Below are 144179 nucleotides of genomic sequence, written 5' to 3'. Positions count from 1 at the left end.
TGAATAATATGAAGAGCTTGAAAAGGTGTCAAAAATATGAGGACCATGAAACGGTCGGAAAAATAGGAGGAACATGAAGCGGAGTTCAGAAACATGAAGTGCCTGAAAAGGTGTGAAAAATATGAAGAGATTCAAAAGGTGTCAAACATATGAGGAGTATGAAACGGTCTGAAAAATAAGAGGAGCATGAAACGGTGTTCAAAAACATGAAGAGCCTGAAAAGGAGTGAAAAATATGAAGAGCTTCAAAATGGGTCATAAATATGAGGAGCATGAAACGGTCTGAAAAATAGGAGCATGCAGCGGTGTTGAAAAACATGAAGAGCCTGAAAAGGTGTGAAAAATATGAAGTGTTTGAAAAGATGTGAAATAAATGAGGAGCATTAAACTGTCTGAAAAATATTACGAGCATGAAACGGTGTTCAAAAACATGAAGAGCATGAAAAGGTGTGAAAAATATGAAGAGCCTCAATGGATGTAAAATACATGAGGAGCATTAAAAGGTCTGAAAAATAGGAGGAGCATGAAGAGGTGTTGAAAAACATGAAGAGCCTGAAAAGGTGTCAAAAATATGAAGAGCTTCAAAAGGTGTCCAAAATATGAGTAGCATTAAACAATCTGAAAAATAAGAGGAGCATGAAGTGGTGTTGAAAAACATGAAGAGCTAGAAAAGGTGTGAAAAATATGAAGAGCTTCAAAATGTGTCAAAAATATGAGGAACATGAAACGGTTTGAAAAATAGGAGGAGCATGAAACGGTCTGAAAAAAAGGAGGAGCATGAAACAGTGTTCAAAAACAAGAAGAGCCTGAAAAGGTGTGAAAAATATGAAGAGCTTCAAAACGCATCAAAAATATGAGGAGCATGAAACGGTCTAGAAAATAGGAGGAGCAAGAAACGGTGTTGAAAACCATGAAGAGCCTGAAAACATGTCAAAAATATGAAGAGCTTCAAAACGTGTGAAAAATATGAGCAGCATGAAACGGTCTGAAAAATAGGAGTATGAAGCGGTGTTGAAAAACATGAAGAGCCTGTAAAGGTGTAAAAAATATGAAGAACTTCAAAAGGTGTCAAAAATATGAGGAGAGGAAATGGTCTGAAATATAAGAACACCATAAATCGGTGTGCAAAAAAATGAAGAGCCTGAAAAGGTGTGAAAAATATGAAGAGCTTCAAAAGTTGTGAAATACATGAGGAGCATGAAACGGTCTGAAAAATAGGAGGAGCATGAAGCGGTGTTCAAAAACATGAAGAGCCTAATAAGGTGTGAAAAACATGAAGAGCTTCAAAAGGTGTGAAAAATATGAGGAGCATGAAACGGTCTGAAAAATAGGAGGAGCATGAAGCGGTGTTGAAAAACATGAAGAGCCTGAAAAGGTGTAAAAAATATTAAGAGCTTCAAAGGTGTCCAAAATATGAGCAGCATGAAATAATCTGAAATATAAGAGGAGCATGAAGTGGTGTTGAAAAACATGAAGAGCTAGAAAAGGTGTGAAAAATATGAAGAGCTTCAAAATGTGTCAAAAATATGAGGAACATGAAACGGTTTGAAAAATAGGAGGAGCATGAAACGGTCTGAAAAAAAGGAGGAGCATGAAACAGTGTTCAAAAACAAGAAGAGCCTGAAAAGGTATGAAAAATAGGAAGAGCTTCCAAAGGTGTCAAAAATATGAGGTGCATGAAACGGTCTTAAAAATAGGAGGAGCATGAAGCGCTGTTCAAAAACATGAAGAGCCTGATAAGGTGTGAAAAATATGAAGAGCTTCAAAAGGTGTCAAAAATATGAGGAGCATGAAACGTTCTGAAAAAGGAGGAGCATGAAACGGTGTTCAAAAACATGAAGAGCCTGGAAAAGTGTGAAAAATATGAAGAGCCTCAAATCCTGTCTATATATGAGGAGCATGAAACGGTCTGAAAATTAGGAGGAGCATAGAGCAGTGTTGAAAAACATGAAGAGCCTGAAAAGGTGTGAAAAATATGAAGAGCTTCAAAAGGTGTGAAAAATGAAAGGAGCATGAAAGGGTCTGAAAAATAGGAGGATCATGAATCGGTGTTGAAAAACATGAAGAGCCTGAAAACTTGTGAAAAATATGAAGAGCTTCAAAATGTGTGAAAAATGAAAGGAGTATGAAAAGGTCTGAAAATTAGGAGCAGCAAGAAGTGGTGTTGAAAAACATGAAGAGCCTGAAAAGGTGTGAAAAATATGAAGAGCTTCAAAAGGTGTTAAAAATATGAGGAGCATGAAACGTTCTGAAAAATAGGAGGAGCATGAAACAGTGTTCAAAAACATGAAGATCCTGAAAAGGTCTGAATAATATGAAGAGCTTGAAAAGGTGTCAAAAATATGAGGACCATGAAACGGTCGGAAAAATAGGAGGAACATGAAGCGGAGTTCAGAAACATGAAGTGCCTGAAAAGGTGTGAAAAATATGAAGAGATTCAAAAGGTGTCAAACATATGAGGAGTATGAAACGGTCTGAAAAATAAGAGGAGCATGAAACGGTGTTCAAAAACATGAAGAGCCTGAAAAGTAGTGAAAAATATGAAGAGCTTCAAAATGGGTCATAAATATGAGGAGCATGAAACGGTCTGAAAAATAGGAGCATGCAGCGGTGTTGAAAAACATGAAGAGCCTGAAAAGGTGTAAAAAATATGAAGTGTTTGAAAAGATGTGAAATAAATGAGGAGCATTAAACTGTCTGAAAAATATTACGAGCATGAAACGGTGTTCAAAAACATGAAGAGCATGAAAAGGTGTGAAAAATATGAAGAGCCTCAATGGATGTAAAATACATGAGGAGCATTAAAAGGTCTGAAAAATAGGAGGAGCATGAAGAGGTGTTGAAAAACATGAAGAGCCTGAAAAGGTGTCAAAAATATGAAGAGCTTCAAAAGGTGTCCAAAATATGAGTAGCATTAAACAATCAGAAAAATAAGAGGAGCATGAAGTGGTGTTGAAAAACATGAAGAGCTAGAAAAGGTGTGAAAAATATGAAGAGCTTCAAAATGTGTCAAAAATATGAGGAACATGAAACGGTTTGAAAAATAGGAGGAGCATGAAACGGTCTGAAAAAAAGGAGGAGCATGAAACAGTGTTCAAAAACAAGAAGAGCCTGAAAAGGTGTGAAAAATATGAAGAGCTTCAAAACGCGTCAAAAATATGAGGAGCATGAAACGGTCTAGAAAATAGGAGGAGCAAGAAACGGTGTTGAAAACCATGAAGAGCCTGAAAACATGTCAAAAATATGAAGAGCTTCAAAACGTGTGAAAAATATGAGCAGCATGAAACGGTCTGAAAAATAGGAGTATGAAGCGGTGTTGAAAAACATGAAGAGCCTGTAAAGGTGTAAAAAATATGAAGAACTTCAAAAGGTGTCAAAAATATGAGGAGAGGAAATGGTCTGAAATATAAGAACACCATAAATCGGTGTGCAAAAAAATGAAGAGCCTGAAAAGGTGTGAAAAATATGAAGAGCTTCAAAAGTTGTGAAATACATGAGGAGCATGAAACGGTCTGAAAAATAGGAGGAGCATGAAGCGGTGTTCAAAAACATGAAGAGCCTAATAAGGTGTGAAAAACATGAAGAGCTTCAAAAGGTGTGAAAAATATGAGGAGCATGAAACGGTCTGAAAAATAGGAGGAGCATGAAGCGGTGTTGAAAAACATGAAGAGCCTGAAAAGGTGTAAAAAATATTAAGAGCTTCAAAGGTGTCCAAAATATGAGCAGCATGAAACAATCTGAAATATAAGAGGAGCATGAAGTGGTGTTGAAAAACATGAAGAGCTAGAAAAGGTGTGAAAAATATGAAGAGCTTCAAAATGTGTCAAAAATATGAGGAACATGAAACGGTTTGAAAAATAGGAGGAGCATGAAACGGTCTGAAAAAAAGGAGGAGCATGAAACAGTGTTCAAAAACAAGAAGAGCCTGAAAAGGTATGAAAAATAGGAAGAGCTTCCAAAGGTGTCAAAAATATGAGGTGCATGAAACGGTCTTAAAAATAGGAGGAGCATGAAGCGCTGTTCAAAAACATGAAGAGCCTGATAAGGTGTGAAAAACATGAAGAGCTTCAAAAGGTGTCAAAAATATGAGGAGCATGAAACGTTCTGAAAAAGGAGGAGCATGAAACGGTGTTCAAAAACATGAAGAGCCTGGAAAAGTGTGAAAAATATGAAGAGCCTCAAATCCTGTCTATATATGAGGAGCATGAAACGGTCTGAAAATTAGGAGGAGCATAGAGCAGTGTTGAAAAACATGAAGAGCCTGAAAAGGTGTGAAAAATATGAAGAGCTTCAAAAGGTGTGAAAAATGAAAGGAGCATGAAAGGGTCTGAAAAATAGGAGGATCATGAATCGGTGTTGAAAAACATGAAGAGCCTGAAAACTTGTGAAAAATATGAAGAGCTTCAAAATGTGTGAAAAATGAAAGGAGTATGAAAAGGTCTGAAAATTAGGAGCAGCAAGAAGTGGTGTTGAAAAACATGAAGAGCCTGAAAAGGTGTGAAAAATATGAAGAGCTTCAAAAGGTGTGAAAAATGAAAGGAGCATGAAAGGGTCTGAAAAATAGGAGGATCATGAATCGGTGTTGAAAAACATGAAGAGCCTGAAAAGGTGTGAAAAATATGAAGAGCTTCAAAAGGTGTTAAAAATATGAGGAGCATGAAACGTTCTGAAAAATAGGAGGAGCATGAAACAGTGTTCAAAAACATGAAGATCCTGAAAAGGTCTGAATAATATGAAGAGCTTGAAAAGGTGTCAAAAATATGAGGACCATGAAACGGTCGGAAAAATAGGAGGAACATGAAGCGGAGTTCAGAAACATGAAGTGCCTGAAAAGGTGTGAAAAATATGAAGAGATTCAAAAGGTGTCAAACATATGAGGAGTATGAAACGGTCTGAAAAATAAGAGGAGCATGAAACGGTGTTCAAAAACATGAAGAGCCTGAAAAGTAGTGAAAAATATGAAGAGCTTCAAAATGGGTCATAAATATGAGGAGCATGAAACGGTCTGAAAAATAGGAGCATGCAGCGGTGTTGAAAAACATGAAGAGCCTGAAAAGGTGTAAAAAATATGAAGTGTTTGAAAAGATGTGAAATAAATGAGGAGCATTAAACTGTCTGAAAAATATTACGAGCATGAAACGGTGTTCAAAAACATGAAGAGCATGAAAAGGTGTGAAAAATATGAAGAGCCTCAATGGATGTAAAATACATGAGGAGCATTAAAAGGTCTGAAAAATAGGAGGAGCATGAAGAGGTGTTGAAAAACATGAAGAGCCTGAAAAGGTGTCAAAAATATGAAGAGCTTCAAAAGGTGTCCAAAATATGAGTAGCATTAAACAATCTGAAAAATAAGAGGAGCATGAAGTGGTGTTGAAAAACATGAAGAGCTAGAAAAGGTGTGAAAAATATGAAGAGCTTCAAAATGTGTCAAAAATATGAGGAACATGAAACGGTTTGAAAAATAGGAGGAGCATGAAACGTTCTGAAAAAGAGGAGCATGAAACGGTGTTCAAAAACAAGAAGAGCCTGAAAAGGTGTGAAAAATATGAAGAGCTTCAAAACGCGTCAAAAATATGAGGAGCATGAAACGGGCTAGAAAATAGGAGGGGCAAGAAACGGTGTTGAAAACCATGAAGAGCCTGAAAACGTGTCAAAAATATGAAGATCTTCAAAACGTATGAAAAATATGAGCAGCATGAAACGGTCTGAAAAATAGGAGGAGTATGAAGCGGTGTTGAAAAACATGAAGAGCCTGAAAAGGTGTGAAAATTATGAAGAGCTTCAAAAGGTGTGAATACATAAGGAGCATGAAACGGTCTGAAAAATAGGAGGAGCATGAAACGGTGTTTAAAAACATGAAGAGCCTGAAAAGGTATGAAAAATATGGAGAACTTCAAACAGTGTGAAATACATGAGGAGCATGAAACGGTCTGAAAAATAGGAGGAGCATTAAGCTGGGCTCAAAAACCTGAAGAGCCTGAAAAGGTGTGAAAAATATGAAGAGCTTCAAAAGCTGTCAAAAATATGAGGAGCATGAAACGGTCTGAAAATTAGAAGGAGCATGAAACTGTGTTCAAAAACATGAAGAGCCTGAAAACGTGTGAAAAACATGAAGAGCCTGAAAAGGTGTGAAAATTATGAAGAGCTTCAAAAGGTGTGAATACATAAGGAGCATGAAAAGGTCTGAACAATAGGAGGAGCCTGAAGTGGTGTTCAAAAACATGAAGAGCCTGAAAAGGTGTGAAAAATATGAAGAGCTTCAAAAGGTGTGAAAAATATGAGTAGCATGAAACGGTCTGAAAAATAGGAGGATCATGAAGTGGTGTTGAAAAACATGAAGAGCCTGAAAACTTTTGAAAAATATGAAGAACTTCAAAAGGTGTGAAAAATATGAAGAGCCTCAAACGGTGTCAGAAATATGAGCAGCATGAAACCTTCTGAAAAAGGAGGAGCATGAAGCGGTGTTGAAAAACATGAAAAGCCTGAAAACGTGTGAAAAATATGAAGAGCTTCAAAAGCTGTCAAAATTATGAGGAGCATGAAACGGTCTGAAAAAGAGGAGGAGAATGAAGCGGTGTTCAAAAACAAGAAGAGCCTGAAAAGGTGTGAAAAATATGAAGAGCTTCAAAAGGTGTCAAAATTAAGAGGAGCATGAAACGTTCTGAAAAAGGAGGAGTATGAAACGGTGTTTAAAAACATGAAAAGCCTGAAAAGGTGTGAAAAACATGAAGAGCCTGAAAAGGTGTGAAAATTATGAAGAGCTTCAAAAGGTTTGAATACATGAGGAGCATGAAACGGTCTGAACAATAGGAGGAGACTGAAGTGGTCTTCAAAAACATGAAGAGCCTGAAAAGGTGTGAAAAATATGAAGAGCTTCAAAAGGTGTGAAACACATGAGGAGCATGAAACTGTCTGAAAAAAAAGGAGGAGCAGGAAGCGGTGTTGAAAAACATGAAGAGCCTGAAAAGGTGTGAAAGATATGAAGAACTTCAAAAGGTGTGAAAAATATGAGGAGCATGAAATGGTTAGAAAAATCGGAGGAGCATGAAGTGCTGTTCAAAATCATGAACAGCTGAAAAGTTGTGGAAAATATGAAGAGCTTCAAAAGGTGTCAAAAATATGAAGAGCTTCAAAAGCTGTGAAAAATGAGATGAGCATGAAACGGTCTGAAAAAATAGGAGGAGCATAAAGTGGGGTTGAAAAATATGAAGAGCCTGAAAAGGTGTGAAATATATGAAGAACTTCAAAAGGTGTGAAAAATATGAGGAGAATGAAATGGTTAGAAAAATCGGAGGAGCATGAAGTGCTGTTCAAAATCATGAACAGCTGAAAAGTTGTGGAAAATATGAAGAGCTTCAAAAGGTGTCAAAAATATGAGGAGTATGATACGGTCTGAAAAATAGGAGGAGCGAGAAGTGGTGTTGAAAAACATGAAGAGCTTGAAAACGTGTGAAAAATATTAAGAGCTTCAAATGGTGTGAACTATATGAAGAGCTTCAAAAGGTGTCAAAAATGAGATATGCATTAAACGGTCTGAAAAATAGGAGGAGCATGACGTGGTGTTGAAAAACATGAAGAGCCTGAAAAGGTGTGAAATATATGAAGAGCTTTCAAAGGTGTCAAAAATATGAGGAACATGAAACGGTCTGAAAAATAGGATGAGCATGAAGCGGTGTTCAAAAGCATGAAGAACCTGAAAAGTTGTGAAAAATATGAAGAGTTTCCAAGGGTGTCAAAAATATGAGGAGAATGAAAGGGTCTGAAAATTAGGAGGAGCATGAAGCGGTGTTCAAAACCTGAAGAGCCTGAAAAGCTGTGAAAAATATGAAGAGCTTCAAAGGTGTCAAAAATATGAGGAGCATGAAACTGTCTGAAAAATAGGAGGACCATGAGACGGTGTTCAAAAACATCAACAACCTGAAAAGGTGTGAAAAACATGAAGAGCTTCAGAAGGTGTGAAATACATGAGGAGATTGAAACACTCTGAAAAATAGGAGGACCATGAAGCGGTGTTGAAAAACATGAAGAGCCTGAAAAGGTGTAAAAAATATGAAGAACTTCAAAAGGTGTGAAAAACATGAAGAGCTTCAGAAGGTGTGAAATACATGAGGAGATTGAAACACTCTGAAAAATATGAGGATCATGAAGTGGTGTTGAAAAACGTGAAGAGCCTGAAAACATGTGAAAAATATGAAGAACTTCAAAAGGTGTGAAAAATATGAAGAGCTTCAAAAGGTGAGAAAAATATGAGGAGCATGAAAAGGTCTGAAAAATAGGAGGAGCATGAAGTGGTGTTGAAAAACATGAAGAGCCTGAAAAGGTGTGAAAAATATGAAGAGCTTCAAAAGGTGTGAATATATAAGGAGCATGAAACGGTCTGAACAATAGGAGGAGCCTGAAGTGGTGTTCAAAAACATGAAGAGCCTGAAAAGGTGTGAAAAATATGAAGAGCTTCAAATGGTGTGAAAAATATGAGTAGCATGAAACGGACTGAAAAATAGGAGGATCATGAAGTGGTGTTGAAAAACATGAAGAGCCTGAAAACGTTTGAAAAATATGAAGAACTTCAAAAGGTGTGAAAAATATGAAGAGCCTCAAAAGGTGTCAGAAATATGAGCAGCATGAAACCTTCTGAAAAAGGAGGAGCATGAAACAGTGTTCAAAAACATGAAGAGCCTGGAAAGGTGTGAAAAATATGAAGAGCCTCAAAACCTGTCAAATATATGAGGAGCATGAAACGGTCTTAAAAATAGGAGGAGCATGAAGCAGTGTTGAATAACATGAAGAGCCTGAAAAGGTGTGAAAAATATGAAGAGCTTCAAAACGTGTCAAAAATATGAGGAGCGTGAAACGTTCTGAAAATAGGAGGAGCATGAGGCGGTTTTGAAAAAGATGAAGAGCCTGAAAAGTTGTGAAAAATATGAAGAGCTTGAAAAGGTGTCAAAAGTATGAGGAACATGAAACGGTTTGGAAAATAGGAGGAGCATGAAACGGTCTGAAAAAAAGGAGGAGCATGAAACGGTGTGGAAAAACATGAAGAGCCTGAAAAGGTGTGAAAAATAGGAAGAGCTTCAAAAGATGTGAAATACATGAGGAGCATGAAACGGTCTGAGAAATAGGAGGAGCGTGAAACGTTGTTCAAAAATATGAAGAGCCTGTAAAGGTGTGAAAAATATGAAGTGTTTGAAAAGATGTGAAATAAATGAGGATCATTAAACGGTCTGACAAATAGGAGGAGCATGAAACGGTGTTCAAATACATGAAGAGCCTGAAAAGGTGTGAAAAATATGAAGAGCTTCAATGGATGTGAAATACATGAGAAGCATTAAAAGGTCTGAAAAATAGGAGGAGCAAGAAGCGGTGTTGAAAAAGATGAAGAGCCTGAAAATTTGTGAAAAAAAGGAGGAGCTTCAAAAGGTGTCAAAAATATGAGGAGAATGAAACGGTTTGAAAAATAGGAGGAGAATGAAGCGGTGTTGAAAAACATGAAGAGCCTGAAAAGGTGTGAAAAATAGGAGGAGCTACAAAAGGTGTCAAAAATATGAGGAGAATGAAACGGTCTGAAAAATAGGAGGAGCATGAAGCGGTGTTGATAAACATGAAGAGCCTGAAAAGGTGTGAAAAATAAGAGGAGCTTCAAAAGGTGTGAATTACATGAGGAGCATGAAACGGTCTGAAAAACAGGAGGAGCATGAACCGGTGTTCAAAAACATGAAGAGCCTGAAAAGGTTTGAAAAATATGAAGAGCTTCAAAAGGTGTGAAAAATATGAGAAGCATGAAACGGTCTGAAAAATAGGAGGAGCATGAAGCGGTGTTCAAAAACATGAAGAGCCTGAAAAGGTGTGAAAAATATGAAGAGCTTCTAAAGGTGTCAAAAATATGAGGAGCATGAAACGGTTTGAAAAATAGGAGGAGCATGAAACGGTCTGAAAAATAGGAGGAGCATGAAACGGTGTTGAAACACATGAAGAGCCTGAAGAGGTGTGAAAAATGTGAATAGCTTCAAAAGGTTTCAAAAATTTGAGGAGCATGAAACGGTCTGAAAAATTGGAGGAGCATGAAGCGGTGTTGAAAAATATGAAGAGCATGAAAAGGTGTGAAAAATATGAAGAGCTTCAAAAGGTGTCAAAAATATTAGGAGCATGAAACGGTCTGAAAAATAGGAGGAGCATGAAGCGGTGTTGAAAAACATGAAGAGCCTGAGAAGGTGTGAAAAATAGGAGGAGCTTCAAAAGGTTTCAAAAATATGTGGAGTATGAAACGGTCTGAAAAACAGGAGGAGCATGAAGCAGTGTTCAAAAACATGGAGAACCTGAAAAGGTGTGAAAAATATGAAGAGCTTCCAAAGGTGTCACAAATATGAGGAGCATGAAACGGTCTGAAAAATAGGAGGAGCAAGAAACGGTCTGAAAAAAAGGAGGAGCATGAAACAGTGTGGAAAAACATGAAGAGCCTGAAAAGGTGTGAAAAATAGGAAGAGCTTCAAAAGGTGTGAAATACATGAGGAGCATGAAACGGTCTGAAAAATAGGAGGAGCATGAAGCGGTGTTCAAAAACATGATGACCCTGAAAATATGTGAAAAATATGAAGCGCTTGGAAAGGAGTCAAAAATATGAGGAGCATGAAACGGTCTGAAAAATAGGAGGAGCATGAAACGGTGTTTAAAAACATGAAGAGGCTGAAAAGGTATGAAAAATATGGAGAGCTTCAAAGAGCGTGAAATACATGAGGAGCATGAAACGGTCTGAAAAATAGGAGGAGCATGAAGCTGGGCTCAAAAACCTGAAGAGCCTGAAAAACTGTGAAAAATATGAAGAGCTTCAAAAGCTGTAAATAATATGAGGAGCATGAAACGGTCTGAAAAATAGGAGGAGTATGAATCGGTGTTCAAAAACATGAAGAGCCTGAAAAGGTGTGAAAAATATGAAGAGCTTCAAAAGGTTTGAAAAATATGACTAGCAGGAAATGGTCTGAAAAATAGGAGGATCATGAAGTCGTGTTGAAAAATATGAAGAGCCTGAAAACGTGTAAAAAATATGAAAAGCTTCAAAAGGTGTCAAATATATGAGGAGCATGAAACGGTCTGAAAAATAGGAGGCGCATGAAATGGTGTTCAAAAACATGAAGAGCCTGAAAAGGTGTGAAAAATATGAAGAGCCTCAGAACTTGTCAAAAATATGAGGAGCTTGAAACGTTCTTAAAAATAGGAGGAGTATGAAGCGGTGTTGAAAAACATGAAAAGCCTGAAAACGTGTGAAAAATATGAAGAGCTTCAAAAGCTGTCAAAATTATGAGGAGCATGAAACGGTCTGAAAAAGAGGAGGAGAATGAAGCGGTGTTCAAAAACAAGAAGAGCCTGAAAAGGTGTGAAAAATATGAAGAGCTTCAAAAGGTGTCAAAATTAAGAAGAGCATGAAAAGTTCTGAAAAAGGAGGAGCATGAAACGGTGTTTAAAAACATGAAAAGCCTGAAAAGTTGTGAAAAACATGAAGAGCCTGAAAAGGTGTGAAAATTATGAAAAGCTTCAAAAGGTTTGAATACATGAGGAGCAAGAAACGGTCTGAAAAATAGGAGGAGACTGAAGTGGTCTTCAAAAACATGAAGAGCCTGAAAAGGTGTGAAAAATATGAAGAGCTTCAAAAGGTGTGAAAAATATGAGTAGCATGAAACGGTCTGAAAAATATGAGGATCATGAAATGGTGTTGAAAAACATGAAGAGCCTGAAAAGGTGGAAAAATATGAAGAGCTTCAAAAGCTGTCAAAAATATGAGGAGCATGAAACGGTCTGAAAAATATGAGGATCATGAAGTGGTGTTGAAAAACATGAAGAGCCTGAAAACTTGTCAAAAATATGAAGAGCTTCAAAACGTATGAAAAATATGAGCAGCATGAAACGGTCTGAAAAATAGGAGGAGTATGAAGGGGTGTTGAAAAACATGAAGAGCCTGAAAAGGTGTGAAAAATATGAAGAGCTTCAAAAATTGTTAAATACATGAGGAGGATGAAACGGTCTGAAAAATAGGAGGAGCATGAAGCTGTGTTCAAAAACACGAACAGCCTTAAAATATGTGAAAAATATGAAGCGCTTCGAAAGGAGTCAAAAATATGAGGAGGATGAAACGGTCTGAAAAATAGGAGGAGCATGAAACGGTGTTTCAAAACATGAAGAGCCTGAAAAGGTATGAAAAATATGGAGAGCTTCAAAGAGTGTGAAATACATGAGGAGCATGAAACGGTCTGAAAAATAGGAGGAGCATGAAGCTGGGCTCAAACACCTGAAGAGCCTGAAAAGCTGTGAAAAATATGAAGAGCTTCAAAAGCTGTCAAAAATATGAGGAGCATGAAACGGTCTGAAAATTAGGAGGAGCATGAAACGGTTTTCAAAAACATGAAGAGCCTGAAAAGGTGTGAAAAACATGAAGAGCCTGAAAAGGTGTGAAAATTATGAAGAGCTTCAAAAGGTGTGAATATATAAGGAGCATGAAACGGGCTGAACAATAGGAGGAGCCTGAAGTGGTGTTCAAAAACATGAAGAGCCTGAAAAGGTGTGAAAAATATCAAGAGCTTCAAAAGGTGTGAAAAATATGAGTAGCATGAAACGGTCTGAAAAATAGGAGGATCATGAAGTGGTGTTGAAAAACATGAAGAGCCTGAAAACGTTTGAAAAATATGAAGAACTTCAAAAGGTGTGAAAAATATGAAGAGCCTCAAAAGGTGTCAGAAATATGAGCAGCATGAAACCTTCTGAAAAAGGAGGAGCATGAAACAGTGTTCAAAAACATGAAGAGCCTGGAAAGGTGTGAAAAATATGAAGAGCCTCAAAACCTGTCAAATATATGAGGAGCATGAAACGGTCTTAAAAATAGGAGGAGCATGAAGCAGTGTTGAATAACATGAAGAGCCTGAAAAGGTGTGAAAAATATGAAGAGCTTCAAAACGTGTCAAAAATATGAGGAGCGTGAAACGGTCTGAAAATAGGAGGAGCAAGAGGCGGTTTTGAAAAAGATGAAGAGCCTGAAAAGTTGTGAAAAATATGAAGAGCTTGAAAAGGTGTCAAAAGTATGAGGAACATGAAACGGTTTGGAAAATAGGAGGAGCATGAAACGGTCTGAAAAAAAGGAGGAGCATGAAACGGTGTAGAAAAACATGAAGAGCCTGAAAAGGTGTGAAAAATAGGAAGAGCTTCAAAAGATGTGAAATACATGAGGAGCATGAAACGGTCTGAGAAATAGGAGGAGCGTGAAACGTTGTTCAAAAATATGAAGAGCCTGTAAAGGTGTGAAAAATATGAAGTGTTTGAAAAGATGTGAAATAAATGAGGATCATTAAACGGTCTGACAAATAGGAGGAGCATGAAACGGTGTTCAAATACATGAAGAGCCTGAAAAGGTGTGAAAAATATGAAGAGCTTCAATGGATGTGAAATACATGAGAAGCATTAAAAGGTCTGAAAAATAGGAGGAGCAAGAAGCGGTGTTGAAAAAGATGAAGAGCCTGAAAATTTGTGAAAAATAGGAGGAGCTTCAAAAGGTGTCAAAAATATGAGGAGAATGAAACGGTCTGAAAAATAGGAGGAGAATGAAGCGGTGTTGAAAAACATGAAGAGCCTGAAAAGGTGTGAAAAATAGGAGGAGCTTCAAAAGGTGTCAAAAATATGAGGAGAATGAAACGGTCTGAAAAATAGGAGGAGAATGAAGCGGTGTTGAAAAACATGAAGAGCCTGAAAAGGTGGAAAAATATGAAGAGCTTCAAAAGGTGTGAAAAATATGAGTAGCATGAAACGGTCTGAAAAATATGAGGATCATGAAGTGGTGTTGAAAAACATGAAGAGCCTGAAAACTTGTCAAAAATATGAAGAGCTTCAAAACGTATGAAAAATATGAGCAGCATGAAACGGTCTGAAAAATAGGAGGAGTATGAAGGGGTGTTGAAAAACATGAAGAGCCTGAAAAGGTGTGAAAAATATGAAGAGCTTCAAAAATTGTTAAATACATGAGGAGGATGAAACGGTCTGAAAAATAGGAGGAGCATGAAGCTGTGTTCAAAAACACGAACAGCCTTAAAATATGTGAAAAATATGAAGCGCTTCGAAAGGAGTCAAAAATATGAGGAGGATGAAACGGTCTGAAAAATAGGAGGAGCATGAAACGGTGTTTCAAAACATGAAGAGCCTGAAAAGGTATGAAAAATATGGAGAGCTTCAAAGAGTGTGAAATACATGAGGAGCATGAAACGGTCTGAAAAATAGGAGGAGCATGAAGCTGGGCTCAAACACCTGAAGAGCCTGAAAAGCTGTGAAAAATATGAAGAGCTTCAAAAGCTGTCAAAAATATGAGGAGCATGAAACGGTCTGAAAATTAGGAGGAGCATGAAACGGTGTTCAAAAACATGAAGAGCCTGAAAAGGTGTGAAAAACATGAAGAGCCTGAAAAGGTGTGAAAATTATGAAGAGCTTCAAAAGGTGTGAATATATAAGGAGCATGAAAAGGTCTGAACAATAGGAGGAGCCTGAAGTGGTGTTCAAAAACATGAAGAGCCTGAAAAGGTGTGAAAAATATGAAGAGCTTCAAATGGTGTGAAAAATATGAGTAGCATGAAACGGACTGAAAAATAGGAGGATCATGAAGTGGTGTTGAAAAACATGAAGAGCCTGAAAACGTTTGAAAAATATGAAGAACTTCAAAAGGTGTGAAAAATATGAAGAGCCTTAAAAGGTGTCAGAAATATGAGCAGCATGAAACCTTCAGAAAAAGGAGGAGCATGAAACAGTGTTCAAAAACATGAAGAGCCTGGAAAGGTGTGAAAAATATGAAGAGCCTCAAAACCTGTCAAATATATGAGGAGCATGAAACGGTCTTAAAAATAGGAGGAGCATGAAGCAGTGTTGAATAACATGAAGAGCCTGAAAAGGTGTGAAAAATATGAAGAGCTTCAAAACGTGTCAAAAATATGAGGAGCGTGAAACGGTCTGAAAATAGGAGGAGCATGAGGCGGTTTTGAAAAAGATGAAGAGCCTGAAAAGTTGTGAAAAATATGAAGAGCTTGAAAAGGTGTCAAAAGTATGAGGAACATGAAACGGTTTGGAAAATAGGAGGAGCATGAAACGGTCTGAAAAAAAGGAGGAGCATGAAACGGTGTGGAAAAACATGAAGAGCCTGAAAAGGTGTGAAAAATAGGAAGAGCTTCAAAAGATGTGAAATACATGAGGAGCATGAAACGGTCTGAGAAATAGGAGGAGCGTGAAACGTTGTTCAAAAATATGAAGAGCCTGTAAAGGTGTGAAAAATATGAAGTGTTTGAAAAGATGTGAAATAAATGAGGATCATTAAACGGTCTGACAAATAGGAGGAGCATGAAACGGTGTTCAAATACATGAAGAGCCTGAAAAGGTGTGAAAAATATGAAGAGCTTCAATGGATGTGAAATACATGAGAAGCATTAAAAGGTCTGAAAAATAGGAGGAGCAAGAAGCGGTGTTGAAAAAGATGAAGAGCCTGAAAATTTGTGAAAAATAGGAGGAGCTTCAAAAGGTGTCAAAAATATGAGGAGAATGAAACGGTCTGAAAAATAGGAGGAGAATGAAGCGGTGTTGAAAAACATGAAGAGCCTGAAAAGGTGTGAAAAATAGGAGGAGCTTCAAAAGGTGTCAAAAATATGAGGAGAATGAAACGGTCTGAAAAATAGGAGGAGAATGAAGCGGTGTTGATAAACATGAAGAGCCTGAAAAGGTGTGAAAAATAAGAGGAGCTTCAAAATGTGTCAATTACATGAGGAGCATGAAACGGTCTGAAAAATAGGAGGAGCATGAACCGGTGTTCAAAAACATGAAGAGCCTGAAAAGGTTTGAAAAATATGAAGAGCTTCAAAAGGTGTGAAAAATATGAGAAGCATGAAACCGTATGAAAAATAGGAGGAGCATGAAGCGGTGTTCAAAAACATGAAGAGCCTGAAAAGGTGTGAAAAATATGAAGAGCTTCAAAAGGTGTCAAAAATATGAGGAGCATGAAACAGTCTGAAAAATAGGAGGAGCATGAAACGGTCTGAAAAATAGGAGGAGCATGAAATGGTGTTGAAACACATGAAGAGCCTGAAAAGGTGTGAAAAATGTGAAGAGCTTCAAAAGGTTTCAAAAATTTGAGGAGCATGAAACGGTCTGAAAAATTAGAGGAGCATGAAGCGGTGTTGAAAACATGAAGAGCCTGAAAAGGTGTGAAAAATAGGAGGAGCTTCAAAAGGTTTCAAAAATATGAGAAGCATGAAACGGTCTGAAAAATAGGAGGAGCATGAAACGGTCTGAAAAATAGGAGGAGCATGGATCGGTGTTGAAAAACAAGAAGAGCCTGAAAAGGTGTGAAAAATATGAAGAGCTTCAAAAGGTGTCAAAAATATGAGGAGCATGAAACGGTTTAAAAAATAGGAGGGGCATGAAACGGTGTTCAAAAACATGAAGAGCCTGAAAAGGTGTGAAAAATATGAAGAGCCTCAAAAGGTGTCAAAATTATGAGGAGCATGAAACGGTCTGAAAAATAGGAGTAGCATGAAGCAGTGTTGAAAAACATGAAGAGCCTGAAAACGTGTGAAAAATATGAAGAGCTTCAAAAGGTGTCAAAATGAGGTAAGCATGAAACGGTCTTAAAAATAGGAGGAGCATGAAGTGGTGTTGAAAAACCTGAAGAGCCTGAAAAGGTGTGAAAAATATGAAGAGCTATAAAAGGTGTGAAAAATATTTGGAGCATGAAACGATCTGAACAATAGGAGGATCATGAAGGGGTGTTGAAAAACATGTAGAGACTGAAAAGGTGTGAACAATATGAAGAGCTTCAAAAGGTGTCAAAAATATGAGGAGCATGAAACGGTCTGAAAAGTAGGAGGAGCATGTAGCAGTGTTGAAAAACATGAAGAGCCTGAAAAGGTGTGAAAAATATGAAGAGGTTCAAAAGGTTTCAAAATAATGAGGAGCATGAAACGTTCTAAAAAATAGGAGGAGCATGAAATGATGTTCAAAAATATGAAGAGCCTGAAAAGATGTGAAAAATATGAAGAGCTTCAAAAGGTGTGAAAAATATGAGGAGCATGAAACGGTCTGAAAAATAGGAGGAGCATGGATCGGTGTTGAAAAACAAGAAGAGCCTGAAAAGGTGTGAAAAATATGAAGAGCTTCAAAAGGTGTGAAAAATATGAGGAGCATGAAACGGTCTGAAAAATAAGAGGAGCATGGATCGGTGTTGAAAAACAAGAAGAGCCTGAAAAGGTGTGAAAAATATGAAGAGCTTCAAAAGGTGTCAAAATTTGAGGAGCATGAAATGTTCTGAAAAAGGAGTACCATGAAACGGTGTTCAAAACATGAAGAGCCTGGAAAGGTGTGAAAAATATGAAGAGCCTCAAAACGTGTCAAAAATATCAGGAGCATGAAATGGTATGACAAAGAGGAGGAGCATGAAGCAGTGTTGAGAAACATGAAGAGCCTGAAAACCTGTGAAAAATATGAAGAGCTTCAAAAGGGGTGAAATATATGAACAGATTCGAAAGGTGTGAAAAATGAGATGAGCATGAAACGGTGTGAAAAATAGAAGGAGCATGAAATGCTCTGAAAAATAGGAGGAGCATGAAACGTTGTTCAAAAATATGAAGAGCCTGAAAAGGTGTGAAAAATATGAAGAGCTTCAAAAGGTGTGAAAAATAGGAGGAACATGAAACGGTCTGAAAAATAGGAGGAGCATGAAACGGTGTTGAAAAACATGAAGAGCCTGAAAAGGTTTGAAGAATATGAAGAGCTTCAAAAGGTGTCAAAATATGAGGATCATGAAAAGGTCTGAAAAATCTGAGGAGGATGAAAAGTTGTTCAAAACATGAAGAGCCTGAAAAGGTGTGAAAAATATGAAGAGCTTCAAAAGGTGTCAAAAATATGAGGAGCATGAAACGGTTTAAAAAATAGGAGGGGCATGAAACGGTGTTCAAAAACATGAAGAGCCTGAAAAGGTGTGAAAAATATGAAGAGCCTCAAAAGGTGTCAAAATTATGAGGAGCATGAAACGGTCTGAAAAATAGGAGTAGCATGAAGCAGTGTTGAAAAACATGAAGAGCCTGAAAACGTGTGAAAAATATGAAGAGCTTCAAAAGGTGTCAAAATGAGGTAAGCATGAAACGGTCTTAAAAATAGGAGGAGCATGAAGTGGTGTTGAAAAACCTGAAGAGCCTGAAAAGGTGTGAAAAATATGAAGAGCTTTAAAAGGGGTCAAAATATGAGGAGCATAAAACGGTCTGAAAAATAGGAGGAGCATGAAACGGTTTGAAAACCATGAAGAGCCTGAAAATATGTGAAATATATGAAGAGCTTCAAAAGGTGTCAAAAATATGAGGAGAATGAAACGGTTTGAAAAATAGGAGGAGCATGAAACGGTGTTCAAAAACATGAAGGGCCTGAAAAGGTGTAAAATATGAAGAGCTTCAAAAGGTTTGAAAATATGAAGAGCTTCAAAAGGTGTCAAATAAGAGATAAGCATGAAACGGTCTGAAAAATAGGAGAAGCATGAAACGGTGTTCAAAAACTTGAAGAGCCTGAAAAATTGTGAAACATATGAAGAGCTTCAAAAGGTGTAAAAAATATGAGGAGCATGAAGGGTCTGAAAAATAGGAGGAACATGAAGCGGTGTTGAAAAACATGAAGAGCCTGAAAAGGTGTGAAAAATATGAAGAGCTTCAAAAGGTGTCAAAAATATGAGGAGCATGAAACGGTCTGAAATATAGGAGAAGCATGAAGCGGTGTTCAAAAACATGAAGAGCCTGAAAAGGTGTGAAAAATATGAAGAGCTACAAAAGGTGTCAAAAATATGAGGAGCATGAAACGGTCTGAAAAATCGGAGGAGCATGAAGTGGTGTTCAAAAACGTGAAAAGCCTGAAAAGGTGTGAAAAATATGAAGAGCTACAAAAGGTGTCAAAAATATGAGGAGCATGAAACGGTCTTAAAAATAGCAGGAGCATGAAGCGGTGATCAAAAACATGGAGAGCCTGAAAAGGTGTGAACAATATGAAGAGCTTCAAAAGGAGTCAAAGAATGAGGAGCATGAAACGGTCTGAAAAATACGAGGAGCATGAAGCGGTGTTGAAAAACATGAAGAGCCTGAAAAGGTGTGAAAAATATGAAGAGCTTCTAAAGGTGTCAAAAATATGAGGACCATGAAACGGTCTGAAAAATAGGAGGAGCATTAAGCGGTGTTGAAAAACATGAAGAGCCTGAAAATGTGTAAAATATGAAGAGCTTCAAAAGGTGTCAAATATGAGATGAGCATGAAACGGTCTGAAAAATAGGAGGAGCATGAAGCGGTGTTGAAAAACATGAAGAGCCTGAAAGGTGTGAAATATATGAAGAGCTATAAAAGGTGTGAAAAATATTTGGAGCATGAAACGATCTGAAGAATAGGAGGATCATGAAGGGGTGTTGAAAAATATGAAGAGCCTGAAAAGGTGTGAAAAATATGAAGAGCTTCAAAAGGTGTCAAAAATTTGAGGAGCATGAAACGGTCTGAAAAGTAGGAGGAGCATGAAGCAATGTTGAAAATCATGAAGAGCCTGAAAAGGTGTGAAAAATATGAAGACCTTCAAAAGATGTCAAAATCATGAGGAGCATGAAACGTTCTAAAAAATAGGAGGAGCATGAAATGATGTTCAAAAATATGAAGAGCCTGAAAAGATGTAAAAAATATGAAGAGCTTCAAAAGGTGTGAAAAATATGAGGAGCATGAAACGGTCTGAAAAATAGGAGGAGCATGGATCGGTGTTGAAAAACAAGAAGAGCCTGAAAAGGTGTGAAAAATATTTAGAGCTTCACAAGGTGTGAAAAATATGAGGAGCATGAAACGGTCTGAAAAATAAGAGGAGCATGGATCAGTGTTGAAAAACAAGAAGAGCCTGAAAAGGTGTGAAAAATATGAAGAGCTTCAAAAGGTGTCAAAATTTGAGGAACATGAAATGTTCTGAAAAAGGAGTACCATGAAACGGTGTTCAAAAACATGAAGAGCCTGGAAAGGTGTGAAAAATATGAAGAGCCTCAACGTGTCAAAAATATGAGGAGCATGAAACGATATGACAAATAGGAGGAGCATGAAGCAGTGTTGAAAAACATGAAGAGCCTGAAAACCTGTGAAAAATATGAAGAGCTTCAAAAGGTGTGAAATATATGAAGAGATTCGAAAGGTGTGAAAAATGAGATGAGCATGAAAAATAGGAGGAGCATGAAATGTTCTGAAAAATAGGAGGAGCATGACACGTTGTTCAAAAATATGAAGAGCCTGAAAAGGTGTGAAAAAAATGAAGAGCTTCAAAAGGTGTGAAAAATATGACGAGATTCAAAAGGTGTTAAAAATATGAAGAGCTGCAAAAGGTGTCAAAAATATGAGGAGCATAAAACGGTCTGAAAACTAGCCGGAGCATGAAGTTCTGTTGAAAAACATGAAGAGCCTGAAAAGGTGTGAAAAATATGAAGAGCTTCAAAAGGTGTGAAATACATGAGGAGCAGGAAACAGTCTGAAAAGTAGGAGAAGCATGAAGTTGTGTTCAAAAACATGAAGAGCCTGAAAAGGTGTGAAAAATATGAAGAGCTTCAAAAGTTGTGAAATACATGAGGAGCACGAAACTGTCTGAAAAATACCAGGAGCAAGAAGTGGTGTTCAAAAACTTGAAGAGCCTGTAAAGGTGTGAAAAATATGAAGAGGTTCAAAAGGTGTGAAAAATATGAGGAGCATGATACGGTCTGAAAAATAGGAGGAGCATGAAGAGGTGTTCAAAATCATGAAGAGCCTGAAAAGTTGTGTAAAATATGAAAAGCTTCAAAAGGTGTCAAAAATATGAGGAGCATGAAACGGTATGAAAATAGGAGGAGCATGAAAATGTGTTCAAAAACATGAAGAGCCTGAAAAGCTGTGAAAAATATGAAGAGCTTCACAAGGTGTGAATAATGAAGAGCATGAAACGGTATGAAAAATAGGAGGTGCATGAAGCGGTGTTCAGAAACATGAAGAGCCTGAAAAGGTGTGAAAAATATGAAGAGCTTCAAAAGGTGTCAAAAATACGGGTAGCATGAAACGGTCTGCAAAAAAGGAAGAGCATGAAGTGGTGTTGAAAAACATGAAGAGCCCGAAAAGGTGTGAAAAATATGAAGATCCTCAAAAGATTTGAAATATATGAAGAGTTTCAAAAGGTGTCAAAAATGAGATGAGCATAAAACGGTCCGAAAAATAGCAGGAGCATGAAGCGGTGTTGAAAAAGATGAAGAGCCTGAAAAGGTGTGTAAAATATGAAGAGCCTCAAAACGTGTCAAAAATATGAGGAGTATGAAACGTTCTGAAAAATAGCAGGGGCATGAAGACGTGTTGAAAAACATGAAGACCCTGAAAACGTGTGAAAAATAAGAAGAGCTTCAAAAACGTGAAAAATATGAAGAGCTACAAAAGGTGTGAAAAATATGAATAGCTCCAAAAGGTGTCAAAAATGATATGAGCATGAAACGTTCTGAAAAATAAGAGGAGCATGAAGTAATGTTGAAAATCATGAAGAGCCTGAAAAGGTGTGAAAAATATGAAGAGCTTCTAAAGGTGTCAAAAATATGAGGAGCATGAAACGGTCTGAAAAATAGGAGGAGCATAAAACGGTGTTCAAAAACATGAAGAGCCTGAAAAAGTTTTAAAAATATGAAGACCTTCAAAAGGTGTGAAAAATATGAAGAGCTTCAAAAGCTGTAAAAATATGAGGAGCATGAAACGGTCTGAAAAATAGGAGGCACATGAAGCGGTGTTGAAAAACATGAAGAGCCTGTAAAGGTGTGAAAAATATGAAGAGCTTCAAAGGTGTAAAAATATTATGAGAATGAAACGGTCTGAAAAATAGGAGGAGCATGAAGTGTTGTTGAAAAACATGAAGAGCCTGAAAATGTGTGAAAAATATGAAGAGCTTCGAAATGTTTGAATAAAATGAGGAGCATGAAGCGGTCTGAAAAATAGGATGAGCATGAAGTGGTGTTGATAAAAATGAAGAGTGTGAAAAGGTGCGAAAAATATGAAGAGCTTCAAGAGTTGTCAAAAATATGAGGAGCATGAAATAGTCTGAAAAATAGGGGGAACATGAAGCGGTGTTCAAAAACATGAAGAGCCTGAAAAGGTGTGAAAAAAATGAAGATCTTCAAAAGGTGTCAAAAATATGAGGAGCATGAAATGGTCTGAAAAATAGGAGGAGCAAGAAACGGTGTTCAAAAACATGAAGAGAATGAAAAGGTGTGAAAAATATGAAGAGCTTCAAACCGTGTCAAATATATGAGGAGTATGAAACGGTCTGAAAAATAGGAGGAGCATGAAACGGTGTTCAAAAACATGAAGAGCCTGAAAAGTTGTGAAAAATATGAAGAGCTTCAAAAGGTGTGAAAATATGAAGAGCTTCAAAAGGTGTCAAAAATATGAGGAGCATGAAAATATTTGAAAAATAGGAGGAGCATGAAGCGGTGATGAAAAACATGAAGAGACTGAAAAGGTGTGAAAAATATGAAGAGATTCAAAAGGTGTCAAAAATATGAGGCGTTTGAAACGGTCTGAAAAATAGGAGGATCATGAAGCGTTGTTGAAAAAATGAAGAGCCTGAAAATGTGTGAAAAATATGAAGCGCTTCAAAAGGTGTGAAATACATGAGGATCATGAAACGGGCTGAAAAATATGAGGAGCATGAAGCGGTGTTGAAAAACATGAAGAGCCTGAAAAGGTTTGAAAAATATGAAGAGCCTCAAAAGGTGTGAAAATTATGAAGAGTATGAAACGGTGTGAAAAATAGGAGGAGCATGAAGCTGTGTTAAAAAACTTGAAGAGCCTGAAAAGCTGTGAAAAATATGAAGAGCTTCAAAATTTGTGAAATAAATGAGGAGCATGAAACGGTCTGAGGAATAGGAGGAGCATGAAGCGGTGTTCAAAAACATGAAGAGCCTGAAAAGGTGTGAAAAATATGAAGCGCTTCGAAAGGAGTCAAAAATATGAGGAACATGAAACGGTCTGAAAAATAGGAGGAGCATGAAACGGTGTTTAAAAACATGAAGAGCCTGAAAAGGTATGAAAAATACGGAGAGCTTCAAAGAGTGTGAAATACATGAGGAGCATGAAACGGTCTGAAAAATAGGAGGAGCATGAAGCTGGGCTCAAAAACCTGAAGAGCCTGAAAAGGTGTGAAAAATATGAAGAGCTTCAAAAGCTGTCAAAAATATGAGGAGCATGAAACGGTCTGAAAATTAGGAGGAGCATGAAACGTTGTTCAAAAACATGAAGAGCCTGAAAATGTGTGAAAAACATGAAGAGCCTGAAAAGGTGTGAAAATTATGAAGAGCTTCAAAAGCTTTGAATATATAAGGAGCATGAAACGGTCTGAACAATAGGAGGAGCCTGAAGTGGTGTTCAAAAACATGAAGAGCCTGAAAACATTTGAAAAATACGAAGAACTTCAAAAGGTGTGAAAAATATGAAGAGCCTCAAAAGGTGTCAGAAATATGAGCAGCATGAAACCTTCTGAAAAAGAGGAGCATGAAACGGTGTTCAAAATCATGAAGAGCCTGGAAAGGTGTGAAAAATATGAAGAGTCTCAAAACCTGTCAAATATATGAGGAGCATGAAACGGTCTTAAAAATAGGAGGAGCATGAAGCAGTGTTGAATAACATGAAGAGCCTGAAAAGGTGTGAAAAATATGAAGAGCTTCAAAACGTGTCAAAAATATGAGGAGCGTGAAACAGTCTGAAAATAGGAGGAGCATGAAGCGGTTTTGAAAAAGATGAAGAGCCTGAAAAGTTGTGAAAAATATGAAGAGCTTGAAAAGGTGTCAAAAGTATGTGGAACATGAAACGGTTTGGAAAATAGGAGGAGCATGAAACGGTCTGAAAAAAAGGAGGAGCATGAAACGGTGTGGAAAAACATGAAGAGCCTGAAAAGGTGTGAAAAATAGAAAGAGCTTCAAAAGGTGTGAAATACATGAGGAGCATGAAACTGTCTGAGAAATAGGAGGAGCGTGAAACGTTGTTCAAAAATATGAAGAGCCTGTAAGGTGTGAAAAATATGAAGTGTTTGAAAAGATGTGAAATAAATGAGGATCATTAAACGGTCTGACAAATAGGAGGAGCATGAAACGTTGTTCAAATACATGAAGAGCCTGAAAAGGTGTGAAAAATATGAAGAGCTTCAATGGATGTGAAATACATGAGGAGCATTAAAAGGTCTGAAAAATAGGAGGAGCAAGAAGCGGTGTTGAAAAAGATGAAGAGCCTGAAAAGTTGTGAAAAATAGGAGGAGCTTCAAAAGGTGTCAAAAATATGAGGAGAATGAAACGGTCTGAAAAATAGGAGGAAAATGAAGCGGTGTTGAAAAACATGAAGAGCCTGAAAAGGTGTGAAAAATAGGTGGAGCTTCAAAATGTGTCAAAATATGAGGAGAATGAAACGGTCTGAAAATGAGCAAGAGCTTTAAGCGGTGTTGAAAAAGATGAAGATCCTGAAAAGGTGTGAAAAGTATGAAGAGCTTCAAAAGCTGTCAAATATATGAGGAGCATGAAACTGTTTGAAAAATAGGGGGAGCGTTAAACGGTCTGAAAAAGAGGAGAAGCATGAAGCGGTGTTGAAAAATATGAAGAGCATGAAAAGGTGTGAAAAATATGAAGAGCTTCAAAAGGTGTCAAAAATATTAGGAGCATGAAACGGACTGAAAAATAGGAGGAGCATGAAGCGGTGTTGAAAAACATGAAGAGCCTGAGAAGGTGTGAAAAATAGGAGGAGCTTCAAAAGGTTTCAAAAATATGAGGAGCATGAAACGGTCTGAAAAATAGGAGGAGCATGAAGCGATTTTGAAAAATATGAAGAGCCTGAAAAGGTATGAAAAATATGAAGAGCTTCCAAACGTGTCAAAAATATGAGGACCCTGAAACAATTTCAAAAATATGTGGAGTATGAAACGGTCTGGAAAATATGAGGAGCATGAAGCAGTGTTCAAAAACATGGAGAAACTGAAAAGGTGTGAAAAACATGAAGAGCTTCAAAAGGTGTCAAAAATATGAGAAGCATGAAACGAGTGAAAAATAGGAGGAGCATGAAGCGGTGATTAAAAACATGAAGAGCCTGAAAAGGTGTGAAAAACATGAAGAGCTTCAAAAGGTGTCAAAAATATGAGGAGCATGAAGCGGTCTGAAAAATAGGAGCAGCATGAAACAGTGGTCAAAAATATTAAGAGCCTGAAAAGGTGTGAAAATTATAAATACCTTCAAAAGGTGTGAAAAATATGAGGAGCATAAAACATTCTGAAAAATAGGAGGAGAGTGAAGCGGTGTATAAAAACATGGAGAGCCTTAAAAGGTGTGAAAAATATGAAGAGCTTCAAAACGTGTCAAAAATATGAGGAGCATAAAACGGTCTGAAAAATAGGAGGAGCATGAAGCGGTGTTGAAAAACATGACGAGCGTGAAGAGGTGTGAAAAATATGAGGAGCTTCAAAAGGTGTCAAAAATATGAGGAGCATGAAACAGTCTGCAAAATAGGAGGAGCATGAAATGGAGTTCAAAAACATGAAGAGCCTGAAAAGGTGTGAAAAATATGAAGAGCTTCAATGGATGTGAAATACATGAGGAGCATTAAAAGGTCTGAAAAATAGGAGGAGCAAGAAGCGGTGTTGAAAAAGATGAAGAGCCTGAAAAGTTGTGAAAAATAGGAGGAGCTTCAAAAGGTGTCAAAAATATGAGGAGAATGAAACGGTCTGAAAAATAGGAGGAAAATGAAGCGGTGTTGAAAAACATGAAGAGCCTGAAAAGGTGTGAAAAATAGGTGGAGCTTCAAAATGTGTCAAAATATGAGGAGAATGAAACGGTCTGAAAAAGAGCAAGAGCTTTAAGCGGTGTTCAAAAACATGAAGATCCTGAAAAGGTGTTAAAAGTATGAAGAGCTTCAAAAGCTGTCAAATATATGAGGAGCATGAAACTGTTTGAAAAATAGGGGGAGCGTTAAACGGTCTGAAACAGAGGAGAAGCATGAAGCGGTGTTGAAAAATATGAAGAGCATGAAAAGGTGTGAAAAATATGAAGAGCTTCAAAAGGTGTCAAAAATATTAGGAGCATGAAACGGACTGAAAAATAGGAGGAGCATGAAGCGGTGTTGAAAAACATGAAGAGCCTGAGAAGGTGTGAAAAATAGGAGGAGCTTCAAAAGCTTTCAAAAATATGAGGAGTATGAAACGGTCTGAAAAATAGGAGGAGCATGAAGCGATTTTGAAAAACATGAAGAGCCTGAAAAGGTATGAAAAATATGAAGAGCTTCCAAACGTGTCAAAAATATGAGGACCCTGAAACAATTTCAAAAATATGTGGAGTATGAAACGGTTTGGAAAATATGAGGAGCATGAAGCAGTGTTCAAAAATATGGAGAAACTGAAAAGGTGTGAAAAATATGAAGAGCTTCAAAAGGTGTCAAAAATATGAGAAGCATGAAACGAGTGAAAAATAGGAGGAGCATGAAGCGGTGATTAAAAACATGAAGAGCCTGAAAAGGTGTGAAAAACATGAAGAGCTTCAAAAGGTGTCAAAAATATGAGGAGCATGAAGCGGTCTGAAAAATAGGAGCAGCATGAAACAGTGGTCAAAAATATTAAGAGCCTGAAAAGGTGTGAAAATTATGAATACCTTCAAAAGGTGTGAAAAATATGAGGAGCATGAAACATTCTGAAAAATAGGAGGAGAGTGAAGCGGTGTTTAAAAACATGGAGAGCCTTAAAAGGTGTGAAAAATATGAAGAGCTTCAAAACGTGTCAAAAATATGAGGAGCATAAAACGGTCTGAAAAATAGGAGGAGCATGAAGCGGTGTTGAAAAACATGACCAGCCTGAAGAGGTGTGAAAAATATGAGGAGCTTCAAAAGGTGTCAAAAATATGAGGAGCATGAAACAGTCTGCAAAATAGGAGGACCATGAAATGGAGTTCAAAACCATGAAGAGCCTGAAAAGGTGTCAAAAATATGAAGAGCTTCAAAAGGTCTCAAAAATATGAGGAGCATGAAACAGTCTGAAAAACAGGAGGAGCATGAAGCGGAGTTCAAAAACATGAAAAGCCTGAAAAGGGGTGAAAAATATGAAGAGCTTCAAAACGTGTCAAAATATGAGGAGCATGAATCGGTCTGAAAAATAGGAGAAGCATGAAGCGGTGTTGAAAAATATGAAGAGACTGAAAAGGTGTGAAAAATGTGAAAGCTTCAAAACGTGTCAAAAATATTAGAAGCATGAAACGACTGAAAAATTGGAGGAGCATGATTCGGTGTTGTAAAACATGAAGAGCCTGAAAAGGTGTGAAATATATGAAGAGCTTCAAATTTGTCAAAAATATGAGGAGCATGAAACAGTCTGAAAAATAGGAGGAGCATGAAGCGGTCTTCAAAAACATGAAGAGCCTGAAAAGGTGTAAAATATATGAAGAGCTTCAAAAGGTGTCAAAAATATGAGGAGCATGAAATGGTCTGAAAAATAGGAGGAGCATGAAGTGGTGGTCAAAACATGAAGAGCCTGAAAAGGTGTGAAAAATATGAAGAGCTTCAAAAGGTGTCAAAAACATGAGGAGAATGAAACGCTCTGAAAAATAGGAGGAGCATGAAGTGGTGATGAAAAACATGCAGAGCCTGAAAAGCTGTTAAAACATGAAGAGCTTCAAAAGGTTTCAAAAATATGAGAGGCATGAAACGACAGAAAAATAGGAGGAGCATGAAGCGGTGTAGAAAACATGAAGAGCCTAAAAATGTGTGAAAAATAAGAAGAACTTCAAAAGTTGTCAAAAATATGAGGAGCATGACACAATCTGAAAATTAGGATGAGAATGAATCGGTTTTGAAAAAGATGAAGAGAATGAAAAGGTGTGAAAAATATGAACAACTTCAAACGGTGTCAAAAATATGAGAAGCATGAAACGGTCTGAAAAACAGGAGGAGCATGAAGCGGTGTTGAAAAACATGAAGAGCCTGAAAAGGTGTGAAAAAAATGAAGAGCTTCAAAAGGTGACAAAAATATGAGAAGCATGAAATTACTGAAAATAGGAGGAGCATGAAGCAGTGTTGAAAAAATGAAGAGCCTGAAAAGGTGTGAAAAATATGAAGAGCTTCAAAAGTTGTCAAAAATATGAGGAGCATGAAACAGTCTGAAAATTACGATGAGAATGAAACGGTTTTGAAAAAAATGAAGAGCATGAAAAGGTGTCAAAAATATGAGGAGCTTCAAAAGGTGTCAAAAATATGAGAAGCATGAAATGGTCTGAAAAATAGGAGGAGCATGAAGCGGTGGTCAAAAACATGAAGATCTTGAGAAGGTTTGAAAAATATGAAGAGCTTCAAAAAATGTCAAAAATATGAGGAGCATGAAACTGTCTGAAAAATAGGAGGAGCATGAAGTGGTGATGAAAAACATGAAGAGCCTGAAAAGCTGTGAAAAATATGAAGAGCTTTAAAGGGTTTCAAATATCTGAGAAGCATGAAACGACTGAAAAATAGGAGGAGCATGAAGCGGTGTTGAAAAACATGAAGAGCCTGAAAATGTGTGAAAAATATGAAGAGCTTCAAAAGTTGTCAAAAATATGTGGAGCATGAAACAGTCTGAAAATTAGGATGACAATGAAACGGTTTTGAAAAAGATGAAGAGCATGAAAACGTGTGAAATATATGAAGAGCTTCAAAACGGTCAAAAATATGAGGAGCACGGAACGGTCTCAAAAATAGGAGGAGCACGAAGCGGTGTTGAAAAACATGAAGAGCCTGAAAAGGTGTGAAAAATATGAAGAGCTTCAAAAGTTGTCAAAAATATGAGGAGCATGAAACAGTCTGAAAATTACGATGAGAATGAAACGGTTTTGAAAAAGATGAAGAGCATGAAAACGTGTGAAATATATGAAGAGCTTCAAAACGGTCAAAAATATGAGGAGCACGTAACGGTCTCAAAAATAGGAGGAGCACGAAGCGGTGTTGAAAAACATGAAGAGCCTGAAAAGGTGTGAAATATATGAAGAGCTTCAAAACGTGTGAAATATATGAAGAGCATCAAAAGGTGTCAAAAATATGAGGAGCATGAAACGGTCTGAAAAATAGGAAGAGCATGAAGTAGTGTTCAAAAACATGAAGAGACTGAAAATATGTGAACAATATGAGGAGCTTCAAAATGTGTGAAAATTATGAGTACCATGAAACGGTCTGAAAAATAGGAGGAGCATGAAGCGCTGTTGAAAAATATGAAGAGCCTGAAAAGGTGCGAAAAATATGAATAGCTTCAAATGGTGTCAAAAATATGAGGAGCATGAAACGGTCTGAAAAATAGGAGGAGCATGAAGCGGTGTTGAAAAATAGAAAAAGCATGAAAAGGTGTGAAATATATGAAGAGCTTCAAAAGGTGTCAAAAATATGAGGAGCATGAAACGGTCTTAAAAATAGGAAGAGCATGAAACGGTGTTCAAAACTTGAAGATACTGAAAAGGTGTGAAAAATATGAAGAGCTTCACAAGGTGTGAAAAATATGAGGAGCATGAAACGGTGTTCGAAAACATGAATAGCCAGAAAATGTGTGAAAATATGAAGAGCTTCAAAAGCTGTCAAAAATATGAGGAGCATGAAACGGTCTTAAAAATAGGAGGAGCATGAAACGGTGTTGAAAAACATGAAGAGCCTGAAAAGGTGTGAAAAATATTAAGAGTTTCAAAAGGTGTCAAAAATATGAGGAGCATGAAACGGGCTGAAAAATAGGAGGAGCATGAAGCGGTATTCAAAAACATGAAGAGCCTGAAAATATGTGAACAATATGAACAGGTTCAGAAGGTGTGAGAAATATGAGTAGCATGAAACGGTCTGAAAAAGAGGAGGAGCATGAAGCGCTGTTGAAAAACATGAAGAGCCTGAAAAGGTTGGAAAAATATGAAGAGCTTCAAAAGCTGTCAAAAATATGAGGAGCATGAAACGATCTGAAAAATAGGAGGAGTATGAGGCGGTGTGAAAAATATGAAGAGCTTCAAAATATGTCAAAAATACGAGGAGGATGAAACGGTCTGAAAAATAGGAGGAGCATGAAAAGATGTTGAAAACATGAAGAGCCTGAAAAGGTGTGAAAAATATGAAGAGCTTCAAAAGGTGTCAAAAATATGAGGAGCAGGAAATGATCTGAAAAATAGGAGGAACATGAAACGGTGTTCAAAAACATGAAGAGGCTGAAATGGTGTGAAAAATATGAGGATCATGAAATGTCTCAAAAATTGGCGGAGCATGAAGTGCTGTTGAAAAACATGAAGAGCCTGTAAAGGTGTGAAAAATATGAAGAGCCAGAAAAGGTGTTAAATATATCAAGAGCCTCAAAAGGTGTTAAAAATATGAAGAGCTTCAAAAGGTTCAAAAATATGAGGAGCATGAAACGGTCTGAAAAATAGGAGGAGCATGAAACGGTGATGAAACACATGAAGAACGGGAAAAGGTGTGAAATATGAAGAGCTTCAAAACGTGTAAAAAATATGAAGAGTTTCCAAAGGTGTGAAAAATATGAGGAGCATGAAGCGGTGTTCAAAACTTGAAGATACTGAAAAGGTGTGAAAAATATGAAGAGCTTCAAAAGGTATGAAAAATATGAGGAGCATGAAACGGTGTTGAAACACATGAAGAGACTGAAAAGTTGTGAAATATATGAAGAGCCTCAAAATGTTTGAAAAATATGAAGAGTTTCAAAAGGTGTGAAAAATATGAGGAGCATGAAACACTGTTGAAAACATGAAGAGCGTGAAAAGGTGTGAAATATAGGAAGAGCATCAAAATGTGTAAATATATGAAGAGTTTCAAAATGTTTGAAAAATATGAGGAGCATGAAGTGGTGTTCAAAACTTGAAGATACTGAAAAGGTGTGAAATATATGAAGAGTTTCAAAAGCTGTCAAAAATATGAGGAGCATGAAACCATTTGAAAAACAGGGGGATCATGAAACGGTGTTGAAAAACATGAAGAGCCTGAAAAGTTGTGAAAAATATGAAGAGCTTCAAAAGGTGTCAAACTATGAGGAGCATGAAACAGTTCGAAAAATAGGAGGAGCATGAAGCGGTGTTCAAAAACATGAAGAGCCTGAAATGGTGTGAAAAATATGAGGACCATGAAATGTCTGAAAATTTGGAGGAGCATGAAGTGGTGTTGAAAAACAGGAAGAGCCTGAAAAGGTGTGAAAAATATGAAGAGCCAGAAAAGGTGTTACATATATGAAGAGCTTCAAAAGGTATTAAAAATATGAAGAGCTTCAAAAGGTTCAAAAATATGAGGAGCATGAAACTATCTGCAAAATAGGAGGAGCATGAAACGGTTTTGAAACACTTGAAGAATGGGAAAAGATGTGAAATATAAGAAGAGCTTCAAAACGTGTAAAAAATTTGAAGAGTTTCAAAAGGTGTAAAAAATATGAGGAGCATGAAGCGGTGTTCAAAACTTGGAGATACTGAAAAGGTGTGAAAAATATGAAGAGCTTCAAAAGGTGTGAAAAATATGAGGAGCATGAAACGGTGTTCAAAAACATGAAGAGCCTGAAAAGTTGTGAAAATATGAAGAGCTTCAAAAGGTGTCAAAAATATGAGGAGCATGAAACGGTCTTAAAAATAGGAGGAGCATGAAACGGTGTTGAAAAACATGAAGAGCCTGAAAAGGTGTGAAAAATATTAAGAGCTTCAAAAGGTGTCAAAATTATGAGAAGCATGAAAAGGGCTGAAAAATAGGAGGAGCATGAAGCGGTGTTCAAAAACATGAAGAGCCTGAAAATATGTGAACAATATGAACAGCTTCAGAAGGTGTGAGAAATATGAGTAGCATGAAATGCTCTGAAAAATAGGAGGAGCATGAAGCGCTGTTGAAAAACATGAAGAGCCTGAAAAGGTTGGAAAAATATGAAGAGCTTCAAAAGGTGTCAAAAATATGAGGAGCATGAAACGGTCTGAAAAATAGTAGGAGTATGAGGCGGTGTGAAAAATATGAATAGCTTCAAAATATGTCAAAAATATGAGGAGGATGAAACTGTCTGAAAAATAGGAGGAGCATGAAAAGATGTTGAAAACATGAAGAGCCTGAAAAGGTGTGAAATATATGAAGAGCTTCAAAATGTGTCAAAAATATTAGGAGCAAGAAACGGTCTGAAAAATAGGAGGAGCATGAAGTGGTGTTGAAAAACATGAAGAGCCTGAAAAGGTGTGAAAAATATGAAGAGCCAGAAAAGATGTTAAAAATATGAAGAGCCTCAAAAGGTGTTAAAAATATGAAAAGCTTCAAAAGGTTCAAAAATATGAGGAGATGAAATGGTCTGAAAAATAGGAGGAGCATGAAAGGGTGTTGAAACACATGAAGATAGTGAAAAGGTGTGAAATATATGAAGAGCTTCAAAATGTGTGATAAATATGAATAGTTTCAAAACGTGTGAAAAATATGAGGAGCTTGAAGTGGTGTTCAAAACTTGAAGATACTGAAAAGGTGTGAAAAATATGAAGAGCTTCAAAAAGTGTGAAAAATATGAGGAGCATGAAATGGTGTTGAAACACATGAAGAGCGTGAAAAGGTGTGAAATATATGAAGAGCCTCAAAATGTGTGAAAAATATGAAGAGCATGAAATAGTGTTGAAACACATGAAGAGCGTGAAAAGGTGTGAAAAATATGAAGAGCTTCAAAAAGTGTGAAAAATATGAGGAGCATGAAATGGTGTTGAAACACATGAAGAGCGTGAAAAGGTGTGAAATATATGAAGAGCCTCAAAATGTGTGAAAAATATGAAAAGTTTCAAAAGGTGTGAAAAATATGAGAAGTATGAAACGGTGTTGAAACACATGAAGAGCGTGAAAAGGTGTGAAATATAAGAAGAGCCTCAAAATGTGTGAAAAATATGAAGAGTTTCAAAACGTGTGAAAAATATGAGGAGCATGAAGCAGTGTTCAAAACTTGAAGATACTGAAAAGATGTGAAAAATATGAAGAGCTTCAAAATTTCTCAAAAATATGAGGAGCATGAAACAGTCTCATAAATAGGAGGAGCATGAAGCGGAGTTGAAAAACATGAAGAACCTGAGAAGGTGTGAAAAATATGAAGAGCTTCAAAAGGTGTCAAAAATATGAGGAGCATGAAACAGTCTGATAAATAGGAAGAGCATGAAGCGGAGTTGAAAAACATGAAGAGCCTGAGAAGGTGTGAAAAATATGAAGAGATTCAAAAGGTGTCAAAAATATGAGGAGCATTAAACGGTCTGAAATATAGGAGGATCATGATGTGGTGTTGAAAAACATGAAGAGCCTGAAAAGGTGCGAAAAATATGAAGAGCTTCAAAAGGTGTGAAAAATATGAGGAGCATGAAATGGTCTGAAAAAGAGGAGGAGCATGAAGCGGTGTTCAAAACATGAAGAGCCTGAAAAGGTGAGAAAAATATGAAGATCTTCAGAAGTGTCAAAAATATGAGGAGCATGAAACGGTCTGAAAAATAGGAGGAGCAAAGTGGCGTTGAAAAACTTGAAGAGCCTGAAAAGGTGTGAAAAATATGAAGAGCTTCAAAAGGTGTCAAAAATATGAGGAGCATGAAACGGTCTGAAAAATAGGAGGAGCATGAAACGGTGTTCAAAAACATGAAGAGTGTTTTGCCTATGTTCTCCTCTAGGAGTTTTATAGTTTAGTCTTACATTTAGATCTTTAATCGATTTTGAGTTTATTTTTGTGTATGGTGTTAGAAAGTGTTCTAGTTTCATTCTTTTACAAGTGGTTGACCAGTTTTCCCAGCACCACTTGTTAAAGAGGTTGTCTTTTTTCCATTGTATATCCTTGCCTCCTTTGTCAAAGATAAGGTTTCCATAGGTTCGTGGATTTATCTCTGGGCTTTCTATTCTGTTCCATTGATCTATATTTCTGTCTTTGTGCCAGTACCGTACTGTATTGATGACTGTGGCTTTGTAGTAGAGTCTGAAGTCAGGCAGGTTAATTCCTCCAGTTCCATTCTTCTTTCTCAAGATTACTTTGGCTATTCGAGGTTTTTTGTATTTCCATACAAATTGTGAAATTCTTTGGTCTAGTTCTGTGAAAAATACCGTTGGTAGCTTGATAGGGATTGCATTGAATCTATAGACTGCTTTGGGTAGAATAGCCATTTTGACAATATTAATTCTTCCAATCCACGAACACGGTATGTATCTCCATCTGTTTGTGTCCTCTTTGATTTCTTTCATCAGTGTTTTATAGTTTTCTATGTATGGGTCCTTTGTTTCTTTAGGTAGATATACTCCTAAGTATTGTATTCTTTTTGTTGCAATGGTGAATGGTATTGTTTCCTTAATTTCTCTGTCTGTTTTTTCATTGTTAGTATATAGGAATGCAAGGGATTTCTGTGTGTTAATTTTATATCCTGCAACTTTACTATATTCATTGATTAGCTCTAGTAATTTTCTGGTAGAGTCTTTAGGGTTTTCTATGTAGAGGATCATGTCATCTGCAAACAGTGAGAGTTTTACTTCTTCTTTTCCTATCTGGATTCCATTTACTTCTTTTTCTGCTCTGATTGCTGTGGCCAGAACTTCCAACACTATGTTGAATAGTAGTGGTGAGAGTGGGCACCCTTGTCTTGTTCCTGATTTCAGGGGAAATGCCTTCAATTTTTCACCATTGAGGGTGATGCTTGCTGTGGGTTTGTCATATATAGCTTTTATTATGTTGAGGTATGTTCCTTCTATTCCTGCTTTTTGGAGAGTTTTAATCATAAATGAGTGTTGAATTTTGTCAAAGGCTTTCTCTGCATCTATTGAGATAATCATATGGTTTTTATCTTTCAATTTGTTAATGTGGTGTATTACATTGATTGATTTGCGGATATTAAAGAATCCTTGCATTCCTGGGATAAAGCCCACTTGGTCATGGTGTATGATTTTTTTAATATGTTGTTGGATTCTGTTTGCTAGAATTTTGTTAAGGATTTTTGCATCTATGTTCATCAGTGATATTGGCCTGGAGTTTTCTTTTTTTGTGGCATCTTTGTCTGGTTTTGGAATTAGGGTGATGGTGGCCTCATAGAATGAGTTTGGAAGCTTACCTTCTTCTGCAATTTTCTGGAAGAGTTTGAGTAAGATAGGTGTTAGCTCTTCTCTAAATTTTTGGTAGAATTCAGCTGTGAAGCCATCTGGTCCTGGGCTTTTGTTTGCTGGAAGATTTTTGATGACAGTTTCGATTTCCTTGCTTGTGATGGGTCTGTTAAGATCTTCTATTTCTTCCTGGTTCAGTTTTGGAAAGTTATACTTTTCTAAGAATTTGTCCATTTCATCCAAGTTGTCCATTTTATTGGCATAGAGCTGCTGGTAGTAGTCTCTTATGATCCTTTGTATTTCAGTGTTGTCTGTTGTGATCTCTCCATTTTCATTTCTAATTTTGTTAATTTGGTTTTTCTCTCTTTGTTTCTTAATGAGTCTTGCTAATGGATTGTCAATTTTGTTTATTTTTTCAAAAAACCAGCTTTTAGCTTTGTTGATTTTTGCTATGGTCTCTTTAGTTTCTTTTGCATTTATTTCTGCCCTGATTTTTAAGATTTCTTTCATTCTGCTAACTCTGGGGTTCTTCATTTCTTCCTTCTCTAATTACTTTAGGTGTAGAGTTAGGTTATTTAATTGGTTTTTTTTCCTGTTTCTTGATGTAAGCCTGTAATGCTATGAACCTTCCCCTTAGCACTGCTTAAAGATCTAAATGTAAGACCAGAAACTATAAAACTCCTAGAGGAGAACATAGGCAAAACACTCTCCGACATAAATGACAGCAAGATCCTCTATGACCCACCTCCCAGAATATTGGAAATAAAAGCAAAACTAAACAAATGGGACCTAATGAAACTTAAAAGCTTTTGCACTACAAAGGAAACTATAAGTAAGGTGAAAAGACAGCCCTCAGATTGGGAGAAAATAATAGCAAATGAAGAAACAGACAAAGGATTAATCTCAAAAATATACAAGCAACTCCTGCAGCTCAATTCCAGAAAAATAAATGACCCAATCAAAAAATGGGCCAAAGAACTAAACAGACATTTCTCCAAAGAAGACATACAGATGGCTAACAAACACATGAAAAGATGCTCAACATCACTCATTATTAGAGAAATGCAAATCAAAACCACAATGAGGTACCATTATACGCCAGTCAGGATGGCTGCTATCCAAAAGTCTACAAGCAATAAATGCTAGAGAGGGTGTGGAGAAAAGGGAACCCTCTTACACTGTTGGTGGGAATGCAAACTAGTCCAGCCGCTATGGAAAACAGTGTGGAGATTTCTTAAAAAACTGGAAATAGAACTGCCATATGACCCAGCAATCCCACTTCTGGGCATACACACTGAGGAAACCAGATCTGAAAGAGACACGTGTACCCCAATGTTCATCGCAGCACTGTTTATAATAGCCAGGACATGGAAGCAACCTAGATGCCCATCAGCAGATGAATGGATAAGGAAGCTGTGGTACATATACACCATGGAATATTACTCAGCCTTGAAAAAGAATTCATTTGAACCAGTCCTAATGAGATGGATGAAGCTGGAGCCCATTATACAGAGAAAAGTAAGCCAGAAAGATAAAGAACATTACAGCATACTGACACATGTATATGGAATTTAGAAAGGTGATAACGATAACCGTACATGCAGAACAGAAAAAGAGACACAGAAATACAGGACAGACTTCTGAACTATGTGGGAGAATGTGAGGGTGGGATTTTTCAAAATAACAGCATTTATACTATCTATGGAGAAACAGATCACCAGCCCAGGTGGGATGCACGAGACAAGTGCTCCGGCCTGGTGCACTGGGAAGACCCAGAGGAATCGGGTGGAGAGGGAGGTGGGAGGGGGGATCGGGACTGGGAATACATGTAAATCCATGGCTGATTCATATCAATGTATGAAAAAACCCACTGAAAAAAAATAATAATAATAAAAATTAAAAACAAACAAACAAAAAAAAAACATGAAGAGCCTGAAAAGTAGTGAAAAATATGAAGAGCTTCAAAAGGAGTCAAAAATATGAGGAGCATGAAACGTTCTGAAAAATAGGAGGAGCATGAACTTGTGTTGAAAAACATGAAGAGCATGAAAAGGTGTGAAATTTATGAAGAGCTTCAAAATTTCTAAAAAATATGAGGAGCATGAAACAGTCTGATAAATAAGAGGAGCATGAAGCGGAGTAGAAAAACATGAAGAGCCTGAAAAGGTGTGAAATATATGAAGAGCTTCGAAAGGTGTCAAAAATATAAGGAGCATGAAACGGTCTGAAAAATTGGAGGAGTATGAAGCGGTGTTGAGAAAATGAAGAGCCTGAAAAGGTGTGAAATATATGAAGAGCTTCAAAAGGTGTCAAAAATATGAGGAGCATGAAACGGTCTGAAAAATAGGAGGAGCATGAAACGGTGTTGAAAAACATGAAGTCATTAAAAGGTGTGAAAAATTTGAAGAGCTTCAAAAGGTGTCAAAAATATGAGGAGCATGAAACGATATGACAAATAGGAGGAGCATGAAGCAGTGTTGAAAAACGTGAAGAGCCTGAAAACTTGTGAAAAATATGAAGAGCTTCAAAAGGTGGGAAATATATGAAGAGATTCGAAAGGTGTGAAAAATGAGATGAGCATGAAACGGTGTGAAAAATAGGAGGAGCATGAAATGCTCTGAAAAATAGGAGGAGCATGAAACGTTGTTCAAAAATATGAAGAGCCTGAAAAGGTGTGAAAAATATGACGAGCTTCAAAAGGTGTGAAAAATATGAGGAGAATTAAACGGTCTGAAAAACAGGAGGACCATGAAGCGGTGTTGAAAAACATGAAGAGCCTGAAAATGTGTAAAATATGAAGAGCTACAAAAGGTGTGAAAATATGAAGAGCTTCAAAAGGTGTCAAATATGAGATAAGCATGAAACGGTCTGAAAAATAGGAGGAGCATGAAACGGTGTTCAAAAACATGAAGAGCCTGAAAAGGTGTGAAACATATGAAGAGCTTCAAAAGGTGTAAAAAATATGAGGAGCATGAAACGGTCTGAAAAATAGGAGGAGCATGAAGCGATGTTGAAAAACATGAAGAGCCTGAAAAGGTGTGAAAAATATGAAGAGCTATAAAAGGTGTGAAAAATATTTGGAGCATGAAACGATCTGAAGAATAGGAGGATCATGAAGCGGTGTTGAAAAACATGAAGAGCCTGAAAAGGTGTGAAAAATATGAAGAGCTTCAAAAGGTGTCAAAAATATGAGGAGCATGAAACGGTCTGAAAAATACGAGGAGCATGAAGCGGTGTTGAAAAACATGAAGAGCCTGAAAATGTGTGAAAAATATGAAGAGCTTCAAAAGGAATCAAAAATATGAGGAGCATGAAACGTTCTGAAAAATAGGAGGAGCATGAAGCAGTGTTGAAAAACATGAAGAGCATGAAAAGGTGTGAAATTTATGAAGAGCTTCAAAATTTCTAAAAAATATGAGGAGCATGAAACAGTCTGATAAATAAGAGGAGCATGAAGCGAAGTAGAAAAACATGAAGAGCCTGAAAAGGTGTGAAATATATGAAGAGCTTCAAAAGGTGTCAAAAATATAAGGAGCATGAAACGGTCTGAAAAATTGGAGGAGTATGAAGCGGTGTTGAGAAAATGAAGAGCCTGAAAAGGTGTGAAATATATGAAGAGCTTCAAAAGGTGTCAAAAATATGAGGAGCATTAAACGGTCTGAAATATAGGAGGATCATGATGTGGTGTTGAAAAACATGAAGAGCCTGAAAAGGTGCGAAAAATATGAAGAGCTTCAAAAGGTGTGAAAAATATGAGGAGCATGAAATGGTCTGAAAAAGAGGAGGAGCATGAAGCGGTGTTCAAAACATGAAGAGCCTGAAAAGGTGAGAAAAATATGAAGATCTTCAGAAGTGTCAAAAATATGAGGAGCATGAAACGGTCTGAAAAATAGGAGGAGCAAAGTGGCGTTGAAAAACTTGAAGAGCCTGAAAAGGTGTGAAAAATATGAAGAGCTTCAAAAGGTGTCAAAAATATGAGGAGCATGAAACGGTCTGAAAAATAGGAGGAGCATGAAACGGTGTTCAAAAACATGAAGAGTGTTTTGCCTATGTTCTCCTCTAGGAGTTTTATAGTTTAGTCTTACATTTAGATCTTTAATCGATTTTGAGTTTATTTTTGTGTATGGTGTTAGAAAGTGTTCTAGTTTCATTCTTTTACAAGTGGTTGACCAGTTTTCCCAGCACCACTTGTTAAAGAGGTTGTCTTTTTTCCATTGTATATCCTTGCCTCCTTTGTCAAAGATAAGGTTTCCATAGGTTCGTGGATTTATCTCTGGGCTTTCTATTCTGTTCCATTGATCTATATTTCTGTCTTTGTGCCAGTACCGTACTGTATTGATGACTGTGGCTTTGTAGTAGAGTCTGAAGTCAGGCAGGTTAATTCCTCCAGTTCCATTCTTCTTTCTCAAGATTACTTTGGCTATTCGAGGTTTTTTGTATTTCCATACAAATTGTGAAATTCTTTGGTCTAGTTCTGTGAAAAATACCGTTGGTAGCTTGATAGGGATTGCATTGAATCTATAGACTGCTTTGGGTAGAATAGCCATTTTGACAATATTAATTCTTCCAATCCACGAACACGGTATGTATCTCCATCTGTTTGTGTCCTCTTTGATTTCTTTCATCAGTGTTTTATAGTTTTCTATGTATGGGTCCTTTGTTTCTTTAGGTAGATATACTCCTAAGTATTGTATTCTTTTTGTTGCAATGGTGAATGGTATTGTTTCCTTAATTTCTCTGTCTGTTTTTTCATTGTTAGTATATAGGAATGCAAGGGATTTCTGTGTGTTAATTTTATATCCTGCAACTTTACTATATTCATTGATTAGCTCTAGTAATTTTCTGGTAGAGTCTTTAGGGTTTTCTATGTAGAGGATCATGTCATCTGCAAACAGTGAGAGTTTTACTTCTTCTTTTCCTATCTGGATTCCATTTACTTCTTTTTCTGCTCTGATTGCTGTGGCCAGAATTTCCAACACTATGTTGAATAGTAGTGGTGAGAGTGGGCACCCTTGTCTTGTTCCTGATTTCAGGGGAAATGCCTTCAATTTTTCACCATTGAGGGTGATGCTTGCTGTGGGTTTGTCATATATAGCTTTTATTATGTTGAGGTATGTTCCTTCTATTCCTGCTTTTTGGAGAGTTTTAATCATAAATGAGTGTTGAATTTTGTCAAAGGCTTTCTCTGCATCTATTGAGATAATCATATGGTTTTTATCTTTCAATTTGTTAATGTGGTGTATTACATTGATTGATTTGCGGATATTAAAGAATCCTTGCATTCCTGGGATAAAGCCCACTTGGTCATGGTGTATGATTTTTTTAATATGTTGTTGGATTCTGTTTGCTAGAATTTTGTTAAGGATTTTTGCATCTATGTTCATCAGTGATATTGGCCTGGAGTTTTCTTTTTTTGTGGCATCTTTGTCTGGTTTTGGAATTAGGGTGATGGTGGCCTCATAGAATGAGTTTGGAAGCTTACCTTCTTCTGCAATTTTCTGGAAGAGTTTGAGTAAGATAGGTGTTAGCTCTTCTCTAAATTTTTGGTAGAATTCAGCTGTGAAGCCATCTGGTCCTGGGCTTTTGTTTGCTGGAAGATTTTTGATGACAGTTTCGATTTCCTTGCTTGTGATGGGTCTGTTAAGATCTTCTATTTCTTCCTGGTTCAGTTTTGGAAAGTTATACTTTTCTAAGAATTTGTCCATTTCATCCAAGTTGTCCATTTTATTGGCATAGAGCTGCTGGTAGTAGTCTCTTATGATCCTTTGTATTTCAGTGTTGTCTGTTGTGATCTCTCCATTTTCATTTCTAATTTTGTTAATTTGGTTTTTCTCTCTTTGTTTCTTAATGAGTCTTGCTAATGGATTGTCAATTTTGTTTATTTTTTCAAAAAACCAGCTTTTAGCTTTGTTGATTTTTGCTATGGTCTCTTTAGTTTCTTTTGCATTTATTTCTGCCCTGATTTTTAAGATTTCTTTCATTCTGCTAACTCTGGGGTTCTTCATTTCTTCCTTCTCTAATTACTTTAGGTGTAGAGTTAGGTTATTTAATTGGTTTTTTTTCCTGTTTCTTGATGTAAGCCTGTAATGCTATGAACCTTCCCCTTAGCACTGCTTAAAGATCTAAATGTAAGACCAGAAACTATAAAACTCCTAGAGGAGAACATAGGCAAAACACTCTCCGACATAAATGACAGCAAGATCCTCTATGACCCACCTCCCAGAATATTGGAAATAAAAGCAAAACTAAACAAATGGGACCTAATGAAACTTAAAAGCTTTTGCACTACAAAGGAAACTATAAGTAAGGTGAAAAGACAGCCCTCAGATTGGGAGAAAATAATAGTAAATGAAGAAACAGACAAAGGATTAATCTCAAAAATATACAAGCAACTCCTGCAGCTCAATTCCAGAAAAATAAATGACCCAATCAAAAAATGGGCCAAAGAACTAAACAGACATTTCTCCAAAGAAGACATACAGATGGCTAACAAACACATGAAAAGATGCTCAACATCACTCATTATTAGAGAAATGCAAATCAAAACCACAATGAGGTACCATTATACGCCAGTCAGGATGGCTGCTATCCAAAAGTCTACAAGCAATAAATGCTAGAGAGGGTGTGGAGAAAAGGGAACCCTCTTACACTGTTGGTGGGAATGCAAACTAGTCCAGCCGCTATGGAAAACAGTGTGGAGATTTCTTAAAAAACTGGAAATAGAACTGCCATATGACCCAGCAATCCCACTTCTGGGCATACACACTGAGGAAACCAGATCTGAAAGAGACACGTGTACCCCAATGTTCATCGCAGCACTGTTTATAATAGCCAGGACATGGAAGCAACCTAGATGCCCATCAGCAGATGAATGGATAAGGAAGCTGTGGTACATATACACCATGGAATATTACTCAGCCTTGAAAAAGAATTCATTTGAACCAGTCCTAATGAGATGGATGAAGCTGGAGCCCATTATACAGAGAAAAGTAAGCCAGAAAGATAAAGAACATTACAGCATACTGACACATGTATATGGAATTTAGAAAGGTGATAACGATAACCGTACATGCAGAACAGAAAAAGAGACACAGAAATACAGGACAGACTTCTGAACTATGTGGGAGAATGTGAGGGTGGGATTTTTCAAAATAACAGCATTTATACTATCTATGGAGAAACAGATCACCAGCCCAGGTGGGATGCACGAGACAAGTGCTCCGGCCTGGTGCACTGGGAAGACCCAGAGGAATCGGGTGGAGAGGGAGGTGGGAGGGGGGATCGGGACTGGGAATACATGTAAATCCATGGCTGATTCATATCAATGTATGAAAAAACCCACTGAAAAAAAATAATAATAATAAAAATTAAAAACAAACAAACAAAAAAAAAACATGAAGAGCCTGAAAAGTAGTGAAAAATATGAAGAGCTTCAAAAGGAGTCAAAAATATGAGGAGCATGAAACGTTCTGAAAAATAGGAGGAGCATGAACTTGTGTTGAAAAACATGAAGAGCATGAAAAGGTGTGAAATTTATGAAGAGCTTCAAAATTTCTAAAAAATATGAGGAGCATGAAACAGTCTGATAAATAAGAGGAGCATGAAGCGGAGTAGAAAAACATGAAGAGCCTGAAAAGGTGTGAAATATATGAAGAGCTTCAAAAGGTGTCAAAAATATAAGGAGCATGAAACGGTCTGAAAAATTGGAGGAGTATGAAGCGGTGTTGAGAAAATGAAGAGCGTGAAAAGGTGTGAAATATATGAAGAGCTTCAAAAGGTGTCAAAAATATGAGGAGCATGAAACGGTCTGAAAAATAGGAGGAGCATGAAACGGTGTTGAAAAACATGAAGTCATTAAAAGGTGTGAAAAATTTGAAGAGCTTCAAAAGGTGTGAAAAATATGAGGAGCATGAAACGATATGACAAATAGGAGGAGCATGAAGCAGTGTTGAAAAACGTGAAGAGCCTGAAAACTTGTGAAAAATATGAAGAGCTTCAAAAGGTGGGAAATATATGAAGAGATTCGAAAGGTGTGAAAAATGAGATGAGCATGAAACGGTGTGAAAAATAGGAGGAGCATGAAATGCTCTGAAAAATAGGAGGAGCATGAAACGTTGTTCAAAAATATGAAGAGCCTGAAAAGGTGTGAAAAATATGACGAGCTTCAAAAGGTGTGAAAAATATGAGGAGAATGAAACGGTCTGAAAAACAGGAGGACCATGAAGCGGTGTTGAAAAACATGAAGAGCCTGAAAATGTGTAAAATATGAAGAGCTACAAAAGGTGTGAAAATATGAAGAGCTTCAAAAGGTGTCAAATATGAGATAAGCATGAAACGGTCTGAAAAATAGGAGGAGCATGAAGTGGTGTTCAAAAACATGAAGAGCCTGAAAAGGTGTGAAACATATGAAGAGCTTCAAAAGGTGTAAAAAATATGAGGAGCATGAAACGGTCTGAAAAATAGGAGGAGCATGAAGCAATGTTGAAAAACATGAAGAGCCTGAAGAGGTGTGAAAAATATGAAGAGCTATAAAAGGTGTGAAAATTATTTGGAGCATGAAACGATCTGAAGAATAGGAGGATCATGAAGCGGTGTTGAAAAACATGAAGAGCCTGAAAAGGTGTGAAAAATATGAAGAGCTTCAAAAGGTGTCAAAAATATGAGGAGCATGAAACGGTCTGAAAAATACGAGGAGCATGAAGCGGTGTTGAAAAACATGAAGAGCCTGAAAATGTGTGAAAAATATGAAGAGTTTCAAAAGGTGTGAAAATACGAAGAGCTTCAAAAGGTGTCAAATATGAGATGAGCATGAAACGGTCTGAAAAATAGGAGGAGCATGAAACGGTGTTCAAAAACATGAAGAGCCTGAAAAGGTGTGAAACATATGAAGAGCTTCAAAAGGTGTCAAAAATATGAGGAGCATGAAATGGTCTGAAAAATAGGAGGAGCATGAAGCGGTGTTGAAAAACATGAAGAGCCTGAAAGGTGTGAAATATATGAAGAGCTTCAAAAGGTGTCAAAAATATGAGGAGAATGAAACGGTCTGAAAAATAGGAGGAGCATGAAGCGGTGTTGAAAAACATGAAGAGCCTGAAAATGTGTGAAAAATATGAAAAGCTTCAAAAGGTGTGAAAATATGAAGAGCTTCAAAAGGTGTCAAATATGAGATGAGCATGAAACGGTCTGAAAAATAGGAGGAGCATGAAACGGTGTGGGAAAACATGAAGAGCCTGAAAAGGTGTGAAAAATAGGAAGAGCCTCAAAGGGTGTCAAAAATATGAGGAGTATGAACGGTCTGAAAAATAGGAGTAGCATGAAGAGGTGTTGAAAAACATGAAGAGCCTGAAAACGTGTGAAAAATATGAAGAGCTTCAAAAGGTGTCAAAATGAGGTAAGCATGAAACGGTCTGAAAAATAGGAGGAGCATGAAGAGGTGTTCAAAAACATGAAGAGCCTGAAAAGTTGTGTAAAATATGAAAAGCTTTAAAAGGTGTCAAAAATATGTGGAGCAAGAAACGGTCTGAAAAATAGGAGGAGCATAAAAATGTGTTCAAAAACATGAAGAGCCTGAAAAGCTGTGAAAAATATGAAGAGCTTCACAAGGTGTGAATAATGAAGAGCATGAAACGGTATGAAAAATAGGAGGAGCATGAAGCGGTGTTCAGAAACATGAAGAGCCTGAAAAGGTGTGAAAAATATGAAGAGCTTCAAAAGGTGTCAAAAATACGGGTAGCATGAAACGGTCTGCAAAATGGAAGAGCATGAAGTGGTGTTGAAAAACATGAAGAGCCCGAAAAGGTGTGAAAAATATGAAGATCCTCAAAAGATTTGAAATATATGAAGAGTTTCAAAAGGTGTCAAAAATGAGATGAGCATAAAACGGTCCGAAAAATAGCAGGAGCATGAAGCGGTGTTGAAAAAGATGAAGAGCCTGAAAAGGTGTGTAAAATATGAAGAGCCTCAAAACGTGTCAAAAATATGAGGAGTATGAAACGTTCTGAAAAATAGCAGGGGCATGAAGCCGTGTTGAAAAACATGAAGACCCTGAAAACGTGAGAAAAATAAGAAGAGCTTCAAAAACGGGAAAAATATGAAGAGCTACAAAAGGTGTGAAAAATATGAATAGCTCCAAAAGGTGTCAAAAATGATATGAGCATGAAACGGTCTGAAAAATAGGAGGAGCATGAAGTAATGTTGAAAATCATGAAGAGCCTGAAAAGGTGTGAAAAATATGAAGAGCTTCTAAAGGTGTCAAAAATATGAGGAGCATGAAACGTTCTGAAAAATAGGAGGAGCATAAAACGGTGTTCAAAAACATGAAGAGCTTGAAAAGGTTTTAAAAAAATGAAGACCTTCAAAAGGTGTGAAAAATATGAAGAGCTTCAAAAGGTGTAAAAATATTAGGAGCATGAAACGGTCTGAAAAATAGGAGGAGCATGAAGTGTTGTTGAAAAACATGAAGAGCCTGAAAATGTGAGAAAAATATGAAGAGCTTCGAAATGTTTGAAAAAAATGAGGAGCATGAAGCGGTCTGAAAAATAGGATGAGCAAGAAGTGGTGTTGAAAAAAATGAAGAGTGTGAAATGGTGCGAAAAATATGAAGAGCTTCAAAAGGTGTGAAAAATATGAGGAGCATGAAATAGTGTGAAAAATAGGGGGAACATGAAGCGGTGTTCAAAAACATGAAGAGCCTGAAAAGGTGTGAAAAAAATGAAGATCTTCAAAAGGTGTCAAAAATATGAGGAGCATGAAACGGTCTGAAAAATAGGAGTAGCAAGAAACGGTGTTCAAAAACATGAAGAGATTGAAAAGGTGTGAAAAATATGAAGAGCTTCAAAAGGTGTGAAAATATGAAGAGCTTCAAAAGGTGTCAAAAATATGAGGAGCATGAAAATGTTTGAAAAATAGGAGGAGCATGAAGCGGTGATGAAAAACATGAAGAGACTGAAAATGTGTGAAAAATATGAAGAGATTCAAAAGGTGTCAAAAATATGAGGCGTTTGAAACGGTCTGAAAAATAGGAGGATCATATAGCGTTGTTAAAAAAATGTAGAGCCTGAAAATGTGTGAAAAATATGAAGCGCTTCAAAAGGTGTGAAATACATGAGGATCATGAAACGGGCTGAAAAATATGAGGAGCATGAAGCGGTGTTGAAAAACATGAAGAGCCTGAAAAGGTTTGAAAAATATGAAGAGCCTCAAAAGGTGTGAAAATTATGAAGAGCATGGAACGGTGTGAAAAATAGGAGGAGCATGAAGCTGTGTTAAAAAACTTGAAGAGCCTGAAAAGCTGTGAAAAATATGAAGAGCTTCAAAAGTTGTGAAATAAATGAGGAGCATGAAACGGTCTGAAGAATAGGAGGAGCATGAAGCGGTGTTCAGAAACATGAAGCGCCTGAAAAGGTGTGAAAAATATGAAGAGCTTCAAAAGGTGTTAAAATTATGAGGAACATGATACGGTCTGAAAAATAGGAGGAGCATGAAGTGGTATCGAAAAACATGAAGAGCCTGAAAAGGTGTGAAACATATAAAGAGCTTCAAAAGGTGTGAAAAATATGAAGAGGTACAAAAGTTGTCAAAAATGAGATGAGCATGAAACGCTCTGAAAAATAGGAGGAGCATGAAGTTGTGATGAAAAACATGAAGAGCCTGAAAAGGTGTGAAAAATATGCAGAGTTTCAAAAGGTGTGAAAAATATGAAGAGCTTGAAAGGTGTCAAAAATGAGATGAGCATGAAACGGGCTGAAAAATAGGAGGAGCATGAAGCGATGTTGAAAAATATGAAGAGCCTGAAAAGGTTTGAAAAATATGAAGGGCTTCAAAAGGTGTCAATAATAAGAGGTGCATGAAACAGTTTGAAATATAGGAGGAGCAAGAAACGGTCTGAAAAATAGGAGGAGAATGAAGCGGTGTTCAAAAACATGGAGAGCCTGAAAAGGTGTGACAAACATAAATAGCTTCAAAAGGTGTCAATAAATGAGGAGCATGAAACGGTCTCAAAAATAGGAGGAGCATGAAGCGGTGTTCAAAAGCATGAAGAGCCTGAAAAGGTGAGAAAAATATGAAGAGCTTAAAAGTTGTCAAAATTAGGAGAAGCATGAAACGGTGTTGAAAAACAAGAAGAGCCTGAAATGGTGTGAAAAATATGAAGAGCTTCAAAAGGTGTAAAAAATATGAGGAAAATGAAACTGTCTGAAAAATAGGAGGAGGATGAAACGGTGTTCAAAAACCTGAAGAGCCTTAAAAGGTGTGAAAAATATGAAGAGCTCCAAAAGCTGTCAAAAATATGAGAAGCATGAAACGGTCTGAAATGTAGGAGGAGCATGAAGTGGTGTAGAAAAGAATGAAGAGCCTGAAAAGGTGTGGAAAATATGAAGAGCTTCAAAAGTTGTCAAAAGTATGAGGAGCATGAAACGGTCTCAAAAAGAGGAGGAGCAGGAAGCGGTTTTCCAAAACATGAAGCCTGAAATTCTGTGAAAAATATGAAGAGCTTCAAAAGGTGTGAAAAACATGAGGACCATGAAACGGTCTGAAAAATAGGAGGAGCATGAATGGGTGTTGAAAAACATGAAGAGCCTGATAAGGTGTGAAAAATATTAAGAGCTCCAAAAGCTGTCAAAAATATGGGAAGCATGAAACAGTCTGAAAAATAGGAAGAGCATGAATGGGTGTTGAAAAACATGAAGAGTCTGAAAAGGTGTGAAAGACAGGAAGAGCTTCAAAATGTGTCAAAAATATGAGGAGCATGAAACTGTCTCAAAAATAGGAGGAGCATGAAACGGTGTTCAAACACATGAAGAGCCTGAAAAGGTGTGAAATATATGAAGAGCTTCAAAATGGGTCAAAAATATGAGGAGCATGAAACCGTCCAAAAAAGAGGAGGAGCATGAAGCAGTGTTCAAAAACATGTAGAGCCTGAAAAAGTGTGAAAAATATGAAGAGCTTCAAAACGTGTCAAAAATATGAGGAGCATGAAATGGTCTGAAATATATTAGGAGCATGAAACGGTGTTCAAAAACATGAAGAGCCTGAAAAGGTGTGAAATATATGAAGAGCTTCAAAAGCTGTCATAAATATGAGGAGTATGAAATGGTCTGAAAAATAGGAGGAGCATGAAGCAGTTTTGAAAAACATGAAGAGCCTGAAAACGTGTGAGAAATATGAGGAGCTTCAAAAGGTTTCAAAAATATGAGGAGCAAGAAACGTTCTGAAAAATAGGAGGAGCATGAAACGGTGTTTAAAACATGAAAAGCCTGAAAAGGTGTGAAAAATATCAAGAGCTTCAAAAGGTGTGAAAAATATGAGGAGCATGAATCTGTCTGAAAAACAGGAGAAGGATAAAGCGATGTTAAAAAACATGAAGAGCCTGAAAAGGTGTGAAAATTATGAAGAGCTTTAAAAGGTGTCAAAAATATGAGGAGCATGAAACGGTCAGAAAACTAGGAGGAGCAAGAAGTGGTGTTGAAAAACATTAAGAGCTTGAAAACGTGTGATAAATATTAAGAGCTTTAAATGGTTTGAATTATATGAAGAGCTTCAAAAGGTGTCAAAAATGAGATATGCATTAAACGGTCTGAAAAATAGGAGGAGCATTACGTGGTGTTGAAAAACATGAAGAGCCTGAAAAGGTGTGAAATATATGAAGAGCTTTCAAATGTGTCAAATATATGAGGAACATGAAACGGTGTGAAAAATAGGAGGAGCATGAAGCGGTGTTCAAAAGCATGAAGAGCCTTAAAAGGTGTGAAAAATATGAAGAGCTCCAATAGCTGTCAAAAATATGAGAAGCATGAAACGGTGTTGAAAAACAAGAAGAGCCTGAAATGGTGTGAAAAATATGAAGAGCTTCAAAAGGTGTAAAAAATATGAGGAAAATGAAACGGTCTGAAAAATAGGAGGAGGATGAAACAGTGTTCAAAAACCTGAAGAGCCTTAAAAGGTGTGAAAAATATGAAGAGCTCCAATAGCTGTCAAAAATATGAGAAGCATGAAACGGTTGGAAAATAGGAGGAGCATGAATGGGTGTTGAAAAACATGAAGAGCCTGAAAAGGTGTGAAATATAGGAAGAGCTTCAAAATGTGTCAAAAATATGAGGAGCATGATACGGTCTCAAAAATAAGAGGAGCATGAAACGGTGTTCAAACACATGAACAGCCTGAAAAGGTGTGAAATATATGAAGAGCTTTAAAATGGGTCAAATATATGAGGAGCATGAAACCGTCCAAAAAAGAGGAGGAGCATGAAGCAGTGATCAAAAACATGTAGAGCATGAAAAATTGTGAAAAATATGAAGAGCTTCAAAACGTGCCAAAAATATGCGGAGCATGAAACGGTCTGAAATGTAGGAGGAGCATGAAGCGGTGTTCAAAAACATGAAGTCTGAAATGGTGTGAAAAATATGAACAGCTTCACAAGGTGTGAAAAATATGAGGAGCATGAAACGGTCTGAAAAGTAAGAGGAGGATGAAGCGGTGTTGACAAACATAAAGAGCCTGAAAAGGTGTGAAAAATATGAAGAGCCTCAAAAGGTGTGAAAAATATGAAGAGCTTCAAAAGGTGTCAAAAATATGAAGAGCATGAAACGGTCTGAAAAATAGGAGGAGCATGAAGTGGTGTAGAAAAGCATGAAGAGCCTGAAAAGGTGTGGAAAATATGAAGAGCTTCAAAAACTGTCAAAAATATGATGACCATGAAACGGTCTGAAATATAGGAGGAGCATGAAACGGTGTTCAAAAACATGAAGAGCCTGAAAAGGTGTGAAAAATATGAAAAGCTTCAAAAGGTGTCTAAAACATGAGGAGTTTGAAACAGTCTGAAAAATAGGAGAAGCATCAAACGGTGTTCAAAATCATGAAGTCTGAAATGGTGTGAAAAACATGAAGAGCTTCAAAAGGTGTGAAAAATATGAGGAGCATGAAACGGTCTGAAAAATAATAGTAGGATGAAGCGGTGTTGACAAACATGAAGAGCCTGAAAAGGTGTGAAGAATATGAAGAGCTCCAGAAGGTGTCAAGAATATGAGGAGCATGAAACGGTCTGAAAAATAGGAGGAGCATGAAGCGGTGTTCAAAATCATGAATCCTGAAATGGTGTGAAAAATATGAAGAGCTTCATAAGGTGTGAAAAATATGAGGAGCATGAAATGATCTGAAAAATAGGAGGAGCAAGAAACGGTGTTGAAAAACATGAAGAGCATGAAAAGCTGTGAAAAATATGAAGAGCTTCAAAAGTTGTCAAAAATATGAGGAGCATGAAACGGTCTCAAAAAGGGGAGGAGCAGGAAGCGGTTTTCCAAAACATGAAGCCTGAAATTCTGTGAAAAATATGAAGAGCTTCAAAAGGTGTGAAAAACATGAGGACCATGAAACGGTCTGAAAAATAGGAGGAGCATGAATGGGTGTTGAAAAACATGAAGAGCCTGATAAGGTGTGAAAAATATTAAGAGCTCCAAAAGCTGTCAAAAATATGGGAAGCATGAAACAGTCTGAAAAATAGGAAGAGCATGAATGGGTGTTGAAAAACATGAAGAGTCTGAAAAGGTGTGAAAGACAGGAAGAGCTTCAAAATGTGTCAAAAATATGAGGAGCATGAAACTGTCTAAAAAATAGGAGGAGCATGAAACGGTGTTCAAACACATGATGAGCGTGAAAAGGTGTGAAATATATGAAGAGCTTCAAACTGGGTCAAAAATATGAGGAGCATGAAACCGTCCAAAAAAGAGGAGGAGCATGAAGCAGTGTTCAAAAACATGTAGAGCCTGAAAAAGTGTGAAAAATATGAAGAGCTTCAAAACGTGTCAAAAATATGAGGAGCATGAAATGGTCTGAAATATAGGAGGAGCATGAAACGGTGTTCAAAAACATGAAGAGCCTGAAAAGGTGTGAAATATATGAAGAGCTTCAAAAGCTGTCATAAATATGAGGAGTATGAAACGGTCTGGAAAAATAGGAGGAGCATGAAGCAGTTTTGAAAAACATGAAGAGCCTGAAAACGTGTGAGAAATATGAGGAGCTTCAAAAGGTTTCAAAAATATGAGGGGCAAGAAACATTCTGAAAAATAGGAGGAGCATGAAACGGTGTTCATCAACATCAAGAGCCTGAAAATGTGTGAAAAATATGAAGAGCTTCAAAAGGTGTCAAAAATATGATGAGCATGAAACAGTCTGAAATATATGAGGAGCATGAAACTGTGTTCAAAAACATGAAGAGCTAGAAAAGGTGTGAAAAATACGGAGAGCTTCAAAATATGTGAAAAATATGAGGAGCATGAAACGGTCTGAAAAATAAAAGGAGCATGAAACGGTGCTGAAAACATGAAGAGCATGAAAAGGTTTGAAAAATATGAAGAGCTTCAAAAGGTGTCAAAAATAGGAGTAGCATGAAACGGTGTTCAAATTCTTGAAGAGCCTGAAAAGGTGTGAAAAATATGAAGAGCTTCAAAAGGTGTCAAAAATATGAGGAGCATGAAATGGCCTGAATAATAGTAGGAGAATGAAGCGGTGTTGAAAAACATGAAGAGCCTGAATAAGTGCAAAATATATAAAGAGCTTCAAAGGTGTCAAAAATATGAGGAGAATGAAACGGTCTGAAAAATAGGAGGAGCATGAAACGGTGTTGAAAAACATGAAGAGCATGAAAAGGTGAAAAAAATATGAATAGCTTCAAAAGGTGTGAAAAACATGAAAAGCTTCAAAACGTGTCAAAAATATATGGAAATGAAACAGTCTGAAAAATAGGAGGAGCATGAAACGCTGTTAAAAAAATGAAGAGCCTGAAAATGTGTAAATAATATGAAGAGCTTCAAAAGGTGTGAAAATTATGAGGACCATGAAACGGTGTTCTAAAACATGAAGAGCCTGAAAACGTGTGAAAAATATGAAGAGCTTCAAAAGGTGTCAAAAATATGAGGAGCATGAAGCGGGCTGAAAAATAGGAGGTGCATGAAACGGTGTTGAAAAACATGAAGAGAATGAAAAGGTGAAAAAAATATGAATAGCTTCAAAAGGTGTGAAAAACATGAAAAGCTTCAAAACGTGTCAAAAATATATGGAAATGAAACAGTCTGAAAAATAGGAGGAGCATGAAAATATGTTCAAAACATGAAGAGCCTGAATAGGTGTGAAAAATATGAAGAGCTCCAAAAGGTGTGAAAAATATGAAGAGCTTCAAAAGGTGTCAAAAATATGAGGAGCATTAAACAGTCTGAAAAATAGGAGGAGTATGAGGCGGTGTGAAAACTATGAATAGCTTCAAAATATGTCAAAAATATGAGGAGGATGAAACGGTCTGAAAAATAGGAGGAGCATGAAAAGATGTTGAAAATATGAAGAGCCTGAAAAGGTGTGAAATATATGAAGAGCTTCAAAAGGTGTCAAAAAAATTAGGAGCATGAAATGGTCTGAAAAATAGGAGGCACATGAAGTGGTGTTGAAAAACATGAAGAGCCTGAAAAGGTGTGAAAAATATGAAGAGCTTCAAAAGGTGTCAAAAATATGAGGAGCATGAAACGGTCTGAAATATAGGAGCAGAATGAGGAACTGTTGAAAAACATGAAGAGCCTGAAATGTGTGAAAAATATGAGGAGCTTCAAAACTTGTCAAAAATATGAGGAGCATGAAACGGTGTTCAAAAACATGAAGAGACTGAAAAGGTGTGAAAATATGAAGAGCTTCAAAAGGTGTCAAAAATATGAGGAGCATGAAACGGTCTTAACAATAGGAGGAGCATGAAACGGTGTTGAAAAACATGAAGAGCCTGAAAATATGTGAACAATATGAAGAGCTTCAAAAGGTGTGAAAAATATGAGTATCACGAAACGGTCTGAAAAAAAGGAGGAGCATGAAGCGGTGTTGAAAAACATGAAGAGCCTGAAAAGGTGTGAAAAATATGAAGAGACAGAAAAGATGTTAAAAATATGAAGAGCCTCAAAAGGTGTTAAAAATATGAAGAGCTTCAAAAAGTGTGAAAAATATGAGGAGCATGAAATGGTGTTGAAAGACATGAAGAGCGTGAAAAGGTGTGAAATATATGAAGAGGCTCAAAATGTGTGAAAAATATGAAGAGTTTCAAAAGGTGTGAAAAATATGAGGAACATGAAGCGGTGTTGAAAGACATGAAGAGCGTGAAAAGGTGTGAAATATATGAAGAGCCTCAAAACGTGTTAAAAATATGAAGAGCTTCAAAAGGTTCAAAAATATGAGGAGCACGATACAGTCTGAAAAGTAGAAGGAGCATGAAAGGGTATTCAAAAACATGAAGAGCCTGAAAAGTAGTGAAAAATATGAAGAGGTTCAAAAGGTGTCAAAAATAAGAGGAGCATGAAACGTTCTGAAAAATAGGAGGAGCATGAAGTGGTGTTGAAAAACATGAAGAGCCTGAAAAAGTGTGATAAATATGAAGGGCTTCAAAAGGTGTCAAAGATATGAGGAGCATGAAACGGTCAGAAAAATAGGAGGAGCATGAAGCTGTGTTCCAAAACATAAAGAGCCTGAAAAGATGTGAAAATATGAAGAGCTTCAAAAGGTGTGAAAAATATGAAAAGCTTCAAAAGGTGTCAAAAATCAGATGAGCATGAAACGGTCTGAAAAATAGGAGGAGCAAGAAGTGGTGTTGAAAAACATGAAGAGCCTGAAAAGGTGTGAAAAATTTGAAGAGCTTCTAAAGGTGTCAAATATATGAGGAGCATGAAACTGTGTGAAAAATAGGAGGAGCATGAAGCTGTGTTCCAAAACATAAAGAGCCTGAAAAGGTGTGAAAATATGAAGAGCTTCTAAAGGTGTGAAAAATATGCAGAGTTTCAAAAGGTGTCAAAAATGAGATGAGCATGAAACAGTCTGAAAAATAGGAGGAGCATGAAGTGGTGTTGAAAAAAAAGAAGAGCCTGAAAAGGTGTGAAAAATATGCAGAGGTTCAAAAGGTGTCAAAAATATGAGGACCATGAAAAAGTCTGAAAAATTGGAGGAGCATGAAGATGTGTTCACAAACATGAAGAGCCTGAAAAGGAGTGAAAAATATGAAGAGCTTCAAAAGGTGTGAAAAATGTGAAGAGCTTCAAAAGGTGTCAGAAATGAGATGAGCATGAAACAGTCTGAAAAATAGGAGGAGCATGAAGTGGTGTTGAAAAAAAAGAAGAGCCTGAAAAGTTGTGAAAAATATGCAGAGCTTCAAAAGGTGTCAAATATATGAGGACCATGAAAAAGTCTGAAAAATTGGAGGAGCATGAAGATGTGTTCACAAACATGAAGAGCCTGAAAAGGAGTGAAAAATATGAAGAGCTTCAAAAGGTGTGAAAAATATGAGGAGCACAAAACGGTCTGAAAAATAGGGGGAGCATGAAGCGGTGTTCAAAAACATGAAGAGCCTGAAAAGATGTGAAAAATATGAAGAGTTTCTAAAGGTTTCAAAAATATGAAGGGCTTGAAACGTTCTGAAAAATAGGAGGAGCATGAGGTGGTTTTGAAAAACATGAAGAGCCTGAAAAAATATGAAGAATATGAAGAGCTTCAAAAGTTGTCAAAAATTAGAAGAGCATGAAACGGTCTGAAAAATAGGAGGAGCATGAGGTGGTTTTGAAAAACATGAAGAGCCTGATACGGTGTGAAATATATGAAGAGCTTCAAAAGGTGTGAAAAATATGAAGAGCTTCAAAATGTGTCAAAAATATGAGGAGCATGAAGCGGTCTGAAAAATAGGAGTAGCATGAAGCGGTGTTGGAAAACATGAAGAGCCTGAAAAGGGGTTAAAAATATGAAGAGCTTCGAAAGGTGTGAAAAATATGAAGAGTTTCAAAATGTGTCAAAAATATGAGGAGCATGAAGCGGTCTGAAAAATAGGAGGAGCAAGAAGTGGTGTTGAAGAACATGAAGAGCCTGAAAAGGTGTGAACAATATGAAGAGTTTCAAAATGTGTCAAAAATATGAGGAGCATGAAACGGTCTGAAAAATAGGAGGAGCATGAAGCGGTGTTGAAAAACATGAAGAGTCTGAAAAGGTGTGAAAAATATGAAGAGATTCAAAAGGTGTCAATAATATGAGGAGCATGAAACGGTCTGAAAAATAGAAGGAGCATGAAGCGGTGTTGAAAAACATGAAAAGCCTGAAAACATGTGAAAAATATGAAGAGCATCCAAAGGTGTCAAATATATGAGGAGCATGAAACGGTCTGAAATGTAGGAACAGCATGAAGCGGTGTTCAAAAACACGAAGAGCCTGAAAGGTGTGAAAAATATGAAGAGCTTTAAAGTGTGTCAAAAATATGAGGAGCATGAAACGTTCTGAAAATAGGAGGATCATGAAACGGTGTTCAAAAATATGAAGAGCCTGAAAAGGTGTGTAAAATATGAACAGCCTCAAAATGTGTCATAAATATGAGGAGTATGAAACGTTCTGAAAAATAGTAGGAGCATGAAGAGGTGGTGAAAAACATGAAGAGCCAGAAAAAGTGTGAAAAATAAGAAGAGCTTCAAAAAACTGAAAAATATGAAGAGCTTCAAATGGTGTGAAAAATATGAAAAGTTTCAAAAGGTGTCAAAAATGAGATGAGCATGAAACGGTCTAAAAATAGGAGGAGCATGAAGCGGTACTGAAAAACTTGAAGAGCCTAAAATGGTGTGAAAAATATGAAGAGCTGCAAAAGGTGTCAAAAACATGAGGAGCATGAAACGGTCTGAAAAATAGGAGGAGCATGAAGTTGTGTTCAAAAACATGAAGACCTGAAAAGGTGTGAAAAATATGAAGAGCTTCTAAAGGTGTGAAATACATGAGGAGCATGAAACAGTCTGAAAAATAGGAGAAGCATGAAGTTGTGTTCAAAAACATGAAGAGCCTGAAATGTTGTGAAAAATATGAAGACCTTCAAAAGGTGTGAAAAATATGAAGAGCTTCAAAAGCTGTCAAAAATTAGATGAACAAGAAACGGTCTGAAAAATAGGAGGAGCATGAGGTGGTATTGAAAAACATGAAGAGCCTGAAAAGGTGTGAAATATATGAAGAGCTTCAAAAGGTGTGAAAAATATGAAGAGTTTCAAAAGGTGTCAAAAATATGAGGAGCATGAAACGGTCTGAAAAATAGGAGGAGCATGAAACGGTGTTGAAATACATGAAGAGTCTGAAAATGTGTCAAAAATATGAAGAGCCTCAAACGTGTCAAAAATATGAGGAGCAAGAAACGGTCTGAAAAATAGGAGCAGCATGAAGTGGTGTTGAAAAACATGAAGAGCCTGAAAACGTGTGAAAAATATGAAGAGCTTTAAAAAGTGTCAAAAATGAGATGAGCATGAAACGGTCTGAAAAATAGGAGGAGCATGAAGAGGTGTTCAAAAACATGAAGAGCCAGAAAGGGTGTGAAAAATATGAAGAGCTTCAAAAGGTGTCAAAATATGAGGAGCCTGAAACGGTCTGAAAATTAAGAGGAGCATGAAGCAGTGTTTAAAAACCTGAAGAGCCTGAAAAGGTTTGAAAAATGTGAAGAGCTTCAAAAGGTGTGAAAAATATGAAGAGCTTCAAAACGTGTCAAAAATGAGATGAGCATGAAACGGTCTCAAGAATAGGAGGAGCATGAAGTGGTGTTGAAAAACATGAAGAGCCTGAAAAGGTGTGAAATATATGAAGAGCTTCAAAATGTGTAAAAAATATGAGGAGCATGAAACGTTCTGAAAAATAGGAGCAGTATGAAGCATTGTTGAAAAACCGGAAGAGCCTGAAAAAGTGTGATAAATATGAAGGGCTTCAAAAGGTGTCAAAGTTATGAGGAGCATGAAACGGTCTGAAAAATAGGAGGAGCATGAAGCGTTGTTCAAAAACATGAAGAGCATGAAAAGGTGTGAAAAATATGAAGAGCTTCAAACGGTGTGAAAAATATGAGGAGCATGAAACGTTCTGAAAAACAGGAGGAGCATGAAACGGTGTTCAAAAACATGAAAAGCCTGAAAAGGTGTGAAAATTATGAAGAGCCTCAAAAGGTATCAAAAATATGAGGAGAATGAAACGGTCTGAAAAATAGGAGGAACTTGAAGCAGAGTTCAAAATCATGAAGAGGCTGAAAAGGTGTGAAAAATATGAAGAGCTTCAAAAGATGTCAAATATGAGGGCATGAAACGGTCTGAAAAATAGGAGTAGCATGAAACGGTGTTCAAAAACATTAAGAGCCTGAAAAGTTGTGAAAAAATATGAAAAGCTTCAAAATGTGTCAAATATATGAGGAGCATGAAACGTTCTGAAAAATAGTTAGATCATGAAACGCTGTTCAAAAACATGAAAAGCCTGAAAATGTGTGAAAAATATGAAGAGCCTCAAAAGATATCAAAAATATGAGGAGAATGAAACGGTCTGAAAAATAGGAGGAACTTGAAGCGGAGTTCAAAAACATGAAGAGCCTGAAAAGATGTGAAAAATATGAAGAGCTTCAAAAGGTATGAAAAATGAAAGGAGCATGAAAGGGTCTGAAAAATAGGAGGATCATGAATCGGTGTTGAAAAACATGAAGAGCCTGAAAACTTGTGAAAAATATGAAGAGTTTCAAAATGTGTGAAAAATGAAAGGAGTATGAAAAGGTCTGAAAATTAGGAGCAGCATGAAGTGGTGTTGAAAAACATGAAGAGCCTGAAAAGGTGTGAAAAATATGAAGAGCTTCAAAAGGTGTTAAAAATATGAGGAGCATGAAACGTTCTGAAAAATAGGAGGAGCATGAAGTGGTGTTGAAAAAAAAGAAGAGCCTGAAAAGGTGTGAAAAATATGCAGAGGTTCAAAAGGTGTCAAAAATATGAGGACCATGAAAAAGTCTGAAAAATTGGAGGAGCATGAAGATGTGTTCACAAACATGAAGAGCCTGAAAAGGAGTGAAAAATATGAAGAGCTTCAAAAGGTGTGAAAAATGTGAAGAGCTTCAAAAGGTGTCAGAAATGAGATGAGCATGAAACAGTCTGAAAAATAGGAGGAGCATGAAGTGGTGTTGAAAAAAAAGAAGAGCCTGAAAAGTTGTGAAAAATATGCAGAGCTTCAAAAGGTGTCAAATATATGAGGACCATGAAAAAGTCTGAAAAATTGGAGGAGCATGAAGATGTGTTCACAAACATGAAGAGCCTGAAAAGGAGTGAAAAATATGAAGAGCTTCAAAAGGTGTGAAAAATATGAGGAGCACAAAACGGTCTGAAAAATAGGGGGAGCATGAAGCGGTGTTCAAAAACATGAAGAGCCTGAAAAGATGTGAAAAATATGAAGAGTTTCTAAAGGTTTCAAAAATATGAAGGGCTTGAAACGTTCTGAAAAATAGGAGGAGCATGAGGTGGTTTTGAAAAACATGAAGAGCCTGAAAAAATATGAAGAATATGAAGAGCTTCAAAAGTTGTCAAAAATTAGAAGAGCATGAAACGGTCTGAAAAATAGGAGGAGCATGAGGTGGTTTTGAAAAACATGAAGAGCCTGATACGGTGTGAAATATATGAAGAGCTTCAAAAGGTGTGAAAAATATGAAGAGCTTCAAAATGTGTCAAAAATATGAGGAGCATGAAGCGGTCTGAAAAATAGGAGTAGCATGAAGCGGTGTTGGAAAACATGAAGAGCCTGAAAAGGGGTTAAAAATATGAAGAGCTTCGAAAGGTGTGAAAAATATGAAGAGTTTCAAAATGTGTCAAAAATATGAGGAGCATGAAGCGGTCTGAAAAATAGGAGGAGCAAGAAGTGGTGTTGAAGAACATGAAGAGCCTGAAAAGGTGTGAACAATATGAAGAGTTTCAAAATGTGTCAAAAATATGAGGAGCATGAAACGGTCTGAAAAATAGGAGGAGCATGAAGCGGTGTTGAAAAACATGAAGAGTCTGAAAAGGTGTGAAAAATATGAAGAGATTCAAAAGGTGTCAATAATATGAGGAGCATGAAACGGTCTGAAAAATAGAAGGAGCATGAAGCGGTGTTGAAAAACATGAAAAGCCTGAAAACATGTGAAAAATATGAAGAGCATCCAAAGGTGTCAAATATATGAGGAGCATGAAACGGTCTGAAATGTAGGAACAGCATGAAGCGGTGTTCAAAAACACGAAGAGCCTGAAAGGTGTGAAAAATATGAAGAGCTTTAAAGTGTGTCAAAAATATGAGGAGCATGAAACGTTCTGAAAATAGGAGGATCATGAAACGGTGTTCAAAAATATGAAGAGCCTGAAAAGGTGTGTAAAATATGAACAGCCTCAAAATGTGTCATAAATATGAGGAGTATGAAACGTTCTGAAAAATAGTAGGAGCATGAAGAGGTGGTGAAAAACATGAAGAGCCAGAAAAAGTGTGAAAAATAAGAAGAGCTTCAAAAAACTGAAAAATATGAAGAGCTTCAAATGGTGTGAAAAATATGAAAAGTTTCAAAAGGTGTCAAAAATGAGATGAGCATGAAACGGTCTAAAAATAGGAGGAGCATGAAGCGGTACTGAAAAACTTGAAGAGCCTAAAATGGTGTGAAAAATATGAAGAGCTGCAAAAGGTGTCAAAAACATGAGGAGCATGAAACGGTCTGAAAAATAGGAGGAGCATGAAGTTGTGTTCAAAAACATGAAGACCTGAAAAGGTGTGAAAAATATGAAGAGCTTCTAAAGGTGTGAAATACATGAGGAGCATGAAACAGTCTGAAAAATAGGAGAAGCATGAAGTTGTGTTCAAAAACATGAAGAGCCTGAAATGTTGTGAAAAATATGAAGACCTTCAAAAGGTGTGAAAAATATGAAGAGCTTCAAAAGCTGTCAAAAATTAGATGAACAAGAAACGGTCTGAAAAATAGGAGGAGCATGAGGTGGTATTGAAAAACATGAAGAGCCTGAAAAGGTGTGAAATATATGAAGAGCTTCAAAAGGTGTGAAAAATATGAAGAGTTTCAAAAGGTGTCAAAAATATGAGGAGCATGAAACGGTCTGAAAAATAGGAGGAGCATGAAACGGTGTTGAAATACATGAAGAGTCTGAAAATGTGTCAAAAATATGAAGAGCCTCAAACGTGTCAAAAATATGAGGAGCAAGAAACGGTCTGAAAAATAGGAGCAGCATGAAGTGGTGTTGAAAAACATGAAGAGCCTGAAAACGTGTGAAAAATATGAAGAGCTTTAAAAAGTGTCAAAAATGAGATGAGCATGAAACGGTCTGAAAAATAGGAGGAGCATGAAGAGGTGTTCAAAAACATGAAGAGCCAGAAAGGGTGTGAAAAATATGAAGAGCTTCAAAAGGTGTCAAAATATGAGGAGCCTGAAACGGTCTGAAAATTAAGAGGAGCATGAAGCAGTGTTTAAAAACCTGAAGAGCCTGAAAAGGTTTGAAAAATGTGAAGAGCTTCAAAAGGTGTGAAAAATATGAAGAGCTTCAAAACGTGTCAAAAATGAGATGAGCATGAAACGGTCTCAAGAATAGGAGGAGCATGAAGTGGTGTTGAAAAACATGAAGAGCCTGAAAAGGTGTGAAATATATGAAGAGCTTCAAAATGTGTAAAAAATATGAGGAGCATGAAACGTTCTGAAAAATAGGAGCAGTATGAAGCATTGTTGAAAAACCGGAAGAGCCTGAAAAAGTGTGATAAATATGAAGGGCTTCAAAAGGTGTCAAAGTTATGAGGAGCATGAAACGGTCTGAAAAATAGGAGGAGCATGAAGCGTTGTTCAAAAACATGAAGAGCATGAAAAGGTGTGAAAAATATGAAGAGCTTCAAACGGTGTGAAAAATATGAGGAGCATGAAACGTTCTGAAAAACAGGAGGAGCATGAAACGGTGTTCAAAAACATGAAAAGCCTGAAAAGGTGTGAAAATTATGAAGAGCCTCAAAAGGTATCAAAAATATGAGGAGAATGAAACGGTCTGAAAAATAGGAGGAACTTGAAGCAGAGTTCAAAATCATGAAGAGGCTGAAAAGGTGTGAAAAATATGAAGAGCTTCAAAAGATGTCAAATATGAGGGCATGAAACGGTCTGAAAAATAGGAGTAGCATGAAACGGTGTTCAAAAACATTAAGAGCCTGAAAAGTTGTGAAAAAATATGAAAAGCTTCAAAATGTGTCAAATATATGAGGAGCATGAAACGTTCTGAAAAATAGTTGGATCATGAAACGCTGTTCAAAAACATGAAAAGCCTGAAAATGTGTGAAAAATATGAAGAGCCTCAAAAGATATCAAAAATATGAGGAGAATGAAACGGTCTGAAAAATAGGAGGAACTTGAAGCGGAGTTCAAAAACATGAAGAGCCTGAAAAGATGTGAAAAATATGAAGAGCTTCAAAAGGTATGAAAAATGAAAGGAGCATGAAAGGGTCTGAAAAATAGGAGGATCATGAATCGGTGTTGAAAAACATGAAGAGCCTGAAAACTTGTGAAAAATATGAAGAGTTTCAAAATGTGTGAAAAATGAAAGGAGTATGAAAAGGTCTGAAAATTAGGAGCAGCATGAAGTGGTGTTGAAAAACATGAAGAGCCTGAAAAGGTGTGAAAAATATGAAGAGCTTCAAAAGGTGTTAAAAATATGAGGAGCATGAAACGTTCTGAAAAATAGGAGGAGCATGAAACAGTGTTCAAAAACATGAAGATCCTGAAAAGGTCTGAAAAATATGAAGAGCTTGAAAAGGTGTCAAAAATATGAGGACCATGAAACCGTCGGAAAAATAGGAGGAACATGAAGCGGAGTTCAGAAACATGAAGAGCCTGAAAAGGTGTGAAAAATATGAAGAGCTTCAAAAGGTGTCAAACATACGAGGAGTATGAAACGGTCTGAAAAATAAGAGGAGCATGAAACGGTGTTCAAAAACATGAAGAGCCTGAAAAGTTGTGAAAAATATGAAGAGCTTCAAAAGGTATCAAAAATGACATGAGAATGAAACGGTCTGAAAAATAGGAGGAGCATGAAGTGGTGTTGAAAAACCTGAAGAGCCTGAAATGGGGTGAAAAATATGAAGAGCTGCAAAAGGTGTCAAAAATGACATGAGAATGAAACGGTCTGAAAAATTGGAGGAGCATGAGGTGGTGCTGAAAAACCTGAAGAGCCTGAAATGGTGTGAAAAATATGAAGAGCTTCAAAAGGTGTCAAATATGACATGAGAATGAAACGGTCTGAAAAATAGGAGGAGCATGAAGTGGTGTTGAAAAACCTGAAGAGCCTGAAATGGGGTGAAAAATATGAAGAGCTGCAAAAGGTGTCAAAAATATGAGGAGCATGAAACGGTCTGAAAAATAGGAGGAGCATGAAGTTGTGTTGAAAAAGATGAAGAGCCGAAAAGGTGTGAAAAATATGAAGAGCTTCAAAAGGTGTGAAATACATGAGGAGCATGAAACAGACTGAAAAATAGGAGAAGCATGAAGTTGTGTTCAAAAACATGAAGAGCCTGAAAAGTTGTGAAAAATATGAAGAGCTTCTAAAGGTGTGAAATACATGAGGAGCATGAAACAGTCTGAAAAATAGTAGAAGCATGAAGTTGTGTTCAAAAACATGAAGAGCCTGAAATGGTGTGAAATATGAAGACCTTCAAAAGGTGTGAAAAACATGAAGAGCTTCAAAAGCTGTCAAAAATTAGATGAATGTGAAACAGCCTGAAAAATAGGAGGAGCATGAGGTGGTATTGAAAAACATGAAGAGCCTGAAAAGGTGTGAAATATATGAAGAGCTTCAAAAGGTGTGAAAAATATGAAGAGCTTCAAAAGGTGTCAAAAATGACATGAGAATGAAACGATCTGAAAAATTGGAGGAGCATGAGGTGGTGCTGAAAAACCTGAAGAGCCTGAAATGGTGTGAAAAATATGAAGAGCTGCAAAAGGTGTCAAAAATATGAGGAGCATGAAACGGTCTGAAAAATAGGAGGAGCATGGAGTTGTGTTGAAAAAGATGAAGAGCCGAAAAGGTGTGAAAAATATGAAGAGCTTCAAAAGGTGTGAAATACATGAGGAGCATGAAACAGACTGAAAAATAGGAGAAGCATGAAGTTGTGTTCAAAAACATGAAGAGCCTGAAAAGGTGTGAAAAATATGAAGAGCTTCTAAAGGTGTGAAATACATGAGGAGCATGAAACAGTCTGAAAAATAGGAGAAGCATGAAGTTGTGTTCAAAAACATGAAGAGCCTGAAATGGTGTGAAAAATACGAAGACCTTCGAAAGGTGTGAAAAATATGAAGAGCTTCAAAAGGTGTCAAACATATGAGGAGCATGAAACGGTCTGTAAAATAGGAGAAGCATGAAACGGTGTTCAAAAACATGAAGAGCCTGAAAAGTTGTGAAAAATATGAAGAGCTTCAAAACGTGTCAAAAATGACATGAGAATGAAACGGTCTGAAAAATCGGAGGAGCATGAAGTGGTGTTGAAAAACCTGAAGAGCCTGAAATGGTGTGAAAAATATGAAGAGCTTCAAAAGGTGTCAAAAATGACATGAGAATGAAACGGTCTGAAAAATAGGAGGAGCATGAAGTGGTGTTGAAAAACCTGAAGAGCCTGAAATGGTGTGAAAAATATGAAAACCTTCAAAAGGTGTCAAAAATGACGTGAGAATGAAACGGTCTGAAAAATAGGAGGAGCATGAAGTGGTGTTGAAAAACTTGAAGAGCCTGAAATGGTGTGAAAAACATGAACAGCTGCAAAAGATGTCAAAAATATGAGGAGCATGAAATGGTCTGAAAAATAGGAGGTGCATGAAACAGTGTCCAAAAACATGAAAAGCCTGAAAAGGTGTGAAAAATATGAAGAGCCTCAAAAGATATCAAAAATATAAGGAGAATGAAACGGTCTGAAAAATAGGAGGAACTTGAAGCGGAGTTCAAAAACATGAACAGCCTGAAAAGGTGTGAAAAATATGAAGAGCTTCAAAAGGTGTGAATAATGAAAGGAGCATGAAAAGGTCTGAAAAATAGGAGGATCATGAATCGGTGTTGAAAAATATGAAGAGCATGAAAACTTGTGAAAAATATGAAGAGCTTCTAAATGTGTGAAAAATGAAAGGAGCATGAAAAGGTCTGAAAATTAGGAGCAGCATGAAGTGGTATTGAAAACCATGAAGAGCCTGAAAAGGTGTGAAAAATATGAAGAGCTTCAAAAGGTGACAAAAATATGTGAAGCATGAAACGGTCTGAAAAATAGAAGGAGCATGAAGCGGAGTTGAAAAATATGAAGAGCCTGAAAACGTGTGAAAAATATGAAGAGTTTCAAAATGTTTGAAAAATGAAAGGAGCATGAAAAGTTCTGAAAAATAGGAGGAGCATGAAGTGGTGTTGAAAAACATGAAGAGCCTGAAAAGGTGTGAAAAATATGAAGAGATTCAAAAGGTGTGAAAAATAAGAGGAGCATGAAACGTTCTGAAAAATAGGAGGTGCATGAAACAGTGTTCAAAAACATGAAGAGCCTGAAAATGTCTGAAAAATATGAAGAGCTGAAAAGGTGTCAAAAATATGAGGACCATGAAACGGTCTGAAAATAGGAGGAACATGAAGCGGAGTTCAAAAACATGAAGTGCCTGAAAAGGTGTGAAAAATATGAAGAGCTTCAAACGGTGTCAAAAATATGAGGAGTATGAAACGCTCTGAAATATAGAAGGAGCATGAAGTGGTGTTGAAAAACATGAAGAGCCTGAAAAAGTGTGAAAAATATGAAGAGCTTCAAAAAGTGTGAAAAATTAGAGGAGCATGACAAGGTCTGAAATATATTAGAAGCATGAAGAGGTGTTGAAAAACATGAAAATTCTGAAAAAGTGTGAAAAATATGAAGAGTTTCAAAAGGTGTGAAAAATATGAAGAGCTTCAAATGGTGTCAAAAATGACACGAGAATGAAACGGTCTGAAAAATAGGAGGAGCATGAAGTGGTGTTGAGAAACCTGAAGAGCCTGAAATGGTGTGAAAATTATGAAGAGCTTCAAAAGGCGTCAAAAATATGAGGAGCATGAAACGGTGTGAAAAATAGGAGGAGCATGAAACGGTGTTCAAAAACATGAAGAGCCTGAAAAGGTGTGAAATATATGCAGAGCTTCAAAAGGTGTCAAAAAATAGATGAGCATGAAAAAGTCTGAAATATAGGAGTAGCATGAAGCGGTGTTGAAAAACATGAAGAGCATGAAAAGGTGTGAAAAATATGAAGAGCTTCAAAATGTGTCAAATATATGAGGAGCATGAAAGGGTCTGAAAAAAAGGAGGAGCATGAAACGGTGTTCAAAAACATGAAGAGCATGAAAAGGTGTGAAAAATATGAAGAGCTTCAAAAGGTGTCAAAAATACGAAGAGCTTCAAAAGGTGTGAAAAATATGAGGAGCATGAAACTGTCTGAAAAATAGGAGGAGCATGAAGCGGTGTTGAAAAACATGAAGAGCCTGAAAACGTGTGAAAAATATGAAGAGCTTCAAAAGCTGTGAAATATATGAAGAGCTTCCAAAGGTGTCAAAAATGAGATGTGCATGAAACAGACTGAAAAATAGGAAGAGCATGAAGTGGTGTGGAAAAACATGCAGAGACTGAAAAGGTGTGAAAAATAGGAAGAGCTTCAAAAGGTGTCAAAAATTAGATGAGAATGAAAAGATCTGAAATATAGGAGGAGCATGAAACGGTGTTCAAAAACATGAAGAGCATGAAAAGGTGTGAAAAATATGAAGAGCTTCAAAAGGTGTCAAAAATATGAAGAGCTTCAAAAGGTGTCAAATATTAGATGAGCATGAAACTGTCTGAAAAATAGGAGGAGCATTAAGTTTTATTGAAAAACATGAAGAGCCTGAAAAGGTGTGAAATATATGAAGAGCTTCAAAAGGTGTGAAAAATATGAAGAGCTTCAAAAGTTGTCAAAAATATGAGGAGCATGAAACACTCTGAAAAATAGGAGGAGGATGAAGCGGTTTCAAAAACATTAAGAGCCTGAAAGGTGTGAAAAATAGGAAGAGCTACAAAAGGTTTCAAAAATATGAGGAGCTTGAATCGGTCTGAAAAAATAGGAGGAGCATGAAACGGTGTTGAAAAATATGAAGAGCCTGACCAGGTGTGAATAATATGAAGCGCTTCAAAAGGTGTGAAAACTATGAGGAGCATGAAACGGTCTGAATAAAAGGAGGAGGATGAAGCGGTGTTCTAAAACATGAAGAGCCTGAAAAGGTGTGAAAAATATGAAGAGCTTCAAAAATGTGTCAAAATTATGAGGAGCATAAGACGGTCTGAAAAATAGGAGGAGCATTAAGCAGTGTTGAGAAACATGAAGAGACTGAAATGGGGTGAAAAATATTAAGAGCTTGAAAATGTGTGAAAATATGGGGAGCTTGGTACGGTCTGAAATATAGGAGGAGCATGAACTGGTGTTGAAAAACAGGAATTGCCTGCAAAGGTCTGAAAAATATAAAGAGCTTCAAAAGGTGTCAAAAATAGGAGGAGCATGAAACGGTCTGATAAATAGAAGGAGAATGAAATGTAGTTGAAAAACATGAAAATCATGAAAAGGTGTGAAAAACATGAGGAGCTTCAAAAGGTGTCAAAAATATGAGCATGATACTGTCTGAAAAATAAGAGGAGGATGAAGCGGTGTTGAAAAGCATGAAGAGCCTGAAAACGTGGAAAAATATGAACAGCTTCAAAATCTGTCAAAAATATGAGGAGCATGAAAAGGTCTGAAAAATGGGAGGAGAATGAACCAGTGTTGAAAAACATGAAGAGCCTAAAAAGGTGTGAAAAATATGAAGAGCTTTAAAAGGTGTGAAAAATATGAAGAGCATGAAACTGTCTGAAAAGTCGAAGGAGCATGAAACGGTGTTGAAAAATCAGAGGAGCAGGAAACGGTCTGAAAAATAGGAGGAGCATGAAACGGTGTTGAAAAACATGAAGAGACTGAAAATGTGGAAAAATATGAAGAGCTTCAAAAGGTGTGAAAAATATGAAGAGCTTCAAACGAGGTCAAAAACATAAGGAGCAAGAAACGGTCTGAAAAATAGGAGGAGCATGAAACGGTGTTGAAAACATGAAGAGCCTTAAAAGGTGTGAAAATATGAAGAGCTTCAAAAGGTGTCAAAAATATGAGGAGCAGGAAACGGTCTGAAAAATAGGAGGAGACATGAAGTGGTGTTGAAAAACATGAAGAGCCTGAAAAGGTGTGAAAAATATGAAGAGGTTCAAATGGTGTCAAAAATGTGAAGAGCATGAAACGTTCTGAAAAATAGGAGGAGCATGAAACGGTGTTGAAAAACATGAAAAGCCTGATAAGGTGTGAAATATATGAAGAGCTTCAAATTGTGTCAAAAATATGAAGAGCATGAAACGGTCTGAAAAATAGGAGGAGCATGAAGCGGTGTTGAAAAACATGAAGAGCCTGAAAAGGTGTCAAATATATGAAGAGTTTCAAAATGTGTGAAAATTATGAAGAGCTTCAAAAGGTGTCAAAAAATGAGGAGCATGATATGGTCTGAAATATAGGAGGAGCATGAAGCGGTGTTGAAAAACATGAAAAGTCTGAAAATGTGTGAAAAATATGAAGAGCTTCAAAAGTTTTCAAAAATATGAAGAGCATGAAACGGTCTGAAATTTAGGAGGAGCATGAAGTGTTGTTGAAAAGCATGAAGAGACTTAAAAGGTGTTAAAAATATGAACAGTTTAAAAAGGTATGAAAAATATGAAGATCATGAAACGGTCTGAAAAATAGGAGGAGCATGATGCTGTGTTGAAAATCATGAAGAGCCTGAAAAGGTGTGAAAAATATGAAGAGCTTCAAACGGTGTGAAAAATATGAGGAGCATGATACGGTCTGAAATATAAAAGGAGCATGAAACGGTGTTCAAAAACATGAAGAACCTGAAAAGGTGTGAAATATATGAAGAGCTTCAAAAGGTGTCAAAAATATGAGGATCATGAAACAATCTCAAAAATAAGAGGAGCATGAAGCGGTGGTGAAAAACATGAAGAGCCTGAAAAGGTGTGAAATATATGAAGAGCTTCAAAAGGTGTCAAAAATGTGAGGATCTTGAAACGGTCTCAAAATAGGAGGAGCATGAAGGGGTGTTCAAAAACCTAAAGAGCCTAAAAAGGTATGAATAATATGAAGAGCTTCAAAAGGTGTCAAAAATAGGAGGAGCATGAAATGATCTGAAATATAGGAGGAGCATGAAACGTTGTTCAAAAACATGAAGAGCCTGATAAGGTGTGAAAAATATGAAGAGATTCAAAAGGTGTCAAATATTTGAGGAGGAGGAAACGGTCTGAAAAATAGGAGGAGCATGAAACGGTGTTCAAAAACATGAAGAGCCTGAAAATGTGTGATAAATATGAAGAGCTTAAAAAGGTGCCAAAAATATGAACAGCACGAAACGGTCAGAAAAATAACAGGAGCATGAAACGTTGTTAAATACATGAAGAGCCTGAAAAGGTGTGAAAAATATGAAGAGCTTCAAAAGGGGTGAAAAATATGAAGAGCTTCAAAAGGTGTCAAAAATATGAGGAGCATGAAACGGTCTGAAAAATAGGAGGAGCAGGAAGCTGTTTTCAAAAATATGAAGAGCCTGAAAATGTGTGAAAAATACGAAGTGCTTCAAAATGTGTCAAAAATATGAGGAGCATGAAACGGTCGGAAAAATAGGAGGAGCATGAAGCTGTGATCAAAAACATGGAGAGCCTGAAAAACTGTGACAAATAGGAAGAGCTTCAAAAGGTGTGAAAAATATGAAGAGCTTCAAACGGTGTCAAAAATATGAGGAGCATGAAACGGTCTGAAATATAGGAGGAGCATGAAGCGGTGTTCAAAAACATGGAGAGCCTGATAAGGAGTGAAAAATATGAAGAGCTTCAAAAGGTGTCAAAAATATGAGGAGCATCAAACTGTCTGAAAAATAGGAACAGCATGAAGCCGTGTTGAAAAACATGAAGAGCCTTAAAAGGTGTGAAATATATGAAGAGCTTCAAAGGTGTGTAAAATATGAGGAGCATGAAACCGTCTGAAAAATAGGATGATCATGAAGCGGTGTTTAAAACATGAAGTGTCTGAAAAGGTGTGAGAAATATGAAGAGCTTCAAAAGGTGTCAAAAATATGAGGAGCATGAAACGGTCTGAAAAATAGGAGGAGCATGAAGTGGTGTTGAAAAACATGAAGAGCCTGAGAAGGTGTGAAAAATATGAAGAGCTTCAGAAGGTGTCAAAAATATGAGAAGCATGAAATGGTCGGAAAATAGGAGGAGCATGAAGTTGTGTTGAAAAACAGGAAGAGCCTGAATAGGTGTGACAAATATGAAGAGCATCAAAAGGTGTTAAAAATGAGATGACCATGAAACGGTCTGAAAAATAGGAGGAACATGAAGTCGTGTTGAAAAACATGAAGAGCCTGAAAAGGTGTGAAAAATATGAAGAGATTCAAAAGGTGTCAAAAATATGAGGAGCAGGAAACGGTCTGAAATATAAGAGCAGCATAAAACGGTGTTAAAAAACATGAAGAGCCTGAAAAGGTGTGAAAAATATGAAGAGCTTCAAAAGGTGTGAAAAATATGAGGAGCATGAAATGGTCTGAAAAATAGGAGGATCATGAAGCAGTGTTGAGAAACATGAAGAGCCTGAAAAGGTGTGAAAAATATCAAGAGCTTCAAAAGGTGTCAAAAATATGAGGAGCAGGAAACGGTCTGAAATATAAGAGCAGCATAAAACTGTGTTAAAAAACATGAAGAGCCTGAAAAGGTGTGAAAAATATGAAGACCTTCAATGGGTGTGAAATACATGAGGAGCATGAAACGGTCTGAAAAATAGGAGGAGCATGAAGCTGGGCTCAAAAACATGAAGAGCCTGAAAAGTTGAGGAAAATATGAAGAGCTTCAAAAGATGTCAAAAATATGAGGAGCATGAAACGGTCTGAAAAATAGGAGGAACATGAAACGGTGTTCAAAAACAAGAAGAGCCTGAAAACGTGTGAAAAACATGAAGAGCCTGAAAAGGTGTGAAAATTATGAAGAGCTTCAAAAGGTGCCAAAAATATGAGGAAAATGCAACGGTCTGAAAAATAGGAGGCTCATGAAACGGTGTTGAAAAACATGAAAAGCCTGAAAACGTGTCAAAAATATGAAGAGCTTCAGGCTGGCGGGTAAAGCTGGGAGGTCCCGACTGGGGGGGGAGGTTGGAGACATGATTGCAATGTGGGCCTTAGGATTTGAGCCAAAGAAAGAAGAAATTAAAAAGATGATAGCTGAAACTGACAAAGAAGGAATTGGCACCATTAATTTTGAAGAATTTTTTGCCATAATGAGTGTAAAAATGAGTGAAAAGGATGAAAAAGGAGAAATATTGAAGGCTTTCAAACTATTTGATGATGATGATACAGGAAGTATATCATTGAACAATATCAAGAGGGTTGCTAAGGAGCTAGGGAAAAATTTAACAGATGATGAACTTCAGGAAATGCTTGATGAGGCTGATCATGATGGGGATGGAGAAATAAACAAGGAAGAATTTTTGAAAATGATGCAAAAGACCACTCTTTATTAACACTGTCTTTTGTGCCTTTTGGAAAGTTGTTAACAAGTTTGTATTTGCTATAAGTTCCATAATAGCTGAATATATTCATTTTCAGTGTTTAAGTTTATATACATAAACTGGTCTCTTGATGTCTAATCCATGTGAGAAGTTACATGTTGCTACCAATATGTTGTTAAATCTATAACATCAAGAAATAAAATGTCGTGACTTCCTTAAACTATGAATCTGAAGAACAGTATTAATTACAAGTGCTATTTTTAGAGCCCCAGGTTCTAAAACTTAGATTTTTTATTTAACTTATGGAAATTGGCCCCAAATCATAAGCCAGCCATCACTTTCCCTATGATTTTGCTTTTGTGCAACTCTAAAAATGAATATTTGCTTTTTAACTGATTATTCAGATATGTAAAGTCTTAAATAAAATTGGCAGCATCAAAAGGTGTGAAAAATATGAAGAGCTTCAAAAAGTGTGAAAAATATGAGGAGCATGAAACGGTCTGAAAAATTGGAGGAGCATGAAGTGGTGTTAAAAAACATGAAGAGCCTGAAAACGTGTGAAAAATATGAAGAGCTTCAAAAGCTGTGAGAAATATGAAGAGCTTCAAAAGGTGTCAAAATTGAGAAGAGCATGAAACGGTCTGAAAAATAGGAGGAGCATGAATCGGTGTTTAAAACACGAACAGTCTGAAAAGGTGTGAAAAATATTAAGAGCTTCAAAAGGTGTCAAATATATGAGGAGCATGAAAAGGTTTGAAAAATAGGAGGAGTATGAAGTGGTGTTCAAAAACATGAAGAGACTGAAACGTGTGAAAAACATGAAGAGCCTGAAAAGGTGTGAAAAATACGAAGAGCTTCAAAAGGTGTGAAAAATATGAGGAGCATGAAATGGTCTGAAAAATAGGAGGATCATGAAGCGGTGTTGAAAAACATGAAGAGCCTGAAAAGGTGTGAAAAATATGAAGAGCTTCAAAAGGTGTCAAAAATATGAGCAGTAAGAAACGGTATGAAATATAAGAGCAGCATCAAACGGTGTTAAAAAACATAAAGAGCCTGAAAAGGTGTGAAAAATATGAAGAGCATCAAAAGGTGTGAAAAATATGAGGAGCATGAAACGGTCTGAAACATCGGAGGATCATGAAGCAGTGTTGAAAAACATGAAAAGTTTGAAAAGGTGTGAAAAATTTGAAGAGCTTCAAAAGGTGTCAAAAATATGAGGAGCATGAAACGGTCTGAAAATAGGAGGAGCATGAAGTGGTGTTCAAAAACTTGAAGAGCCTGAAAATTTGTGAAAAATATGAGGAGCTTCAAAAGGTGTCAAAAATATGAGGAGCATGAAACGTTCTGAAAAATAGGAGCAGCATGAAACAGTGTTCAAAAACCCGAAGAGCCTGAAAGGTGTGAAAAATATAAACAGATTCAAAAGGTGTGAAATGCATGAGGAGCATTAAACGGTCTGAAATATAGGAGGAGCATGAAGCGATATTGAAACATGAAAAGCCTGAAAAGGTGTGAAAAATATGAAGAGCTTCAAAACGTGTCAAAAATATTAGGAACATGAAACGGTCTGAAAAACAGGAGGAGAATGAAACGGTCTGAAAAATAGGAGGAGCAGGAAGCGGTTTTCAAAAATATGAAGAGCCTGAAAATGTGTGAAAAATATGAAGAGCTTCAAAAGGTGTCAAAAATATGAGGAGCATGAAACGGTCTGAAAAATAGGAGGAGAATGAAGCGGTGTTCAAAAACATGGAGAACCTGAAAAGGTGTGAAAAATATGAAGAGCCTCAAAACATGTCAATAATATGAGGAGCATGAACTGTTTGAAAAATAGGAGGAGCATGAAGCGGTGTTGAAAAACATGAAGAGCGTGAAAACGTTTGAAAAATATGAAGAGCTTCAAAAGCTGTGAGAAATATGAAGAGCTTCAAAAGGTGTCAAAAATGAGAAGAGCATGAAACGGTCTGAAAAATAGGAGGAGCATGACGTGGTGTTGAAAATCATGAAGAGCCTGAAAAGGTGTGAAATATATGAAGAGCTTCAAAAGGTGTCAAAAATATGAGGAGCATGAAACGGTCTGAAAAATAGGAGGAGCATGAAATGGTGTTCAAAAACATGAAGAGCCTGAAAAGGTGTGAAAAATATGAAGAGCTTCAAAAGGTGTCAAAAATATGAGGAGCATGAAACGGTCTGAAAAATAGGAGGAGCATGAAGCCATGTTGAAAAACATGAAGAGCCTGAAAAGGTGTTAAATATATGAAGAGCTTCAAAAGGTGTGAAAAATATGATTAGCATGAAAAATCTGAAAAATAGGAGGAGCATGAAGCGGTGATTAAAACATGAAGTGTCTGAAAAGTTGTGAAAAACATGAAGAGCTCAAAAAGTGTCAAAAATATGAGGAGCATGAAACGGTCTGAAAAATAGGAGGAACATGAAGTGGTGTTCAAAAACATGAAGAGCCTGAAAGGTTGTGAAAAATATGAAGAGCTTCAAAAGGTGTCAAAAATATGGGGAACATGAAAAGTTCTGAAAAACAGGAGGAGCATGAAACGGTGTTCAAAAACCTGAAGATCCTGAAAAGGTGTGCAAAATATAAAGAGCTTCAAAAGGGTGTGAAATGCATGAGGAGCATTAAACAGTCTGAAAAATAGGAGGAGCATGAAGCGATGTTTAAAAACATGAAGAGCCTGAATAGTGTGAAAAATATGAAGAGCTTCAAAAGGTGTCAAAAATATGAGGAACATGAATCGGTTTGAAAAATAGGAGGAGCATGAAACGGTCTGAAAAAAAAGAGGAGCATGAAACGGTGTGGAAATCAGGAAGAGCCTGAAAAGGTGTGAAAAATAGGAAGAGCTTCAACAGGTGTCAAAAATATGAGGAGCATGAAACGGTCTGAAAAATAGGAGGAGCAGGAAGCAGTTTTCAAAAATATGAAGAGCCTGAAAATGTGTGAAAAATATGAAGAGCTTCAAAAGGTGTCAAAAATATGAGGAGCATGAAACGGTCTGAAAAATAGGAGGAGAATGAAGTGGTGTTCAAATACATGGAGAACGTGAAAAGGTGTGAAAAATATGAAGAGCCCCAAAACGTGTCAAAAATATTAGGAGCATGAAACGGTTTGAAAAATAGGAGGAGCATGAATCGGTGTTGAAAAACATGAAGAGCCTGAAAACGTGTGAAAAATATGAAGAGCTTCAAAAGCTGTGAGAAATATGAAGAGCTTCAAAAGGTGTCAAAAATGATAAGAGCATGAAACGGTCTGAAAAATAGGAGGAGCATGAAGTGGTGTTGAAAAACATGAAGAGCCTGAAAACGTGCGAAAAATATGAAGAGCTTCAAAAGCTGTGAGAAATACGAAGAGCTTCAAAAGGTATCAAAAATGAGAAGAGCATGAAACGGTCCGAAAAATAGGAGGAACATGAAGTGGTGTTGAAAAACATTAAGAGCCTGAAAAGGTGTGAAATATATGAAGAGCTCTAAAAAGGTGTCAAAAATATGAGGAGCATGAAACGGTCTGAATAATAGCGGGAGCATGAAACGGTCTGAAAAATATAGAAGCATGAATCGTTGTGGAAAAACATGGAGAGCCTGAAAAGGTGTGCAAAGTAGGAAGAGCTTCAAACGGTGTGAAAAATATGAAGAGCTTCAAACGGTGTCAAAAATATGAGGAGCATGAAACAGTCTGAAAAATAGGAGGAGCATGAAGTCGTGTTCAAAAACATGAAGAGACTGAAAACGTGTGAAAAACATGAAGAGCCTGAAAAGGTGTGAAAAATATGAAGAACTTCAAAAGGTGTGAAAAATATGAGGAGCAGGAAATGGTCTGAAAAATAGGAGGATCATGAAGCGGTGTTGAAAAACATGAAGAGCCTGAAAACGTGTGAAAATGATGAAGAGCTTCAAAAGGTGTCAAAATTATGAGGAGCAGGAAACGGTCTGAAATACAAGAGCAACATAAAATTGTGTTAAAAAACATGAAGAGCCTGAAAAGGTGTGAAAAATATGAAAAGCTTCAAAGGGTGTGAAATACATGAGGAGCATGAAACGGTCTGAAAAATATGAGGAGCATGAAGCTGGGCTCAAAAACATGAAGAGCCTGAAAAGGTGTGAAAAATATGAAGAGCTTCAAAAGGTGTCAAAAATATGAGGAGCAGGAAATGGTCTGAAATATAAGAGCAGCATAAAACGGAGTTAAAAAACAGGAAGAGCCTGAAAAGGTGTGAAAAATATGAAGAACTTCAAAAGGTGTGAAAAATATGAGGAGCAGGAAATGGTCTGAAAAATAGGAGGATCATGAAGCGGTGTTGAAAAACATGAAGAGCCTGAAAACGTGTGAAAATGATGAAGAGCTTCAAAAGGTGTCAAAAATATGAGGAGCAGGAAACGGTCTGAAATATAAGAGCAGCATAAAACTGTGTTAAAAAACATGAAGAGCCTGAAAAGGTGTGAAAAATATGAAGAGCTTCAAAGGGTGTGAAATACATGAGGAGCTTGAAACGGTCTGAAAAATAGGAGGAGCATGAAACGGTGTTCAAAAACAAGAAGAGCCTGAAAATGTGTGAAAAACATGAAGAGCCTGAAAAGGTGTGAAAATTATGAAGAGCTTCAAAGGGTGTCAAAAATATGAGGAAAATGAAACGGTCTGAAAAATAGGAGGCTCATGAAACGGTGTTGAAAAACATGAAAAGCCTGAAAACGTGTCAAAAATATGAAGAGCTTCAGGCTGGTGGGTAAAGCTGGGAGGTCCTGGCCGGGGGCGCCGGTTAGAGACATGATTGCAATGTGGGCCTTAGGATTTGAGCCAAAGAAAGAAGAAATTAAAAAGATGATAGCTGAAACTGACAAAGAAGGAATTGGCACCATTAATTTTGAAGAATTTTTTTGCCATAATGAGTGTAAAAATGAGTGAAAAGGATGAAAAAGAAGAAATATTGAAGGCTTTCAAACTATTTGATGATGATGATACAGGAAGTATATCATTGAACAATATCAAGAGGGTTGCTAAGGAGCTAGGGAAAAATTTAACAGATGATGAACTTCAGGAAATGCTTGATGAGGCTGATCATGATGGGGATGGAGAAATAAACAAGGAAGAATTTTTGAAAATGATGCAAAAGACCACTCTTTATTAACACTGTCTTTTGTGCCTTTTGGAAAGTTGTTAACAAGTTTTTTATTTGCTATAAGTTCCATAATAGCTGAATATATTCATTTTCAGTGTTTAAGTTTATATACATAAACTGGTCTCTTGATGTCTAATCCATGAGAGAAGTTATATGTTGCTACCAATATGTTGTTAAATCTATAACATCAAGAAATAAAATGTAGTGTCTTCCTTAAACTATGAATCTGAAGAACAGTATTAATTACAAGTGCTATTTTTAGAGCCCCAGGTTCTAAAACTTAGATTTTATATGTAACTTATGGAAATTGGCCCCAAATCATAAGCCAGCCATCACTTTCCCTATTATTTTCATTTTGTGCAACTCTAAAAATGAATATTTGCTTTTTAACTAATTATTCAGATATGTAAAGTCTTAAATAAAACTGGCAGCATCAAAAGGTGTGAAAAATATGAAGACCTTCAAAAGGTGTCAAAAATGAGATGAGCATGAAACTGTCTGAAAAATAGGAGGAGCATGAAGTGGTGTTGAAAAACATGAAGAGCTTGAAAAGGTGTGAAAAATATGAAGAGCCAGAAAAGGTGTTAAATATATGAAGAGCCTCAAAAGGTGTTAAAAATATGAAGAGCTTCAAAAGGTTCAAAAATATGAGGAGCATGAAACGGTCTGAAAAATAGGAGGAGCATGAAACGGTGATGAAACACATGAAGAACGGGAAAAGGTGTGAAATATGAAGAGCTTCAAAACGTGTAAAAAATATGAAGAGTTTCAAAAGGTGTGAACAATATGAGGAGCATGAAGCGGTGTTCAAAACTTGAAGACACTGAAAAGGTGTGAAAACTATGAAGAGTTTCAAAAGGTATGAAAAATATGAGGAGCATGAAACAGTGTTGAAACACATGAAGAGCGTGAAAAGTTGTGAAATATATGAAGAGCCTCAAAATGTTTGAAAAATTTGAAGAGTTTCAAAAGGTGTGAAAATTATGAGGAGCATGAAACATTGTTGAAAACATGAAGAGCGGGAAAAGGTGTGAAATATAGGAAGAGCATCAAAATGTGTAAAAAATATGAAGAGTTTCAAAAGGTGTCAAAAATATGAGGAGCATGAAACGGTCTGAAAAATAGGAGGAGCATGAAACGGTGTTCAAAAACATGAAGAGTGTTTTGCCTATGTTCTCCTCTAGGAGTTTTATAGTTTAGTCTTACATTTAGATCTTTAATCGATTTTGAGTTTATTTTTGTGTATGGTGTTAGAAAGTGTTCTAGTTTCATTCTTTTACAAGTGGTTGACCAGTTTTCCCAGCACCACTTGTTAAAGAGGTTATCTTTTTTCCATTGTATATCCTTGCCTCCTTTGTCAAAGATAAGGTTTCCATAGGTTCGTGGATTTATATCTGGGCTTTCTATTCTGTTCCATTGATCTATATTTCTGTCTTTGTGCCAGTACCATACTGTATTGATGACTGTGGCTTTGTAGTAGAGTCTGAAGTCAGGCAGGTTGATTCCTCCAGTTCCATTCTTCTTTCTCAAGATTACTTTGGCTATTCGAGGTTTTTTGTATTTCCATACAAATTGTGAAATTCTTTGGTCTAGTTCTGTGAAAAATACCGTTGGTAGCTTGATAGGGATTGCATTGAATCTATAGACTGCTTTGGGTAGAATAGCCATTTTGACAATATTAATTCTTCCAATCTACGAACACGGTATGTTTCTCCATCTGTTTGTGTCCTCTTTGATTTCTTTCATCAGTGTTTTATAGTTTTCTATGTATAGGTCCTTTGTTTCTTTAGGTAGATATACTCCTAAGTATTTTATTCTTTTTGTTGCAATGGTGAATGGTATTGTTTCCTTAATTTCTCTGTCTGTTTTTTCATTGTTAGTATATAGGAATGCAAGGGATTTCTGTGTGTTAATTTTATATCCTGCAACTTTACTATATTCATTGATTAGCTCTAGTAATTTTCTGGTAGAGTCTTTAGGGTTTTCTATGTAGAGGATCATGTCATCTGCAAACAGTGAGAGTTTTACTTCTTCTTTTCCTATCTGGATTCCATTTACTTCTTTTTCTGCTCTGATTGCTGTGGCCAGAACTTCCAACACTATGTTGAATAGTAGTGGTGAGAGTGGGCACCCTTGTCTTGTTCCTGATTTCAGGGGAAATGCCTTCAATTTTTCACCATTGAGGGTGATGCTTGCTGTGGGTTTGTCATATATAGCTTTTATTATGTTGAGGTATGTTCCTTCTATTCCTGCTTTTTGGAGAGTTTTAATCATAAATGAGTGTTGAATTTTGTCAAAGGCTTTCTCTGCATCTATTGAGATAATCATATGGTTTTTATCTTTCAATTTGTTAATGTGGTGTATTACATTGATTGATTTGCGGATATTAAAGAATCCTTGCATTCCTGGGATAAAGCCCACTTGGTCATGGTGTATGATTTTTTTAATATGTTGTTGGATTCTGTTTGCTAGAATTTTGTTAAGGATTTTTGCATCTATGTTCATCAGTGATATTGGCCTGGAGTTTTCTTTTTTTGTGGCATCTTTGTCTGGTTTTGGAATTAGGGTGATGGTGGCCTCATAGAATGAGTTTGGAAGCTTACCTTCTTCTGCAATTTTCTGGAAGAGTTTGAGTAAGATAGGTGTTAGCTCTTCTCTAAATTTTTGGTAGAATTCAGCTGTGAAGCCATCTGGTCCTGGGCTTTTGTTTGCTGGAAGATTTTTGATGACAGTTTCGATTTCCTTGCTTGTGATGGGTCTGTTAAGATCTTCTATTTCTTCCTGGTTCAGTTTTGGAAAGTTATACTTTTCTAAGAATTTGTCCATTTCATCCAAGTTGTCCATTTTATTGGCATAGAGCTGCTGGTAGTAGTCTCTTATGATCCTTTGTATTTCAGTGTTGTCTGTTGTGATCTCTCCATTTTCATTTCTAATTTTGTTAATTTGGTTTTTCTCTCTTTGTTTCTTAATGAGTCTTGCTAATGGATTGTCAATTTTGTTTATTTTTTCAAAAAACCAGCTTTTAGCTTTGTTGATTTTTGCTATGGTCTCTTTAGTTTCTTTTGCATTTATTTCTGGCCAGATTTTTAAGATTTCTTTCCTTCTGCTAACTCTGGGGTTCTTCATTTCTTCCTTCTCTAATTGCTTTAGGTGTAGAGTTAGGTTATTTAATTGGTTTTTTTCCTGTTTCTTGATGTAAGCCTGTAATGCTATGAACCTTCCCCTTAGCACTGCTTAGAGATCTAAATGTAAGACCAGAAACTATAAAACTCCTAGAGGAGAACATAGGCAAAACACTCTCCGACATAAATGACAGCAAGATCCTCTATGACCCACCTCCCAGAATATTGGAAATAAAAGCAAAACTAAACAAATGGGACCTAATGAAACTTAAAAGCTTTTGCACTACAAAGGAAACTATAAGTAAGGTGAAAAGACAGCCCTCAGATTGGGAGAAAATAATAGCAAATGAAGAAACAGACAAAGGATTAATCTCAAAAATATACAAGCAACTCCTGCAGCTCAATTCCAGAAAAATAAATGACCCAATCAAAAAATGGGCCAAAGAACTAAACAGACATTTCTCCAAAGAAGACATACAGATGGCCAACAAACACATGAAAAGATGCTCAACATCACTCATTATTAGAGAAATGCAAATCAAAACCACAATGAGGTACCATTACATGCCAGTCAGGATGGCAGCTATCCAAAAGTCTACAAGCAATAAATGCTGGAGAGGGTGTGGAGAAAAGGGAACCCTCTTACACTGTTGGTGGGAATGCAAACTAGTCCAGCCGCTATGGAAAACAGTGTGGAGATTTCTTAAAAAACTGGAAATAGAACTGCCATATGACCCAGCAATCCCACTTCTGGGCATACACACTGAGGAAACCAGATCTGAAAGAGACACGTGTACCCCAATGTTCATCGCAGCACTGTTTATAATAGCCAGGACATGGAAGCAACCTAGATGCCCATCAGCAGATGAATGGATAAGGAAGCTGTGGTACATATACACCATGGAATATTACTCAGCCATGAAAAAGAATTCATTTGAACCAGTCCTAATGAGATGGATGAAGCTGGAGCCCATTATACAGAGTGAAGTAAGCCAGAAAGATAAAGAACATTACAGCATACTGACACATGTATATGGAATTTAGAAAGGTGATAACGATAACCCTATATGCAGAACGGAAAAAGAGACACAGAAATACAGAACAGACTTTTGAACTTTGTGGGAGAATGTGAGGGTGGGATATTTCAAAAGAAAAGCATGTATACTATCTATGGTGATACAGATCACCAGCCCAGGTGGGATGCACGAGACTAGTGCTCCGGCCTGGAGCAGTGGGAAGACCCAGAGGAATCGGGTGGAGAGGGAGGTGGGATGGGGGATCGGGACTGGGAATACATGTAAATCCATGGCTGATTCATATCAATGTATGACAAAACCCACTGGAAAAAAAAATAATAATAATAAAAATTAAAACAAACAAACAAACAAACAAAAAAAAAAACATGAAGAGCCTGAAAAGTAGTGAAAAATATGAAGAGCTTCAAAAAGTGTCAAAAATATGAGGAGCGTGAAACGGTCTGAAAAATAGGAGAGGCATGAAGTGGTGTTGAAAAACATGAAGAGCCTGAAAAGCTGTGAGATATATGAAGAGCTTCAAAACGTGTCAAAAATAGAAGTAGCTTGAAACGGAGTTCAAAAACATGAAGAGCCTGAATATGTGTTAAAAATATGAAGAGATTCAAAAGGAGTGAAAAATATGAGGAGCATGAATCGGTCTGAAAAAAGGAGGAGCATGAAGCGGGGTTCAAAAACATGAAGAGCCTGAAAAGGTGTGAAAATTAGGAAGAGCTTCAAAATGTGGAAAAAATATGAGGAGCTTGAAATGGTATGAAAAATAGGAGGAACATGAAGTGGTGTTGAAAAACATGAAGAGCCTGAAAAGGTGTGAGATATATGAAGAGCTTCAAAACGTGTCAAAAATAGAAGTAGCTTGAAACGGAGTTCAAAAACATGAAGAGCCTGAATATGTGTTAAAACTATGAAGAGCTTCAAAAGGTGTGAAAAATATGAGGAGCATGAAACGGTCTGAAAAATAGGAGGAGCATGAAGCGTGTTCAAAAACATGAAGATCCTGAAAAGGTGTGAAAATTATGAAGAGCTTCAAAATTTCTCAAAAATATGAGGAGCATGAAACATTCTGATAAATAGGAAGAGCATGAAGCGGAGTTGAAAAACATGAAGAGCCTGAGAAGGTGTGAAAAATAGGAAGAGCTTCAAAAGGTGTGAAAAATATGAAGAGCTTCAAAAGGTGTCAAAAATATGAGGAGCATGAAACGTTATGAAAAAGGAGTAGCATGAAACGGTCTGAAAAATAAGACGAGCATGAAGTGGTGTTCAAAACATGGAGAGCCTTAAAATGTGTGAAAAATATGAAGAGCTTCAAAAGGTGTCAAAAATATGAGGAGCATGAAACGGTTTGAAAAATAGGAGGAGCATGAAGCGGTGTTCAAAAATATGAAGAGCCTGAAAAGGTGAGAAAATATGAAGAGCCTCAAAAGGTGTCAAAAATATGAGGAGAATGAAACGGTCTGAAAAATAGGAGGAGCATGAAGCGGTGTTGAAACACATGAAGAGCCTGAAAAGGTGTGAAAAATAGGAATAGCTTCAAAAGGTGTGAAAAATATCAAGAGCTTCAAAATGTGTCAAAAATATGAGGAGCATGAAACGTTCTGAAAAAGGAGTAGCATGAAACGGTGTTCAAAAACTTGAAGAGCCTGGAAATGTGTGAAAAATATGAAGAGCCTCAAAATGAGTCAAAAACATGAGGAGCATGAAACGATCTGAAAAATAGGAGGAGAATTAAGCAGTGTTGAAAAACATGAAGAGCCGGAAAAGGTGTGAAAAATAGGAAGAGCTTCAAAAGGTTTGAAAAATATGAAGACCTTCAAAAGGTGTAAAAATAGAGGGGCATGAAACCGTCTAAAAAATAGGAGGAGAATGAAGCGGAGTTGAAAAACATGAAGAGCCTGAAAAAGTTTGAAAAATAGGAAGAGCTTCAAAAGGAGTGAAAAATATGAAGAGCTTCAAAGGTGTCAAAAATGACATGAGCATGAAACTGTCTGAAAAATAGGAGGAGCAGGAAGTGGTGTTGAAAAACAGGAAGAGCCTGAATAGGTTCGAAAAATATGAAGAGCCTCAAAAGCTGTAAAAAGTGAGATGAACAAGAAACGGTCAGAAAAATAGGAGGAACATGAAGTGGTGTTGAAAAACATGAAGAGCCTGAAAAGGTGTGAAAAATATGAAGAGCTTCAAAAGTTGTCAAAAATATGAGGAGCATGAAACGGCCTGAAAAATCGGAGGAGCATGAAGCGGTGTTCAAAAAGATGAAGAGCATGAAAAGGTGTGAAAAATAGGAAGAGCTTCAAAAGGTGTGAAACATATGAAGAGCTTCAAAAGGTGTCAAAAATGAGATGAACATGAAACGGTCTGAAAAATAGGAGGAGCATGAAGCGGTGTTGAAAAACATGAAGAGACTGAAAACGTGTGAAAAATATGAAGAGCTTCAAAAGGGGTGAAAAATATGAAGAGCTTCAAAAGCTGTCAAAAATATGAGGAGCATGAAACGGTCTGAAATATTGGAGGAGCAGGAAGCTGTTTTCAAAAATATGAAGAGCCTGAAAATGTGTGAAAAATACGAAGTGCTTCAAAATGTGTCAAAAATATGAGGAGCATGAAACGGTCGGAAAAATAGGAGGAGCATGAAGCGGTGTTGAAAAACATGAAGAGCCTGAAAAGGTGTGAAAAATATGAAGAGCTTCAAAAGGTGTCAAAAATATGAGGAGCATGAAACGGTATGAAAAATAGGAGGAGCATGAAGCTGTGTTAAAAACATGGAGAGCCTGAAAAGCTGTGAAAAATAGGAAGAGCCTCAAAAGGTGTGAAAAATATGAAGAGCTTCAAATGGTGTCAAAAATATGAGGAGCATGAAACGGTCTGAAATATAGGAGGAGCATGAAGCGGTGTTCACAAACATGGAGAGCCTGAAAAGGAGTGAAAAATATGAAGAGCTTCAAAAGGTGTCAAAAATATGAGGAGCATCAAACTGTCTGAAAAATAGGAACAGCATGAAGCCGTGTTGAAAAACATGAAGAGCCTTAAAAGGTATGAAATATATGAAGAGCTTCAAAAGGTGTGAAAAATATGAGAAGCATGAAACCGTCTGAAAAATAGGATGATCATGAAGCAGTGTTTAAAACATGAAGAGTCTGAAAAGGTGTGAGAAATATGAAGAGCTTCAAAAGGTGTCAAAAATATGAGGAGCATGAAACGGTCTGAAAAATAGGAGTAGCATGAAGTGGTGTTGAAAAACATGAAGAGCCTGAGAAGGTGTGAAAAATATGAAGGGCTCCAAAAGGTGTCAAAAATATGAGAAGCATGAAACGGTCGGAAAATAGGAGGAGCATGAAGTTGTGTTGAAAAACAGGAAGGGCCTGAATAGGTGTGACAAATATGAAGAGCATCAAAAGGTGTTAAAAATGAGATGACCATGAAACGGTCTGAAAAATAGGAGGAACATGAAGTCGTGTTGAAAAACATGAAGAGCCTGAAAAGGGGTGAAAAATATGAAGAGCTTCAAAAGGTGTCAAAATATGAGGAGCAGGAAACGGTCTGAAATATAAGAGCAGCATAAAACGGTGTTTAAAAACATGAAGAGCCTGAAAAGGTGTGAAAAATATGAAGAGCTTCAAAAGGTGTGAAAAATATGAGGAGCATCAAACGGTCTGAAAAATAGGAGGATCATAAAGCACTGTTGAGAAACATGAAGAGCCTGAAAAGGTGTGAAAAATATGAAGAGCGTCAAAAGGTGTCAAAAATATGAGGAGCAGGAAACGGTCTGAAATATAAGAGCAGCATAAAACTGTGTTAAAAAACATGAAAAGCCTGAAAAGGTGTGAAAAATATGAAGAGCTTCAATGGGTGTGAAATACATGAGGAGCATGAAACGGTCTGAAAAATAGGAGGAGCATGAAGCTGGGCTCAAAAACATGAAGAGCCTGAAAAGTTGTGAAAAAAATGAAGAGCTTCAAAAGATGTCAAAAATATGAGGAGCATGAAACGGTCTGAAAAATAGGAGGAACATGAAACGGTGTTCAAAAACAATAAGAGGCTGAAAACGTGTGAAAAACATGAAGAGCCTGAAAAGGTGTTAAATATATGAAGAGCCTCAAAAAGTGTTAAAAATATGAAGAGCTTCAAAAGGTTCAAAAATATGAGGAGCATGAAACGGTCTGAAAAATAGGAGGAGCATGAAACGGTGATGAAACACATGAAGAACGGGAAAAGTTGTGAAATACATGAAGAGCTTCAAAAGGTGTGAAAAATATGAGGAGCATGAAACGGTCTGAAAAATAGGAGGAGCATGAAGTGGTGTTGAAAAACATGAAGAGCTTGAAAAGGTGTGACAAATATGAAGAACTTCAAAAGGTGTCAAAAATATGAGGAGCATGAAACGGTCTGAAAAATATGAGGAGCATGAAGCTGGGCTCAAAAACATGAAGAGCCTGAAAAGGTGTGAAAAATATGAAGAGCTTCAAAAGGTGTCAAAAATATGAGGAGCAGGAAATGGTCTGAAATATAAGAGCAGCATAAAACGGAGTTAAAAAACAGGAAGAGCCTGAAAAGGTGTGAAAAATATGAAGAACTTCAAAAGGTGTGAAAAATATGAGGAGCAGGAAATGGTCTGAAAAATAGGAGGATCATGAAGCGGTGTTGAAAAACATGAAGTGCCTGAAAACGTGTGAAAATGATGAAGAGCTTCAAAAGGAGTCAAAAATATGAGGAGCAGGAAACGGTCTGAAATATAAGAGCAGCATAAAACTGTGTTAAAAAACATGAAGAGCCTGAAAAGGTGTGAAAAATATGAAGAGCTTCAAAGGGTGTGAAATACATGAGGAGCTTGAAACGGTCTGAAAAATAGGAGGAGCATGAAACGGTGTTCAAAAACAAGAAGAGCCTGAAAATGTGTGAAAAACATGAAGAGCCTGAAAAGGTGTGAAAATTATGAAGAGCTTCAAAGGGTGTCAAAAATATGAGGAAAATGAAACGGTCTGAAAAATAGGAGGCTCATGAAACGGTGTTGAAAAACATGAAAAGCCTGAAAACGTGTCAAAAATATGAAGAGCTTCAGGCTGGTGGGTAAAGCTGGGAGGTCCTGGCCGGGGGCGCCGGTTAGAGACATGATTGCAATGTGGGCCTTAGGATTTGAGCCAAAGAAAGAAGGAATTAAAAAGATGATAGCTGAAACTGACAAAGAAGGAATTGGCACCATTAATTTTGAAGAATTTTTTTGCCATAATGAGTGTAAAAATGAGTGAAAAGGATGAAAAAGAAGAAATATTGAAGGCTTTCAAACTATTTGATGATGATGATACAGGAAGTATATCATTGAACAATATCAAGAGGGTTGCTAAGGAGCTAGGGAAAAATTTAACAGATGATGAACTTCAGGAAATGCTTGATGAGGCTGATCATGATGGGGATGGAGAAATAAACAAGGAAGAATTTTTGAAAATGATGCAAAAGACCACTCTTTATTAACACTGTCTTTTGTGCCTTTTGGAAAGTTGTTAACAAGTTTTTTATTTGCTATAAGTTCCATAATAGCTGAATATATTCATTTTCAGTGTTTAAGTTTATATACATAAACTGGTCTCTTGATGTCTAATCCATGAGAGAAGTTATATGTTGCTACCAATATGTTGTTAAATCTATAACATCAAGAAATAAAATGTAGTGTCTTCCTTAAACTATGAATCTGAAGAACAGTATTAATTACAAGTGCTATTTTTAGAGCCCCAGGTTCTAAAACTTAGATTTTATATGTAACTTATGGAAATTGGCCCCAAATCATAAGCCAGCCATCACTTTCCCTATTATTTTCATTTTGTGCAACTCTAAAAATGAATATTTGCTTTTTAACTAATTATTCAGATATGTAAAGTCTTAAATAAAACTGGCAGCATCAAAAGGTGTGAAAAATATGAAGACCTTCAAAAGGAGTCAAAAACGAGATGAGCATGAAACTGTCTGAAAAATAGGAGGAGCATGAAGTGGTGTTGAAAAACATGAAGAGCTTGAAAAGTTGTGAAAAATATGAAGAGCCAGAAAAGGTGTTATATATGAAGAGCCTCAAAAGGTGTTAAAAATATGAAGAGCTTCAAAAGGTTCAAAAATATGAGGAGCATGAAACGGTCTGAAAAATAGGAGGAGCATGAAACAGTGATGAAACACATGAAGAACGGGAAAAGGTGTGAAATATGAAGAGCTTCAAAACGTGTAAAAAATATGAAGAGTTTCAAAAGGTGTGAAATATATGAGGAACATGAAGCGGTGTTCAAAACTTGAAGATACTGAAAAGGTGTGAAAAATATGAAGAGCTTCAAAAGGTATGAAAAATATGAGGACCATGAAACAGTGTTGAAACACATGAAGAGCGTGAAAAGTTGTGAAATATATGAAGAGCCTCAAAATGTTTGAAAAATTTGAAGAGTTTCCAAAGGTGTGAAAAATATGAGGAGCATGAAACGGTCTGAAAAATGGGAGGAGCATGAAGCGGTGTTGAAAAACATGAAGAGCCTGAAAAGGTGTTAAAAATATGAAGAGCTTCAAAAGGTGTGAAACATATGAAGAGCTTCAAAAGGTGTCAAAAATATGAGGAGCATGAAACGGTCTGAAAAATAGGAGGAGCATGAAGCGGTGTTGAAAAACATGAAGAGCCTGAAAACATGTGAAAAATATGAAGAGCATCCAAAGGTGTCAAAAATATGAGGAGCATGAAACGGTCTGAAAAATAGTAGGAGCATGAAGCGGTGTTGAAAAACATGAAGAGCCTGAAAAGGTGTTAAAAGTATGAAGAGGTTCAAAAGGTGTCAACAATAAGAGGAGCATGAATGGTCTGAAAATTAGGAGGAGCATGAAGCGGTGTTGAAAAACATGAAGAGCCTGAAAACATGTGAAAAATATGAAGAGCTTCAAAAGATGTGAAAAATATGAGGTGCATGAAACGGGCTTAAAAATAGTAGGAGCATGAAGCGGCGTTCTAAAACATGGAGAACCTGAAAAGGTGTGAAAAATATGAAGAGCTTCAAATGGTGTCAAAAATATGAGGAGCAGGAAAGGGTCTTAAATATAAGAGCAGCATAAAACTGTGTTAAAAAACATGAAAAGCATGAAGCAGTGTTGAAAAACATGAAGAGCCTGAAAACATGTGAAAAATATGAAGAGCATCCAAAGGTGTCAAAAATATGAGGAGCATGAAACGGTCTGAAAAATAGGAGGAGCATGAAGCGGTGTTGAAAAACATGAAGAGCCTGAAAAGGTGTTAAAAATATGAAGAGGTTCAAAAGGTGTCAACAATAAGAGGAGCATGAATGGTCTGAAAATTAGGAGGAGCATGAAGCGGTGTTGAAAAACATGAAGAGCCTGAAAACATGTGAAAAATATGAAGAGCTTCAAAAGGTGTGAAATATATGAGGAGCATGAAACGGTCTTAAAAATAGGAGGAGCATGAAGCGGCATTCTAAAACATGGAGAACCTGAAAAGGTGTGAAAAATACGAAGAGCTTCAAATGGTGTCAAAAATATGAGGAGCAGGAAAATGTCTGAAATATAAGAGCAGCAAAAAACTGTGTTAAAAAACATGAAGAGCCTGAAAAGTTGTGAAAAATATAAAGAGCTTCAAAGGGTGTGAAATACATGAGGAGCATGAAACGGTCTGAAAAATAGGAGGAGCATGAAGCTGGGCTCAAAAACATGAAGAGACTGAAAAGGTGTGAAAAATATGAAGAGCTTCAAAATGTGTCAAAAATATGAGGAACATGAAACGGTCTGAAAAATAGGAGGAGCATGAAACGGTGTTCAAAAACATGAAGAGCCTGAAAACGTGTGAAAAACATGAAGAGCCTGAAAAGGTGTGAAAAATATGAAGAGCTTCAAAATGTGTGAAAAATATGAGGAGCATGAAATGGTCTGAAAAATAGGAGGATCATGAAGCGGTGTTGAAAAACATGAAGAGTCTGAAAAGGTGTGAAAAATATGAAGAGCTTCAAAAGGTGTCAAAAATATGAGGAGCATGAAACGGACTGAAAAATAGGAGGCTCATGAAACGTTGTTGAAAAACATGAAAAGCCTGAAAACGTGTCACAAATATTAAGCGCTTCAGGCTGGCGGGTAAAGCTGGGAGGTCCTGGCCGGGGGCGCCGGTTGGAGACATGAGTGCAATGTGGGCCTTAGGATTTGAGCCAAAGAAAGAAGGAATTAAAAAGATGATAGCTGAAACTGACAAAGAAGGAATTGGCACTATTAATTTTGAAGAATTTTTTGCCATAATGAGTGTAAAAATGAGTGAAAAGGATGAAAAAGGAGAAATATTGAAGGCTTTCAAACTATTTGATGATGATGATGATACATGAAGTATATCATTGAACAATATCAAGAGGGTTGCTAAGGAGCTAGGGGAAAATTTAACAGATGATGAACTTCAGGAAATGCTTGATGAGGCTGATCATGATGGGGATGGAGAAATAAACAAGGAAGAATTTTTGAAAATGATGCAAAAGACCACTCTTTATTAACACTGTCTTTTGTGCCTTTTGGAAAGTTGTTAACACGTTTGTATTTGCTATAAGTTCCATAATAGCTGAATATATTCATATTCAGTGTTTAAGTTTATATACATAAACTGGTCTCTTGATGTCTAATCCATGTGAGAAGTTACATGTTGCTACCAATATGTTGTTAAATCTATAACATCAAGAAATAAAATGTAGTGACTTCCATAAACTATGAATCTGAAGAACAGTATTAATTACAAGTGCTATTTTTAGAGCCCCAGGTTCTAAAACTTAGATTTTATATTTAACTTATGGAAATTGGGCCCAAATCATAAGCCAGTCATCACTTTCCCTATTATTTTCCTTTTGTGCAACTCTAAAAATGAATATTTGATTTTTAACTGATTATTTAGATATGTAAAGTCTTAAATAAAACTGGCAGCATCAAAAGGTGTGAAAAATATGAAGACCTTCAAAAGGTGTCAAATATGAGATGAGCATGAAACTGTCTGAAAAATAGGAGGAGCATGAAACGGTGTTCAAAAACATGAAGAGCCTGAAAAGGTGTGAAATACATGAAGAGCTTCAAAAGGTGTGAAAAATATGAGGAGCATGAAACGGTCTGAAAAATAGGAGGAGCATGAAGTGGTGTTGAAAAACATGAAGAGCTTGAAAAGGTGTGAAAAATATGAAGAGCTTCAAAAGGTGTCAAAAATATGAGGAGCATGAAACGGTCTGAAAAATAGGAGGAGAATGAAGCGGTGTTCAAAAACATGAAGAGACTGAAAACGTGTGAAAAATATTAAGAGCTTCAAAAGGTGTCAAATATATGAGGAGCATGAAACGGTCTGAAAAATAGGAGGAGCATGAAGTTGTGTTGAAAAACATGAAGAGCTTGAAAAGGTGTGAAAAATATGAAGAGCTTCAAAAGGTGTCAAAAATATGAGGAGCATGAAACGGTCTGAAAAATAGGAGGAGCATGAAGTGGTGTTGAAAAACATGAAGAGACTGAAAACGTGTGAAAAATATTAAGCTTCAAAAGGTGTCAAATATATGAGGAGCATTAAACGGTCTGAAAAATAGGAGGAGCATGAAGTGGTGTTGAAAAACATGAAGAGACTGAAAACGTGTGAAAATATTAAGAGCTTCAAAAGGTGTCTAATATATGAGGAGCATGAAACGGTCTGAAAAGTAGGAGGAGCATGAAGTGGTGTTGAAAAACATGAAGAGCTTGAAAAGGTGTGAAAAATATGAAGAGCTTCAAAAGGTGTGAAAAATATGAAGAGCTTCAAAATGTGTAGAAAATGAGATTAGCATGAAATGGTCTGAAAAATAGGAGGAGCATGAAGTGGTGTTGAAAAACATGAAGAGACTGAAAACGTGTGAAAAATATGAAGCTTCAAAAGGTGTCAAATATATGAGGAGCATGAAACGGTCTGAAAAATAGGAGGAACTTGAAGTGGTGTTCAAAAACATGAAGAGCCTGAAAACGTTTAAAAAATATAAAGAGCTTCAAAAGCTGTGAGAAATACGAAGAGCTTCAAAAGGTGTCAAAAATGAGAAGAGCATGAAACGGTCTGAAAAATAGGGGCATGAAGTGGTGTTGAAAAACATGAAGAGCCTGCAAAGGTGTGAAATATATGAAGAGTTTCAAAAGGTGTCAAAAATATGAGGAGCATGAAACGGTCTGAAAAATATAGGAGCATGAAACGTTGTGGAAAAACATGGAGACCCTGAAAAGGTGTGAAAAGTAGGAAGAGCTTCAAACGGTGTGAAAAATATGAAGAGCTTAAAACGGTGTCAAAAATATGAGGAGCATGAAACAGTCTGAAAATTACGAGGAGCATGAAGTGGTGTTAAAAAAAATGAAGAGACTGAAAACGTTTGAAAAACATGAAGAGCCTGAAAAGGTGTGAAAAAATATGAAGAGCTTCAAGAGGTGTGAAAAATATGAGGAGCATCAAATGGTCTGAAAAATAGGAGGATCATGAAGCGGGGTTGAAAAACATGAAGAGCCTGAAAAGGTGTGAAAAATATGAAGAGCATCAAAAGGTGTCAAAAATATGAGGAACAGGAAACGGTCTGATATATAAGAGCAGCATAAAACGGTGTTAAAAAACAGGAAGAGCCTATAAAGGTGTGAAAAATATGAAGAACTTCAAAAGGTGTGAAAAATATGAGAAGCAGGAAATGGTCTGAAATATAAGAGCAGCATAAAACGGAGTTAAAAAACAGGAAGAGCCTGAAAAGGTGTGAAAAATATGAAGAACTTCAAAAGGTGTGAAAAATATGAGGAGCAGGAAATGGTCTGAAAAATAGGACGATCATGAAGCGGTGTTGAAAAACATGAAGAGCCTGAAAATGTGTGAAAATTATGAAGAGCTTCAAAAGGTGTCAAAAATATGAGGAGCAGGAAACGGTCTGAAAAATAGGAGGAGCATGAAACGGTGTTCAAAAACAAGAAGAACCTGAAAACGTGTGAAAAACATGAAGAGCCTGAAAACGTGTGAAAAATATGAAGAGCTTCAAAAGGTGTGAAACATATGAAGAGCTTCAAAAGGTGTCAAAAATATGAGGAGCATGAAACGGTCTGAAAAATGGGAGGAGCATGAAGCGGTGTTGAAAAACATGAAGAGCCTGAAAAGGTGTTAAAAATATGAAGAGCTTCAAAAGGTGTCAAAAATATGAGGAGCATGAAACGGTCTGAAAAATAGGAGGACCATGAAGCGGTGTTCAAAAACATGAAGAGCCTGAAATGGTGTGAAAAATATGAAGAGCGTCAAAAGGTGTGAAAAATATGAAGAGCATGAAACGGTTTGAAAAATAGGAGGAACATGAAGCGGTGCTCAAAAACATGAAGAGCCTGAAAAGGTATGAAAAATATGAAGAGCTTCAAAAGGTGTCAAAATATGAGGAACAAGAAAGGGCTCAAAAATAGGAGGAGCATGAAGCGGTGTACAAAAACTTGGAGAGCCTGAAACGGTGTGAAAAATATGAAGAGCTGCAAAAGTTGTCAAAAGTATGAGGAGCATGAAACGGTCTCAAAAATAGGAGGAGCGTGAAGCGGGGTTGAAAGACTTGAAGAGCCTGAAAACGTGTGAAAAATATGAAGAGCTTCAAAAGGTGTCAAAAATAGGAGGAGCATGAAATGGTCTGAAAAATACGAGGAGCATGAAGTGGTTTTGAAAAACATGAAGAGCCTGAAAAGGTGTGAAAAATATGAATAGCTTCAAAAGGTGTCAAAAATATGAGGAGCATGAAACGGTCTGAAAAATAGGAGGAGCATGAAACGGTCTGAAAAATAGGAGGAGGATGAAGTGTTGTTCAAAAACATGAAGAGTGTGAAAAGGTGTGAAAAATTTGAAGAGCTTCAAAAGGTGTGAAAAATATGAAGAACTTCAAAAGGTGTAGAAAATGAGATTAGCATGAATTGGTCTGAAAATTAGGAGGAGCATGAAGTGTTGTTGAAAAACATGAAGAGCCTGAAAAAGTGTGAAAAATATGAAGAGCTTCAAAAGGTGTGAAAAATGAGAGGAGCATGACAAGGTCTGAAGAATATTAGAATTATGAAGTGTTGTTGAAAAACATGAAGAGCCTGTAAAGGTGTGAAAAACATGAATAGCTTCAAAAGGTGTCAAAAATATGAGGAGCATGAAATGGTCTGGAAAATCGGAGGAGCATGAAGCGGTGTTCAAAAACGTGAAGTGACTGAAAAGGTGTGAAAAATATGAAGAGCTTCAAAAGGTGTCAAAAATATGAGGAGCATGAAACGGTCTGAAAAATAGGAGGAGCATGAAGCGGTGTTGAAAAACATGAAGAGCCTGAAAACGTGTGAAAAATGTGAAGAGCTTCAAAAGGTGTGAAAGATATGAAGATCTTCAAAAGGTGTCAAAGAAAAGATGAGCATGAAACGGTCTGTAAAATAGGAGCAGAATAAAGTGGTGTTGAAAAACATGAAGAGCCTGAAAAGTTGTGAAAAATATGAAGACCTGCAAAATGTGTCAAAAATATGAGGAGCATGAAACGTTCTGAAAAATAAGGAGCATGAAACGGTGTTGAATATCATGAAGAGCCTGGAAAGGTGTGAAAAATATGAAGAGCCTCAAAGCGTGTCAAAAATATGAGAGGCATGAAACGGTCTGAAAAATAGGAGGAGCATGAAATGGTGTTGAAAAACATGAAGAGCCTGAAAAGGTGTCAAAAATATGAAGAGCTATAAAAGGTGTCAAAAATATGAGGAGCATGAAACGTTCTGTAAAGAAGTAGCATGAAACAGTGTTCAAATCCATGAAGGGCCTGGAAGGGTGTGAAAAATATGAAGAGCCTGAAAACGTGTCAAAAATATGAGGAGCATGAAACGGTCTGAAAAATAGGAGGAGCATGAAGCAGAGTTGAAAAACATGAAGAGCCTGAAAACCTGTGAAAAATATGAAGAGTTTCAAAAGGTGTGAAAAATATGACGAGCTTCAAAAGGTGTAAAAAATGAGATGACCATGAAACGGTCTGAAAAATAGGAGGAGCATGAAGTGGTGTTCAGAAACATGAAGAGACTGAAATGGTGTGAAAAATATGAAGAGTTTCAAAAGGTGTAAAAAATATGAGCTGCATGAAAAGGTCTGAAAATAGGAGGAGCATGAAACGGTGTTCAAAAACATGAAGAGCCTGAATATGTGTGAAAAATATGAAGAGCTTCAAAACATGTCAAAAATATGAGGAGCATGAAACGGTCTGAAAAATAGGAGGAGCATGAAGCGGTGTTGAAAAATATGAAGAGCCTGAAAAAGTGTCAAAAATATGAGGAGCATGAAATGGTATGAAAAATAGGAGGAGGTTGAAGCAGTGTTGAAAAACATGAAGAGCTTGAAAACCTGTTAAAAAATATGAAGAACATCAAAAGGTGTGAAAAATATGAAAGGCTTCAAAAGGTGTAAGAAATCAGATGAGCAAGAAACGGTCTGAAAAATAGGAGGAGCATGAAGTGGTGTTGAAAAACATGAAGAGCCTGAAAAGGTGTGAAAAATATAAAGAGCTTCAAAAGCTGTCAAATATATGAGGAGCATGAAACGGTCTGAAAAATAGGAGGAGCATGAAACGGTCTGAAAAATAGGAGGAGGATGAAGCGTTGTTCAAAAACATGAAGAGTGTGAAAAGGTGTGAAAAATTTGAAGAGCTTCAAAAGGTGTGAAAAATATGAAGAACTTCAAAAGGTGTAGAAAATGAGATTAGCATGAAATGGTCTGAAAATTAGGAGGAGCATGAAGTGTTGTTGAAAAACATGAAGAGCCTGAAAAAGTGTGAAAAATATGAAGAGCTTCAAAAGGTGTGAAAAATGAGAGGAGCATGACAAGGTCTGAAAAATATTAGAAGTATGAAGTGTTGTTGAAAAACATGAAGAGCCTGAAAAGGTGTGAAAAACATGAAGAGTTTCAAAAGGTGTCAAAAATATGAGGAGCATGAAACGGTCTGAAAAATAGGAGGAGCATGAAGCGGTGTTGAAAAACATGAAGAGCCTGAAAACGTGTGAAAAATGTGAAGAGCTTCAAAAGGTGTGAAAGATATGAAGATCTTCAAAAGGTGTCAAAGTAAAGATGAGCATGAAACGGTCTGTAAAATAGGAGCAGAATAAAGTGGTGTTGAAAAACATGAAGAGCCTGAAAAGTTGTGAAAAATATGAAGACCTGCAAAATGTGTCAAAAATATGAGGAGCATGAAACGTTCTGAAAAATAAGGAGCATGAAACGGTGTTGAATATCATGAAGAGCCTGGAAAGGTGTGAAAAATATGAAGAGCCTCAAAGCGTGTCAAAAATATGAGAGGCATGAAACGGTCTGAAAAATAGGAGGAGCATGAAATGGTGTTGAAAAACATGAAGAGCCTGAAAAGGTGTCAAAAATATGAAGAGCTATAAAAGGTGTCAAAAATATGAGGAGCATGAAACGTTCTGTAAAGAAGTAGCATGAAACAGTGTTCAAAACCATGAAGCGCCTGGAAGGGTGTGAAAAATATGAAGAGCCTGAAAACGTGTCAAAAATATGAGGAGCATGAAACGGTCTGAAAAATAGGAGGAGCATGAAGCAGAGTTGAAAAACATGAAGAGCCTGAAAACCTGTGAAAAATATGAAGAGTTTCAAAAGGTGTGAAAAATATGACGAGCTTCAAAAGGTGTAAAAAATGAGATGACCATGAAACGGTCTGAAAAATAGGAGGAGCATGAAGTGGTGTTCAGAAACATGAAGAGACTGAAATGGTGTGAAAAATATGAAGAGTTTCAAAAGGTGTAAAAAATATGAGCTGCATGAAAAGTTCTGAAAATAGGAGGAGCATGAAATGGTATGAAAAATATCAGGAGGTTGAAGCAGTGTTGAAAAACATGAAGAGCTTGAAAACCTGTTAAAAAATATGAAGAACATCAAAAGGTGTGAAAAATATGAAAGGCTTCAAAAGGTGTAAGAAATCAGATGAGCAAGAAACGGTCTGAAAAATAGGAGGAGCATGAAGTGGTGTTGAAAAACATGAAGAGCCTGAAAAGGTGTGAAAAATATAAAGAGCTTCAAAAGCTGTCAAATATATGAGGAGCATGAAACGGTCTGAAAAATAGGAGGAGCATGAAACAGTGTTCAAAAACAAGAAGAGCCTGAAAACGTGTGACAAACATGAAGAGCCTGAAAAGGTGTGAAAAATATGAAGAGCTTCAAAAGCTGTCAAATATATGAGGAGCATGAAACGGTCTGAAAAATAGGAGGAGCATGAAGTGGTGTTGAAATCATGAAGAACCTGAAAGGGTGTGAAAAATATGAAGAGCTTCAAAAGGTGTCAAAAATATGAGGAGCATGAAACGGTCTGAAAAATAGGAGGAGCATGAAGCGGTGTTCAAAAATATGAAGAGCCTGAAAAGGTGTGAAAAATATGAACAGCTTCAAATGGTGTGAAAAATATGAGGAGCACGAAACTGTCTGAAAAATAGGAGGAGCATGAAGCGGTGTTTAAAAACATGAAGAGCCTGAAAATGTCTAAGAAATATGAAGAGCTTCAAAAGGTGTCAAAAATATGAGGAGCATGAAACGGTCTGAAAAATAGGAGGAGCATGAAGCGGTGTTCAAAAATATGAAGAGCCTGAAAAGGTGTGAAAAATATGAAGAGCTTCAAAAGGTGTCAAAAATATGAGGAGCATGAAACGGTTTGAAAAAATAGGAGGAGCATGAAACAGTGTTCAAAAACAAGAAGAGCCTGAAAACGTGTGAAAAACATGAAGAGCCTGAAAAGGTGTGAAAATTATGAAGAGCTTCAAAAGGTGTCAAAAATATGAGGAGCATGAAACGGACTGAAAAATAGGAGGCTCATGAAACGTTGTTGAAAAACATGAAAAGCCTGAAAACGTGTCACAATATTAAGCGCTTCAGGCTGGCGGGTAAAGCTGGGAGGTCCTGGCCGGGGGCGCCGGTTGGAGACATGATTGCAATGTGGGCCTTAGGATTTGAGCCAAAGAAAGAAGGAATTAAAAAGATGATAGCTGAAACTGACAAAGAAGGAATTGGCACCGTTAATTTTGAAGAATTTTTTGCCATAATGAGTGTAAAAATGAGTGAAAAGGATGAAAAAGGAGAAATATTGAAGGCTTTCAAACTATTTGATGATGATGATGATACAGGAAGTATATCACTGAACAATATCAAGAGGGTTGCTAACGAGCTAGGGGAAAATTTAACAGATGATGAACTTCAGGAAATGCTTGATGAGGCTGATCATGATGGGGATGGAGAAATAAACAAGGAAGAATTTTTGAAAATGATGCAAAAGACCACTCTTTATTAACACTGTCTTTTGTGCCTTTTGGAAAGTTGTTAACTAGTTTGTATTTAGTATAAGTTCCATAATAGCTGAATATATTCATTTTCAGTGTTTAAGTTTATATACATAAACTGGTCTCTTGATGTCTAATCCATGTGAGAAGGTACATGTTGCTACCAATATGTTGTTAAATCTATAACATCAAGAAATAAAATGTAGTGACTTCCATAAACTATGAATCTGAAAATCAGTATTAATTACAAGTACTATTTTTAGAGCCTCAGGTTCTAAAACTTAGATTTTATATTTAACTTATGGAAATTGGCCCGAAATCATAAGCCAGTCATCACTTTCCCTATTATTTTCCTTTTGTGCAACTCTAAAAATGAATATTTGATTTTCAACTGATTATTCAGATATGTAAAGTCTTAAATAAAACTGGCAGCATCAAAAGGTGTGAAAAATATGAAGACCTTCAAAAGGAGTCAAAAATGAGATGAGCATGAAACTGTCTGAAAAATAGGAGGAGCATGAAACGGTGTTCAAAAACATGAAGAGCCTGAAAAGGTGTGAAATATACGAAGACCTTCAAAAGGTGTGAAAAATATGAGGAGCATGAAACGGTCTGAAAAATAGGTGGAGCATGAAGTGGTGTTGAAAAACATGAAGAGCTTGAAAAGCTGTGAAAAATATGAAGAGCTTCAAAAGGTGTCAAAAATATGAGGAGCATGAAACGGTCTGAAAAATAGGAGGAGAATGAAGCGGTGTTGAAAAACATGAAGAGACTGAAAACGTGTGAAAAATATTAAGAGCTTCAAAAGGTGTCAAAAATATGAGGAGCATGAAACGGTCTGAAAAATAGGAGGAGCATGAAGTGGTGTTGAAAAACATGAAGAGCCTGAAAAGGTGTGAAAAATATGAAAAGCTTCAAAAGGAGTGAAAAATGAGAGGAGCATGACAAGGTCTGAAAAATATTAGAAGTATGAAGTGATGTTGAAAAACATGAAAAGCCTGAAAACGTGTGAAAAATATGAAGAGCTTCAAAATGTGTCAAAAATATGAGGACCATGAAACGGTTTGAAAAATAGGAGGATCATGAAACGGTGTTCAAAAACATGGAGAGCTTGAAAAGGTATGAAAAATATGAAGAACTTCAAAAGGTGTCAAAATTATGAGGAGAATGAAACGGTCTGAAAAATAGGAGCAGAATGAAGCGGTGTTGAAAAACATGAAGAGCCTGAAAACGTGTGAAAAATATGAAGAGCTTCAAAAGGTGTGAAAATTATGACGAGCTTCAAAAGGTGTCAAAAAAGAGATGAGCATGAAACGGTCTGAAAAATAGGAGGAGCATGAAAAGGTGTTGAAGAACATGAAGAGCCTGAAAAGGTGTGAAAAATATGAAGAGCTTCAAAACGTGTCACAATATGAGGAGCATGAAACGGTCTGAAAAATAGGAGGAGCATGAAAAGGTGTTGAAGAACATGAAGAGCCTGAAAAGGTGTGAAAAATATGAAGAGCTTCAAAAGGTGTGAAAAATATGAGGAGCATAAAACGGTCTGAAAAATCGGAGGAGCATGAAGCGGTGTTCCAAAGCATGAAGAGAATGAAAAGGTGTGATAAATATGAAGAGCTTGAAAGGGTGTGAAAAATATGAGGAGCATGAAACGGTCTGAAAAATAGAAGGAGCATGAAGCGGTGTTCAAAAACATGGAGAGCCAGAAAAGGTGTGAAAAATATGAAGAGCTTCAAAAGGTGTCAAAAATATGAGGAGCATGAAACTGTTTGAACTATAGGAGAGGCATGAAACGGTCTGAAAAATAGGAGGAGCATGAAGCGGTGTTCAAAAACATGAAGATCCTAGGATGGTGTGAAAAATATGAAGAGCCGCAAAAAGTGTCAAAAATATGAGAAGCATGAAACGGTCTGAAAAATAGGAGGAGCATGAAGCGGTGTTGAAAAACATGAAGAGCCTGAAAATGTGTGAAAAATATGAAGAGCTTCAAAAGGTGTGAAAAAATGAAGAGCTTCAAAAGGTGTCAAAAATATGAGGAGCATGGAACGGTCTGAAAAATAGGAGGAGCATTAAGCGGTGTTCAAAAACCTGGAGAGCCTGAAAAGGTGTGAAAAATATGAAGAGCTTCAAAAGGTGTCAAAAATATGAGGAGCATGAAACCCTTTAAAAAATTGGAGGGGCATGAAACGGTGTACAAAAACATGAAGAGCCTGAAAAGGTGAGAAAATATGAAGAGCCTCAAAAGGTGTCAAAAATATGAGGAGCATGAAACGGTCTGAAAAATAGGAGATGCATGAAGCGGTGTTGAAAAACATGAAGAGCCTGAAAAGGTGTGAAAAATATGAAGAGCTATAAAAGGTGTGAAAAATATTTGGCGCATGAAACGGTCTGAGAAATCGGAGTAGCATGAAGTGGTGTTGAAATCATGAAGAGCGTGAAAAGGTGTGAAAAATATGAAGAGCTTCAAAAGGTGTCAAAAATATGAGGAGCATGAACCATTCTGAAAAATAGGAGGAGCATGAAGCGGTTTTCAAAAATATGAAGAGCGTGAAAAGATGTGAAAAATATGAACAGCTTCAAATGGTGTGAAATATATGAGGAGCATGGAACGGTCTGAAAAATAGGAGGAGCATGAAGCGGTGTTTAAAAACATGAAGAGCCTGAAAAGATCTGAGAAATATGATGAGCTTCAAAAGGTGTCAAAAATATGAGGAGCATGAAACGGTCTGAAAAATAGGAGGAGCATGAAGCGGTGTTCAAAAACATGGAGAGCCTGAAAAGGTGTGAAAAATGTGAAGAGCTTCAAAAGGTGTTAAAAATATGAGGAGAATGAAACGGTCTGAAAAATAGGAGCAGCATGAAGCGGTGTTGAAAAACATGAGGAGACTGAAATGGTGTGAAAAATATGAAGAGTTTCAAAAGGTGTAAAAAATATGAGCAGCATGAAACGGTCTGAAAAATAGGAGGAGCATGAAACGGTGTTCAAAAACATGAAGAGCCTGAATATGTGTGAAAAATATGAAGAGTTTCAATACATGTCAAAATATGAGGAGCATGAAACGGTCTGAAAAATAGGAGGAGCATGAATCGAAGTTGAAAAACATGAAGAGCCTGAAAACGTGTCAAAAATATGAAGAGCTTCAAAAGGTGTCAAAAATATGAGGAGCATGAAACGGTCTGAAAAATTTGAGGAGCATGAAGCGGTGTTCAAAAACATGAAGAGCCTGAAAAGATGTGAAAAATATTAAGAGTTTGAAAAGGTGTCAAAAATATGAGGAGCATGAAAAGTTCTGAAAATTAGCAAGAGCATGAAGCGGTGTTGAAAAACATGAAGAGCCTGAAAACGTGTGAAAAATATGAAGAGCTTCAAAAGTTGTGAAAAATATGAAGAGCTTCAAAAGGTGTCAAAAATATGAGGAGCATGAAACGGTCTGAAAAATTGGAGGAGCATTAAGCGGTGTTGAAAATCAAGAAGAGCCTGAAAAGGTGAGAAAAATATGAAGAGCCTCAAAAGGTGTCAAAAATATGAAGAGCTTCAAAAGGTGTAAGAAATGAGATGAGCATGAAATCGTCTGAAAAATAGGAGGAGCATGAGGCGGTGTTCAAAAACATGAAAAGCCTAGAATGGTGTGAAAAATATGAAGAGCTTCAAAAGGTGTGAAAATATGAAGAGCTTCAAAAGCTCTCAAATATATGAGGAGCATGAAACGGTCTGAAAAATAGGAGGAGCATGAAGCGGTGTTGAAAACATGAAGAGCCTGAAAAGATATGAAAAATATGAAGTGATTCAAAAGGTGTCAAAAATATGAGGAGCATGAAACGTTCTGAAAAAGGAGTAGCATGAAACGTTGTTCAAAAATATGAAGAGCCTGTAAAGGTGTGAAAAACATGAAGAGCCTCAAACGAGTCAAAAATATGAGGAGCATGAAACGGTCTGAAAAATAGGAGGAGCATGAAGCGGTGTTGAAAAACATGAAGAGCCTGAAAATGTGTGAAAAATATGAAGAGCTTCAAAAGGTGTGAAAAAATGAAGAGCTTCAAAAGGTGTCAAAAATATGAGGAGCATGGAACGGTCTGAAAAATAGGAGGAGCATTAAGCGGTGTTCAAAAACCTGGAGAGCCTGAAAAGGTGTGAAAAATATGAAGAGCTTCAAAAGGTGTCAAAAATATGAGGAGCATGAAACCCTTTAAAAAATTGGAGGGGCATGAAACGGTGTACAAAAACATGAAGAGCCTGAAAAGGTGAGAAAATATGAAGAGCCTCAAAAGGTGTCAAAAATATGAGGAGCATGAAACGGTCTGAAAAATAGGAGATGCATGAAGCGGTGTTGAAAAACATGAAGAGCCTGAAAAGGTGTGAAAAATATGAAGAGCTATAAAAGGTGTGAAAAATATTTGGCGCATGAAACGGTCTGAAAAATCGGAGTAGCATGAAGTGGTGTTGAAATCATGAAGAGCGTGAAAAGGTGTGAAAAATATGAAGAGCTTCAAAAGGTGTCAAAAATATGAGGAGCATGAACCATTCTGAAAAATAGGAGGAGCATGAAGCGGTTTTCAAAAATATGAAGAGCGTGAAAAGATGTGAAAAATATGAACAGCTTCAAATGGTGTGAAATATATGAGGAGCATGGAACGGTCTGAAAAATAGGAGGAGCATGAAGCGGTGTTTAAAAACATGAAGAGCCTGAAAAGATCTGAGAAATATGATGAGCTTCAAAAGGTGTCAAAAATATGAGGAGCATGAAACGGTCTGAAAAATAGGAGGAGCATGAAGCGGTGTTCAAAAACATGGAGAGCCTGAAAAGGTGTGAAAAATGTGAAGAGCTTCAAAAGGTGTTAAAAATATGAGGAGAATGAAACGGTCTGAAAAATAGGAGCAGCATGAAGCGGTGTTGAAAAACATGAGGAGACTGAAATGGTGTGAAAAATATGAAGAGTTTCAAAAGGTGTAAAAAATATGAGCAGCATGAAACGGTCTGAAAAATAGGAGGAGCATGAAACGGTGTTCAAAAACATGAAGAGCCTGAATATGTGTGAAAAATATGAAGAGTTTCAATACATGTCAAAATATGAGGAGCATGAAACGGTCTGAAAAATAGGAGGAGCATGAATCGAAGTTGAAAAACATGAAGAGCCTGAAAACGTGTCAAAAATATGAAGAGCTTCAAAAGGTGTCAAAAATATGAGGAGCATGAAACGGTCTGAAAAATTTGAGGAGCATGAAGCGGTGTTCAAAAACATGAAGAGCCTGAAAAGATGTGAAAAATATTAAGAGTTTGAAAAGGTGTCAAAAATATGAGGAGCATGAAAAGTTCTGAAAATTAGCAAGAGCATGAAGCGGTGTTGAAAAACATGAAGAGCCTGAAAACGTGTGAAAAATATGAAGAGCTTCAAAAGTTGTGAAAAATATGAAGAGCTTCAAAAGGTGTCAAAAATATGAGGAGCATGAAACGGTCTGAAAAATTGGAGGAGCATTAAGCGGTGTTGAAAATCAAGAAGAGCCTGAAAAGGTGAGAAAAATATGAAGAGCCTCAAAAGGTGTCAAAAATATGAAGAGCTTCAAAAGGTGTAAGAAATGAGATGAGCATGAAATCGTCTGAAAAATAGGAGGAGCATGAGGCGGTGTTCAAAAACATGAAAAGCCTAGAATGGTGTGAAAAATATGAAGAGCTTCAAAAGGTGTGAAAATATGAAGAGCTTCAAAAGCTCTCAAATATATGAGGAGCATGAAACGGTCTGAAAAATAGGAGGAGCATGAAGCGGTGTTGAAAACATGAAGAGCCTGAAAAGATATGAAAAATATGAAGTGATTCAAAAGGTGTCAAAAATATGAGGAGCATGAAACGTTCTGAAAAAGGAGTAGCATGAAACGTTGTTCAAAAATATGAAGAGCCTGTAAAGGTGTGAAAAACATGAAGAGCCTCAAACGAGTCAAAAATATGAGGAGCATGAAACGGTCTGAAAAATAGGAGGAGCATGAAGCGGTGTTGAAAAACATGAAGAGCCTGAAAATGTGTGAAAAATATGAAGAGCTTCAAAAGGTGTAAAAAGGCGATGAGCATGAAACGGATGAAAAATAGGAGGAGCAGGAAGTGGTGTTGAAAAACATGAAGAGCCTGAAAAGGTGTGAAAAATATGAAGAGCTTCAAAAGGTGTGAAATATATGAGAAGCATGAAACGGTCTGAAAAATAGGAGGAGCAGGAAGTGGTGTTGAAAACATGAAGAGCCTGAAAAAGTGTGAAATATATGAAGAGCTTCAAAATGTGTCAAAAATATGAGGAGCATGAAACGATCTGAAAAATAGGAGGAGCATGAAGAGGTGTTGAAAAACATGAAGAGCCTGAAAAGGTGTGAAAAATATGAAGAGCTTCAAAAGGTGTCAAAATATGAGGAGCATGAAACGGACTGAAAAATCGGAGGAGCATGAAGCGGTGTTCAAAAACATGAAGAGCCTGAAAAGGTGTAAGAAATATGAAAAGCTACAAAAGGTGTCAAAAATATGAGGAGCATGAAACGGTCTGAAATATTGGAGGAGCATGAAGCGGTGTTCAAAAACATGAAGAGCCTGAAAAGGTGTGAAAAATATGAAGAGCTATAAAAGGTGTCAAAAATATGAGGAGCATGAAACGGTCTGAAAAATAGGACGAGCATGAAGTGATGTTCAAAAACATGGAGATCCTGAAAAGGTGTGAAAAAGCTGAAGAGCTTCAAAAGATGTGAAAAATATGAAAGGCTTCAAAAGGTGTCAAAAATGAAATGAGCTGAAACGGTCCGAAATATAGGAGGAGCATGAAGTGGTGTTGAAAAATATGAAGAGCCTGAAAAAGTGTGAAATATATGAAGAGTTTCAAAATGTGTCAAAAATATGAGGAGCATGAAACGGTCTGAAAAATAGGAGGAGCATGAAGAGGTGTTCCAAAACATGAAGAGAATGAAAAGGTGTGATAAATATGAAGAGCTTGAAAGGGTGTGAAATATATGAGGAGCATGAAATGATCTGAAAAATAGAAGGAGCATGAAGCGGTGTTCAAAAACATGAAGAGCCAGAAAAGGTGTGAAAAATATGAAGAGCTTCAAAAGGTGTCAAAAATATGAGGAGCATGAAACTGTTTGAAATATAGGAGAGGCATGAAACGGTCTGAGAAATAGGAGGAGCATGAAGCGGTGTTCAAAAACATGAAGAACCTAGAATGGTGTGAAATATATGAAGAGCCTGAAAATGTGTGAAAAATATGAAGAGCTTCAAAAGGTGTGAAAATATGAAGAGCTTCAAAAGGTGTCAAAAATATGAGGAGCATGAAATGGCCTGAAAAATAGGAGGAACATTAAGCGTTGTTCAAAAACATGGAGAGCCTGAAACTGTGTGAAAAATATGAAGAGCTTCAAAAGGTGTCAAAATTATGAGGAGCATGAAACCCTTTAAAAAATTGGAGGGGCATGAAACGGTGTTCCAAAACATGAAGAGCCTGAAAAGGTGTGAAAAATATGAAGAGCCTCAAAACGTGTCAAAAATATGAAGAGCATGAATGGTATGAAAAATAGGAGGAGGTTGAAGCAGTGTTGAAAAACATGAAGAGCTTGAAAACCTGTTAAAAAATATGAAGTGCATCAAAAGGTGTGAAAAATATGAAAGGCTTCAAAAGGTGTAAGAAATCAGATGAGCAAGAAACGGTCTGAAAAATAGGAGGAGCATGAAGTGGTGTTGAAAAACATGAAGAGCCTGAAAAGGTGTGAAAAATATGAAGAGCTTCAAAAGCTGTCAAATATATGAGGAGCATGAAATGGTCTGAAAAATAGGAGGAGCATGAAGCGGTGTTCAAAAACATGAAGAAACAGAAAAGATGTGAAAAATATGAAGAGCTTCAAAAGGTGTCAAAAATAGGAGGAACATGAAACTTTCTGAAAAAGGAGTAGCATGAAACGGTGTTCAAAAACACGAAGAGAATCGAAAGGAGTGAAAAATATGAAGAGCCTCAAAACGTGTCAAAAATATGAGGAGCATGAAATGGTATGAAATAGGAGGAGGTTGAAGCAGTGTTGAAAAACATGAGGAGCTTGAAAACCTGTTAAAAAATATGAAGAGCATCAAAAGGTGTCAAAAATATGAGGAGCATGAAACGGTTTGAAATATAGGAGGAGCATGAAATGATCTGAAAAATAGGAGGAGCATGAAGCGGTGTTCAAAAACATGAAGATCCTGAAAACGTGTGAAAAATATGAAGAGCTTCAAAAGGTGTGAAAGATATGAAGAGCTTCAAAAGTTGTCAAAAAAGAGATGAGCATGAAACGGTCTGAAAAATAGGAGGAGCATGAAGTTGTGTTGAAAAACATGAAGATCCAGAAAAGTTGTGAAAAATATGAAGAGCTGCAAAAGGTGTCAAAAATGTGAGGAGCATGAAACGGTCTGAAAAATATTAGGAGCATGAAACGGTCTGAAAAATAGGAGGAGCATGAAGCGGTGTTCAAAAAGATGGAGAACCTGAAAAGGTGTGAAAACCATGAAGAGCTTCAAAAGGTGTCAAAAATATGAGGAGCATGAAATGGTCTGAAAAATAGGAGGAGCATGAAGCGGTGTTGAAAAACATGAAGAACCTGAAAAAGTGTGAAAAATTTGAAGAGCTTCAAAAGGTATCAAAAATATGAGGAGCATGAAACGGTCTGAAAAATAGGAAGAGCATGAAGCGGTGTTCAAAAACATGAGGAGACTGAAATGGTGTGAAAAATATGAAGAGTTTCAAAAGGTGTAAAAAATATGAGCAGCATGAAACGGTCTGAAAAATAGGAGGAGCATGAAACGGTGTTCAAAAACATGAAGAGCCTGAATATGTGTGAAAAATATGAAGAGTTTCAATACATGTCAAAGTATGAGGAGCATGAAACGGTCTTAAAAATAGGAGGAGCATGAAACGGTCTGAAAAATAGGAGGAGAATGAAGTGTTGTTGAATCTCATTAAGAGCCTGAAAAAGTGTGAAATATATGAAGAGGTTTAAAAGGTGTGAAAATATGAGGAACATGAAACGGTCTGAAAAATTGGAAGAGTATGAAGCGGTGCTGAATAACATGAAGAGCCTGAAAACGTGTGAAAAATATGAAGAGCTTCAAAAGGTGTGAAAAATGAGAGTAGCATGACAAGGTCTGAAAAATATTAGAAGCATGAAGTGGTGTTGAAAAACATGAAAAGCCTGAAAACGTGTGAAAGATATGAAGAGCCTCAAAAGGTGTGAAAAATATGAAGAGCTTCAAAAGGTGTCAAAAATGAGATGAGCATGAAACGGTCTAAAAATTAGGGAGAGCATGAAGTGGTGTTGAAAAACCTAAAGAGCCTGAAATGGTGTGAAAAATATGAAGAGCTTCAAAAGGTGTCAAAAATATGAGGAGCGTGAAACTGTCTGAAAAATAGGAGGAGCATGAAACGGTCTGAAAAATAGGAGGAGCATGAAACGGTGTGGAAAAACATGGAGAGTCTGAAAAGGTGTGAAAAATCGGAAGAGCTTCAAAGGGTTTCAAAAATATGAGGAGCATGAAACGGTCTGAAAAACAGGAGGAGCATGAAGCGGTGTTCAAAAATATGATGAGCCTGAAAAGGTGTGAAAAATATGAAGAGCTTCAAAAGGTGTCAAAAATATGAGGAGCATGAAACGGTCTGAAAAATAGGAGGAGCATGAAGCGGTGTTCAAAAACATGGAGAGCCTGAAAAGGTGTGAAAAGTATGAAGAGCCTCAAAAGGTGTCAAAAATATGAGGAGCATGAAATTGTCTGAAAAATAGGAGGAGCATGAAACGGTGTTCCAAAACATGAAGAGCCTGAAAAGGTGTGAAAAATATGAAGAGCCTCAAAAGGTGTCAAAAATATGAGGAGCAAGAAACGGTCTGAAAAATAGGAGGAGCATGAATGGTGTTGAAAAAAAAGAAGAGACTGAAAACGTGTGAAAAATATGAAGAACTTCAAAAGGTGTGAAAAATATGAAGAGCTTCAAAAGGTGTCAAAAATGAGATGAGCATGAAACGGTCTGAAAAAGAGGAGGAACATGAAGTGGAGTTGAAAAACATGAAGAGCCTGAAAAGGTGTGAAATATATGAAGAGCTTCAAAAGGTGTCAAAAATATGAGGAGCATGAAACGGTCTGAAAATTAGGAGGAATATTAAGTGTTGTGAAATACAGAAAGAGCCTGAAAAGTTTTGAAAAATATGAAGAGCTTTAAAAGGTGTCAAAAATATCAGGAGCATGAAACGGTCTGAAAAAATAGATGGAGCACGAAACGGTCTGAAAAAAAAGGAAGAGCATGAAACGCTGTGGAAAAACATGAAGAACCTGAAATGCTGTCAAAAATATGAGGAGCATGAAACGGTCTGAAATATAGGAGGAGCAGGAAGTGGTGTTGAAAAACATGAAGAGCCTGAAAAGGTGAAAAACATGAAGAGCTTCAAAAGGTGACAAAAATATGAGGAGCATGAAACGGTCTGAAAAATAGGAGGAGCATGAAGTGGTGTTGAAAAACATGAAGAGCCTGAAAAGGTGTGAAAAATAGGAAGAGCTTCAAAAGGTGTGAAAAATATGAAGAACTTCAAAAGGTGTCAAAAATGAGATGAGCATGAAACGGTCTGAAAAATAGGAGGAGCATGAAGTGGTGTTGAAAAAAAGGAAGAGCCTGAATAGGTGTGAAAAATATGAAGAGCCTCACAAGGTGTCAAAAATGAGATGACCTTGAAACGGTCTGAAAAATAGGAGGAACATGAAGTGGTGTTGAAAAACATGAAGAGCCTTAAAAGGTGTGAAAAGTATGAAGAGCTTCAAAAGGTGTCAAATATATGAGGAGCATGAAACGGCCTGAAAAATAGCAGGAGCATGAAGCGGTGTTCCAAAGCATGAAGAGCCTTAAAAGGTGTGAAAAGTATGAAGAGCCTCAAAAGGTGTCAGAAATATGAGAAGCATGAAACGACTGAAAAATAGGAGGAGCATGAAGAGGTGTTGAAAAACATGAAGAATCTGAAAAGGTGTGAAATATATGAATAGCTTCAAAATTTGTCAAATATATGAGGAGCATGAAATGGTCTGAAAAATAAGAGGAGCATGAAGCGCTGTTTAAAAACATGAAGAGCCTGAAAAGGTGTGAAACTTATGAAGAGTTTCAAAAGGTCTCAAAAATATGAGGATCATGAAATGGTCTGAAAAATAGGAGGAGCATGAAGCAGTGTTAAAAAACATGAAAAGCCTGAAAAGGTATGAAAAATATAAAGAGGGTGTCAAAAATATGAGGAGCATGAAACGGTCTGAAAAATAGGAGGCTCATGAAACGGTGTTGAAAAACATGAATAGCCTGAAAACGTGTCAAAAATATGAAGAGCTTCAGGCTGGCAGGTAAAGCTGGGAGGTCCCGGCCGGGGGCGCCGGTTGGAGACATGATTGCAATGTGGGCCTTAGGATTTGAGCCAAAGAAAGAAGAAATTAAAAAGATGATAGCTGAAACTGACAAAGAAGGAATTGGCACCGTTAATTTTGAAGAATTTTTTGCCATAATGAGTGTAAAAATGAGTGAAAGGATGAAAAAGAAGAAATATTGAAGGCTTTCAAACTATTTGATGATGATGATACAGGAAGTATATCACTGAACAATATCAAGAGGGTTGCTAAGGAGCTAGGGGAAAATTTAACAGATGATGAACTTCAGGAAATGCTTGATGAGGCTGATCATGATGGGGATGGAGAAATAAACAAGGAAGAATTTTTGAAAATGATGCAAAAGACCACTCTTTATTAACACTGTCTTTTGTGCCTTTTGGAAAGTTGTTAACACGTTTGTATTTGCTATAAGTTCCATAATAGCTGAATATATTCATATTCAGTGTTTAAGTTTATATACATAAACTGGTTTCTTGATGTCAAATCCATGTGAGAAGTTACATGTTGCTACCAATATGTTGTTAAAACTATAACATCAAGAAATAAAATGTAGTGACTTCCTTAAACTATGAATCTGAAGAACAGTATTAATTACAAGTGCTATTTTTAGCGCCTCAGGTTCTAAAACTTAGATTTTTTATTTAACTTATGGAAATTGGCCCCACATCATAAGCCAGCCATCACTTTCCCTATTATTTTCCTTTTGTGCAACTCTAAAAATGAACATTTGCTTTTTAACTGATTATTCAGATATGCAAAGTCTTAAATAAAACTGGAAGCAACAAAAGGTGTGAAAAATATGAAGAGCTTCAAAAGGTGTCAAAAGTATGAGGAGCACGAAACGGTCTGAAAAATAGAAGGAGCATGAAGCGGCATTGAAAAACATGAAGAGCTTGAAGGTGTGAAAAATATGAAGAGCTTCAAAACGTGTGAAAAATGAAAGGAGCATGAAAAGGTCTGAAAAATAGGAGGAGCATGAAGTGGTGTTGAAAAACATGAATAGCCTGAAAAGGTGTGAAATATATGAAGAGCTTCAAAAGGTGTAAAAAAATGGGGAGCATAAAACGGTCTGAAAAATAGGAGGAGCATGAAGTGGTGTTGAAAAACATGAAGAGCCTGAAAACCTGTGAAAAATATGAAGAGCTTCTAACGGTGTGAAAAATATGAAGAGCTTCAAAAGGTGTCAAAAATATGAGGAACATGAAACTTTCTGAAAAAGGAGTAGCATGAAACGGTGTTCAAAAACACGAAGAGAATGGAAAGGAGTGAAAAATATGAAGAGCCTCAAAACGTGTCAAAAATATGAGGAGCATGAAATGGTATGAAATAGGAGGAGGTTGAAGCAGTGTTGAAAAACATGAGGAGCTTGAAAACCTGTTAAAAAATATGAAGAGCATCAAAAGGTGTCAAAAATATGAGGAGCATGAAACGGTTTGAAATATAGGAGGAGCATGAAATGATCTGAAAAATAGGAGGAGCATGAAGCGGTGTTCAAAAACATGAAGATCCTGAAAACGTGTGAAAAATATGAAGAGCTTCAAAAGGTGTGAAAGATATGAAGAGCTTCAAAAGTTGTCAAAAAAGAGATGAGCATGAAACGGTCTGAAAAATAGGAGGAGCATGAAGTTGTGTTGAAAAACATGAAGAGCCAGAAAAGCTGTGAAAAATATGAAGAGCTGCAAAAGGTGTCAAAAATGTGAGGAGCAAGAAACGGTCTGAAAAATATTAGGAGCATGAAACGGTCTGAAAAATAGGAGGAGCATGAAGCGGTGTTCAAAAAGATGGAGAACCTGAAAAGGTGTGAAAACCATGAAGAGCTTCAAAAGGTGTCAAAAATATGAGGAGCATGAAATGGTCTGAAAAATAGGAGGAGCATGAAGCGGTGTTGAAAAACATGAAGAACCTGAAAAAGTGTGAAAAATTTGAAGAGCTTCAAAAGGTATCAAAAATATGAGGAGCATGAAACGGTCTGAAAAATAGGAAGAGCATGAAGCGGTGTTCAAAAACATGAGGAGACTGAAATGGTGTGAAAAATATGAAGAGTTTCAAAAGGTGTAAAAAATATGAGCAGCATGAAACGGTCTGAAAAATAGGAGGAGCATGAAACGGTGTTCAAAAACATGAAGAGCCTGAATATGTGTGAAAAATATGAAGAGTTTCAATACATGTCAAAATATGAGGAGCATGAAACGGTCTTAAAAATAGGAGGAGCATGAAACGGTCTGAAAAATAGGAGGAGCATGAAGTGTTTTTGAATCTCATTAAGAGCCTGAAAAAGTGTGAAATATATGAAGAGGTTTAAAAGGTGTGAAAATATGAGAAACATGAAACGGTCTGAAAAATTGGAAGAGTATGAAGCGGTGCTGAATAACATGAAGAGCCTGAAAACGTGTGAAAAATATGAAGAGCTTCAAAAGGTGTGAAAAATGAGAGTAGCATGACAAGGTCTGAAAAATATTAGAAGCATGAAGTGGTGTTGAAAAACATGAAAAGCCTGAAAACGTGTGAAAGATATGAAGAGCCTCAAAAGGTGTGAAAAATATGAAGAGCTTCAAAAGGTGTCAAAAATGAGATGAGCATGAAACGGTCTAAAAATTAGGGAGAGCATGAAGTGGTGTTGAAAAACCTGAAGAGCGTGAAATGGTGTGAAAAATATGAAGAGCTTCAAAAGGTGTCAAAAATATGAGGAGCGTGAAACGGTCTGAAAAATAGGAGGAGCATGAAACGGTCTGAAAAATAGGAGGAGCATGAAACGGTGTGGAAAAACATGGAGAGTCTGAAAAGGTGTGAAAAATCGGAAGAGCTTCAAAGGGTTTCAAAAATATGAGGAGCATGAAACGGTCTGAAAAACAGGAGGAGCATGAAGCGGTGTTCAAAAATATGATGAGCCTGAAAAGGTGTGAAAAATATGAAGAGCTTCAAAAGGTGTCAAAAATATGAGGAGCATGAAACGGTCTGAAAAATAGGAGGAGCATGAAGCGGTGTTCAAAAACATGGAGAGCCTGAAAAGGTGTGAAAAGTATGAAGAGCCTCAAAAGGTGTCAAAAATATGAGGAGCATGAAATTGTCTGAAAAATAGGAGGAGCATGAAACGGTGTTCCAAAACATGAAGAGCCTGAAAAGGTGTGAAAAATATGAAGAGCCTCAAAAGGTGTCAAAAATATGAGGAGCAAGAAACGGTCTGAAAAATAGGAGGAGCATGAATGGTGTTGAAAAAAAAGAAGAGACTGAAAATGTGTGAAAAATATGAAGAACTTCAAAAGGTGTGAAAAATATGAAGAGCTTCAAAAGGTGTCAAAAATGAGATGAGCATGAAACGGTCTGAAAAAGAGGAGGAACATGAAGTGGAGTTGAAAAACACGAAGAGCCTGAAAAGGTGTGAAATATATGAAGAGCTTCAAAAGGTGTCAAAAATATGAGGAGCATGAAACGGTCTGAAAATTAGGAGGAATATTAAGTGTTGTGAAATACAGAAAGAGCCTGAAAAGTTTTGAAAAATATGAAGAGCTTTAAAAGGTGTCAAAAATATCAGGAGCATGAAACGGTCTGAAAAAATAGATGGAGCACGAAACGGTCTGAAAAAAAAGGAAGAGCATGAAACGCTGTGGAAAAACATGAAGAACCTGAAATGCTGTCAAAAATATGAAGAGCATGAAACGGTCTGAAATATAGGAGGAGCAGGAAGTGGTGTTGAAAAACATGAAGAGCCTGAAAAGGTGAAAAACATGAAGAGCTTCAAAAGGTGACAAAAATATGAGGAGCATGAAACGGTCTGAAAAATAGGAGGAGCATGAAGTGGTGTTGAAAAACATGAAGAGCCTGAAAAGGTGTGAAAAATAGGAAGAGCTTCAAAAGGTGTGAAAAATATGAAGAACTTCAAAAGGTGTCAAAAATGAGATGAGCATGAAACGGTCTGAAAAATAGGAGGAGCATGAAGTGGTGTTGAAAAAAAGGAAGAGCCTGAATAGGTGTGAAAAATATGAAGAGCCTCACAAGGTGTCAAAAATGAGATGACCTTGAAACGGTCTGAAAAATAGGAGGAACATGAAGTGGTGTTGAAAAACATGAAGAGCCTTAAAAGGTGTGAAAAGTATGAAGAGCTTCAAAAGGTGTCAAATATATGAGGAGCATGAAACGGCCTGAAAAATAGCAGGAGCATGAAGCGGTGTTCCAAAGCATGAAGAGCCTTAAAAGGTGTGAAAAGTATGAAGAGCCTCAAAAGGTGTCAGAAATATGAGAAGCATGAAACGACTGAAAAATAGGAGGAGCATGAAGAGGTGTTGAAAAACATGAAGAATCTGAAAAGGTGTGAAATATATGAATAGCTTCAAAATTTGTGAAATATATGAGGAGCATGAAATGGTCTGAAAAATAAGAGGAGCATGAAGCGCTGTTTAAAAACATGAAGAGCCTGAAAAGGTGTGAAACTTATGAAGAGTTTCAAAAGGTCTCAAAAATATGAGGATCATGAAATGGTCTGAAAAATAGGAGGAGCATGAAGCGCTGTTTAAAAACATGAATAGCCTGAAAAGGTGTGAAATATATGAAGAGCTTCAAAAGGTGTAAAAAAATGGGGAGCATAAAACGGTCTGAAAAATAGGAGGAGCATGAAGTGGTGTTGAAAAACATGAAGAGCCTGAAAACCTGTGAAAAATATGAAGAGCTTCTAACGGTGTGAAAAATATGAAGAGCTTCAAAAGGTGTCAAAAATATGAGGAGCATGAAACGGTCTGAAAAATAGGAGGAGCATGAAGCGGTGTTCAAAAACATGCAGAGCCTGAAAAGGTGTGAAAAGTATGAAGAGCCTCAAAAGGTGTCAAAAATATGAGGAGCATGAAATTGTCTGAAAAATAGGAGGAGCATGAAACGGTGTTCCAAAACATGAAGAGCCTGAAAAGGTGTGAAAAATATGAAGAGCCTCAAAAGGTGTCAAAAATATGAGGAGCAAGAAACGGTCTGAAAAATAGGAGGAGCATGAATGGTGTTGAAAAAAAAGAAGAGACTGAAAACGTGTGAAAAATATGAAGAACTTCAAAAGGTGTGAAAAATATGAAGAGCTTCAAAAGGTGTCAAAAATGAGATGAGCATGAAACGGTCTGAAAAAGAGGAGGAACATGAAGTGGAGTTGAAAAACATGAAGAGCCTGAAAAGGTGTGAAATATATGAAGAGCTTCAAAAGGTGTCAAAAATATGAGGAGCATGAAACGGTCTGAAAATTAGGAGGAATATTAAGTGTTGTGAAATACAGAAAGAGCCTGAAAAGTTTTGAAAAATATGAAGAGCTTTAAAAGGTGTCAAAAATATCAGGAGCATGAAACGGTCTGAAAAAATAGATGGAGCACGAAACGGTCTGAAAAAAAAGGAAGAGCATGAAACGCTGTGGAAAAACATGAAGAACCTGAAATGCTGTCAAAAATATGAGGAGCATGAAACGGTCTGAAATATAGGAGGAGCAGGAAGTGGTGTTGAAAAACATGAAGAGCCTGAAAAGGTGAAAAACATGAAGAGCTTCAAAAGGTGACAAAAATATGAGGAGCATGAAATGGTCTGAAAAATAGGAGGAGCATGAAGCGGTGTTGAAAAACATGAAGAACCTGAAAAAGTGTGAAAAATTTGAAGAGCTTCAAAAGGTATCAAAAATATGAGGAGCATGAAACGGTCTGAAAAATAGGAAGAGCATGAAGCGGCGTTCAAAAACATGAGGAGACTGAAATGGTGTGAAAAATATGAAGAGTTTCAAAAGGTGTAAAAAATATGAGCAGCATGAAACGGTCTGAAAAATAGGAGGAGCATGAAACGGTGTTCAAAAACATGAAGAGCCTGAATATGTGTGAAAAATATGAAGAGTTTCAATACATGTCAAAATATGAGGAGCATGAAACGGTCTTAAAAATAGGAGGAGCATGAAACGGTCTGAAAAATAGGAGGAGCATGAAGTGTTGTTGAATCTCATTAAGAGCCTGAAAAAGTGTGAAATATATGAAGAGGTTTAAAAGGTGTGAAAATATGAGGAACATGAAACGGTCTGAAAAATTGGAAGAGTATGAAGCGGTGCTGAATAACATGAAGAGCCTGAAAACGTGTGAAAAATATGAAGAGCTTCAAAAGGTGTGAAAAATGAGAGTAGCATGACAAGGTCTGAAAAATATTAGAAGCATGAAGTGGTGTTGAAAAACATGAAAAGCCTGAAAACGTGTGAAAGATATGAAGAGCCTCAAAAGGTGTGAAAAATATGAAGAGCTTCAAAAGGTGTCAAAAATGAGATGAGCATGAAACGGTCTAAAAATTAGGGAGAGCATGAAGTGGTGTTGAAAAACCTGAAGAGCGTGAAATGGTGTGAAAAATATGAAGAGCTTCAAAAGGTGTCAAAAATATGAGGAGCGTGAAACGGTCTGAAAAATAGGAGGAGCATGAAACGGTCTGAAAAATAGGAGGAGCATGAAACGGTGTGGAAAAACATGGAGAGTCTGAAAAGGTGTGAAAAATCGGAAGAGCTTCAAAGGGTTTCAAAAATATGAGGAGCATGAAACGGTCTGAAAAACAGGAGGAGCATGAAGCGGTGTTCAAAAATATGATGAGCCTGAAAAGGTGTGAAAAATATGAAGAGCTTCAAAAGGTGTCAAAAATATGAGGAGCATGAAACGGTCTGAAAAATAGGAGGAGCATGAAGCGGTGTTCAAAAACATGGAGAGCCTGAAAAGGTGTGAAAAGTATGAAGAGCCTCAAAAGGTGTCAAAAATATGAGGAGCATGAAATTGTCTGAAAAATAGGAGGAGCATGAAACGGTGTTCCAAAACATGAAGAGCCTGAAAAGGTGTGAAAAATATGAAGAGCCTCAAAAGGTGTCAAAAATATGAGGAGCAAGAAACGGTCTGAAAAATAGGAGGAGCATGAATGGTGTTGAAAAAAAAGAAGAGACTGAAAACGTGTGAAAAATATGAAGAACTTCAAAAGGTGTGAAAAATATGAAGAGCTTCAAAAGGTGTCAAAAATGAGATGAGCATGAAACGGTCTGAAAAAGAGGAGGAACATGAAGTGGAGTTGAAAAACATGAAGAGCCTGAAAAGGTGTGAAATATATGAAGAGCTTCAAAAGGTGTCAAAAATATGAGGAGCATGAAACGGTCTGAAAATTAGGAGGAATATTAAGTGTTGTGAAATACAGAAAGAGCCTGAAAAGTTTTGAAAAATATGAAGAGCTTTAAAAGGTGTCAAAAATATCAGGAGCATGAAACGGTCTGAAAAAATAGATGGAGCACGAAACGGTCTGAAAAAAAAGGAAGAGCATGAAACGCTGTGGAAAAACATGAAGAACCTGAAATGCTGTCAAAAATATGAGGAGCATGAAACGGTCTGAAATATAGGAGGAGCAGGAAGTGGTGTTGAAAAACATGAAGAGCCTGAAAAGGTGAAAAACATGAAGAGCTTCAAAAGGTGACAAAAATATGAGGAGCATGAAACGGTCTGAAAAATAGGAGGAGCATGAAGTGGTGTTGAAAAACATGAAGAGCCTGAAAAGGTGTGAAAAATAGGAAGAGCTTCAAAAGGTGTGAAAAATATGAAGAACTTCAAAAGGTGTCAAAAATGAGATGAGCATGAAACGGTCTGAAAAATAGGAGGAGCATGAAGTGGTGTTGAAAAAAAGGAAGAGCCTGAATAGGTGTGAAAAATATGAAGAGCCTCACAAGGTGTCAAAAATGAGATGACCTTGAAACGGTCTGAAAAATAGGAGGAACATGAAGTGGTGTTGAAAAACATGAAGAGCCTTAAAAGGTGTGAAAAGTATGAAGAGCTTCAAAAGGTGTCAAATATATGAGGAGCATGAAACGGCCTGAAAAATAGCAGGAGCATGAAGCGGTGTTCCAAAGCATGAAGAGCCTTAAAAGGTGTGAAAAGTATGAAGAGCCTCAAAAGGTGTCAGAAATATGAGAAGCATGAAACGACTGAAAAATAGGAGGAGCATGAAGAGGTGTTGAAAAACATGAAGAATCTGAAAAGGTGTGAAATATATGAATAGCTTCAAAATTTGTCAAATATATGAGGAGCATGAAATGGTCTGAAAAATAAGAGGAGCATGAAGCGCTGTTTAAAAACATGAAGAGCCTGAAAAGGTGTGAAACTTATGAAGAGTTTCAAAAGGTCTCAAAAATATGAGGATCATGAAATGGTCTGAAAAATAGGAGGAGCATGAAGCAGTGTTAAAAAACATGAAAAGCCTGAAAAGGTATGAAAAATATAAAGAGGGTGTCAAAAATATGAGGAGCATGAAACGGTCTGAAAAATAGGAGGCTCATGAAACGGTGTTGAAAAACATGAATAGCCTGAAAACGTGTCAAAAATATGAAGAGCTTCAGGCTGGCAGGTAAAGCTGGGAGGTCCCGGCCGGGGGCGCCGGTTGGAGACATGATTGCAATGTGGGCCTTAGGATTTGAGCCAAAGAAAGAAGAAATTAAAAAGATGATAGCTGAAACTGACAAAGAAGGAATTGGCACCGTTAATTTTGAAGAATTTTTTGCCATAATGAGTGTAAAAATGAGTGAAAGGATGAAAAAGAAGAAATATTGAAGGCTTTCAAACTATTTGATGATGATGATACAGGAAGTATATCACTGAACAATATCAAGAGGGTTGCTAAGGAGCTAGGGGAAAATTTAACAGATGATGAACTTCAGGAAATGCTTGATGAGGCTGATCATGATGGGGATGGAGAAATAAACAAGGAAGAATTTTTGAAAATGATGCAAAAGACCACTCTTTATTAACACTGTCTTTTGTGCCTTTTGGAAAGTTGTTAACACGTTTGTATTTGCTATAAGTTCCATAATAGCTGAATATATTCATATTCAGTGTTTAAGTTTATATACATAAACTGGTTTCTTGATGTCAAATCCATGTGAGAAGTTACATGTTGCTACCAATATGTTGTTAAAACTATAACATCAAGAAATAAAATGTAGTGACTTCCTTAAACTATGAATCTGAAGAACAGTATTAATTACAAGTGCTATTTTTAGCGCCTCAGGTTCTAAAACTTAGATTTTTTATTTAACTTATGGAAATTGGCCCCACATCATAAGCCAGCCATCACTTTCCCTATTATTTTCCTTTTGTGCAACTCTAAAAATGAACATTTGCTTTTTAACTGATTATTCAGATATGCAAAGTCTTAAATAAAACTGGCAGCAACAAAAGGTGTGAAAAATATGAAGAGCTTCAAAAGGTGTCAAAAGTATGAGGAGCACGAAACGGTCTGAAAAATAGAAGGAGCATGAAGCGGCATTGAAAAAAATGAAGAGCTTGAAGGTGTGAAAAATATGAAGAGCTTCAAAACGTGTGAAAAATGAAAGGAGCATGAAAAGGTCTGAAAAATAGGAGGAGCATGAAGTGGTGTTGAAAAACATGAAGAGCCTGAAAACCTGTGAAAAATATGAAGAGCTTCTAACGGTGTGAAAAATATGAAGAGCTTCAAAAGGTGTCAAAAATATGAGGAACATGAAACTTTCTGAAAAAGGAGTAGCATGAAACGGTGTTCAAAAACACGAAGAGAATGGAAAGGAGTGAAAAATATGAAGAGCCTCAAAACGTGTCAAAAATATGAGGAGCATGAAATGGTATGAAATAGGAGGAGGTTGAAGCAGTGTTGAAAAACATGAGGAGCTTGAAAACCTGTTAAAAAATATGAAGAGCATCAAAAGGTGTCAAAAATATGAGGAGCATGAAACGGTTTGAAATATAGGAGGAGCATGAAATGATCTGAAAAATAGGAGGAGCATGAAGCGGTGTTCAAAAACATGAAGATCCTGAAAACGTGTGAAAAATATGAAGACCTTCAAAAGGTGTGAAAGATATGAAGAGCTTCAAAAGTTGTCAAAAAAGAGATGAGCATGAAACGGTCTGAAAAATAGGAGGAGCATGAAGTTGTGTTGAAAAACATGAAGAGCCAGAAAAGCTGTGAAAAATATGAAGAGCTGCAAAAGGTGTCAAAAATGTGAGGAGCAAGAAACGGTCTGAAAAATATTAGGAGCATGAAACGGTCTGAAAAATAGGAGGAGCATGAAGCGGTGTTCAAAAAGATGGAGAACCTGAAAAGGTGTGAAAACCATGAAGAGCTTCAAAAGGTGTCAAAAATATGAGGAGCATGAAATGGTCTGAAAAATAGGAGGAGCATGAAGCGGTGTTGAAAAACATGAAGAACCTGAAAAAGTGTGAAAAATTTGAAGAGCTTCAAAAGGTATCAAAAATATGAGGAGCATGAAACGGTCTGAAAAATAGGAAGAGCATGAAGCGGTGTTCAAAAACATGAGGAGACTGAAATGGTGTGAAAAATATGAAGAGTTTCAAAAGGTGTAAAAAATATGAGCAGCATGAAACGGTCTGAAAAATAGGAGGAGCATGAAACGGTGTTCAAAAACATGAAGAGCCTGAATATGTGTGAAAAATATGAAGAGTTTCAATACATGTCAAAATATGAGGAGCATGAAACGGTCTTAAAAATAGGAGGAGCATGAAACGGTCTGAAAAATAGGAGGAGCATGAAGTGTTGTTGAATCTCATTAAGAGCCTGAAAAAGTGTGAAATATATGAAGAGGTTTAAAAGGTGTGAAAATATGAGGAACATGAAACGGTCTGAAAAATTGGAAGAGTATGAAGCGGTGCTGAATAACATGAAGAGCCTGAAAACGTGTGAAAAATATGAAGAGCTTCAAAAGGTGTGAAAAATGAGAGTAGCATGACAAGTTCTGAAAAATATTAGAAGCATGAAGTGGTGTTGAAAAACATGAAAAGCCTGAAAACGTGTGAAAGATATGAAGAGCCTCAAAAGGTGTGAAAAATATGAAGAGCTTCAAAAGGTGTCAAAAATGAGATGAGCATGAAACGGTCTAAAAATTAGGGAGAGCATGAAGTGGTGTTGAAAAACCTGAAGAGCGTGAAATGGTGTGAAAAATATGAAGAGCTTCAAAAGGTGTCAAAAATATGAGGAGCGTGAAACGGTCTGAAAAATAGGAGGAGCATGAAACGGTCTGAAAAATAGGAGGAGCATGAAACAGTGTGGAAAAACATGGAGAGTCTGAAAAGGTGTGAAAAATCGGAAGAGCTTCAAAGGGTTTCAAAAATATGAGGAGCATGAAACGGTCTGAAAAACAGGAGGAGCATGAAGCGGTGTTCAAAAATATGATGAGCCTGAAAAGGTGTGAAAAATATGAAGAGCTTCAAAAGGTGTCAAAAATATGAGGAGCATGAAACGGTCTGAAAAATAGGAGGAGCATGAAGCGGTGTTCAAAAACATGAAGATCCTGAAAACGTGTGAAAAATATGAAGACCTTCAAAAGGTGTGAAATATATGAAGAGCTTCAAAAGTTGTCAAAAAAGAGATGAGCATGAAACGGTCTGAAAAATAGGAGGAGCATGAAGTTGTGTTGAAAAACATGAAGAGCCAGAAAAGCTGTGAAAAATATGAAGAGCTGCAAAAGGTGTCAAAAATGTGAGGAGCAAGAAACGGTCTGAAAAATATTAGGAGCATGAAACGGTCTGAAAAATAGGAGGAGCATGAAGCGGTGTTCAAAAAGATGGAGAACCTGAAAAGGTGTGAAAACCATGAAGAGCTTCAAAAGGTGTCAAAAATATGAGGAGCATGAAATGGTCTGAAAAATAGGAGGAGCATGAAGCGGTGTTGAAAAACATGAAGAACCTGAAAAAGTGTGAAAAATTTGAAGAGCTTCAAAAGGTATCAAAAATATGAGGAGCATGAAACGGTCTGAAAAATAGGAAGAGCATGAAGCGGTGTTCAAAAACATGAGGAGACTGAAATGGTGTGAAAAATATGAAGAGTTTCAAAAGGTGTAAAAAATATGAGCAGCATGAAACGGTCTGAAAAATAGGAGGAGCATGAAACGGTGTTCAAAAACATGAAGAGCCTGAATATGTGTGAAAAATATGAAGAGTTTCAATACATGTCAAAATATGAGGAGCATGAAACGGTCTTAAAAATAGGAGGAGCATGAAACGGTCTGAAAAATAGGAGGAGCATGAAGTGTTGTTGAATCTCATTAAGAGCCTGAAAAAGTGTGAAATATATGAAGAGGTTTAAAAGGTGTGAAAATATGAGGAACATGAAACGGTCTGAAAAATTGGAAGAGTATGAAGCGGTGCTGAATAACATGAAGTGCCTGAAAACGTGTGAAAAATATGAAGAGCTTCAAAAGGTGTGAAAAATGAGAGTAGCATGACAAGGTCTGAAAAATATTAGAAGCATGAAGTGGTGTTGAAAAACATGAAAAGCCTGAAAACGTGTGAAAGATATGAAGAGCCTCAAAAGGTGTGAAAAATATGAAGAGCTTCAAAAGGTGTCAAAAATGAGATGAGCATGAAACGGTCTAAAAATTAGGGAGAGCATGAAGTGGTGTTGAAAAACCTAAAGAGCCTGAAATGGTGTGAAAAATATGAAGAGCTTCAAAAGGTGTCAAAAATATGAGGAGCGTGAAACGGTCTGAAAAATAGGAGGAGCATGAAACGGTCTGAAAAATAGGAGGAGCATGAAACGGTGTGGAAAAACATGGAGAGTCTGAAAAGGTGTGAAAAATCGGAAGAGCTTCAAAGGGTTTCAAAAATATGAGGAGCATGAAACGGTCTGAAAAACAGGAGGAGCATGAAGCGGTGTTCAAAAATATGATGAGCCTGAAAAGGTGTGAAAAATATGAAGAGCTTCAAAAGGTGTCAAAAATATGAGGAGCATGAAACGGTCTGAAAAATAGGAGGAGCATGAAGCGGTGTTCAAAAACATGGAGAGCCTGAAAAGGTGTGAAAAGTATGAAGAGCCTCAAAAGGTGTCAAAAATATGAGGAGCATGAAATTGTCTGAAAAATAGGAGGAGCATGAAACGGTGTTCCAAAACATGAAGAGCCTGAAAAGGTGTGAAAAATATGAAGAGCCTCAAAAGGTGTCAAAAATATGAGGAGCAAGAAACGGTCTGAAAAATAGGAGGAGCATGAATGGTGTTGAAAAAAAAGAAGAGACTGAAAACGTGTGAAAAATATGAAGAACTTCAAAAGGTGTGAAAAATATGAAGAGCTTCAAAAGGTGTCAAAAATGAGATGAGCATGAAACGGTCTGAAAAAGAGGAGGAACATGAAGTGGAGTTGAAAAACATGAAGAGCCTGAAAAGGTGTGAAATATATGAAGAGCTTCAAAAGGTGTCAAAAATATGAGGAGCATGAAACGGTCTGAAAATTAGGAGGAATATTAAGTGTTGTGAAATACAGAAAGAGCCTGAAAAGTTTTGAAAAATATGAAGAGCTTTAAAAGGTGTCAAAAATATCAGGAGCATGAAACGGTCTGAAAAAATAGATGGAGCACGAAACGGTCTGAAAAAAAAGGAAGAGCATGAAACGCTGTGGAAAAACATGAAGAACCTGAAATGCTGTCAAAAATATGAGGAGCATGAAACGGTCTGAAATATAGGAGGAGCAGGAAGTGGTGTTGAAAAACATGAAGAGCCTGAAAAGGTGAAAAACATGAAGAGCTTCAAAAGGTGACAAAAATATGAGGAGCATGAAATGGTCTGAAAAATAGGAGGAGCATGAAGCGGTGTTGAAAAACATGAAGAACCTGAAAAAGTGTGAAAAATTTGAAGAGCTTCAAAAGGTATCAAAAATATGAGGAGCATGAAACGGTCTGAAAAATAGGAAGAGCATGAAGCGGTGTTCAAAAACATGAGGAGACTGAAATGGTGTGAAAAATATGAAGAGTTTCAAAAGGTGTAAAAAATATGAGCAGCATGAAACGGTCTGAAAAATAGGAGGAGCATGAAACGGTGTTCAAAAACATGAAGAGCCTGAATATGTGTGAAAAATATGAAGAGTTTCAATACATGTCAAAATATGAGGAGCATGAAACGGTCTTAAAAATAGGAGGAGCATGAAACGGTCTGAAAAATAGGAGGAGCATGAAGTGTTGTTGAATCTCATTAAGAGCCTGAAAAAGTGTGAAATATATGAAGAGGTTTAAAAGGTGTGAAAATATGAGGAACATGAAACGGTCTGAAAAATTGGAAGAGTATGAAGCGGTGCTGAATAACATGAAGAGCCTGAAAACGTGTGAAAAATATGAAGAGCTTCAAAAGGTGTGAAAAATGAGAGTAGCATGACAAGGTCTGAAAAATATTAGAAGCATGAAGTGGTGTTGAAAAACATGAAAAGCCTGAAAACGTGTGAAAGATATGAAGAGCCTCAAAAGGTGTGAAAAATATGAAGAGCTTCAAAAGGTGTCAAAAATGAGATGAGCATGAAACGGTCTAAAAATTAGGGAGAGCATGAAGTGGTGTTGAAAAACCTAAAGAGCCTGAAATGGTGTGAAAAATATGAAGAGCTTCAAAAGGTGTCAAAAATATGAGGAGCGTGAAACGGTCTGAAAAATAGGAGGAGCATGAAACGGTCTGAAAAATAGGAGGAGCATGAAACGGTGTGGAAAAACATGGAGAGTCTGAAAAGGTGTGAAAAATCGGAAGAGCTTCAAAGGGTTTCAAAAATATGAGGAGCATGAAACGGTCTGAAAAACAGGAGGAGCATGAAGCGGTGTTCAAAAATATGATGAGCCTGAAAAGGTGTGAAAAATATGAAGAGCTTCAAAAGGTGTCAAAAATATGAGGAGCATGAAACGGTCTGAAAAATAGGAGGAGCATGAAGCAGTGTTCAAAAACATGGAGAGCCTGAAAAGGTGTGAAAAGTATGAAGAGCCTCAAAAGGTGTCAAAAATATGAGGAGCATGAAATTGTCTGAAAAATAGGAGGAGCATGAAACGGTGTTCCAAAACATGAAGAGCCTGAAAAGGTGTGAAAAATATGAAGAGCCTCAAAAGGTGTCAAAAATATGAGGAGCAAGAAACGGTCTGAAAAATAGGAGGAGCATGAATGGTGTTGAAAAAAAAGAAGAGACTGAAAACGTGTGAAAAATATGAAGAACTTCAAAAGGTGTGAAAAATATGAAGAGCTTCAAAAGGTGTCAAAAATGAGATGAGCATGAAACGGTCTGAAAAAGAGGAGGAACATGAAGTGGAGTTGAAAAACACGAAGATCCTGAAAAGGTGTGAAATATATGAAGAGCTTCAAAAGGTGTCAAAAATATGAGGAGCATGAAACGGTCTGAAAATTAGGAGGAATATTAAGTGTTGTGAAATACAGAAAGAGCCTGAAAAGTTTTGAAAAATATGAAGAGCTTTAAAAGGTGTCAAAAATATCAGGAGCATGAAACGGTCTGAAAAAATAGATGGAGCACGAAACGGTCTGAAAAAAAAGGAAGAGCATGAAACGCTGTGGAAAAACATGAAGAACCTGAAATGCTGTCAAAAATATGAGGAGCATGAAACGGTCTGAAATATAGGAGGAGCAGGAAGTGGTGTTGAAAAACATGAAGAGCCTGAAAAGGTGAAAAACATGAAGAGCTTCAAAAGGTGACAAAAATATGAGGAGCATGAAACGGTCTGAAAAATAGGAGGAGCATGAAGTGGTGTTGAAAAACATGAAGAGCCTGAAAAGGTGTGAAAAATAGGAAGAGCTTCAAAAGGTGTGAAAAATATGAAGAACTTCAAAAGGTGTCAAAAATGAGATGAGCATGAAACGGTCTGAAAAATAGGAGGAGCATGAAGTGGTGTTGAAAAAAAGGAAGAGCCTGAATAGGTGTGAAAAATATGAAGAGCCTCACAAGGTGTCAAAAATGAGATGACCTTGAAACGGTCTGAAAAATAGGAGGAACATGAAGTGGTGTTGAAAAACATGAAGAGCCTTAAAAGGTGTGAAAAGTATGAAGAGCTTCAAAAGGTGTCAAATATATGAGGAGCATGAAACGGCCTGAAAAATAGCAGGAGCATGAAGCGGTGTTCCAAAGCATGAAGAGCCTTAAAAGGTGTGAAAAGTATGAAGAGCCTCAAAAGGTGTCAGAAATATGAGAAGCATGAAACGACTGAAAAATAGGAGGAGCATGAAGAGGTGTTGAAAAACATGAAGAATCTGAAAAGGTGTGAAATATATGAATAGCTTCAAAATTTGTCAAATATATGAGGAGCATGAAATGGTCTGAAAAATAAGAGGAGCATGAAGCGCTGTTTAAAAACATGAAGAGCCTGAAAAGGTGTGAAACTTATGAAGAGTTTCAAAAGGTCTCAAAAATATGAGGATCATGAAATGGTCTGAAAAATAGGAGGAGCATGAAGCAGTGTTAAAAAACATGAAAAGCCTGAAAAGGTATGAAAAATATAAAGAGGGTGTCAAAAATATGAGGAGCATGAAACGGTCTGAAAAATAGGAGGCTCATGAAACGGTGTTGAAAAACATGAATAGCCTGAAAACGTGTCAAAAATATGAAGAGCTTCAGGCTGGCAGGTAAAGCTGGGAGGTCCCGGCCGGGGGCGCCGGTTGGAGACATGATTGCAATGTGGGCCTTAGGATTTGAGCCAAAGAAAGAAGAAATTAAAAAGATGATAGCTGAAACTGACAAAGAAGGAATTGGCACCGTTAATTTTGAAGAATTTTTTGCCATAATGAGTGTAAAAATGAGTGAAAGGATGAAAAAGAAGAAATATTGAAGGCTTTCAAACTATTTGATGATGATGATACAGGAAGTATATCACTGAACAATATCAAGAGGGTTGCTAAGGAGCTAGGGGAAAATTTAACAGATGATGAACTTCAGGAAATGCTTGATGAGGCTGATCATGATGGGGATGGAGAAATAAACAAGGAAGAATTTTTGAAAATGATGCAAAAGACCACTCTTTATTAACACTGTCTTTTGTGCCTTTTGGAAAGTTGTTAACACGTTTGTATTTGCTATAAGTTCCATAATAGCTGAATATATTCATATTCAGTGTTTAAGTTTATATACATAAACTGGTTTCTTGATGTCAAATCCATGTGAGAAGTTACATGTTGCTACCAATATGTTGTTAAAACTATAACATCAAGAAATAAAATGTAGTGACTTCCTTAAACTATGAATCTGAAGAACAGTATTAATTACAAGTGCTATTTTTAGCGCCTCAGGTTCTAAAACTTAGATTTTTTATTTAACTTATGGAAATTGGCCCCACATCATAAGCCAGCCATCACTTTCCCTATTATTTTCCTTTTGTGCAACTCTAAAAATGAACATTTGCTTTTTAACTGATTATTCAGATATGCAAAGTCTTAAATAAAACTGGCAGCAACAAAAGGTGTGAAAAATATGAAGAGCTTCAAAGGTGTCAAAAGTATGAGGAGCACGAAACGGTCTGAAAAATAGAAGGAGCATGAAGCGGCATTGAAAAAAATGAAGAGCTTGAAGGTGTGAAAAATATGAAGAGCTTCAAAACGTGTGAAAAATGAAAGGAGCATGAAAAGGTCTGAAAAATAGGAGGAGCATGAAGTGGTGTTGAAAAACATGAATAGCCTGAAAAGGTGTGAAATATATGAAGAGCTTCAAAAGGTGTGAAATACATGAAGAGCATGAAACGGACTGAAAAATAGGAGAAGCATAAAGTGGTGTTCAAAATTTGAAGAGCTTCTAAAGGTGTGAACAGTATGAAGAGCTTCATAAGGTGTCAAAAATATGAGGAGCCTGAAACGGTCTGAAAAAAAGGAGGAGCATGAAGTGGTGTTGAAAAACATGAAGAGCCTGAAAAGGTGTGAAAAATATAAAGAGCTTCAAAAAGTGTCAAAAATATGAGGAGCATGAAACGGTCTGAAAAATAGTAGGAGCATAAAGCGGTGTTCAAAAACATGAAGAGCCTGAAAAGGTGTGAAAAATAGGAGGAGCTTCAAAAGATGTCAAAAATGTGAGGAGCATGAAACGGTCTGAAAAATAGGAGGAGCATGAAACGGTGTTCCAAAACATGAAGAGCCTCAAAAGGTGTGAAAAATATGAAGATCCTCAAAACGTGTCAAAAATATGAGGAGCACGAAACGGTCTGCAAAATAGGAGGAGCATGAAACGGTGTTGAAAAACATGAAGAGACTGAAAACGTGTAAAAATATGAAGAGCTTCAAAAGGTGTGAAAAATATGAAGAGCTTCAAAAGGTGTAAAAATGAGATGAGCATGAAACGGTCTGAAAAATAGGAGGAGCATGAAACGGTCTCAAAAGTAGGAGGAGCATTAAACGGTTTTTAAAATAGGAGGACCATGAAACGGTGTTGAAAAACATGAAGAGCCTGAAAAGGTGTGAAATATATGAAGAGCTTCAAAAGGGGTAAAAAATAAGATGAGCATGAAACGGTCTGAAAAATAGGAGGAGCATGAAACGGTCTCACAAGTAGGAGGAGCATTAAACGGTCTTTAAAATGGGAGGAAAATGAAACGGTGTTGAAAAACATGAAGATCCTGAAAAGTTGTGAAATATATGAAGAGCTTCAAAAGGTGTCAAAAATATGAGGTGAAAGAAACGGTCTGAAAAATAGGAGGAGCATGAAGCGTTGTTCAAAAACATGAAGAGCCTGAAAAGGTGTGAAAAATATGAAGAGCTTCAAAAGCTGTCAAATATATGAGGAGCATGAAAGTTTCTGAAAATGAGTAGCATGAAATGGTGTTCAAAAACATAAAGAGCCTGAAAAGGTGTGAAAAATATGAAGAGCCTCAAAACGTGTCAAAAATATGAGGATCATGAAACGGTTTGAAAAATAGGAGGAGCATGAAGCGGTTTTGAAAAACAAGGAGAGCCAGAAAAAGTGTGAAAAATATGAAGAGATTCAAAAGGTGTCAAAAATATGAGGAGCATGAAACGGTCTGAAAAATAGGAGGAGCATGAAGCGGTGTTCAAAAACATGAAGAGCCTAAAAAGGTGTGAAAAATATGAAGAGCGTCAAAAGCTGTCAAACATATGAGGAGCATGAAACGGTCTGAAAAATAGGAGGAGCATGAAGCGGTGTTGAAAATCATGAAGAGCCTTAAAAGGTGTGAAAAATATGAAGAGTTTCAAAAGGTGTGAAAAATATGAAGAGCTTCAAAAGGTGTAAAAAATGAGATGAGCATGAAACGGTCTGAAAAATAGGAGGAGCATGAAACGGTCTGAAAAATAGGAGGAGCATGAAGCGGTGTTCAAAAATATGATGAGCCTGAAAAGGTGTGAAAAATATGAAGAGCTTCAAAAGGTGTCAAAAATATGAGGAGCATGAAACGGTCTGAAAAATAGGAGGAGCATGAAGCGGTTTTCAAAAACATGGAGAGCCTGAAAAGTTGTGAAAAGTATGAAGAGCCTCAAAAGGTGTCAAAAATATGAGGAGCATGAAATTGTTTGAAAAATAGGAGGAGCATGAAACTGTGTTCCAAAACATGAAGAGCCTGAAAAGGTGTGAAAAATATGAAGAGCCTCACAAGGTGTCAAAAATGAGATGACCTTGAAACGGTCTGAAAAATAGGAGGAACATGAAGTGGTGTTGAAAAACATGAAGAGCCTTAAAAGGTGTGAAAAGTATGAAGAGCTTCAAAAGGTGTCAAATATATGAGGAGCATGAAACGGCCTGAAAAATAGCAGGAGCATGAAGCGGTGTTCCAAAGCATGAAGAGCCTTAAAAGGTGTGAAAAGTATGAAGAGCCTCAAAAGGTGTCAGAAATATGAGAAGCATGAAACGACTGAAAAATAGGAGGAGCATGAAGAGGTGTTGAAAAACATGAAGAATCTGAAAAGGTGTGAAATATATGAATAGCTTCAAAATTTGTCAAATATATGAGGAGCATGAAATGGTCTGAAAAATAAGAGGAGCATGAAGCGCTGTTTAAAAACATGAAGAGCCTGAAAAGGTGTGAAACTTATGAAGAGTTTCAAAAGGTCTCAAAAATATGAGGATCATGAAATGGTCTGAAAAATAGGAGGAGCATGAAGCAGTGTTAAAAAACATGAAAAGCCTGAAAAGGTATGAAAAATATAAAGAGGGTGTCAAAAATATGAGGAGCATGAAACGGTCTGAAAAATAGGAGGCTCATGAAACGGTGTTGAAAAACATGAATAGCCTGAAAACGTGTCAAAAATATGAAGAGCTTCAGGCTGGCAGGTAAAGCTGGGAGGTCCCGGCCGGGGGCGCCGGTTGGAGACATGATTGCAATGTGGGCCTTAGGATTTGAGCCAAAGAAAGAAGAAATTAAAAAGATGATAGCTGAAACTGACAAAGAAGGAATTGGCACCGTTAATTTTGAAGAATTTTTTGCCATAATGAGTGTAAAAATGAGTGAAAGGATGAAAAAGAAGAAATATTGAAGGCTTTCAAACTATTTGATGATGATGATACAGGAAGTATATCACTGAACAATATCAAGAGGGTTGCTAAGGAGCTAGGGGAAAATTTAACAGATGATGAACTTCAGGAAATGCTTGATGAGGCTGATCATGATGGGGATGGAGAAATAAACAAGGAAGAATTTTTGAAAATGATGCAAAAGACCACTCTTTATTAACACTGTCTTTTGTGCCTTTTGGAAAGTTGTTAACACGTTTGTATTTGCTATAAGTTCCATAATAGCTGAATATATTCATATTCAGTGTTTAAGTTTATATACATAAACTGGTTTCTTGATGTCAAATCCATGTGAGAAGTTACATGTTGCTACCAATATGTTGTTAAAACTATAACATCAAGAAATAAAATGTAGTGACTTCCTTAAACTATGAATCTGAAGAACAGTATTAATTACAAGTGCTATTTTTAGCGCCTCAGGTTCTAAAACTTAGATTTTTTATTTAACTTATGGAAATTGGCCCCACATCATAAGCCAGCCATCACTTTCCCTATTATTTTCCTTTTGTGCAACTCTAAAAATGAACATTTGCTTTTTAACTGATTATTCAGATATGCAAAGTCTTAAATAAAACTGGCAGCAACAAAAGGTGTGAAAAATATGAAGAGCTTCAAAAGGTGTCAAAAGTATGAGGAGCACGAAACGGTCTGAAAAATAGAAGGAGCATGAAGCGGCATTGAAAAACATGAAGAGCTTGAAGGTGTGAAAAATATGAAGAGCTTCAAAACGTGTGAAAAATGAAAGGAGCATGAAAAGGTCTGAAAAATAGGAGGAGCATGAAGTGGTGTTGAAAAACATGAATAGCCTGAAATGGTGTGAAATATATGAAGAGCTTCAAAAGGTGTGAAATACATGAGGAGCATGAAACGGTCTGAAAAATAGGAGAAGCATAAAGTGGTGTTCAAAATTTGAAGAGCTTCTAAAGGTGTGAACAGTATGAAGAGCTTCATAAGGTGTCAAAAATATGAGGAGCCTGATACGGTCTGAAAAATAGGAGGAGCATGAAGCGGTGTTCAAAAATTTGAAGAGCTTCTAAAGGTGTGAAAAATATGAAGAGCTTCATAAGGTGTCAAAATATGAGGAGCCTGAAACGGTCTGAAAAAAAGGAGGAGCATGAAGTGGTGTTGAAAAACATGAAGAGCCTGAAAAGGTGTGAAAAATATAAAGAGCTTCAAAAAGTGTCAAAAATATGAGGAGCATGAAACGGTCTGAAAAATAGTAGGAGCATAAAGCGGTGTTCAAAAACATGAAGAGCCTGAAAAGGTGTGAAAAATAGGAGGAGCTTCAAAAGATGTCAAAAATGTGAGGAGCATGAAACGGTCTGAAAAATAGGAGGAGCATGAAACGGTGTTCCAAAACATGAAGAGCCTCAAAAGGTGTGAAAAATATGAAGATCCTCAAAACGTGTCAAAAATATGAGGAGCACGAAACGGTCTGAAAAATAGGAGGAGCATGAAACGGTGTTGAAAAACATGAAGAGACTGAAAACGTGTGAAAAATATGAAGAGCTTCAAAAGGTGTGAAAAATATGAAGAGCTTCAAAAGGTGTAAAAATGAGATGAGCATGAAACGGTCTGAAAAATAGGAGGAGCATGAAACGGTCTCAAAAGTAGGAGGAGCATTAAACGGTTTTTAAAATAGGAGGACCATGAAACGGTGTTGAAAAACATGAAGAGCCTGAAAAGGTGTGAAATATATGAAGAGCTTCAAAAGGGGTAAAAAATAAGATGAGCATGAAACGGTCTGAAAAATAGGAGGAGCATGAAACGGTCTCACAAGTAGGAGGAGCATTAAACGGTCTTTAAAATGGGAGGAAAATGAAACGGTGTTGAAAAACATGAAGATCCTGAAAAGTTGTGAAATATATGAAGAGCTTCAAAAGGTGTCAAAAATATGAGGTGAAAGAAACGGTCTGAAAAATAGGAGGAGCATGAAGCGTTGTTCAAAAACATGAAGAGCCTGAAAAGGTGTGAAAAATATGAAGAGCTTCAAAAGCTGTCAAATATATGAGGAGCATGAAAGTTTCTGAAAATGAGTAGCATGAAATGGTGTTCAAAAACATAAAGAGCCTGAAAAGGTGTGAAAAATATGAAGAGCCTCAAAACGTGTCAAAAATATGAGGATCATGAAACGGTTTGAAAAATAGGAGGAGCATGAAGCGGTTTTGAAAAACAGGGAGAGCCAGAAAAAGTGTGAAAAATATGAAGAGATTCAAAAGGTGTCAAAAATATGAGGAGCATGAAACGGTCTGAAAAATAGGAGGAGCATGAAACGGTCTCACAAGTAGGAGGAGCATTAAACGGTCTTTAAAATGGGAGGAAAACGAAACGTTGTTGAAAAACATGAAGATCCTGAAAAGTTGTGAAATATATGAAGAGCTTCAAAAGGTGTCAAAAATATGAGGAGAAAGAAACGGTCTGAAAAATAGGAGGAGCATGAAGCGTTGTTCAAAAACATGAAGAGCCTTAAAAGGTGTGAAAAATATGAAGAGCTTCAAAAGATTTCAAAAACATTAGAAGCATGATACGACTGAAAAATAGGAGGAGCATGAAGCAGTGTTTAAAAACATGAAGAGCCTGAAAAGGTGTAAAAAATATGAAGAGCTTCAAAAGATGTCAAATATATGAGGAAATAAAACGAGTGAAAAATAGGAGAAGAATGAAGCGGTGTTGAAAAACATGAAGAGCCTGAAAAGCTGTGAAATATATGAAGAGCTTCAAAAGGTGTCAAAAATATGAGGAGCATGAAACTTTCTGAAAAATAGGAGGAGCATGAAGCGGTGTTGAAAAACATGAAGAGCCTGAAAAGGTGTGATATATGTGAGGAGATTCAAAAGGTGTCAAAAATATGAGGAGCTTGGAACGATCTGAAAAATAGGAGGAGCATGAAGCGGTGTTTAAACACATGAAGAGCCTGAAAAGGTGTGAAAAATATGAAGAGCTTCAAAAGGTGTCAAAATTGTGAGGAGCATGAAACGGTCTGAAAAATAGGAGAAGCATGAAGCGGTGGTGAAAAACATGAAGAGCCTGAATAGGTGTGAAAAAAATGAAGATCTCAAAATGTGTAAAAAATATGAGTTGCACGAAACGTCTGAAAAATAGGAGCAGCATGAAGCGGTGGTCAAAAATATTAAGAGCCTTAAAAGGTGTGAAAATTATGAAGAGCTTCAAAACGTGTCAAAATATGAGGAGCATGAAACAGTCTGAAAAGTAGGAGGAGAGTGAAGCGTTGTTTAAAAACATGAAGAGCCTGAAAAGGTGTGAAAATATGAAGAGCTTCAAAAGGTGTCAAATATATGAGGAGCATGAAATGGTCTGTAAAATAGGAGGAGCAAGAAATGGTTTTGAAGAAGATGAAGAGCCTGAAAATGTGTGAAAAATATGAAGAGCTTCAAAAGGTGTCAAAAATGTGAGAAGCATGAAATGACTGAAAAATAGGAGGAGCATGAAGCGGTGTGAAAAACATGAACAGCCTGAAAAGGTTGGAAAAATATGAAGAGCTTCAAAAAGTGTGAAAAATATGAGGAGCATGAAATGGTGTTGAAACACATGAAGAGCGTGAAAAGGTGTGAAATATATGAAGAGCCTCAAAATGTGTTAAAAATATGAAGAGTTTCAAAAGGTGTGAAAAATATGAGGAGCATGAAACGGTGTTGAAACACATGAAGAGCGTGAAAAGGTGTGAAATATAAGAAGAGCCTCAAAATGTGTGAAAAATATGAAGAGTTTCAAAACGTGTGAAAAATATGAGGAGCATGAAGCGGTGTTCAAAACTTGAAGATACTGAAAAGATGTGAAAAATATGAAGAGCTTCAAAATTTCTCAAATATATGAGGAGCATGAAACAGTCTGATAAATAGGAGGAGCATGAAGCGGTGTAGAAAAACATGAAGAGCCTGAAAAGGTGTGAAATATATGAAGAGCTTCAAAAGGTGTCAAAAATATGAGGAGCATGAAATGACTGAAAAATAGGAGGCGCATGAAAGAGTGTTGAAAAACATGAAGAGGCTGAAAACGTGAGAAAAATATGAAGAGCTTAAAAAGTGTCAAAAATATGAAGACAATGAAACGGTCTGAAAAATAGGAGGAGCATGAATTGCTGTTGAAAAGCATGAAGAGACTGAAAAGGTGTGAAAAATATGAAGAGCTTCAAAAGGTGTGAAAAACATGAAGAGCATGATATGATCTGAAAAATAGGAGAAGCATGAAGCGGTATTCAAAAACATGAAGAGCCTGTAAAGGTGTGAAAAATATGAAGAGCCAGAAAAGGTGTTAAACGTATGAAGAGCCTCAAAAGGTGTTAAAAATATGAAGAGCTTCAAAAGGTTCAAAAATATGAGGAGCATGAAACGGTCTGAAAAATAGGAGGAGCATGAAACGGTGATGAAACACATGAAGAACGGGAAAAGGTGTGAAATATGAAGAGCTTCAAAACGTGTAAAAATATGAAGAGTTTCAAAAGGTGTGAAAAATATGAGGAGCATGAATCGGTGTTCAAAACTTGAAGATACTGAAAAGGTGTGAAAAATATGAAGAGCTTCAAAAGGTATGAAAAATTTGAGGAGCATGAAACGGTGTTGAAACACATGAAGAGCGTGAAAAGTTGTGAAATATATGAAGAGCCTCAAAATGTTTGAAAAATATGAAGAGTTTCAAAAGGTGTGAAAAATATGAGGAGCATGAAACATTGTTGAAAACATGAAGAGCGTGAAAAGGTGTGAAATATTGGAAGAGCATCAAAATGTGTAAAAAATATGAAGAGTTTCAAAAGGTTTGAAAAATATGAGGAGGATGAAGCGGTGTTCAAAACTTGAAGATACTGAAAAGGTGTGAAATATATGAAGAGCTTCAAAAGCTGTCAAAAATATGAGGAGCATGAAACCATCTGAAAAACAGGGGGATCATGAAACGGTGTTGAAAAACATGAAGAGCCTGAAAAGTTGTGAAAAATATGAAGAGCTTCAAAAGGTGTCAAAATATGAGGAGCATGAAACAGTTTGAAAAATAGGAGGAGCATGAAGCGGTGTTCAAAAACATGAAGAGCCTGAAATGGTGTGAAAAATATGAGGACCATGAAATGTCTGAAAATTTGGAGGAGCATGAAGTGGTGTTGAAAAACAGGAAGAGCCTGAAAAGGTGTGAAAAATATGAAGAGCCAGAAAAGGTGTTACATATATGAAGAGCTTCAAAAGGTGTTAAAAATATGAAGAGCTTCAAAAGGTTCAAAAATATGAGGAGCATGAAACGATCTGCAAAATATGAGGAGCAAGAAACGGTCTTAAAAATAGGAGGAGCATGAAACGGTGTTGAAAAACATGAAGAGCCTGAAAAGGTGTGAAAAATATTAAGAGCTTCAAAAGGTGTCAAAATTATGAGAAGCATGAAACGGGCTGTAAAATAGGAGGAGCATGAAGCGGTGTTCAAAAACATGAAGAGCCTGAAAATAGGTGAACAATATGAACAGCTTCAGAAGGTGTGAGAAATATGAGTAGCATGAAATGGTCTGAAAAATAGGAGGAGCCTGAAGCGCTGTCGAAAAACATGAAGAGCCTGAAAAGGTTGGAAAAATATGAAGAGCTTCAAAAGGTGTCAAAAATATGAGGAGCATGAAACGGTCTGAAAAATAGTAGGAGTATGAGGCGGTGTGAAAAATATGAATAGCTTCAAAATATGTCAAAAATATGAGGATTATCAAACGGTCTGAAAAATAGGAGGAGCATGAAAAGATGTTGAAAACATGAAGAGCCTGAAAAGGTGTGAAATATATGAAGAGCTTCAAAATGTGTCAAAAATATTAGGAGCAAGAAACGGTCTGAAAAATAGGAGGAGCATGAAGTGGTGTTGAAAAACATGAAGAGCCTGAAAAGGTGTGAAAAATATGAAGAGCCAGAAAAGATGTTAAAAATATGAAGAGCCTCAAAAGGTGTTAAAAATATGAAAAGCTTCAAAAGGTTCAAAAATATGAGGAGCATGAAATGGTCTGAAAAATAGGAGGAGCATGAAAGGGTGTTGAAACACATGAAGATAGTGAAAAGGTGTGAAATATATGAAGAGCTTCAAAATGTGTGAAAAATATGAAGAGTTTCAAAACGTGTGAAAAATATGAGGAGCTTGAAGTGGTGCTCAAAACTTGAAGATACTGAAAAGGTTTGAAAAATATGAAGAGCTTCAAAAAGTGTGAAAAATATGAGGAGCATGAAATGGTGTTGAAACACATGAAGAGCGTGAAAAGGTGTGAAATATATGAAGAGCCTCAAAATGTGTTAAAAATATGAAGAGTTTCAAAAGGTGTGAAAAATATGAGGAGCATGAAACGGTGTTGAAACACATGAAGAGCGTGAAAAGGTGTGAAATATAAGAAGAGCCTCAAAATGTGTGAAAAATATGAAGAGTTTCAAAACGTGTGAAAAATATGAGGAGCATGAAGCGGTGTTCAAAACTTGAAGATACTGAAAAGATGTGAAAAATATGAAGAGCTTCAAAATTTCTCAAATATATGAGGAGCATGAAACAGTCTGATAAATAGGAGGAGCATGAAGCGGTGTAGAAAAACATGAAGAGCCTGAAAAGGTGTGAAATATATGAAGAGCTTCAAAAGGTGTCAAAAATATGAGGAGCATGAAATGACTGAAAAATAGGAGGCGCATGAAAGAGTGTTGAAAAACATGAAGAGGCTGAAAACGTGAGAAAAATATGAAGAACTTAAAAAGTGTCAAAAATATGAAGACAATGAAACGGTCTGAAAAATAGGAGGAGCATGAATTGCTGTTGAAAAGCATGAAGAGACTGAAAAGGTGTGAAAAATATGAAGAGCTTCAAAAGGTGTGAAAAACATGAAGAGCATGATATGATCTGAAAAATAGGAGAAGCATGAAGCGGTATTCAAAAACATGAAGAGCCTGTAAAGGTGTGAAAAATATGAAGAGCCAGAAAAGGTGTTAAACGTATGAAGAGCCTCAAAAGGTGTTAAAAATATGAAGAGCTTCAAAAGGTTCAAAAATATGAGGAGCATGAAACGGTCTGAAAAATAGGAGGAGCAGGAAACGGTGATGAAACACATGAAGAACGGGAAAAGGTGTGAAATATGAAGAGCTTCAAAACGTGTAAAAATATGAAGAGTTTCAAAAGGTGTGAAAAATATGAGGAGCATGAATCGGTGTTCAAAACTTGAAGATACTGAAAAGGTGTGAAAAATATGAAGAGCTTCAAAAGGTATGAAAAATTTGAGGAGCATGAAACGGTGTTGAAACACATGAAGAGCGTGAAAAGTTGTGAAATATATGAAGAGCCTCAAAATGTTTGAAAAATATGAAGAGTTTCAAAAGGTGTGAAAAATATGAGGAGCATGAAACATTGTTGAAAACATGAAGAGCGTGAAAAGGTGTGAAATATTGGAAGAGCATCAAAATGTGTAAAAAATATGAAGAGTTTCAAAAGGTTTGAAAAATATGAGGAGGATGAAGCGGTGTTCAAAACTTGAAGATACTGAAAAGGTGTGAAATATATGAAGAGCTTCAAAAGCTGTCAAAAATATGAGGAGCATGAAACCATCTGAAAAACAGGGGGATCATGAAACGGTGTTGAAAAACATGAAGAGCCTGAAAAGTTGTGAAAAATATGAAGAGCTTCAAAAGGTGTCAAAATATGAGGAGCATGAAACAGTTTGAAAAATAGGAGGAGCATGAAGCGGTGTTCAAAAACATGAAGAGCCTGAAATGGTGTGAAAAATATGAGGACCATGAAATGTCTGAAAATTTGGAGGAGCATGAAGTGGTGTTGAAAAACAGGAAGAGCCTGAAAAGGTGTGAAAAATATGAAGAGCCAGAAAAGGTGTTACATATATGAAGAGCTTCAAAAGGTGTTAAAAATATGAAGAGCTTCAAAAGGTTCAAAAATATGAGGAGCATGAAACGATCTGCAAAATATGAGGAGCAAGAAACGGTCTTAAAAATAGGAGGAGCATGAAACGGTGTTGAAAAACATGAAGAGCCTGAAAAGGTGTGAAAAATATTAAGAGCTTCAAAAGGTGTCAAAATTATGAGAAGCATGAAACGGGCTGTAAAATAGGAGGAGCATGAAGCGGTGTTCAAAAACATGAAGAGCCTGAAAATAGGTGAACAATATGAACAGCTTCAGAAGGTGTGAGAAATATGAGTAGCATGAAATGGTCTGAAAAATAGGAGGAGCCTGAAGCGCTGTCGAAAAACATGAAGAGCCTGAAAAGGTTGGAAAAATATGAAGAGCTTCAAAAGGTGTCAAAAATATGAGGAGCATGAAACGGTCTGAAAAATAGTAGGAGTATGAGGCGGTGTGAAAAATATGAATAGCTTCAAAATATGTCAAAAATATGAGGATTATCAAACGGTCTGAAAAATAGGAGGAGCATGAAAAGATGTTGAAAACATGAAGAGCCTGAAAAGGTGTGAAATATCTGAAGAGCTTCAAAATGTGTCAAAAATATTAGGAGCAAGAAACGGTCTGAAAAATAGGAGGAGCATGAAGTGGTGTTGAAAAACATGAAGAGCCTGAAAAGGTGTGAAAAATATGAAGAGCCAGAAAAGATGTTAAAAATATGAAGAGCCTCAAAAGGTGTTAAAAATATGAAAAGCTTCAAAAGGTTCAAAAATATGAGGAGCATGAAATGGTCTGAAAAATAGGAGGAGCATGAAAGGGTGTTGAAACACATGAAGATAGTGAAAAGGTGTGAAATATATGAAGAGCTTCAAAATGTGTGAAAAATATGAAGAGTTTCAAAACGTGTGAAAAATATGAGGAGCTTGAAGTGGTGCTCAAAACTTGAAGATACTGAAAAGGTGTGAAAAATATGAAGAGCTTCAAAAAGTGTGAAAAATATGAGGAGCATGAAATGGTGTTGAAACACATGAAGAGCGTGAAAAGGTGTGAAATATATGAAGAGCCTCAAAATGTGTGAAAAATATGAAGAGTTTCAAAAGGTGTGAAAAATATGAGGAGCATGAAACGGTGTTGAAACACATGAAGAGCGTGAAAAGGTGTGAAATATAAGAAGAGCCTCAAAATGTGTGAAAAATATGAAGAGTTTCAAAACGTGTGAAAAATATGAGGAGCATGAAGCGGTGTTCAAAACTTGAAGATACTGAAAAGGTGTGAAAAATATGAAGAGCTTCAAAATTTCTCAAATATATGAGGAGCATGAAACAGTCTGATAAATAGGAGGAGCATGAAACGGTGTAGAAAAACATGAAGAGCCTGAAAAGGTGTGAAATATATGAAGAGCTTCAAAAGGTGTCAAAAATATGAGGAGCATGAAATGACTGAAAAATAGGAGGCGCATGAAAGAGTGTTGAAAAACATGAAGAGGCTGAAAACGTGAGAAAAATATGAAGAGCTTAAAAAGTGTCAAAAATATGAAGACAATGAAACGGTCTGAAAAATAGGAGGAGCATGAATTGCTGTTGAAAAGCATGAAGAGACTGAAAAGGTGTGAAAAATATGAAGAGCTTCAAAAGGTGTGAAAAACATGAAGAGCATGATATGATCTGAAAAATAGGAGAAGCATGAAGCGGTATTCAAAAACATGAAGAGCCTGTAAAGGTGTGAAAAATATGAAGAGCCAGAAAAGGTGTTAAACGTATGAAGAGCCTCAAAAGGTGTTAAAAATATGAAGAGCTTCAAAAGGTTCAAAAATATGAGGAGCATGAAACGGTCTGAAAAATAGGAGGAGCATGAAACGGTGATGAAACACATGAAGAACGGGAAAAGGTGTGAAATATGAAGAGCTTCAAAACGTGTAAAAATATGAAGAGTTTCAAAAGGTGTGAAAAATATGAGGAGCATGAATCGGTGTTCAAAACTTGAAGATACTGAAAAGGTGTGAAAAATATGAAGAGCTTCAAAAGGTATGAAAAATTTGAGGAGCATGAAACGGTGATGAAACACATGAAGAGCGTGAAAAGTTGTGAAATATTTGAAGAGCCTCAAAATGTTTGAAAAATATGAAGAGTTTCAAAAGGTGTGAAAAATATGAGGAGCATGAAACATTGTTGAAAACATGAAGAGCGTGAAAAGGTGTGAAATATTGGAAGAGCATCAAAATGTGTAAAAAATATGAAGAGTTTCAAAAGGTTTGAAAAATATGAGGAGGATGAAGCGGTGTTCAAAACTTGAAGATACTGAAAAGGTGTGAAATATATGAAGAGCTTCAAAAGCTGTCAAAAATATGAGGAGCATGAAACCATCTGAAAAACAGGGGGATCATGAAACGGTGTTGAAAAACATGAAGAGCCTGAAAAGTTGTGAAAAATATGAAGAGCTTCAAAAGGTGTCAAAATATGAGGAGCATGAAACAGTTTGAAAAATAGGAGGAGCATGAAGCGGTGTTCAAAAACATGAAGAGCCTGAAATGGTGTGAAAAATATGAGGACCATGAAATGTCTGAAAATTTGGAGGAGCATGAAGTGGTGTTGAAAAACAGGAAGAGCCTGAAAAGGTGTGAAAAATATGAAGAGCCAGAAAAGGTGTTACATATATGAAGAGCTTCAAAAGGTGTTAAAAATATGAAGAGCTTCAAAAGGTTCAAAAATATGAGGAGCATGAAACGATCTGCAAAATATGAGGAGCAAGAAACGGTCTTAAAAATAGGAGGAGCATGAAACGGTGTTGAAAAACATGAAGAGCCTGAAAAGGTGTGAAAAATATTAAGAGCTTCAAAAGATGTCAAAATTATGAGAAGCATGAAACGGGCTGTAAAATAGGAGGAGCATGAAGTGGTGTTCAAAAACATGAAGAGCCTGAAAATATGTGAACAATATGAACAGCTTCAGAAGGTGTGAGAAATATGAGTAGCATGAAATGGTCTGAAAAATAGGAGGAGCCTGAAGCGCTGTCGAAAAACATGAAGAGCCTGAAAAGGTTGGAAAAATATGAAGAGCTTCAAAAGGTGTCAAAAATATGAGGAGCATGAAACGGTCTGAAAAATAGTAGGAGTATGAGGCGGTGTGAAAAATATGAATAGCTTCAAAATATGTCAAAAATATGAGGATTATCAAACGGTCTGAAAAATAGGAGGAGCATGAAAAGATGTTGAAAACATGAAGAGCCTGAAAAGGTGTGAAATATATGAAGAGCTTCAAAATGTGTCAAAAATATTAGGAGCAAGAAACGGTCTGAAAAATAGGAGGAGCATGAAGTGGTGTTGAAAAACATGAAGAGCCTGAAAAGGTGTGAAAAATATGAAGAGCCAGAAAAGATGTTAAAAATATGAAGAGCCTCAAAAGGTGTTAAAAATATGAAAAGCTTCAAAAGGTTCAAAAATATGAGGAGCATGAAATGGTCTGAAAAATAGGAGGAGCATGAAAGGGTGTTGAAACACATGAAGATAGTGAAAAGGTGTGAAATATATGAAGAGCTTCAAAATGTGTGAAAAATATGAAGAGTTTCAAAACGTGTGAAAAATATGAGGAGCTTGAAGTGGTGCTCAAAACTTGAAGATACTGAAAAGGTGTGAAAAATATGAAGAGCTTCAAAAAGTGTGAAAAATATGAGGAGCATGAAATGGTGTTGAAACACATGAAGAGCGTGAAAAGGTGTGAAATATATGAAGAGCCTCAAAATGTGTGAAAAATATGAAGAGTTTCAAAAGGTGTGAAAAATATGAGGAGCATGAAACGGTGTTGAAACACATGAAGAGCGTGAAAAGGTGTGAAATATAAGAAGAGCCTCAAAATGTGTGAAAAATATGAAGAGTTTCAAAACGTGTGAAAAATATGAGGAGCATGAAGCGGTGTTCAAAACTTGAAGATACTGAAAAGATGTGAAAAATATGAAGAGCTTCAAAATTTCTCAAATATATGAGGAGCATGAAACAGTCTGATAAATAGGAGGAGCATGAAGCGGAGTTGAAAAACATGAAGAACCTGAGAAGGTGTGAAAAATATGAAGAGCTTCTAAAGGTGTCAAAAATATGAGGAGCATGAAACAGTCTGATAAATAGGAAGAGCATGAAGCGGAGTTGAAAAACATGAAGAACCTGAGAAGGTGTGAAAAATATGAAGAGATTCAAAAGGTGTCAAAAATATGAGGAGCATTAAACGGTCTGAAATATAGGAGGATCATGATGTGGTGTTGAAAAACATGAAGAGCCTGAAAAGGTGTGAAAAATATGAAGAGCTTCAAAAGGTGTGAAAAATATGAGGAGCATGAAACGGTCTGAAAAAGAGGTGGAGCATGAAGCGGTGTTCAAAACATGAAGAGCCTGAACAGTTGAGAAAAATATGAAGATCTTCAGAAGTGTCAAAAATATGAGGAGCATGAAACGGTCTGAAAAATAGGAGGAGCAAAGTGGTGTTGAAAAACTTGAAGAGCCTGAAAAGGTGTGAAAAATATGAAGAGCTTCAAAAGGTGTCAAAAATATGAGGAGCATGAAACGGTCTGAAAAATAGGAGGAGCATGAAACGGTGTTCAAAAACATGAAGAGTGTTTTGCCTATGTTCTCCTCTAGGAGTTTTATAGTTTAGTCTTACATTTAGATCTTTAATCGATTTTGAGTTTATTTTTGTGTATGGTGTTAGAAAGTGTTCTAGTTTCATTCTTTTACAAGTGGTTGACCAGTTTTCCCAGCACCACTTGTTAAAGAGGTTGTCTTTTTTCCATTGTATATCCTTGCCTCCTTTGTCAAAGATAAGGTTTCCATAGGTTCGTGGATTTATCTCTGGGCTTTCTATTCTGTTCCATTGATCTATATTTCTGTCTTTGTGCCAGTACCATACTCTATTGATGACTGTGGCTTTGTAGTAGAGTCTGAAGTCAGGCAGGTTAATTCCTCCAGTTCCATTCTTCTTTCTCAAGATTACTTTGGCTATTCGAGGTTTTTTGTATTTCCATACAAATTGTGAAATTCTTTGGTCTAGTTCTGTGAAAAATACCGTTGGTAGCTTGATGGGGATTGCATTGAATCTATAGACTGCTTTGGGTAGAATAGCCATTTTGACAATATTAATTCTTCCAATCCACGAACACGGTATGTTTCTCCATCTGTTTGTGTCCTCTTTGATTTCTTTCATCAGTTGTTTTATAGTTTTCTATGTATGGGTCCTTTGTTTCTTTAGGTAGATATACTCCTAAGTATTTTATTCTTTTTGTTGCAATGGTGAATGGTATTGTTTCCTTAATTTCTCTGTCTGTTTTTTCATTGTTAGTATATAGGAATGCAAGGGATTTCTGTGTGTTAATTTTATATCCTGCAACTTTACTATATTCATTGATTAGCTCTAGTAATTTTCTGGTAGAGTCTTTAGGGTTTTCTATGTAGAGGATCATGTCATCTGCAAACAGTGAGAGTTTTACTTCTTCTTTTCCTATCTGGATTCCATTTACTTCTTTTTCTGCTCTGATTGCTCTGGCCAGAACTTCCAACACTATGTTGAATAGTAGTGGTGAGAGTGGGCACCCTTGTCTTGTTCCTGATTTCAGGGGAAATGCCTTCAATTTTTCACCATTGAGGGTGATGCTTGCTGTGGGTTTGTCATATATAGCTTTTATTATGTTGAGGTATGTTCCTTCTATTCCTGCTTTTTGGAGAGTTTTAATCATAAATGAGTGTTGAATTTTGTCAAAGGCTTTCTCTGCATCTATTGAGATAATCATATGGTTTTTATCTTTCAATTTGTTAATGTGGTGTATTACATTGATTGATTTGCGGATATTAAAGAATCCTTGCATTCCTGGGATAAAGCCCACTTGGTCATGGTGTATGATTTTTTTAATATGTTGTTGGATTCTGTTTGCTAGAATTTTGTTAAGGATTTTTGCATCTATGTTCATCAGTGATATTGGCCTGGAGTTTTCTTTTTTTGTGGCATCTTTGTCTGGTTTTGGAATTAGGGTGATGGTGGCCTCATAGAATGAGTTTGGAAGCTTACCTTCTTCTGCAATTTTCTGGAAGAGTTTGAGTAAGATAGGTGTTAGCTCTTCTCTAAATTTTTGGTAGAATTCAGCTGTGAAGCCATCTGGTCCTGGGCTTTTGTTTGCTGGAAGATTTTTGATGACAGTTTCGATTTCCTTGCTTGTGATGGGTCTGTTAAGATCTTCTATTTCTTCCTGGTTCAGTTTTGGAAAGTTATACTTTTCTAAGAATTTGTCCATTTCATCCAAGTTGTCCATTTTATTGGCATAGAGCTGCTGGTAGTAGTCTCTTATGATCCTTTGTATTTCAGTGTTGTCTGTTGTGATCTCTCCATTTTCATTTCTAATTTTGTTAATTTGGTTTTTCTCTCTTTGTTTCTTAATGAGTCTTGCTAATGGATTGTCAATTTTGTTTATTTTTTCAAAAAACCAGCTTTTAGCTTTGTTGATTTTTGCTATGGTCTCTTTAGTTTCTTTTGCATTTATTTCTGCCCTGATTTTTAAGATTTCTTTCCTTCTGCTAACTCTGGGGTTCTTCATTTCTTCCTTCTCTAATTGCTTTAGGTGTAGAGTTAGGTTATTTAATTGGTTTTTTTCCTGTTTCTTGATGTAAGCCTGTAATGCTATGAACCTTCCCCTTTGCACTGCTTAAAGATCTAAATGTAAGACCAGAAACTATAAAACTCCTAGAGGAGAACATAGGCAAAACACTCTCCGACATAAATGACAGCAAGATCCTCTATGACCCACCTCCCAGAATATTGGAAATAAAAGCAAAACTAAACAAATGGGACCTAATGAAACTTAAAAGCTTTTGCACTACAAAGGAAACTATAAGTAAGGTGAAAAGACAGCCCTCAGATTGGGAGAAAATAATAGCAAATGAAGAAACAGACAAAGGATTAATCTCAAAAATATACAAGCAACTCCTGCAGCTCAATTCCAGAAAAATAAATGACCCAATCAAAAAATGGGCCAAAGAACTAAACAGACATTTCTCCAAAGAAGACATACAGATGGCTAACAAACACATGAAAAGATGCTCAACATCACTCATTATTAGAGAAATGCAAATCAAAACCACAATGAGGTACCATTACATGCCAGTCAGGATGGCTGCTATCCAAAAGTCTACAAGCAATAAATGCTGGAGAGGGTGTGGAGAAAAGGGAACCCTCTTACACTGTTGGTGGGAATGCAAACTAGTCCAGCCGCTATGGAAAACAGTGTGGAGATTTCTTAAAAAACTGGAAATAGAACTGCCATATGACCCAGCAATCCCACTTCTGGGCATACACACTGAGGAAACCAGATCTGAAAGAGACACGTGTATCCCAATGTTCATCGCAGCACTGTTTATAATAGCCAGGACATGGAAGCAACCTAGATGCCCATCAGCAGATGAATGGATAAGGAAGCTGTGGTACATATACACCATGGAATATTACTCAGCCATGAAAAAGAATTCATTTGAACCAGTCCTAATGAGATGGATGAAGCTGGAGCCCATTATACAGAGTGAAGTAAGCCAGAAAGATAAAGAACATTACAGCATACTGACACATGTATATGGAATTTAGAAAGGTGATAACAATAACCCTATATGCAGAACAGAAAAAGAGACACAGAAATACAGAACAGACTTTTGAACTTTGTGGGAGAATGTGAGGGTGGGATTTTTCAAAATAACAGCATGTATACTATCTATGGAGAAACAGATCACCAGCCCAGGTGGGATGCACGAGACTAGTGCTCCGGCCTGGTGCATTGGGAAGACCCAGAGGAATCGGGTGGAGAGGGAGGTGGGAGGGGGGATCGGGACTGGGAATACATGTAAATCCATGGCTGATTCATATCAATGTATGACAAAACCCACTGGAAAAAAAATAATAATAATAAAAATTAAAAACAAACAAACAAACAAAAAAAAACATGAAGAGCCTGAAAAGTATTGAAAAATATGAAGAGCTTCAAAAGGTGTCAAAAATATGAGGAGCATGAAAAGTTCTGAAAAATAGGAGGAGCATGAACTTGTGTTGAAAAACATGAAGAGCATGAAAATGTGTGAAATTTATGAAGAGCTTCAAAATTTCTAAAAAAAAAAGAGGAGCATGAAACAGTCTGATAAATAGGAGGAGCATGAAGCGGAGTTGAAAAACATGAAGAGCCTGAAAACGTGTGAAAAATATGAAGAGCTTCAAAAGCTGTGAGAAATACGAAGAGCTTCAAAATGTGTCAAAAAAGAGAAGAGCATGAAACGGTCTGAAAAATAGGAGGAGCATGAAGTGGTGTTGAAAAACATGAAGAGCCTGAAAAGGTGTGAAATATATGAAGAGCTTCAAAAGGTGTCAAAAATATGAGGAGCATGAAACGGTCTGAAACATAGGATTAGCAAGAAGCAGTGTTGAAAAACAAGAAGAGCATGAAAATGTGTGAAATATATGAAGAGCTTCATAAAATGTCAAAAATATGAGGAGCATGAAACTGTCTGAAAAATAGGAGGAGAATCAAGCGGTAGTGAAAAACATGAAGAGCCTGAAAAGGTGTGACCAACATAAAGAGCTTTAAAAGGTGTCAATAATATGAGGAGAATGAAACGGTCTGAAAAAAAGGAGG

The sequence above is a fragment of the Dama dama genome, chromosome 8 (genome assembly GCF_033118175.1).
Source record: "Dama dama isolate Ldn47 chromosome 8, ASM3311817v1, whole genome shotgun sequence".
NCBI classification, from domain to species: domain Eukaryota; kingdom Metazoa; phylum Chordata; class Mammalia; order Artiodactyla; family Cervidae; genus Dama; species Dama dama.
Note: the sequence above shows the minus strand (reverse complement) of the source record.